Genomic DNA, 144,179 nt, shown 5'->3' on the forward strand with positions numbered 1-144,179 from the left:
CTTCGGGCATGGGGTCCTCCCGGCTTCTGCCCCTGACCTTGGATGTGGGGTAGCCAAGGCATAGACATTTGCTAAAGATAGATCTCTGCTCAAATGAGGAATAACTTTAACAATTCAAGCTATATAATGGCAACATGAGTGACTTCATTTTAAAAATGAGTTCTGCATATTAGAAGCAAAGGTGGGAAGATGGAGAACGCTCCTGTTCGGAAGGAGGAGATGTGACGTCTAGGATCCCTTTGAAGGATAAAATTCTGTGATTCCCAGCTTGTTTGTAAATGCTGCTTTCATCTGGCTCAGTGAAGTGGAGAAGAAAGCGGAAAGCGATGGGAGCTATTGTTTATTTAATAAGTATTATAGGTAATATCCTAAGGGATTTACATTTTTATTTAGTCATTACAGCAGCCCAGTGGATTAAGTTTTTATTATCATCCCAAATTTGAAGAAAAACATTCAGGGTTAAGAGAGGCTAATAAATTTACCCTAGACCACATAACTAATAAGTGGAGAAAATGAGATTCAAGTCAAGTAGAGGAAGAGAGGGAAGGGAGTGAGATTGGGTATTTATTTCTCCAGCTCCCTCTGTGTGAGGGTCTTGAAGACTGTCTGTTTCTCTGGACCAAAGGGTCCCTGTAAGGGACACTCTCCAAGGTTCATTTTCTTTTCACCCTATCGTGCTACACATGATGGGACTTAAAAAATGCTTCTTTTCTGATTGCTGAATAAAAGGATCAAATGAACAGGCAAAGAAAAAGAGATCTTGAGAATTAAGCTGGTGTACTAGCAGGTCAAAATTGCATTGTTTATAGAGCATGACTTATAGAGCAAGACTATAAGTTGTCTTATAGTCTTATAGACAAAATTGCATTGTTTATATTGCATGACTTATAGAGCAAGAGTAGCTGTCAAAGAATATTTAACACAGCATACAGGATTTAACAACAACAAAGCATAATCATAGAAGACACTTAAATTATTATCATAAAAGTATTCTTGATCCAACATGCAGATATCTAATGTAGCTTTAACTCTCAGTACAATATAACTAGAGTCTGCAGTAACACAGATGTATGTATATCTGTGTTAAGAGCCAGCAACTCCTCTTTTCTGGCATTATGGTGGACTCAATAGTTCTTAAATTACTTCTGAGAAACTCTGGTTGGAGTCCAGATATGTGGAACAAATTAAGAGATAATGTCAAACGTCTGCTCTTCAAGTGTCTGTGTGTATTTACGTTCACTCGTCTGGAGGCATCCACGGACATCTGCCTTCAATCATGGCAGTGGACTGCTTTGGATGTGGAGTGCTGGAGAGGTGTGCCTGGCCAGGTGGTTTGATTTGCCGCAATTACTTTTCCACTTGGAAAATATGGTATCCAAAATAGCCAGCCTGAGGGGCATGGTGTTTTGATTGAAAATCCACTCATTGAAACTGATGCATGCTTGAAAAATGACCCATGTGAGACTTGAAGTAATTCTGTGTTTAAAACCAGTTCTTATGATTCTCTGGCTGGATATTATCAACTGATGGTTCTCCTAGGAAACCCAAACTGGGGGGAATTTTATTATGGTCATATGAGGGGGAAATGAGGTGGAGGGGAATCTCTGCTGTGTTATGGTGTTGGAACAGGAAGAGAGGTGGCCAACGTAAAATCTTTGCAAGTAAAATGCTCTTGATGGTTTCCAAGTTTGAATTTCAGGTATCAAGCCAGATTCAAGCCCCCATTCCATAAAGAATATAAGCCCCTCTGGATGAATTTTACCATGAAATTGATTATGTGGTTAACTTTAAAGAACTAGCATTTTAGTGTAGCTTCTGACTTGGGGATTTTAGTTTTTACTCTTTTACTGTAGGTGCCAGGAAAAGTACGTGTGTGTGTGTTAAAGTAAGCCCTAGATATTTAAAATCCTAGTAGTGAATGTTTGAATATCCATCATTGTCTGCTGATACTAAATACCAGACTGGTTTTCTAAATGATCATTTTGGTTTGTGACTTTTGAAATAATCATGTAGTTTGGGAAGTACACAAAGTCTTTGAAATTAAAATAAAATAGGCCATATAGTCAGCAGACAGAAGAAAAAAGATTCCTTGAAATCTAATTAAGGGAGGGGAAAATTGGGTTCAAAGACATCTTAATTATGTCATTAAGCTAGCAGCTAAGTGTGGGGGCTGGGCTGGTGTCTTCTGTTTACCCCTTCAGATCCACTCTCTGTCCCTCTCTGCCCTGGTCTATGTTTCAGGAGTCTGACCTGCTCTGAACAGGTTAGCAGGTTCCTTTGCCTCTGACTTGTAGTTGGTTTAGGTCAATGGGAAATACAGAAGGGGGCGGGAGGAAGCAGGTGTTTATTCTGCTAGTTCTGTCCTGGTGGGGTCCTTGAAAATGGAAGGAACATCCAAAGTCCTGTCAGGAGGTCCTCTCCACACAGCCCACCTTGTCTCGTTAATTCCTTGCTCTTCTGGCCCTTCAGGCCGAGGGACGGTGACTCCTGTGGATGCTAGCGTGGGTGACAGTGGCACATTATTGCTTGTGCTTTTCTACTCTTGTTCATAACCCCTTCTTAAACTCTCTTCAAGTTATCTGTTTCTTTTTGCATATTCCTTCTGCTTCCTACGTAGTTTGAACCATCAAAATAACAGAGAGGAAAGAAGGGAGGGAGGGAAGGAGAGGAGAAGGAACCAGAAATCTGTGCTTTGTGGAGTCTTTGTGAAGTAGCTAAAGTAAGAGACAACTGTGACTGTTAGTGCTTCTGACAATTTCAGAGGGCAGGATAAAGGCTATGGAAAAACCGCTGAGAAAGTGCCAGGGTGTCTTAGAGGTGCCTTTGGACTTGACCGCAGTAAATGAGACAGGTAGGTGTTGGTCCTTTAATAATTGTCCTCCCCAAAATCAGCTTGTTCGGGAGGTGGATGCTATTGAATTTCTCTTAGGCTCTGTGCTTGTTCGATATCTGTTTGTCACACAATTTGGAAGTTTATTGGGCAGTAGGGGCCTGGCTTTAGTTTTTTGCCCTTTTAATTATTGAGACAATAGTTTTTCTTTTCTGGCTAAATTGGATGTCCAGGATTTGAACCTCACAGAGCAGAGACTTACTAAATAATCCTGGAAGCAATACATCCTTCTGGAAGGCCTTACCTAAGGCAAAAGATCTTTTTGTTTCTTTCCTGTTGAAAGAAGATCTGTTAAGTAAATTGGGTATGTCCATCAAAAAACATAGACAAAGCTGAGGAAAACAAAATCCATTTCATAAGCCATCTGTTTAGAGGTCAAATTTTAGTAATAACATACTTCAAATATGTGTTTTTGACAACCGTTTCATAGGCAATTTGTAGAATGATTTAAGCTCAGTAATTCAGACTTTAAAGCATTCAACAAATTATCTAGGGCCCTTTGGATGCAAGGCCTCAGACCAGGTAGAAGAGACCCAGTGTTGGTTAAGACAGAAAAGATTCCTGCCCTCAAAGATTGTATGATGGCTGCATATAGAATGGCTAAGCCAAATCCATTGTCCCAACATGTAATGTGAAGTGAATAAAAAGCTTTTTATTATATCTTACCCTCAACTCCAACAGGTCATAAAGGATTGATCAAATACAGTTTTTTCATTATTCTTCCATATGAGAGGCTTCAATGTATCCCTTCTTGCTTCCTGAGCTTTGTGTATATATATGTGTATATACATATGTGTATATATATATATATATATATATATATTTGCCATGAAGCACTTTCATTTTTTAGATGGTTTCTGTGTCAATAGCAACTTCAGGGAAACCCAGCTGTACAGTTAGCATGAAATACTTGTTATACCTCTCCGGACTTCATGCTTGGGGCATGGGGTTGTTTGCACCTTTTTTCTCTGGGTGAATGCTGGGTTTGTGAATCCTTCTGACAACAATACCAGGTAGCTAAGTAGCCGGGAATGACAATAACTTTGCAGTTTTCAATTAACAAGATGAGCCTGAAAGCTTTATCTGGTAGGAGTCCTCCAGTATAGCTTTTTTCCTATCTCATTCTTTGACTAGAGAGGCATTCTGCTTTGCCTTCAGATAACTTTTATGAGCCAGATGTTCAACCCATATTGTATTTTGTGACTCTGGAAGGAAATCTAAGCACCTGGACAAATGCTAGGAGGTGCAAAATGTTTAAAGAATGATAACAAAATGCCCAACTTACAGACTATTGTAAGCATGGGAGGCACTAGTGTGTGATGAGTCCTCCATTGTTAGATCAAACAAAGCAGGAAAAAACTTGCTTTGTCTTTGCCACTAATGAGATATTTCTATACATATGGAGTCTTTTAAAAGATCTCAAAGAAGCCATACTTTATGAAAATGCTGTACACGCAATATCTGTACTTAAAAACAAAAACGGAGCAAGATCCCATAAAGACACTGAAAATATATCTTCTAACTTAGGAGTGAATCACAGTCCAGATGAAATCTCAGTGTTGTTCTGAAAATTTTAATCCAATTGTTGTGTGAATATAACTAAGCTGATGGTCACCATCAGCTGCAAGACAAAATTTTAAGTATGCAGTGTTTTGTCCATTCTACACTCTTCTTTTTTTTTTTTTTTTTATCCTAAGGTGGTTTTAGAAAAGGCAGAGGAACCAGAGATCAAATTGCCAATATCTGCTGGATCATCGAAAAAGCCAAGAGAGTTCCAAAAAAACCATCTATTTCTGCTTTATTGACTATGCCAAAGCCTTTGACTGTGTGGATCACAATAAACTGTGGGAAATTCTGAAAGAGATGGGAATACCAGACCACCTGACCTGCCTCTTGAGAAACCTGTATGCAGGTCAGGAAGCAACAGTTAGAACTGGACATGGAACAACAGACTGGTTCCAAATAGGAAAAGGAGTCCTCAAGGCTGTATATTGACACCCTGCTTATTTAATGTATATGCAGAGTACATCCTGAGAAACGCTGGGGTGGAAGAAGCACAAGCTGGAATCAAGACTTCCAGGAGAAATATCAGTAACCTCAGATATGCAGATGACACCACCCTTATGGCAGAAAGTGAAGAGGAACTAAAGAGCCTCTTGATGAAAGTGAAAGAGGAGAGTGAAAAAGTTGGCTTAAAGTTCAACATTCAGAAAACGAAGATCATGGCATCTGGTCCCATCACTTCATGGGAAATAGATGGGGAAACAGTGGAAACAATGTCAGACTTTATTTTTTGGGGGCTCCAAAATCACTGCACATGGTGATTGCAGCCATGAAATTAAAGGACGCTTACTCCTTGGAAGGAAAGTTATGACCAACCTAGATAGCATATTCAAAAACAGAGACATTACTTTGCCAACAAAGGTCCATCTAGTCAAGGCTATGGTTTTTCCTGTGGTCACGTATGGATGTGAGAGTTGGACTGTGAAGAAGGCTGAGCGCCGAAGAATTGATGCTTTTGAACTGTGGTGTTGGAGAAGACTCTTGAGAGTCCCTTGGACTGCAAGGAGATCCAACCAGTCCATTCTAAAGGAGATCAGCCCTGGGATTTCTTTGGAGGGAATGATGCTGAAGCTGAAACTCCAGTACTTTGGCCACCTCATGCGAAGAGTTGAGTCATTGGAAAAGACTCTGATGCTGGGAGGGATTGGGGGCAGGAGGAGAAGGGGACGACAGAGGATGAGATGGCTGGATGGCATCACCGACTCGATGGGCATGAGTTTGAGTGAACTCTGGGAGTTGGTGATGGACAGGGAGGCCTGGCGTGCTGCGATTCACGGGGTCGCAAAGAGTTGGACACGACTGAGTGACTGAACTGACTGACTGACCTTGTTTTCTGTAAGTCTTTCTAGCTAAAAATTGAGTTCAGGAAAAGCTTTCACGATGAGATGATAACGAGTGGGTAGTTAGACTCCCACAGAGTATGTGCACTTTGTTGTTGTCCAGTTGCCAAGTCATGTCCAACTCTTTTTGACCCCATGGACTGCAGCATGCCAGGCTTCCCTGTCCCTCACCATCTCCTGGAATTTGCCCAAGTTCATGTCGATTGAATTGGTGATGCCATCCAAGCATTTCATCCTCTGTTGCTCTCTTCTCCTTCTGTCTTCAATCTTTCCCAGCATCACGGTGTTTTCCAATGAACCAGCTGTTCACATCAGGTGGCCAAAGTATTGGAGCTTCTGCTTCAACATCAGTCCTTCCAAATAGTATTCAGAGTTTATTTCATTTAAGATTAACTGGTTTGCTCTCCTTGCTGTCCAAGGGACTCTTAAGAGTCTTTAGCTGCATGCAAAGAAGTAAATCTCCATCAAGGATATACAATGTCAGGAAAGCAGGAGGAGGGAAGTGGAGGGACGATGATCCTTTCTCACCATCTGGCTGACTTTAGGGATTGATAGACACACAACCAGCACTGTCCATATGTGTGGGTGGGGATGACGATGGTGGCAAGGGTGGGGTGAAGCTGAAATTGTCATATAAGCCAGTCTTTAAAGAGGTGTCTCCCAGTCCTTCTGGGATAGAACACCAAGTTGTCTAACATAGGTATTTTAGATAAAGAAAAATGGAGTTGAGAACTTCCCAACTCTGCTTCCTATTTCCGAGCTAGGTCTGCCCTTATACCTACCATAATGTAGCACTATTTGGCTCATTTGTTTTTTCCTTAGAGTAGAAAAGAATGTTTGTCCACAGATGTCAGAGAAAAAGATGCTGAGAGACAGGGGATGAAGACAGATGGCATATAGTTATAAACATGGACTCTACAACCAGCCGTCTGGGTTCAAGTCTTAACTCTTCAGTTATTAATTGTGTGACTTTGGGCAAGTTAATTAACTTTTCTGTGCTTTAGGTTCTTCATCTGTAAAATGGGAAAAAAATACTGGTACTGGTGTCATTTTGTTGTGAATTGTTTATGTAAAGTAGTTAGAACATTGCCTGGCACTTATGAAGCCTTGTGTAAGTGATAATAATAATAATAGTTTTAAAATTGTAATATTATTAATAGGGACCTCTTAGATTCCAGACCTCAACATTTCAGTCACTCTTTCTCTTAGATTCCCCATGCTCCCAGCTCCAGTCTCCTTCTGCTATATTCCCTTGGTGAAACCCCAACACTCGGGGACCCCAGCTGCCCCACTGCTGACATTGTAGCCAGCGGTCTGGGCTACTGAGCTCTGCCAGAGAAAGTGTCACTGTGCAGCAACCACTGTCGCCACACAGCTCTGAGCACCAATCTCAACAGGGCTCCTGACGCCACCCAGAAATTCTACTTCTCATCCACATTTTCCAAAGAACGTGTCCCACCTGGCCCTGTCCCTTCCAGCCTCCAGCTCTCTGTTTCCTTTGTTCATTCTCAGTTGATAACCTTGCTTCCCATTTCATAGGAAAAGAAATATGAGGATAACATTCCCATGATTCTGTCTCCAAACCTACAAACCCACTAGCAACACTCATGCTGGGAGAAATGTGCTTCTCTACCACTTGCTAGGAGTTTGCTCCTTTTTTCTATTTTTTTTTCTCAACTGCTGTCTTCAATCCACATCTAGATAAGCTCAGGCCTCTTACTATACACAGATACATCCCTTTCCTTAATTCCATACTGTTAACACCTTTCAGTCAAGGCCCAAGCAACCACACCCTCCTTGTTCATAACCAAACTTTTGCTGTTACATTATCCCTAAAGGTATACCTTATCTTGGGGCTTTCAGGCCACAAACTTCTCTGGCCCAAATTTCCAAAGTCTTACATCTCAGGGATATTTTCCAATAGTTGTTTGGCTCTCTGTTTTCAAAAATTCTGTCCTCTACAATCATCTGATTCTTCTTACCTCTCTGACTGCTTCTTCTTACATGTCTTTACAGTGTTTCCCTTTCTACTTATTCCTTAAATATCTCTAGTCCCAAGAAATCTTCTCTTGGTTATCTGATCTTCTTCACTCAAACTGAGTGAACAATGTCTTCTCCCCTCAGTTTTAGGTAGCAGCTACAAGCTGTTAGCACCAAAAGCTACAACACTAGTGTAAACTCTCCTCCTAAGTTCATAGCTATACACCCAATTGCCTTTTATACATCTCTGTTTGGATGCTTAGATGTCTCTCTGATGCCATAAATTTAACTTGCCAAAGAACAGATCAACTTTTCTCCTAAACCCCCTTGCTTTCTTTCTCTCTACACACCCTCCCTACTTTTCTCTCTTTTTTTCCAGATCAGAATTTACTATCTCAAGAAATAACACCACCATTCACTCACTGCCCAATTCAGAAATTTGAGGAGTTTACCTTTAAATCCCCCATCTCCTTCTTTCTTTACTTATTGATTACCTTTTGTCTTCCTCCCATCTCATAGATGTTTCTTGAATCCATTCACTTCTCTCCACGTCTTTCTCTTCTACCTGGCCTGTCTTTCTCGGCTGAATTACAGCACTGCCTTGTACTTGGGCTTCCCTTCTATGTCCTATACTCTAACCTTGAGATGTTTGAACGGTCAAACTTGATCATGGACTCTTGCTTAAAATCCTTCATTAACTTTTCATTGCCTTTCAGATCAGATCAGTTGCTCAGTCGTGTCCGACTCTTTGCGACCCCATGAATCGCAGCACGCCAGGCCTCCCTGTCCATCACCAACTCCTGGAGTTCACTCAGACTCATGTCCATCGAGTCAGTGATGCCATCCAGCCATCTCATCCTATGTCGTCCCCTTCTCCTCCTGCCCCCAATCCCTCCCAGCATCAGAGTCTTTGCCAATGAGTCAACTCTTCGCATGAGGTGGCCAAAGTACTGGAGTTTCAGCTTCAGCATCATTCCTTCCAAAGAAATCCCAGGGCTGATCTCCTTTAGAATGGACTGGTTGGATCTCCTTGCAGTCCAAGGGACTCTCAAGAGTCTTCTCCAACACCACAGTCCAAAAGCATCAATTCTTTGGCGCTCAGCCTTCTTCACAGTCCAACTCTCACATCCATACATGACCACAGGAAAAACCATAGCCTTGACTAGACGAACCTTTGTTGGCAAAGTAATGTCTCTGCTTTTGAATATGCTATCTAGGTTGGTCATAACTTTCCTTCCAAGGAGTAAGTGTCTTTTAATTTCATGGCTGCAATCACCATCTGCAGTGATTTTTGGAGCCCCCCAAAACTAAAGTCTGACACTGTTTCCACTGTTTCCCCACCTATTTCCCATGAAGTGATGGGACCGGATGTCATGATCTTTGTTTTCTGAATGTTGAGCTTTAAGCCAACTTTTTCACTCTCCACTTTCACCTTCATCAAGAGGCTTTTTAGTTCCTCTTCACTTTCTCCCATAAGGGTGGTGTCATCTGCATATCTGAGGTTATTGATATTTCTCCTGGCAATCTTGATTCCAGCTTGTGTTTCTTCCAGTTCAGCGTTTCTTATGATGTACTCTGCATAGAAGTTAAATAAGCAGGGTGATAATATACAGCCTTGACATACTCCTTTTCCTATTTGGAACCAGTCTGTTGTTCCATGTCCAGTTCTAACTGTTGCTTCCTGACCTGCATACAGGTTTCTCAAGAGGCAGGTCAGGTGGTCTGGTATTCCCATCTCTTTCAGAATTTTCCACAGTTTATTGTGATCCACACAGTCAAAGGCTTTGGCATAGTCAATAAAGCAGAAATAGATGTTTTTCTGGAACTCTCTTGCTTTTTCCATGATCCAGCGGATGTTGGCAATTTGATCTCTGGTTCCTCTGCCTTTCCTGAAACCAGCTTGAATATCAGGAAGTTCACGGTTCACGTATTGCTGAAGCCTGGCTTGGAGAATTTTGAGCATTACTTTACTAGTGTGTGAGATGAGTGCAATTGTGTGGTAGTTTGAGCATTCTTTGGCATTGCCTTTCTTTGGGATTGGGATGAAAACTGACCTTTTCCAGTCCTGTGGCCACTGCTGAGTTTTCCAAATTTGCTGGCATATTGAGTGCAGCACTTTCACAGCATCATCTTTCAGGATTTGAAATAGCTCAACTGGAATTCCATCACCTCCACTAGCTTTGTTCGTAGTGATGCTTTCTAAGGCCCACTTGACTTCACATTCCAGGATGTCTGGCTCTAGGTCAGTGATCACACCATCGTGATCATCTGGGTCGTGAAGATCTTTTTTGTACAGTTCTTCTGTGTATTCTTGCTACCTCTTCTTAATATCTTCTGCTTCTGTTAGGTCCATACCATTTCTGTCCTTTATCGAGCCCATCTTTGCATGAAATGTTCCTTTGGTATCTCTGATTTTCTTGAAGAGATCTCTAGTCTTTCCCATTCTGTTATTTTCCTCTATTTCTTTGCATTGATCACTGAGGAAGGCTTTCTTATCTCTCCTTGCTATTCTTTGGAACTCTGCATTCAGATGTTTATATCTTTCCTTTTCTCCTTTGCTTTTCGCTTCTCTTCTTTTCACAGCTATTTGTAAGGCCTCCCCAGACAGCCATTTTGCTTTTTTGCATTTCTTTTCCATGGGGATGGTCTTGGTCCCTGTCTCCTGTACAATGTCATGAACCTCATTCCATAGCTCATCAGACACTCTATCTATCAGATCTAGGCCCTTAAATCTATTTCTCACTTCCACTGTATAATCATAAGGGATTTGATTTATGTCATACCTGAATGGTCTAGTGGTTTTCCCTACTTTCTTCAATTTCAGTCTGAATTTGGCAATAAGGAGTTCATGGTCTGAGCCACAGTCAGCTCCTGGTCTTGTTTTTGCTGACTGTATAGAGCTTCTCCATCTTTGGCTGCAAAGAATATAATCAATCTGATTTTGGTGTTGACCATCTGATGATGTCCATGTATAGAGTCTTCTCTTGTGTTGTTGGAAGAGGGTGTTTGTTATGACCAGTGCATTTTTTTGGCAAAACTCTATTAGTCTTTGCCCTGCTTCATTCTGTATTCTAAGGCCAAATTTGCCTGTTACTCCAGGTGTTTCATTGCCTTTAGAATGAGTATAACACTCCCCTGCAAGGCCTTCCAGGCCCCGGCCCCTCACAGCCTCTCTAGCCTCCTCTCACCACTTTCCCCTTGACTCTGTTATCCAGGAGTGTAGACTTTCTTAGGCTCTGCAGAGATACCTTGTTCATGCTCATCTCTGGGCTTCCCTGGGTGCTGTTCCTTCTGCCTTGACCACTTTCCTTTACCCTATTTTTTCTGACAGATAATTTTTTATCCTTCAAGAGTCTAACCACAAGACCATTTCCTGCCCCCCTCGTATCTATACCAACTTTTAGAACAGGGTCTGCTATATGAGAATACTCAAAAACAATTGATCACATAAGAAATGAATAAACAAACAAAAATTCTGGTACTACATCTTTTCAATGGTCTCTGCTGTCTCATAGCTTATCAGAAGCTTTGTCTATTCCCTTATTCCCATCTCAAAATTCAACTTGTCTACCAACTCCTCATAATTTTCTACACTTATAAATTTAATTAACTAGTTGGAGTTGGGTAACAGTCACTCTAAAAGCCATAGTTTCCAATTTATCTTAACCACACCAGACCCACTTCATCACTAGATTCCTTTGAAGTGCCTACAGTATCTGTAAGCATCTAGTTTACAACACCTGGAATGGATTTGCTCCCCAGCAATAGATTCTCAGGGCAGGAAACTCAATCTCAGTCATGTTTGTACAGTTTCCCAAAGTGCGCAGGAAGGCATACGATGTCTGTGCTGGAGTGGTTCCCAGAGAATGGTGTCAGCACCATCATCATTGCTTTGCCCATTGTGGGTCCCCTGCTGCTGGGTGTGTGCTGCCCTGCTGGGGGGTGAGCAAGGCAGGCTCAAAGATGTTGCCTCACAGGGTTTCTTTCCATGGAACTGAAGACTTGGTGATAGAGATCCTAAGTCATAGCATTTAAATTTCCAGTTTCCATAAGTAGCCCGTAGCCATCCTGCCATCCAGCCATCACTTTCTCCTGGGTCCTACATATAAGTAGGGTGTATCTCTGCCTCTCTTAAGAAGCTCTCAACTACCATCTTCTTTCAGTTCTAAGTTGCCTCCTGGGGTTGCTCCAGGCCAGCATTCTAAACTAGAACACCAGCCCAAACTCTGGCATCATCTGGTGCCAGCTCACCACTGGCATCATCTGGTTTCACTCCTTTCATTCCTGCCAGGAACACAAAGAATGCTTACTGCCCCCTTGGAAAGTCTGTAAGGGAAATCCAAGACTTTCAGAGACACAGTAACGGCATTGTTCTAGCTTGTATTTCACTCTTCCCTGGTGAACTCTTCAGAGCAAAACAGTAACAAAATAATACACCCATCAGCATTTTTCTCAACATCTCACCCTCTTATCAGTTATTTCCATTTCCTTGTATTATCTTCCCCACTGAACTGCCAGGTGCTCAAGGATTAGATTTCTTTTATTCATCATTTTTATCTCTAATCCTTAACACAGGTTCTGCCATATAATATTTGCTCAAGAAATATTATTTCAATAAATGAATGAATTATAGGTCAGTCTTCTGAGTCTCTGAGTCATGTAAGTGGTCAGTATTTCGACGAATACAAACCCTAAAGCAGTTTTCTTCAAAAACCACTTTTCAAAAATAGCCCAGCTCTGTAGAAATCTGAGAATCTATGGAGACAAGCAGTTCAATTTATCCCATTCAAAGTAAATCCCCCCTTCAAACATTTATTGGTGATAACTAGAGATTCCATTTCTGAGTAATTATTTCTCTTTCAGTGAGTCAAGGTCAGGATATTTTCAAAGCTATAATCCAGACTTAGCCACACCGATTTCTGTCATTTAAGATTATCCTTGAAATAGTGAATGCACGTTTCTTACCCTGGGGTTAAAATTCATTTGAAAGTCTAGACATTCTTTGTTTGCTCCGGATGAAAGTTCACATTTCTCTGTAACACAAGTTACATGAACAGGTAAATTAAAACAAGTTTTGTACTGTGATTTCCCATTAATCATGATTATCAATTCATGAATTCCTGATAAGTCTGTTTGGTTAAATCTGATCTTTCACCTCCATGTTTAGAAGTTGAATTAAGGATAATTGCATGCATTATGCCACTTGTGACAGTATTTGAGCTGATTAGCTCCTGGAGGACTGATTAGGTGAAGCTATAGTAGTATAAAATTGTGCATTATAATAGGCTATGTAGATGAGCTCGTAGTGATATTGTATATGACACGAAACTAAAAGAACATATTTTTATTCAGATTAGAGACACTCTTAATTGTGCTTCATAAGCATCAAGGTGTATGACAGTCTCTGAATGACTATGTAAATTCAGCCCCACATTTTTATCAACTGCCCATCATGACTCCTTTGCTCTCTGCTAAAGAAAGAAGAAAGTATAAACAAAGTTTTGGCAGGTGGGATAAAATGCACAACAAAGAACATAGCCCAAATTGCTCTCCTTGTGAATCCCCACAAGAAGGGAGACACTTGCATCTAATGTTGAGCCTGTTTATTTTAATAAAGATCTTTAAGAGAACCCCTAGACCGTCCCACGGCATGTAAATCTTCTTGTCTCATTTTCTGGCAACACCTCCCACACACTTTCCTTCTTACTAGCTTTTGATGCTCAATGAGATCTCACTCAGCTCTGGTGTTTCAGTTTGCTTCATACTTTTCCTTTTGACCTGTTCATCATTGATAATTTAATCATGGTTGCTTCTGGCAGCCTCCTTGTGTGTATCCTCCTTCATTTCTGCATGTGACAATTACCTGATGTAATCTGGGCTTCTAATTTTCCTAGAGAGCATAAAGCATCAGGAGTAGCTACTCTGAAAAGTAATAAAACAAACACAAATATTCCCCACCCCACCTCCTCTTGACAAGCCTTCCATTTGACTGCATATTTTAAAATGTCTCATCTTCAGCGGAGGAAATAAAGCAAAAATGTGATGTTCTGGTGTGGTGACTGAGGCCTTTTGAGTTATCTCAGTCTAGCCAACTCAGGCCATTTAGAGAAGATAAGATTTTCTTGGAAAACCACTGAGAACTTCCAACAAAAATTTACCAAATCTGTCAGAAATGTGGCCTGTTAGAAATATTAACTGAGCTTTCTCTTTTTTTTTACCACATTTACTTATTTTTTAAGCTTTTTTCCCCTAATTATATATATTTTATAACTTGTATATTTTCTTATACTATAAGTGAAAACATTCTCAAAATAGTAAAACACTCACTTGGGAAGCAGTTTTTAAAATGTAGTTATCAGGTGACTTTCAAAAGTGGCTATTTGATTTTTCTGCAAGGATCACTTATGGGCTGAGGGTATAATGAAGGTCGAGAGGTGTGTAACATAGGCTAGCCTGACCCTTGGTTTAGCTCATATAATAGTGGGACATCCAGTTCATTGAAATACTCTTGTGACATCAGCTTTTCCATCTATAAAATAACAATGACATATACCACCTATATAAAATAGAATAATGGCCCTCCCAAAGTTGTTCACGCTCTAATTCCAGGAACCTGCGTACTTACCTTTGGGAACAAAGGGGAATTTACCGATGTGGCTAAAGTTACAAACCTGGAGATGGAGAGAATATCCTGGATTAGCTAGGCAGATTCAATCTAATCACAGAAGTCCTTAAAAGCAGAGAATCTTCCCTGTATGGGTTACAGATGAGTTGGAAGGAGGAAGGATTCAGACCATTATTTTGAAGATGGAAGAGAGAGGCCAGGAGCCAAGGAATGTGGGTGGCCCCTTGAAGGAGGGAATGGCCGCTAGCTGACAGCCAGTAGGAAGACAGGAATCTCAATCTCCATTTCTGAGCTTCTGTTGCTGAGTTCTGCCATCACACCAATAAGCAAGAAAATAGTTTCTTCCTGAGAAACTCCAGAAAGAATGCAGCCTGCTGACATCTAGATTCTAACTCAGTAAAACCCTTGTTGGACTTCTGACCTACAGAACTGTAAGTGAAAACATTTGTGTGTTTAAACCACTAAATGTAGGGTATTTGTTACAGCAGCAATTAGAAACTAACACATCATGTGATGGGGGATTAGGAAGGTCTTAACCTTAAAAATTTTTTTTCTTCTCCAGACTATTTCCCAGAGAGGGAATATTCTGAGATTGCTCACTTAGCTATCCCCTGCTATCTGAAGAGCATTCTGGGTTGGTTTGATGTTTGGATCTGGTGAGGGGCTTCCCAGGTGACTCGGTGGTTTCAAAGAACCCACTTGCCAGAGCAGGAGCTGCAGGAGACTTGGGTTCAATCCCTGAGTTAGGAAGATCCCCTGGAGGAGGAAATGGCAACCCTCTCTAGTATTCTTGCTGGTATAATCCCACGCACAGAGGAGCCTGGCAGGCTACAGTCCATGGGGTCACAAAGAGTCAGATATGACTGAATGACTGAATACGAGGAGGAAGCGACTGAAAGGAGAGGAAAGAGGGAGGCTTAATAGGGACCAAAGTCTCAGAGGAGGTTTTTGATCAAAAGATTGTTAGAAAGAAAAGAAACACTTAAGTTCCCTATGGAGTTAGGTAGGCTAAGTCTCAGTAAGTGCCTGGGGCATGTGGGAATGTAGAGGGAGGAAGAGAGCTTGTCTAGGGGGTGACAGGCCCAGGTCTAACAGTCTGAAAAGGAGAGAGGCAGGAGGGAAGAAGGAAGCGGAAGAGAGAGAGAGAGATAAAGAGAGGGAATTTTCTGGGGTTGAGAGCAGAGGCTGCCAGGAGATATAGCATTTTTAAGAGCTGTTAAAGATTTTGTCATTGTTTAGTTGCTAAGTCATGTCTGACTCTTTTGACACCCATGGACTGTAGCCCACCACACTTTTCTGTCCATGGGATTTTTCAAGCAAGAATACTGGAGTGGGTTGCCATTTCCTTCCCCAGGGGATCTGCCCAACGGAGGTATTGAACCCAGGTCTCTTGCATTGCAGGCAGATGCTTTACCATCTGAGCCACCAGGTGACCGTGGTACGTAGTAATAAACATGTAATAAACAGCAGTTCCTGTTATGATTAGGGAAACTGGAGGATATTATTGTAATAGCTTAACCCAGGATATGAAAGAGGACAAGTGGATGACAGTTGGTAAGACTTAACAGCAATTTTCTTTGGAATTGTTGACATAAATAAATGCATGAGCCCTTGATTATACATTTTCCAACAACTTCAGTTAATTGTGGTTTCATTTCTCAAACTGTTCTCAACTCCAGGACCTGCACAAGTGAAAAATAATTAGCATAAAATGCAGAGTAAATGAAAGTAATATAGAATCCAAGTGCTAGCTCCTCAGCATGCTACAATCATAAATAATGTCTTTGCTTGGAATCACACTTTCTTTCTTGATTTTTTCCTCCTATTTATGAGAATTCAGATTTAAAGCTGGGCTGCAACACAGATCTTGGTCAAAACTGAGAGGTGTTAAAAATCAGTATTTGTCATTTTTTTCCTCTAGTGTGATACTCAGTCAACTATCCAAGGCCTGTCTTCAGGCTGTGGTTGCTGCTCGGGGTGTTGACTGCTCCTATTGCACTCTCCCCATCTATCGCTCCTCTTTTCAGGGTCCTAGAGAATCATCAGTTGAAGTCTGTTTAACATGACTCTGTTTCCTTTGAACATTGCCTGCGCAGACACTGTCAACTATTGATTGTTTTTTTTCACTTGTTCACTGCTTACATAGTATATCAGTTAGCTACAGCCAGTTATGCTGTGTAACAAATAACTTCAAAACCTCAAGGGCTTACAACAAAAATCATTATTCTTACACTCACATTAAGTCTGCAAATGACTTGGGGTTCAGTTGCTCTAGACTAGGAGGCTCTGCTTCAGGCTGAAAGTCTTTTTGTCTCAGCTCCAGGCTGTGGTTGACTCCATATGTATCTCATCCTCCTTGGACTAGTGACAACCCAGGGAATGTTCTTCTCCTCATAAACAGTTGGTGTACAAGCCCAACCACATGTGCATATTTCAAGTCTCTGCTCACAAACATTCACTAAGCAAAGCAAATCATGTAGCCATGCCCAGTATCAACAGGCTGAGGAAGAATACACCACCCCCAAGGGGTGAGCACTGGAAAGTGATGTGGCAAGAGGTAAGTGCGCATTAGGTTAAACCCTGTGAAACTGCTGATATTTGATCACTTTTCACTTAACCAAAAATGCCAGTTATATATAGTTTGATCTTATACTATTATTATCCAAGAAAGTGAAGAATTGAAACTTTGATCCAGTCTACCACAGATGGCTATTAAATAGACTTTTATGGTTAACTTACTGACCTTCACCATTGAAGCTTTTAGTCTTTCACATTAAGTATGAGGTTAGCTTAGTTTTTCATAGATGATATCCTTTATCAGTTTGAGGAAGTTCCTGTCTGTTTAGTTTGTTGAGTGTTTTGATCACGAAGGGATGTTTTGGTGTCTTTAAGGTTACTTCATGTATTCTGATAAATAAGTAATGTGTCAGGGTTCAGTTCTTGCCTTTTCAGTCACAATATTGGGAATATGTCTTGCCTAAAATAGCTCTTCTATTTGTTGTAGTTAAACTACTCTATTCTAAAATATACCTATGAATCCTGACACTTTTTAACTTTTAGAAAACATTCAGAGTAGGGTGAATGTACACAGACTAAAAATTTCATTTAACTGTAAGCCAGCCTGCTCATGGCAAACTATAATTCTTTCCATCAAAAGCCCTTAACCTGAAACAGGTTTGCTATTCTGCAATTTCCCCATTTTAATTAACTCTCTTTAAATCTAATGTCAACTGAGGAAATTTTACATGAGTTCATTAGTCCAAATACTCAACATCCTTTCCTCCCAACAATTGAAATAAGAACTTAAAAATAAAATTCTTTTAAAAAATAGTTTAAAGAGACAACAGAATCCATGCACTGTGCATTTTAAATGTTTTGACCGAGTCTGAATTGCAATAGTGAAATGAGAAAAATGTCCTTATAAACCTAATATCCTTCACCTCATTGTCTTTCATCTTCTAATTTAGCATCTGTTGTCTGGTTTACTTATGCTTCTTTGTGGTCTGTTCTTGGTTTAAGTATTTCACAGAACTTGTCTCCTGACTCTTAATCCCCAGTGATGGAAAATGAGCCTTCTGCAATTGAGAAAATAAACAGGACAGCAAATACCTTATTGTGCTAAATTTTATTTTATTTTATTTATTTTTTTTATTTATTTATTTTTTTTTTAATTTATTTTTTAATTTTATTTAAAAAAAAAAAAATCACATGCTCCCCATCCTGAACCCTCCTCCCTCCCAACCTCCCCATACCATCCCCCTGGGCCTTCCCAGCGCACCAGCCCCAAGCATCCAGCATCGTGCACTGAACCTGGACTGGCATCTCGTTTCATACATGACATTTCACATGTTTCAATGACATTCTCCCAAATCTTCCCACCCTCTCCCACAGAGTCCATAAGACTGTTCTATACATCAGTGTCTCTTTTGCTGTCTCGTACACAGGGTTATCGTTACCATCTTTCTAAATTCCATATACATGAGTTAGTATACTGTATTTATGTTTTTCCTTCTGGCTTACTTCACTCTGTATAACAGTCTCCAGTTTCATCCACCTCATTAGAACTGATTCAAATGTATTCTTTTTAATGGCTGAGTAATACTCCATTGTGTATATGTACCACAGCTTTCTTATCCATTCATCTGCTGATGGACATCTAGGTTGCTTCCATGTCCTAGCTATTATAAACAGTGCTGCGATGAACATTGGGGTACACGTGTCTCTTTCCCTTCTGGTTTCCTCAGTGTGTATGCCCAGCAGCGGGATTGCTGGATCATAAGGCAGTTCTATTTCCAGTTTTTTAAGGAATCTCCACACTGTTCTCCATAGTGGCTGTACTAATTTGCATTCCCACCAACAGTGCAAGAGGGTTCCCTTTTCTCCACACCCTCTCCAGCATTTATTATTTGTAGACTTTTGGATCGCAGCCATTCTGACTGGTGTGAAATGGTACCTCATAGTGGTTTTGATTTGCATTTCTCTGATAAAGAGTGATGTTGAACATCTTTTCAAGTGTTTGTTAGCCATCTGTATGTCTTCTTTGGAGAAATGTCTATTTAGATCTTTGGCCCATTTTTTGATTGGGTCATTTATTTTTCTGGAGTTGAGCTGTAGGAGTTGCTTGTATATTTTTGAGATTAGTTGTTTGTCGGTTGCTTCATTTGCTATTATTTTCTCCCATTCTGAAGGCTGTCTTTTCACCTTGCTAATAGTTTCCTTTGATGTGCAGAAGCTTTTAAGTTTAATTAGGTCCCATTTGTTTATTTTTGCTTTTATTTCCAATATTCTGGGAGGTGGGTCATAGAGGATCCTGCTGTGATGTATGTCAGAGAGTGTTTTGCCTATGTTCTCCTCTAGGAGTTTTATAGTTTCTGGTCTTATATTGAGATCTTTAATCCATTTTGAGTTTATTTTTGTATATGGTGTTAGAAAGTGTTCTAGTTTCATTCTTTTACAAGTGGTTGACCAGATTTCCCAGCACCACTTGTTAAAGAGATTGTCTTTAATCCACTGTATATTCTTGCCTCCTTTGTCAAAGATAAGGTGTCCATATGTGCGTGGATTTATCTCTGGGCTTTCTATTTTGTTCCATTGATCTATATTTCTGTCTTTGTGCCAGTACCATACTGTCTTGATAACTGTGGCTTTGTAGTAGAGCCTGAAGTCAGGTAGGTTGATTCCTCCAGTTCCATTTTTCTTTCTCAAGATCGCTTTGGCTATTCGAGGTTTTTTGTATTTCCATACAAATTGTGAAATTATTTGTTCTAGCTCTGTGAAGAATACTGTTGGTAGCTTGATAGGGATTGCATTGAATCTATAAATTGCTTTGGGTAGTATACTCATTTTCACTATATTGATTCTTCCAATCCATGAACATGGTATATTTCTCCATCTATTAGTGTCCTCTTTGATTTCTTTCACCAGTGTTTTATAGTTTTCTATATATAGGTCTTTAGTTTCTTTAGGTAGATATATTCCTAAGTATTTTATTCTCTTCGTTGCAATGGTGAATGGAATTGTTTCCTTAATTTCTCTTTCTGTTTTCTCATTATTAGTGTATAGGAATGCAAGGGATTTCTGTGTGTTGATTTTATATCCTGCAACTTTACTATAATCATTGATTAGTTCTAGTAATTTTCTGGTGGAGTCTTTAGGGTTTTCTATGTAGAGGATCATGTCATCTGCAAATAGTGAGAGTTTTACTTCTTCTTTTCCAATTTGGATTCCTTTTATTTCTTTTTCTGCTCTGATTGCTGTAGCCAAAACTTCCAAAACTATGTTGAATAGTAATGGTGAAAGTGGGCACCCTTGTTTTGTTCCTGACTTTAGAGGAAATGCTTTCAATTTTTCACCATTAAGGATAATGTTTGCTGTGGGTTTGTCATATATAGCTTTTATTATGTTGAGGTATGTTCCTTCTATTCCTGCTTTCTGGAGAGTTTTTATCATAAATGGGTGTTGAATTTTGTCAAAGGCTTTCTCTGCATCTATTGAGATAATCATATGGTTTTTGTTTTTCAATTTGTTAATGTGGTGTATTACATTGATTGATTTGCGGATATTGAAGAATCCTTGCATCCCTGGGATAAAGCCCACTTGGTCATGGTGTATGATCTTTTTAATGTGTTGTTGGATTCTGATTGCTAGAATTTTGTTTAGGATTTTTGCATCTATGTTCATCAGTGATAACAACCCAAAACCTGTGGGACACAGTAAAAGCAGTCCTAAGGGGAAAGTTCATAGCAATACAGGCACACCTCAAGAAACAAGAAAAAAGTCAAATAAATAACCTAACTCTACACCTCAAACAACTAGAAAAGGAAGAAATGAAGAACCCCAGGGTTAGTAGAAGGAAAGAAATCTTAAAAATTAGAGCAGAAATAAATGCAAAAGAAACAAAAGAGACCATAGCAAAAATCAACAAAGCCAAAAGCTGGTTCTTTGAAAGGATAAATAAAATTGACAAACCATTAGCCAGACTCATCAAGAAACAAAGGGAGAAAAATCAAATCAATAAAATTAGAAATGACAGTGGAGAGATCACAACAGACAATGTGCTAAATTTTAACTTTGAGGATCAGAGACCCTTTTTTAAAAAACATGAGGATTGCTATGGATCCTCTCCCAGAAAAATGCACACACACGCAAGGAAATAAAAAAAAAATTGTATGCAATTTCAATAAGTCTTCAAATGTGTACAGAGAATATAAAAATCCAATAAGTCTTTGAGTCTGTCAGTGCAGTTAAATAAGCAAGTGTACTAGAAAAATTCCAAAGAAGTAGGAAAAAAGAGTATTTTTTCACATTTGACTGTCATTTTTATATCTGGTTTAGTCTCCTGTGTTTTCCCAACCACTCATCACTCTGGACGTCCCTGATGCTTCAGAGACCTTAGTCTATTGCAGGCAAATCCTAGAAGCGCTTCTGCCTCATAATGCAGCAGACAAGTGGTTAATGCTCTGGCGGATTGGAGAGAAAGCAAGCAATACAGACAGGGAAACAATATTTCATTTTGCCTAGGATCTCTTTTTTATTGAATTCCTTGCCCCTTTGTTCCTTTCTCTCCCAGCTAAGAGCTTCCTGTATTGTCTTGAGGATGGGAAAACACAAGTTGGGGGAAGGAGGAGGCTAATTTTTCAGTGAGGCTCTTCAATGCCAGTGACATGACAGATGGATTTGGAGGTTCATACAATCACTTTTTCCTTAATCATGTTGGCTACCACATGGTGCATAGACACAATTGGAAATGAAGGCTCACCCAGGAGGGATGTTTTCAGAGTACCTTATCTGTGCACAAGCTATGGAAAGAACAGACAGTTTGCAGAGCTACGGAGCAGACTTGCATTCTAGGTATAGAGCCCTATTCTAAAACAGTGCATGCACTGATGTGCACACTCACACACACACACACAGATCCCCCTTCTAGTCAAGTCTTATAAAGATTCGCTCTAAGAGAAAACATATCTTTATCTGAAAGATGCTGCAAAGAAAAGAAGACTCATGCCATCCATCAATCTCTGGTAACTGGCATTCAGCTCTCAGATAGACTCCTCTCTTTTAATTTTTAAATCACCTTATCAATCAAAGCACCACATTGTTCTCAGTCTCATTTGAACTGTTCTGAGTTGATCCTATCTACTTGTCTCCTACTTGCTTCTTAGATTTGCTCCTATTGTCTGTGTTTTATAGAAATCATTCAGAGGCTTCTGAGACACATGCTTAAAAGAAGGTGTTCATTTTTCTTTAGTTAATAAATACACGAATTTCCTTGGGAAACTGTGTTGGCCCAGTGAAGTTCACGCTATCAATCTCCAACTTTGGGTCACTGTAACAAAAGGGCGAGGCGCTAGCAGTGAACCACAGCAAAAGCACAGAGTTCAAGTTGAAGCTGCAACAAACAAAACCTAGAGGCAGTTTGCAGAGCCTTGGTGCCTCAAGTGTTTCAGAGAATGTCCTGGGAAATAAAGCTTTATGGTGGCTCTGCCATCATAAATCCTAGAGGAAATTAAACAGACGAATACATAACTTTTTTGTAAAACATCTCAACCTGGTTCTGATCCCAGGTGATCCACTTCCCATCCCCTTCATTTCAGAGTTTTCCTGAGCTGGGCTGTGTAGCTCTGGTCCCAGTCTACTTTGAAGAAAAACAACGTGGTGAGTATAATTATTCTCTTTTGTGACATTAGACAGTAAACCCTGTACTACTGGCAGAATGGAGCATTTCTTCCTTTTTTGCTTTTAGAGTAACTGTCTTTCTTTCTGACACTTTTGAGGGCAAGCGAGGAGGAAAAGTTATTGGTGCTTTCTTTTTTCATCTAAAACTTTTATTTGAGGTGATATTTTGATCACCTTTTATGAGCTGCATTGTCCTTTCTAATCAGAAGCCAGATATCCACACTATAGTAAAATCCTTGCCATATTTAGGAAAGCAAGAGAAAGGCAAAGGAAATAAGCAATTCCCAGGAAGAGCAGGGTTGAGATACTGGATGCAGCATTGTGAAATTCGGAGCACTCCTGAAAGCCATGAAATGATACTCCAGACACCTGACTCCGTTAACCTGCCACATTGGTTGTGTCAAACTCACTCTCAGGAAGCAGCTATATAGAAAGATAGTATTTACTGTCTAGAAATCACACTTATTCAGGGACTTCCCTGGCGGTCCAGTGGTTGAGACTTCACCTTCCAGTGCAAGGGGATGCGGGTTTGATCCCTGGTTGGGGAGCTAAGATCCCACATGCCTCGGGGCCAAAAAGCCAAAACATAAAACAGAAGCCATATTGTAACAAATAAAAAAAAAGACTTTAAATAAATAAAAAGAAATGACACTTATTCAAAAAGGAACTAAGGCATTCCTAATGCCATGTGTGTTATTACACCTTATTTTCTGTTACAGGATTCAGAAAAATATAGAAAACATTATGTTTAAAATTTAAATATACTTAATATTTAACTATTAAAATTATATTTAAAAGCCTGCTTAATTTGCTTATGTCAATTCAATATGTATCTAGACTCTATTAGGCCATTGTAGGTAGTAGTTAAGAGAATGTCATGGTTAAAAAACATAACTCTTGCTCTCAAGGAGCTTAAACTGTACTTTAATATAAGAATTACAATAACTTGTTATGGAAATGTGCCTTTGTCACCTAGTCCAGTGGTTTTCTCTCTGTTCACTGTCCAAAATACCAATGGGGGAAAGACTGAACTGTAAATAAACGGTTATAGAAAATGTTCAGATGGACGGTGACCATTCCTCAGATCTTTCTCTTCTTAGCTGGTGTTCTTGTCCCTTGGTCTGTACATCACAGATCCGGCAGCTTGAATGACACTTGTAGCTCTTGCCATACTTGAATATGTGTACTTGAAGACTGAATGAAAAATGCTGAGTGTTCAGGCTGGAATGAATGACTTCTAATATCATGAAGCTACTTGCCAACTGCATATGCACTACAGGGAAAGACTTGCTTTCCCACCATCCCTACGGCCTGTGTGCGTGTGTGTGTATGTGTGTGTGAAAGTCACTCGGCTGTGTTTGACTCTTTGCAACCCCATGGACTGTAGCCTGGCAGGCTCCTCTGTCCATGGAATTCTCCAGGAAAGAATACTGGAGTGGGTACCTGTTCCCTTCTCCAGAGGATCTTCCGAACCCAGGGATCGAACCCAGGACTTCTGTATTTCAGGTAGATTTTTCACCTTCTGAGCCATGGCCCGAGTCCTCATGCCAGTCTCCATGCCCTCAGCATGAGCCCTAGAGAAAGTCCTTTGAAATGTTTTTATTTTTTTTTTCTCTACTCTTTTCAAGAGTCAATCTTAGCACTTCTGTAATTCAACCCTACCAGTTGTCCTGTGTTTACAGGGACAAGCCTCACAAGGACTCAAACTCCAGCAGCATGAAATATGATTTCCCCAGTGTCCTCTGGCAGCTGGGGGTATATGGTAACATTACACTCATCATGGGATGACCTGCTGACTACTTTTAAAAACATTCATCAGCACCTAGTTCAATGCCTGGCATGGAACTGCAGATTTCAGGGCACTCTGTCCCATTTAATTCTCATCTCAACCCAGGGATGTAGGCGTAACAATACCCCCACTTTATGGATGGGGGTGAGAGTACTGAGTTCCAAGGAAATTGGATGACTTGGCCACATGGACACTTAAATCCAGATCTTCAGAGCCATTTAAAAAATATGTATAAAGCTCAACTTTGTCTCCCATTTATAACCCAAGAATAAAATTGAGCCTGAAATGTGAAAAATCAGTCAATCACACACATTTGAACCCATAACAGGAAGGGAGCCAGGGCTGCACTTTTCCCTCAAGTTTTCTAAACAATGCGTATATACATATATATAAAAACTCATCTATTTTAGCCTGAACATTGTAATATAACATTTCAGCATTTTCCATTAAAACCAAGAAATTACCACATATCCAAGGAAACTAAAGAACACTGTAATTGTTCATGTTACAGAAATGTCATTGGATATGTTAGCAAAGAAGCTTGTCATTCTACATGCCATAAATATTATTGCTTGAGTGGGTAAAATGCACAGTTTTAAGATTCCTAATCAGTGTTTTTAAGCACTCCTATTGGCTCTTCATGATTACAGTTTCACTGGGTATTTTGGTTGTTCCTTTCAACTATCAAAGAAACCTGCACGTTTGTATTTCTCTAGGGACATCCCGCCAGCTCTCTGAGCTCCAGAGTTCCTGATTTCTGCATGTCCTTCCCTATTATGTGCTTCCCTGGTGGCTCAAATGGTAAAGAATCTGCCTGCAATGCAGGAGACTTGGGTTCGATCCCTAGGTTGGGAAGATCCCCTGGAGGAGGACATGGCAACCCACTCCAGTATTCTTGCCTGGAGAATTCCATGGACAGATGAGCCTGGTGGGCTACAGTCCATGGGGTCACAGAGTCAGACATGACTGAGCAACTGACACTTTCATATTTTCCCTATAATGTACATATATGTCCCCACCTTCATGTCTCCAGAAAGGAGTTTCCTCTAAATAATATTCCTGGTCTCTCCCCTAGGCCCCTGTTCACTTTTTCACATGAGAGGAGGGGTAGTTATGTGATTGAGTTTTCAAGGAATTAATATCTATTGGTTACGCTCCCCAAATGTGAACTATTAAAACACTACAAACACTGAAGTATCCTTCTCTCTCTGCCATGAAGGGAGGCAGAAATTCTAACTAGATGGTTTGCTCTGCAGACCAAAACTCTCCCTTTGGGAGGGAGTATCTGAAAACCCAACTTGGCCACCAGATTAAAGACATGTTCTCCAGTTGGTTTTAAGTATAATAAAACTAACATTTGAATCTTAATTTCTTAAGGCTTGGCTCTCAGTTGGCTGGAAGAAGAAGGTGTTATTTATTATCTCCCAATCATCAAAGTATTTTTTAATATACAGAAATGGGAGCTCCTAGGTTTTCTTAAGGCTTAAACTCAGAACAACGTTTCTGCCACAGGCTATTGGTGAAGCAGACAGATTCAAGATGAGAGGAACTGGAATTTTCACACAAGGGCATGAAGAGTGGGAAGCATGGTTCACTGAAAGTCTCTTTTAGAGACCAGCTACTTCATGCAGACTTTACTTTCTGTACAGCACAGGACTAGAGCCTCTTTTTCAAAACTCTTGGAGTCAGATATTTTTCATAATTCAGATTCTCTTAGATTTTCTGTATGTGTGTGTGTATGTGTGTGTATGTGTTAGTTGCTCAGTCGTGTCTGACTCTTTGTGGCCCCATGGACTGTAGCCTACCAAGCTCCTCTGTCCATGGAATTCTCCAGGCAAGAATACTGGAGTGGGTTGCCATGCCATCCTCCAGGGGATTTTCCCGACATAGGAACTGAGACTGTCTCTTGCATTGCAGGCAGATTCTTTACCATTTGAGCCAACAGGGAAGGCCATCTTAGATTTTAGAAAACTATAAGATATACACTGTGTATTATATCACTTGCCCAACAGAATTTAGGGTCACACCCCATAATCAAGCACCTTAATAATTCTATAATAAAATATGTGACTCAAATGGAGTAACAGCAGAATACAGATAGCTTCATAGGAGGTCAAATCAAGTTTTGGCATTTTCAGAGATTTTAAATTGCGAGTAAAATATTATGAACTGTATTTTGAGTCAAAATAAGCTTTTAAAGGCTAAATAAATTTCTCCTACCTTGGGCATATACCTGCTGTCAGTTCAGGTCCTCTGGGAAGCAGACATCAAAGCAGAATTAAAAGCGTGAGCCATCTAGGGAGAAATGCCTGTTGAAAGTTACAGGAGAGTGGGAAGCAGAGCAGGCAGGGAAGGCTTTCAGACCAAGAGGCAGGTCTGATCTCCATGTAAGGGAAGGGGGGGAGGTTGGGGAAGGGAGGCTAAACAGGAAGATTATTTGCCGCAGAGCAGCTCTGAGAAATTTTGGCTCATCCAATGGGGAGCTCTATACACAGCAAAGGTTGCCTCTTTGAGGCCTCTTGTGTCGGCTGTTATAGCCAGACCTAGTCTCCTTGCCCTGGTCAGTCACTGGCTGGGAGCTGACTGGGAAGGGAGGCTGGCATCATGCATCCCTGGAGGCAGTCAGTCAGCTCCTGGCCTTGGGCAGTTTCTCTCTCGAAGGGAGAGCTGAACTCCTTCCTCCGTGGCTGGAATCATCCTTCCCCCTCGGCTTCCACAGACTTAGTCCCTCTGGTTCTTAGCTTCCAGTTAACACAGTGCTCTTCAGGGATGCATCCTCCTTGTAACTGGGATTTCAACTCCCATCTCAGGACTATCCCATTAGTCCATCAGCCACACGGTTTTGCTTCTATACCCACTGCCAAGCCTATCCAAACAGAAGCAATTTGTATAAGGCCTCCTTCCTTGGCTTTCCTTTGATAAGAGTGGACAGTAATTTACAGCACAACTCAAGAAGGGACTTCTCTGAGAGAGAAGCCCCCCAAAAGCCTAGAAGGACTGTGGGTTTGTGTGTGTCTTGGGGTGAAGTGGGGGCCAGAAAGGTGACACGGTGCTTGGCAAACATGTGGGGTGACTTTCAGATCAGTGACTCTTTCTTGTGAATTTTAGGACCCTGTCCCATCTCTCCATCCCTCAGCAAACCCCTACTGCACACATAGCAGTGGAGTGAGCAATACATGAACAGTAACACTAACGCCAGTTAATCACCTAGCCCTTCATAGCGCCAATCCTATGACATGCACAACCCAGGTCCCCTTCCCTGCTGTTGTGCTCCCTGGAGACAATGAGCTTAAGGCTAATCAAGTATATCTTACAGAGCAGGGATCCCAGAGGAAACATGCCCCAAATCCCCGGCTAGTGACAGGATCGGGACCAACTTCCAGCCCAGCCCTTTTTCCATGGCCCCGCTCTGTCCTTCCCCTCCTCATATTAGGAAATTCACTTCCACTTCAGGCCTAAGGTGCTAATGGCAAAGCTGTTATTTTAGCAGTGTGTGAAAGGTCCAAGGGTAACAAAAAATTAAAGTCACACTTCTCTCTAAATAATTATTTCAAAGACCCCTTTAAAAATACATTGGATTTTCCTGCCAGATTAAAGTCCTGGGGAGTCTTCCAAAGATTTCTTGGCTGGCCACTGAGCATTCTGCACCCTCCCAGGTCCACACTTCTCTCACTAACTGTTATGAAATCTTCTAAGGCACTCATGCAGCACATGGCTAGGAGTTGAGAAGAGCGCAAAAGAGGTCTCAGAAATAACACTCACCAGATCCCTGACCAGTTTTTCTGAGATGTGGGTAGATAAGTATCCTCTACGAATGGCTGGCCGTCCAGAGTAGACAAACTGGCATAACTGCTCTGAGAGTGCTTTTGTAGAGTTTAATGTGATAATCCAATAAAATTTATAGCAAAGTTAATCTGACACATACAGTGGTGTACATAATAGTTATTGTCCTACATGATAATTAGGCATAAATGAAAGCAGTTCCCATAAATGCCTATAATTAGATTTGGAATCCCTCCATGGGTGGAGGAAATAGAGAATTTAGAAAATGCTATTGCATGTTTAATATACTACATTTTTTCTTAAAGAAAAATTGCCTTCAGCTTGTTGCTCTGATGCCCATTTTGTGACAGAGTTCTGAGTCTTTCAGTGCATGATGGTTATTTTTTTTTCTCTCAGCTGCTTCTCTAGGATTAGAGAGATAAGGAGGAAGGGACTGAAATGTACCATACGGCTCCTTGGAAGCAGAGCATACAGTTCTACTATCACAAGAGAAGGATTTTCAGAATGAGTGAAGAAAAAATGCTTTCAGTATAGAAGAGAATGACTAAAATGAGAATTCTTTTTAAACAGTTGAGTCAGATTTCTAGTTTTCATCTTTGTTTGGTTCATCTTCTAACAGATTCTGATCAGTGTTCATGTTGATTGAGTTCTTGATGCTGTGAACCACTCAGTCCCCACAGCCGTACTCAGGACCACACAGGGGAAGACATTTTTTCAGTTGCTGAGCACCTGCCCCATGCAGTACAGGCTTGGGGTTGGAGGTAAGGGTGAATCAAGCAAGGTCCCTGTTTTCCAGTAGTCTGCATCCTAGATGAGGAACAAGCCATGTAAAGAGAAGGCTATGACATATGTGTGAAGAGTCACAGCGGAGGCTGTGGGGGCACAGGACAGAGACTGGAAGACCTATGCAAACAAGGTGACACTGCGATGGAACTTGGTGGCAGGGTTTTCAATACAGAAAAGGACAGGAGGGCCTCCCACCCAGGCTGAGGGGGCACAGAGAGATGGAGGTTGTCCAGGAAATAATGAGGAGCTGGTGTGGGGGAAGTTGTGGGAAATGAAGCTGGGTAGAAATTAAGCTCGGGACGGCCCTGGACATCTTAGAAAGGGTTTAGACTTCCCTGTAAAGGTAACAGGAAACAGGGCATGCGTCTCACGATAATGGCCTGGGGCTGGCCTCCAGGAATTGGGCCCATGGGCTAACATCTTGGAGCAGCCCCTTCTGTGGGATTTGTGCAAGAGTCCAGCTGCTTCTGGCTCTCCATCCTCTCCTTTCCACCTGTTCTTCACTCAAACTTGTGTGGCCAGCTGCAGTGGGGAGGAGGAGTCACTGCAAACAACCTTCCATGCCAGCACCTCATCCTTCACACCACTGGTTCCCAGGCCAGAATCTCCAGCAGCTGCCACTACTTTCCCATGGAGCCCAGACAGTTGTCATTTTTGGCATGTGGAGCTGGTAGAGATTTGCTATTCCTTCTGACTCAGGCTTACCCAGCTCTCTGGCTTCCTAGGGAAAAACTCAAGCAGACTTAGGGACTGATTTTCTTTATGTCTTTAGTTGTAGAAGATATTTTCTGGGTAGATTCTGGTCTTTTTCCACAGATAGTTATGGTTTTGGTGTGCTCATGAGAGGAGGAAGGCTCATGGTCTTTCTCCTCCACCATCTTGGCTGATCTCTCAGGAGCTAATTTTGAGGAAGTCTGAGCTCAGAATCAGAGAGACATCCCAGCCTAGCAAGTGAACCCTAATCCTCACCTGCACCCTGGATGCTTGGGATCCTGCTTAGAATAGTCAAAGCCTTCCACAGTCAGGAGCCTGGGGGAACCATTATCCACTATAAATGAGTTTCAGTCTCACCAAATTGTTTCTTTTCATGTAATGTGGAGGAAGAATGAGAATTGTAAAAGCACAGGGCAGTGAGGTTGAAGGAAGAGACAATTCCCAATAGATGCCAGGCACTGTACTAGGTAACTGTAACTTACATACATTACATAAACTGATTCTCACCACAAGCCCAGTGAGATGGGTGTTACTGTTCCATCTTGGAAAAGAAATTAATGCTCAGAAATTTTAGGTAACTTGTTTAAGTGAGCCTTGGGATTCCAGAGTTGTCTACCTAGATGACCCTGAGAGAGAAAAAGAGAGGCTGTATGGGCCATTTTCTATGCTGTGTAGGCAGTGAGAGACAGGTTGTCCCAAGGGCTTGGGGGCACTGGTGGCCTGATTTAAAGGAGCTTGCATTTCAGTTGGGGCATTTTAGTTTAAGCACAAAACTGTCAAGGACTAATCACAGAATCTTGGAACTAGAGGATTTGTCTTACAAACGATCTTATCCAATCCTTGTTTCACTGATAGGGAAACCAAGGCCAGAAGAATGGAAACAATTTGCTAGGATTAGCTCATTTGTGAAAGAGCTGTGATGAGAGCCTCAGTCCTTACCAGCTGAGTGGAATATTCACTGCCTCTGCGATAGACAATCTGCCTAATTGTGCCATGCGGCTTTTATGCCGTGTTTCTGCTTCCACTGGTAAAGCCACTGATAGACCCAAGTCTTGCTGGGGTGTCTGGTAGGGGAGATGGTGGATCTTGAGTGCCTCTGGCAAGGTCAGGACAGGGAGAAAAATAGGAGCAAGGAATAACAGCTTCCCCCCCTCCTAAATTTTAGTCTTGACCATAAAATTTACAACAAATTAATGCCCTCTAGAAATAGTGGTAACTCTCCTCTGAAAAGCATTTAACATTAATAGAATAATTTTGATGTCAAATCAAGTTCAGTAAAAAGGACTTTTGTCTAAATTTGTAATATCTTTGAGGTCTAATGACCAAATTCAGGTATTCCAAGGCAGCCATGGGATATGTGCTGAGACCAACACATTATGTGTATCATTAAATTTAATATTTGTATAAATTATTTGTAATTGTGGAGCAGGTAAAATTGTTTTCCCGACTGCCAATTGTCTCATGTTGTTTCTCTCTACCCCTGGGGAAATTTCTCAGAATAAGACATAGAACTCACTCATTCTAAAGTGTAAATAGCGAACAATGCTTAAAGTAATATTTCTCCTAGGAGTATTTTCATTTTAACATTTAAGTCAGATAAATTATGCTTTATTGGAGAAACAACAGGCTTTATTTCAAGGTGGAAGAGAACCTTCTAGATTTAGTAGAACATTCTTGGTGCTTCTGAAATCACACTATACTGGTGGTCCTTTAATCTTTCAGCCAGAAGAGTCCTTTCTGCTTGCAAAAATAATAGCTTCTGATTAGCTAATGTAAATTAAATGTCTAGAGTTTGCCTAATGCTGTAAATAGATAATAATAATGGGTTAAAACCAAGCATTTAAAGAAGCACTTTCCATAATGAAATTAATTTCATCCTCCCAAATCACTGTGAGGTAGGTATTATTTTCATCTTGATTTTATAGATAAATGATCCAAGTTTATAGAGGTGATGTGAGCTGCTAAGGAAGTTTTGGTGTTCCCATTTCACAGCTGAGAAAACTGAGGCTCTTAATTACTCTTTCCTCCCTGCTCCTAGATTTTCTAACAGAAAAGAGTATCTACTTCCTTTTATTTTATATTGTTTTGAAGATTCCATAGAATCTGCATTCTTTGTTATGTTTAGTAACAGGCTAAATCATTACATCTGAAATGAATATAAGTAAGTCCAATTTGGCACACGTTCCAAGACCAAACCAATGAGGGCAGTGTTCCATGAGGTTCATTTGCGGACCTATGTGACTGCATTGTTTCTTAAATGGACATGGAAATCATGATGATTATAATCTTTTGAAAAATTCACAGTTGAAACAGATCCAACTTAATTGTGAGATTTGCTTTATGAGGTTGTGTGTACAAGTCATCAAATAAAAGAAAGAACAGAAGGTCACAGAATTCACATCCGTGCAAGCATATGGATCAGTGTTTAAAACATACACAGAGAGACATTTCCACACATCTGGTTTTATCCAGAAAGAATCAGGAAACTCAAAGTTAAAATACAAACCCTTTTCATTTGCATACTGTCAAAAGAAATATCATGGAATGTTACGGAAACAAAATTCTAAGCATGGTCATGGGACAGACAGTTTAGTTAAAAGTTAAATGAATAGCAGGGCCTAAACCCTGTGAATGGTAATCAAGACCTGGGGTCTGAATCTCATTCTACCTCCATGTCTTCCCTCTTGATACAGGACAAATGATTGGAGTAGAGTAATCACAGAGACTCAGGCTGCACACTTGTTGTAAGAGAGACAATAACTTTTTTACAAATGTTCAGAAAGAAATGAAAAATTATAATTTTATTGTGGTTTTGTGCTCTAATCCCCTGATGAACCACATATGAGGATTTCTTTATGGACACAAGGTGTTGAGAACTCTTAGGAAAAAAGTATCAACAAGGTTTCAATTTAGGCTTATTATCTGGCATATTGTAGGCATTCAGTAAAATTTGTGGAACCATCCATTTGACAAGCCAATAACTTCACAAATATATATTGAGTTTCTAACATGTCCCAGGGACTGTTCTAGGCTCCTGGGATACAGCAGAAACAAAATGGAAAAATATTTTCTCTGATGTATTGAGGACCACATTCTAGTAAGCAGTACATAAATGAATACATAGACTATTTAGTGTGTTAAATGGTGATGTGTTCTGGTAGACTGGACAATGGATCCCATAGATGTCCACATCCTAATTTCTGAAACCTATAAATAGCTACCCTATGGGGCTTCCTGGTAGCTCAGATAGTAAAGAATCCTTTTGCAATGCTGGAGACTCGGGTTTGATCTCTGGGTTGGGAAGATCCCCTAGTGAAGGGAATGGGAACCCACTCCAATATTCTTGCCTGGAGAATCCCATGGACAGAGGAGCCTGGCAGGCTACAGTCCATGGGGTCCCAAAGAGTCCGACGTGACAGAAGCAATTAGCACATGCACAGCTCTGTGACTATGGTGAAAGGGATACTACGTTACTTCTGAGACTAGATCATAAAAGGTGACGCAGCATCTCTTTGGGATACCCACTCTTGGAACCCAGTCAGCATACAAAAAGGAAGCCCAATCAGCCACATGGCCACACCATTCCTAGGTGTTCTGAATGAGGTACCAGCTAACAGGCAACATCGATTATCAGGCATGTAAGTGGTGAACCTTCAGCTCCCAGCCGTTATGTCACCTTCAGACTCGAAGACCCCAGTCACTGCGGACAGAGAAAAGCCATCATCACTGTGCTCATTCTGAATTCCTGAATTCAGAATTCCACAGAATTTTTGAGCACAATTAAACAGGTGGCTGTTTTAACCACCAAGTTTTGAGGTTGCTTGTTATGCCATAGAAGTAACTGAAATAGAAGGCCACATTGAGAAAGTAACATTTAAGCAAAAGCCTAAAGAAAGTGAGTGAGCACTGATGATATCAGGAGGAAGATTATTCAAGGCAGGGGAAAAGGTCACTGTAAAGACCCCTGTGGGAGAATACCTGAAACAGTGAGGGGGCTGCTGTGGCTGAAGCAGGGCAGGTAAGGGGGCAAGTGGGGGAAGATGAGTTCTGAAATGTGCTAGAGGAGTGCAGATTGTGCAGGTACTTGGAGGCCATTGGAGCAATTTGGGCCTTTCCTCTGACTGAAACGGGAAGATGCTAGAAGGTTTTTGAAGAGATAGTAGAATGATGTGACTTACATTGACGAAAGATCATTCCAACTTCGGTGTTCAGCATTGACTGTAGTGGGGCAGGATAGAAGCATGGAAAGCAGTTAAGAGGGTATTTTTCTAATTAAGGAGAGAGTCTTGGACCAGGATGGTGATAATAGAAATGGTAAGGAGTGGTTGTATTTGCATATATTTTGATGGAGGGACTTCCCTGTAGCTCAGATGGTAAAGAACCTGCCTGCAGTGCAGGACACCCAGGTTTGATCCCTGGGTCGGGAAGATCCCCTGAAAAGGAAATGGCAGCTAATTCCACTGTTCTTGCCTGGAGAATTTCCTGGACAGAGGAGCCTGGCGGGCTACAGTCCATGGGGTTGCAAAGAGTTGGACACAACTAAGCAACTAATACACACACTCATGTTTTGACAGTAGAGTCGATAGATATTTAAAATATATCTTGAAGGTAAAGATACGGTGATAGATCAGATATAAGGAGTGAAGAAAAGAGAATGATTGCAAAGGTTTACCTAAACAACTAGAAGAATAGAGTTATTTAAGAAATTGGAAAATGTTAAAAAGGAAACCCTGAAAGAGAAAATTATGAGTTCAGTTTTGGATGTAATAGGTTGAAATTCCCGCTAGCCGTCTAAGGGTGGGCTATTGATGGACGGGTTTGGCATCCAGAGGAGAAGTACAGGCTGAAGACATTAATCCAAGTTTCCACAGCGTTGAGATTGGCTGAGCCCAGCAAAGTCATGATTGAAGCAAGAAAAGCAGTCCAAGGACTAAACTCTGGGGCACTCTGATTTTAGGGGTCAGGGAGACAAAGATAGCCAGCATCAGAGACTGAAATAGAGCAGTCCAAGAGATAGGAGGGAGACCAGGAAAGACGTGTGGTTTCCTGGAAGGCAGTTAAACTGTTTCAAGGAGGAGGGAGTAATCAGCAATGCAAATGATGAGATCAAACAAGATGAGATCTGAGAAGGGGTCATTAGCTTTTGCAATATTGAAGTCACAGGAGACCTTTCCGAGCCTTGTTCCCAGAGAGTGGTGGTGGTAGAAAATGAATGAATGAGTGAATGAATGAATGAATATTGGTTAACAGGTTTCACATGGGTACTTTTCCTTTGAAAGAATCTGGGATATTTTTCTGCCGGAAAACAAGAAAAAAAAAAAAAAAAAAAGACAACACAAAACCCGAAAAGTACTCTGAGATGGCCAAAAAGCATCAGTTGAGTGCATTCAGATGTTGTCAAGCTGAGCAATAGACTCAATGATAGTCTAAGGGATCACAGTTGCCAGGAGGCTAGATTATGATGAAAATTACAGTCTTAAGCAAGAGCCAGTCATACCCTTTGTTTGTTGCCAGTAAGTCTCAACCTTCCTTCCAAAGTGAAGATAATTTAGTCTCCTGGTTAAGAGCACCCAGCCTCTGGAGTCCATCTGCCTATATTTAAACCTTGATTTCGCTAGTTACTAGCTGAGCAGGTAGCTTACTTAAGTCTCAAATTCCTCCTGTGTGAGATGGGGCTATTAACAATATCCACCACATATGATGATGTAAAGAATGGGTTATATCGAACATGAACAGCCTGATTCATGGAAAAATTTCAATGAATGTTAGCTGTTATTCCGATTAATTAATATACAGGGAGAAGAGGAGGTTTTTGTGCTGGCCCAAGGTATATCAGTGCTACACAAACAAGTGTTTAACAAGCTCATCTTTATGAGAGTAAGATTAGCTGGTTTAGCTCTAATGGGTATTTTCTGTAATTGCAGGATTTTATAGTCTCTGGTAATACGGAACATCCTTTATTATACTAGAATTGAACTGGTAAAGGGGGAGCTGCCATTTGCAACCTTTGTATTTTACTCTCAGGATCAAAATACACAAAAAGGAGCTTTATAAATGGATAAGTATTATTCAGATAGGTCAGTGCTGGTTTATTGCCATGATATTGTGACTTTAATGTTGATCATTTGGAGTTCCACTGTCCCAGAATTTGACCACCCGTGCCCTTCCTCAACCCCATCATTAATACACACACCTACTTAGTATGAGATGTTTGGCTAGGGGAACTTTTCAGAAAACATCTATACTCCAAATGGAGTGAATGAAAAATGCTTGAGAAGGTTAGAAAGGAACACCCGGAACTGAAAAAACATTTCTTTAAAAACATAAAAAGTCTGAGTTGTTTTCAAATTTAGTATCCCAACATGTCCACATGATGTGATGTTGGCCTTTTTGAAAGTATACATTGCCCTAATGAAAAAATGAAAAGGGGATGACAAATGCAGCAAATAGAGATCGCAACTCAACTTCCACACATGGAAACAATTGTCCAAATTATGGCAAAATCTGGCAATCTCACTTTGGCCTCATTATTCATTTGAGAACAAAATCATAGAGCACAGAAAAGTTATCCTTGTATGTAGGTTTTGCTGCTTTTACATCTGCAAATGACTTTTGCCTGCTATTGTATTTCTATTAAAAGCTAAACTCCCCCCTTCCACTCAAATCAGATTTCTGATTTCAAAGAAATCAAAGAAAACTGTGAGATCATAATCCCAATGATTCAAATAAACCCTCTGAATTCTTGCCTCAGTTCCTTCACTTTTTACAAGGAAGCCTCTGTAGCTGGGAACTTCCCAGTGGCTCAGCTTTAAAGAATCTGCCTGCAATGCAAGAGACACAGGAGATGCCAGTTTGGTCTCTGGGCCAGGGAAGATCCCTTGGAGGAGGGCATGGGAATCCAGTCCAGTATTCTTATCTGAGAATCCCACGGAGCCTGGCAGGCTACAGTCCATAGAGTTGCAAATAGTCGGATATGACTGAAGCGACTGAGCACACACACACACACACACTCTGTAGCTGAAAGAAAAAAAGTCGGAATGAATACACAAGAAAGAATGAACAGTGTCTGCCAACATCTCTACCAGGAAAACTGTACAAACCCCAAGATTCCAGCCCTTGTTTCCACATATGGGAAACACCGATCTCTAAGCCTTTGCAACTCAGTGTGGAAAACGGACTGGAAACATGAGTATCACCTGGAAGCTTGTTAGAAATGCAGAGTTTCAGGTCCTACCCCAGAGCCTCTGAATCAGAACCTGCATTTTAACCATCTCCCCAAGTGACTTTGTCATTTTGTTGCTAAATCATACCCAACTCTTTTGTGACCCCATGGACTGTAGTTCACCAGGCTCCTCTGTCCATGTAATTTCCCAGGCAAGAATAATGGAGTGGGTTGCCATTTCCTTCTCCAGGGGATCTTTCTGACCCAGGGATCCAACCTGTGTCTCCTGCTTTGGCAGGAAGGTTCATTACCACTGAGCTGCCAGGAAAGCACCCCCCGCCCAAGTTATCTGCATGCATATGAAAGTTTGAGAAGTGGTCTCTGAGAAACTCTCACCCCTTGAGGAGCTTCCAAACTGCTTGTTCAGCTTGGTGTGATCCTGCATTTGCAAAACCAGCCTCAGAGCCATGCAAGTGACTGACAGCTTTGAGGACAAGGGTACAGCAAGTCCCATATCATTATGCGTAAATGTTCCTCCTTACCCATTAAAAAGGTTCAAAAAATACTGAGCTCCTATATTCTACATAATGACCTTCCAGATTTCATGGCACCAATCATCTTCTGAGAGACTTCTGTGCCTGCACATATTAAATTAAACCTACTCTTTTTGCAAACTGTCAGTCCTTTGCTGCTGACTTTTAAGCCATGCCCCCTAAATGAGGTTATTGGAGAAAATACATCAGGCGTAACATAGACAAACTATAGACAGGTACTTGAGGAAATAAGATTAAAGCACCTTGGAGAAACAGGCCTAATTATTAACTGCGGTATAGTTTCTGAGTTCATTGAAATTCTGATTTTCAGATGTTCTGACAGTGTAGGGAAGAAAGTGAAGCACAAACCTGCCTTGAGACTGTATTCATACGCACACAGCTGTTGCCTTAACTATAGGGTCATGTGGATAGCAGCTTTGTTTTTCTTGCCTTCCAGGTGTTTTCTGAGGATGCATTAAGCAGAATTTCAATGAGATGGAGGGCTCTACTCAGTGTATAAATTACACTTAAATCTTCTCAAAGCAAGTTAAAGCCAAATTGTCCTCCTCTGCTTATTTGAGTCTGTTACTAAGGAAGCAATGGAAATGACACTTTTTAAGCCAGGCTCTCATAAATCAGGTGTTTCCACACTTCTTGAAGTGACAATAGAAAGCCAGTTGGAAAACATAATAGCGAAAGACACTGCTCCCAAACTGTCGTCAGACTTTGGAGTGAGTATAATGTTTGACAGGAAAGATTGTGTGTGAACATTATTCATTGCAACCAAGAGCCATTCAAAGGCACCTTTGGAGCAAAGATTAATAAAAGAGAATTCTCAGGAAGTAACGTAATATGGAACCTCTTCCTCTCCCCAACCTACTTCTCCTTTGGGGAGATCCAGATTTAGCTTGGGACAAGATTTACGGTTCTGAAGGTGTGATGAAAGGCAAGTCATAGTTTACAATGCTGTTACTGGGTAAGGGTTTCACCTCTGCACGTACAGTTTGACATTTCTTAACCTGATCTGGATGTCCTCTTGGTGTTTAGGCCCAAGTAGACAGCACTGATGAGTAAGTATCAGGTGTCACAGCTACATAGGTAACCAACACCCCAATTTTAATCATCCTCAGTTTGATTTGAGTTTGATGCCCTGCGGGTGCCTATCTCAATCCATCAAACTGTCAAATGTCAGACCTACCTTCTTGACACTGCATTAATATTCTTTATCCAATAGAATTGATCATGGACCCTTTGAAGAATCAGCCCAGAGTTATTGCTTAAGAAGAAAGCATGGAAGGAAGACTGATTTCATCTGTCAGTCTACACTCATAAGCGGCTTAGATTTTCCTCTGAAAAATGGAGAACTTAAAAAATCTTTCTAAATTCTGTAGCTGAGGTGCCACGTCCCTAGGCATTCGAGGGACCCATCTCCTTAAAAAAGTGGAATGGTGATCTGAGAATGGAAGGCTCCCCATTTTCATAACTGAAGGCTACCAGACTGCTCACCGAGTAATGTGGGTCATTTTCTAATCAACAATGAAGACAATCAACTCTTCAGTCACTTTTCAGAATTTAACCATATACTTACTATGACCCAACCTAAAGAAGACTGACATTGGGAGTAAGCATACTAACTACTCATTCTTTGAAGTTTGTGGTTCCCAACATTTTTGAGCATTAGGATTCATTTTTTTAAATAGACCATTTTTCAGATCAGTTTTCAGTTCACAGCAATTGAGCGGAAGGAACAGAGATTTCTTATATACCTCCACACGTGTATAGGGCTCCTCCATTATCAACATTGCCCACCAGAGTGCTTGCTGTTGTTTGGTTGCTCAGTCATGTCCGACTCTTTGCAACCCCATGGACTGCAGCACGCCAGGCCTCCCTGTCCTTCACCATCACCCGGAGTTTGCTCAAACTCATGTCCATTGAATTGGTGATGTCATCCAACCATCTCATCCTCTGTCATCCCCTTCTCCTCCCACCTTCAATATTTCCCAGCATCAGGGTCTTCTCCAGTGAGTCGGCTCTTCTTATTAGATGACCAAAGTATTGGAACTTCAGCTTCAGTATCCAAGAGGTCCTTCCAGTGAATATTTCAGGGCTGATTTCCTTTAGGATTGACTGTTTCAATCTTTTTGCTGTCCAAGGGACTCTCAAGAGTCTTCTCCAGCACCACAGTTTGAAGGCATCAATTCTTCATGTACCAGAGTGGCACATTTGTTATAATTGACAAGTTTATATTAATACATCATTATGGTCCAAAGCCCATAGTTAAAATACGGTTCACTCCTGGTATTGTACATTCTGTGGGTTCAAACAAGTTTATAATGACATATATTCACCACTACATCATCATACAGAGAGGATTCCTTTTTAAAATAATATTTTGTTTTTAAAAAGCTTTTATTTAAAAATATTTTTAAATGCAGAAAATTTACAAGAAGAAAATAAAGAACTAGTTACCCAGATTTGTTTTTATGAATATTTTTGCTCAGTTTGTCATTTGTTCTCTTTCTTGCTATTTCTTAATACTACATTTTTGTGAACCATTTAAAAATAAACTATATATATTACAATCCTTAATCCTTAAATATTTAGTGGCCATTTCATAGTAATAGTGGAGATTCTCTTACATAACCACAATACAATGATGAACTTCAGTAAATTAATGTTAACATGGAACAACAGACTGGTTCCAAATAGGAAAAGGAGTACATCAAGGCTGTATATTGTCACCCTGCTTATTTAACTTCTATGCAAAGTACATCATGAGAAACGCTGGGCTGGAAGAAGCACAAGCTGGAATCAAGATTGCCAAGAGAAATGTCAATAACCTCAGATATGCAGATGACACCACCCTTATGGCAGAAAGTGAAGAAGAACTAAAGAGCCTCTTGATGAAAGTGAAAGAGGAGAGTGAAAAGGTTGGCTTAAAGCTCAACATTCAGAAAACTAAGATCATGGCATCTGGTCCCATCACTTCATGGGAAATAGATGGGGAAACAGTGGAAGCAGTGTCAGACTTTATTTTTTGGGGCTCCAAAATCACTGCAGATGGTGATTGCAGCCATGAAATTAAAAGATGCTTACTCCTTGGAAGGAAAGTTATGACCAACCTAGACAGCATATTCAAAAGCAGAGACATTACTTTGCCAACAAAGGTCCGTCTAGTCAAGGCTATGGTTTTTCCAGTAGTCATGTATGGATGTGAGAGTTGGACTGTGAAGAAAGCTGAATGCCAAAGAATTGATGCTTTTGAAGTGTGGTATTAGAGAAGACTCTTGAGAGAGTCCTTGGACTGCAAGGAGATCCAACCAGTCCATCCTATAGCAGATCAATCCTGGGTGTTCATTGGAAGGACTGATGTTGAAGCTGAAACTCCAATACTTTGGCCACCTGATGCGAAGAGCTGACTCATTTGAAAAGACCCTGATGCTGGGAAAGATTGAGGGCAGGAGGAGAAGGGGATGACAGAGGATGAGATGGTTGGATGGCATTACCATTTTGATGAACATGGGTTTGGGTGGACTCCGGGAGTTGGTGATGGACAGGGAGGCCTGGCGTGCTGCGATTCATGGGGTCGCAAAGAGTCAGACATGACTGAGCGACTGAACTGAACTGAATACAATATTTTTATCTAATCTATATCCATATTCAAGTTTTACCTACATCCATATTCAATTGACCCAGTAATGTCATTTATAACACATTTCCTCCTTCCTGTAGAGGTTCCAGACTAGGGTCAGGTACGGCATTTAGTTGTCATGTTCCTTTAGCCTCCTTTAATTTGGGACATTTCACAGCTTTCTATTTTATGACGTTAATATTTCTTAAAAAAAGAATCTCTCCTCCATTTTTCATAGAATGTTCCTTATTTTGAGTTGTCTAATTAGATTCAGGTTATACAATCTTGGCTGGATGGGAATACTATGTATATGATATTGTCTTTGGGTATCTTTTTTTAAGTAGAAAGATAATTTGCTGACTCCTACATGATCTGAGTTTTTCTTTTATTTACTTGACCCATGGACAGGGCTTAGTGTGCACTTTGAAATTTCCATGGGTCAGTGGCCCGTTGAGTGTTGAATCCTCTGTATTTTGCTTATTATTAACTCGGAGAAAATGATATATCCAGATCATGTCATCTTAGTTCCTCATGGTGGCTTTTTTAGAGGTCAATGCAGGAAATATTTGAAGAACGACTTCGAAAATTTTGCATAGCTATAATTAACAACATTATCTATCATGATGTCAACCCCTCCCCTTAATAGGATCTGTTGCTGCTGCTAAGTCGCTTCAGTCATGTCCAACTCTGTGCAACGCCATAGATGGCAGCCCACCAGGCTCCCCTGTCCCTGGGATTCTCCAGGCAAGAGTATTGGAGTGGGGTGCCATTGCCTGCTCCGTAATAGGATCTAATGACATTTATTTCTAGTGTAAAGCTTGTCTTTATAAGATAACGATTTCCTTTTATTGAATAATTAGGAAGTAAAAGTCTCAATGAAATTTTTCTGTTCTCTTCAGTTTTTTAGAAAGTTCAGGGCTGAATTTATTAAATATTCTAATTCAACTAGAATATATATAATTTTCCAAAATGCTTTTGAATTTTTAAAATTTTATGTTGAATTGCCCTGCCATCGATATGATTCAGTATCTTAGGACTCGTGCCTTGACAAGAAGACTGTGGGTTGACTTTCCGTCTCGTCGGTGCCTCTCCTTTGGCACCTTCTTAGGGAGCAACTGGAGTCACGACCCCATTCCCTTCTGAATCTCTGGGACTGTCTTCCATCTCTCAGGTCCTCAGTCTTAGGATAGTTCTTGGCCTCAGTCTGCAAGGAGCACTCACTTTCGCGCTTCCTGCCACCAGGACAGAGATGTGGATTTAGGCTTTGCTTCTGGAGGCCTGTTCTCCCGAGGCCTGTCATCCCCACTAGCTGAGCTGCTGCCTTCATCCGTCAGGGCGGGTCTCCTAGGTCACCACCCCTGTCTGTCTTACCTCTGGCTGCCTCTTGTTCCCTTTGTTGTCTGCTCAGTCGCTCACTCGTGTCCGACTCTTTGCAGCCCCATGGATTGTAGCCCGCCAGGCTCCTCTGTCTATGGAATTTTCCAGGCAAGAATACTGGAGTGGGTTGCCATTTCTTGAGTGTATCTTCCCCATCTAAGGATCGAACCAGGGTTTCTTGAGTTGGCAGACAGATCCTTGATCACTAGTGCCACCTAAGAAACCTCTGTTCCCTTTGTTAATTCACACAAACTCATGCACACATTTATGGGTTGTGATTCCTTCCATATTTTGACTTTGTTGATTACAGGGGCCAGAACAACAGGGGCTGAGGCAAAATTTTCTTCCTATTTGCTTGAGCAGCAGGGTAATGTACTGGGATATTAGCTTGGATTTTGTTTCTGCTTCAAAAATATTCAGCAAGAATGAGGACCGTTTGTGTTTTAGTCTCTCTGTTTTCCTGTCCCTCTCTTTCCTAGAAGGGGTCAAGGCCTTTTGTACTTCTTGCCTCCGGGGTATTTGAAGAGCTGAAAGCAGACAGTGCTTGAAACAACCTTTCTTTCTGGCTTTCCTGAAAGTCTTGAGAATACTAAGCAAGAATGTCCCCTGATGGGGAAGAGACTGGAGAGGAGGAGGTCAAAAAAATGTCAGAGAGAGGATGAACATAAAGCCAGAAAGGGTCCACGGTCTCTTATTTATTTTCCTGGAGGAGGTGGCAAGTTCCTTAAGGGGCATGTCCTCTGTGCCTAAGGAGACTGGACTCCAGGGACTGCAGCTCCAGTTTCTGTAGAATATTTCACCCAAACCTGCCTGGTATGGAGTAGCAAAGTCTTTGACTTGATTTTTTTTTACATTGTACTTTTAAAATTATCATAGAGCAAAATTAACTTATATCTTTTGGTGTACAGTTTTTTTGTTTCAGGATTTTTTTTTGTATTTTAGTTGCAGAGTGTAAACAAACTCTTAGTTGTGGCATGTGGGATCTAGTACCCTGACCAGGGATCAAACCCAGCCTCCCTGCATTAGGAGCTCAGAGTCTTAGCCACTGGACCAGATAGGGTTTCTGAGCCAGATTTAATGTGATTTTTAAAAAAGTAAAGTGACAGTTCTTGCAAACCCAGTTGTAATGGAAATTCTCACCCACTTTATGTGTGTGATAGGTATCTGAAATCCACATATCCATAATTTTGTGCATCTTGCCTTGTGGTATATCCTATGCCCAATTGCATTAGTATCTCTTGGTTATAAAAACTCAGCAAAGTGCTTCAAAAGGATAATTTGAAGCACATAACCACGAACACAGCTACACCCCAGAGTTCTGACTGGACACAATAATTCTTTGGACTTAGAACAATGGAAAAAAACTGTAAACTAAGCAAATAAAGACACTGGAATCTAGACCTAGGTGTTAATTAGTCAGTGTTGAGTGAATTAAAGGCTACTTATCAATTGCTGACTGATACAGACAAAAAGTCTCAAAGGTGCTAGAACTGAAAGAATCCAAGTAGTTTCGTTAGCAAGCCAAATGCCTTTCTTTGCTTGGCCCCCTGACTATAAATGTTCTCTAAAGCTTTAGTTTCAAGGATTAACTCTCACCACCCTCCCTTGGGGCTCTGAGAGGCTTCAGTGTGGGAATACATGTGTCACAATCCCTATTTCCCAATTCAGAAGACTCTTTATCTTATAATGAAGAATTTGTCTGGCCTTTGTCCCAGATTCCTAGTGTGGAGCTTTTAAAACCCTTGGAATTTGCAGCATGTTAGACTATCTTTATTTTTCCTGAACCCCTTGAATTACATTTGAGTTTATACCAATGAGATTACTCATGGTGAGTCCCTAGGTAGCTTCAGGATGGAAGCTGGTCACCTGGAAGACTCATCACATGTTTAGAGGTTGGAACTTTGAGCCGGTCCAACCTGGAGGTGGTGGGAGAGGAAAGCCTGTGACTAGGTTAAATCACATGGCCAGGGGTTCAGTCATGGCTATGTAGTGATGTTGAAAGCAGTTCTTTTGCCTCTTCCTGTTTGCAATATCTGTTCCCTTCTAACCTTCAAAAAACCTAATTATAGGAATGAAATCACTAAGCAATTGAAACTAACCCCTGATTTGTGCTCTCCTGAATGCACACCACACCATATCTAACCTTTTGATATTTTCCTGGATAAAAAGATGTAAGAATGAAGGACTAAGCAGTTGAAAACATGACTAGCTCTCAATCCCCAACAGTCCCCTTAGCAATCCTGCAAGCAGATCACGCAGGCAAGATAACATCTGAAGAGTGTCAGTTAGTCTGCACTCAATGGAGAATAATGCATAATCCAGCCACCTGCCTTGAAGATTCTCTGCGTTTCTTCCCCCATCCATTTTTCCCTTTAAAAACTGTCATGGCTGAGCAGAATCTCAGTTGGTCTCTGGACATGAATCCACTATCTCCCCAGATCGCCAACTTCTCTGATGAAAGCACCTTTCCTTTCTACTGACACTTGCCTCTCGAATTATTGGCTAATGAGTGGCAAACAAGCGAACCTGGGTTTGGTAACAACAGACCAATAAAAACTTTGGACTGGAAGCTCCCTGGAGCTTCTGGCTGGTGAAGACATTGATATGCTAGGAGGGTTACATGTCTTGATTCCATGGAAAGATGGTACAGACTTCTGCCTTCGGGAGCCTCCCTACCTTGTCCTATGTCTCTTCCTTTGGCTGGTCAGATTTGTGCTCTTTATAATAACACTGTGACCATAACACTTTTCCGAGTTCTATAAATCATTTCAGTGAATTATAGAACCCAAGGAGGGTCCTGGGAACCCAAGTCCCCCCTCACCCAGATTTGCTGCTGATTGGTCAGAAGTTCTGGGGCCCTGGGGACCCCATTTGTGGCTGGCACCTGAATTGGGCAGTCTTGAGAGCCTGAGCACTGTATTCATGGCGCCTGTGCTAACTCCAGGTGGTTAGTGCAGAAATGAATTGCATTACAACAATGGGGCTTGAAATAGAATGCTCTCCATCAGTCCTATGGACAGGTACCTGGCTATTGTCCCCGAATCACAGCTCCTGTCCTTCCTCTTCTGCCACAACAGACACTGCCAGGCTGTTCTCACAGGGTCTTGCAACACCCTTACGGTCTGAACCAGACACTGTCTTCTCTGATGCTCTAGTAAAAGAAGTGCCCCAGCCACTCCATGGGCCCCTCAGGGAAATGCAAATGAGACATGACCACCCCCTCTTTTTTCCCTTCCCGTGGCCTTTTATGTCAGACGCAGGGGGAGGGCTTCCTCCATCAGGCTCGTGATCTGCTCTTTTGCTGTTAATGCCTCCACAGAATTCGCTGCTGCTTTCCCCTTATTCTTCTGGCCTTTAGAAAAAAAAAAGAGTGCTGAATGCCAATGTCTCCAAGTGGATGCTTGCGTGGCTCTTCAGAAAGAACATGAATAGAGCCAGTGAGTCTCAGGCTCCGAGTGCTGCCCGGGTGCATCTGTATTCACCAGAGAAAAGCTAGCGGCTTTTTAAGGGGAGTTCGCTAACCCTGTGTTCCCTCCTCCGCTCCTCAATGGGCGCTTCCCTGCACCCTTTGGCAGTGTTTCCAGGCAATGTGACACAAACACCACATTCTTCAAGAGAAGGAGGCGGGATGATCAATGAAAACTCCCTAATAAGTTGCATGCACTCTGAGCAGTGCTGTCAGGCTTAAAGGTCACATATTTCCAAGGTATGAAAAACACAGAGCCCAGTGGAAGCCTCATGCATAAGCAAAGCTTCTCATTGCTTTCAAAAGTAATGTAAACGGCTGGAAAACTTATCTCTATGATAAAGGCTGCACATTTTTATGTATGTTAAACTTAAGGAAAGTGCTTGAAATCCTTCCTGGCATTTGCCTTGTGGAGCTCTTGTGGCCTAATGGGCCATGACACGCTTTGAGCTCCGAGAAAAGTGTGACACAAGTGTAAATGTATTATTATTGCCATTAGGGATGGTGATCTGGTGGGGTGGGGGGGTGGAGAGGGGATTAAATGCTAAAGATAAAATTATTGAAATCTAGAAGGGAAATGTAAAACCATGCCCGTGAAGTTCCATGCTTCGATTAAATTAAAAGACCATATAATGCTACATTCTAATCCTGTGTGCATAAATTAACATAAAAACAAAATGACATAAAACTGCCAGCGTCAGCAGGAAATTGAGGAGCTATTAGTCATCAGCCCCTGCAAGCCTCTCTCATTATTATTCAGTGCCTAGGAACTTGACGACTCAACCCACAGTGCTCAGCAGCCTTCATTGGTAAAAGTGCTTCCTCAAAGCAGATCCTCTCCCAGGCCCTCCTTCTAGCCATTGACCCTGGTTCCCCGCTTCCAACTCAGCCTGCACGGGGCACGGGTCTTCCTGGCCAGTTCCCCACAGCAGCTGCAGATCCCCCCCAGGGCTTAGAGGTTCTCCGGGATTCTGAGAGCTCTAGTAATTAGCTGATCCTTGATTGATAAAGAGGCCAGTCCTGATCTGTGCAAGTCCAACCACCTGGCTCCCAATACCTGGTGTGATGGAGGGTTAACCCATCACACCTGTGCAACTCTTCCACAGGCACAGTCCCTGCTTTGCCTACTAACTCCTAGAAGGGTTTTGTTTGTTTGTTTGTTTTTCAGAAAACCAGGGCAGCCCCAGTCCCTGGACCCTGTGATGAGTTTGGTGTTTCAGGTTTACTGTTGTCATTGTGGTCTCAATAGCATAGCTAAGCCCTCCACAAATAGCCAGCCTCCTAAAAGGAAATCCCAGCTCTCTCATTAGACACCTACTAATGTTGGAAGAAAACAACAAATGAACCCTTTGCTGGAAGTACCATTGCAGACTAAGGTAACGATTTTCCAACCAGCACATAGCTCCATAGCAGGAGTTGCGACCTGAACCAATACTGTGTCCACTCCAGGCGTGGAGATGCACCCCAGCATGTCTGGTGAGCCACTGGGCAGACCTGAGCAACACCTGTTTTCATGAAGACTGAGCTGCCTCCTGAAGAGAATTTTGCTTAAGGAATTATCTGAATCCGACTCACAGTGCCTCACAAAACAGGGGAGGTATGATTTGAAGATGGCGAGGAAATACTGCTTTGGAACCCCTTGAATGGATTTAATACCAAATGGAGAAAGACAACCCCAGATACTTTGCTATCAATTCCCATGCAGTGTGGTGCTTCAGAGCTCTGGTGTGCTGTCGGGTGGCAAAGGAGGCAGAGCACTTTGGGACTAAGCTTCCTTCTGTGCATGTATGAAAAAGTATGGAGACTCACAGAATTGTTTAAGGAGCATCTTAGGAGACCTGTGAGCCATGTGAACACGTGTTCTTATTGTTGTTTAGTAGCTAAGTCGTGCCTGACTCTTTTGCGACCATGGACTGTAACATGCCAGGCTCCTCTGTCCATGGGATTTCCCAGGCAAGCATACTGGGGTGGGTTGCCATTTCCTTCTCTAGGGGATCTTCCTGACCCAGGGATCAAACCTGTGTCTCCTACATTGGTGGGTGGGTTCTTTACCATTGAGCAACCAAGGAAGCCCAAGTGAACAGTTGTGTGAGTCAGGAAATCTGGTTTGTTTTGTGGCCATAGTTTGGTGGTGCATGAGGAATCTGGAGTTGACAGATGTATAATTAACTTGCTCAGTTTTACCTGTGAATTCTTTCAACACATCATTATGGAGCACCTGCTATGCCCAGCACTGTACTAACTTCTGAAATCACATGTCTCCAAATCAAGGGGTAATAAAGAGATATTAATAACTCACTCTAATGAGGATTATGATAATAATGAGCAGGAAGACCATGCTGACAACTATTCATTGTGCATCAGTTATGTGCCATACACTGTGCTAGGTGTTTAATATATATTATTACAATTTTTCCGTGGCCCCAAAGAGAGTACTTACTAAATCCATTTTAAAGATGAGGAAAATTGAGGCAGATCCTGGGGCTAGTAGATGTCAGAAAGTGAGTTGCTCAGTCATGTCCAACTCTTTGGGACCCCATGGACTATACAGTCCATGGAATTCTCCAGGCCAGAATACTGGAGTGGGTAGCCATTACCTTCCCAACCTAGGGATTGAATTGGGGTCTCCTACATTGCAGGTGGATTCTTAACCAGCTGAGCCGCAAGGGAAGCCCAAAGATGTCAGAGGTGGAATTCAAACGTATATTTTTAGGACTCCATAAAGTCTTTCTGTCACACGTTGTTGTTGTTTAGTTGCTAAGTTGTGTCAGGTTCTTTTGTAATCCATGGATTGTAGTCTGCCAGGCTCCTCTGCCCATGGGATTTTCCAGGCAAGAATACTGGAATGGATTGCCATTGCTTCCTCCAGGAGATCTTCCTGACCCAGAGATGGAACCCACATCTCCTGCATTGGTAGGTGAATTCTTTATTACTGAGCCACCAGGGAAGCCCTTCTGTCACATGATAGGAACTTTAATAGAAAACCATCTAAAGTGCCATGGAAGAAGGAAAGGAGAAATTAATAACTTGGTGCTAACAATGGAATAGCATGCTTCAGATCAGATAGGTGTTTTCAGTATTCAGTCATCCAATTCATGGGAACAAGGAATGAAAGATTTTGCATATGAGTGTGTACCATATTGTAGTCCCTCATAATTTTTCTAGAAAGAAAGGAAACAGAAACTTAAGGTATCAGAATATTGAGCTTTCCTTAGTTGCCCCCAAAGAGAGATTCTTCCAGAGTGGTGGTGGTTAAGAAATGCCAGAGACTCCATCTTGTTATTCTGGGGCAGAATGGGGGACCCTTGACAACTGAGCTGTCACCAGAAGAGTGAACACTGTATTTCAATACACATTCACAGAATTTGTTTGCCAATAAAAGATAAACAAGTTTATCATTTATAGGAATGCCCTATTTCAAAAAACAAACAAAAAAACAAGGCAGTTATTTAGTTGCATAAAAGGATCCTCCAAGTTGTGAAGTTCCTTGCATACGTTTGTGTTTTTAAGATTGCCAAGATTAATACGAAAAACTTTTTGCAAAGTGTGCTAGAGTAAAGAGAAACTGATAGTTAAAATGTTAGAAATTAATTAAAGTTCAATCTGGATAGACAAGAGAACATCTTTGCCAAGATACTCTAAGCCAATAGGAGAATGACTCAGTTTATACACAACCTTTCAGGAACACATTTATTTTATCACGTGAGGCACATCTGTGCAAGCAAAGCACTGACTCAGTCCTGTCAGGAGAAAAAGAAAATGTTCTTCTACTAATATGCAGTACTTTATTATTTCCCTATAGATAAGATAAACTCAGTCAATGACCCGAAAGTAAGTATAAAGTAGTCCACTTAGAATCTGAGATTGTGAAGAAAATATGCCATCATGCTAAATCAACCACTCAGGAACATCCAATCCTAAAGAAAGACAAGGCGTCCTCTGACACTTGCTTATTGTTACAATGATATACTGGGGACGAACGATGCTTCCAAATTATTTGCTCTCCAAGAAACACAACTCTATCCCTCGAATGCTTATTATCAGAAGGCTGTAGACAAATTCATGAAATACATGCAATTTCATGTAATTTTGTCTAGGCAAATCAGCGGAATTTGATGCTGTCATTTTTCCCAGGCAAAGCTGATATCATTACCATATGACTACAGCCAGCAAACCGTTCTACAGTTATCTCATATCCTCACAGAATCTTTTCCCCCAAATGTCAATGTCGTTCAAATGCCTTCCATATGAACAACATTCAAAGGAACAGTTCTGTAATACTGCCACCCACCCACTCCCACTCCAAAAAAAAAAAAAAAAAATCATGCTTACAAGAGAAGTACGAGGGGTTTTTTGGCAAGAACTGAAAACTATCTGATTTAAGTGCTTAATTCTAGGGTGTTGAGCAGAGCAGAGCACTTGAGCTGTGAAAGACAGCCCTGAGTTTTTATTGTAGACCCCACTCTACCATGCTATTAATTCACATTTGATTGTGCATCGTACCTAAAAGTCCCATTTCTCAGCACAACTGCAGTCTCCAACAAAAGCTCAGTGAGGGGTCCATTCTTTTCTCCTCAATACACATCCTCAGCTCCTATCCATGTTAATGTCACATAAATAGTAGCAATATTCAAAATTCAAAAGATAGCCATTGTCACTTTCAGAGCTTTTCCAATACAAAATATTAATTTTATACAAAATATGGTTATTGGGGCAAAATTTAAAAAAGATTTACATCAATAATTTTCCTCCTAAACAGATAAACAAAAATGTATTGCATTATAATTTCAGTAATTTTAAAGTCCAGTTCCTCTTACAGGTACATTTGTTTTTTGTATCTTTATGAAGTGACACAATGAACTTATTTAAACACCTCTTGTCTTAGTCACTTTGGGCTGCTATAAAGACCATAGACTGAGTGGTTTATCCACAGCAGAAATTTATTTCTCACAGTTCTGAGGGCTGAAAGTCCACCATCAGGGTGCCAGCATGTTTGGGTCTTGGCAAGAGCCCTCTTCTGTATTGCACTGTCGGAATCCTGTTGTGTCCTCGCCTGGCAGAAAGAGGGTGACAGAGAGCTCTCCTCTGTCTTCTTATCAGGGCATGAATTATATTCATCAGACCCACCCCATGAACTAGTTACCTCCCAGGGACCCCATCTCCAACACCATCACACTGGGGATGACATTTCACCATATAAATTTGGGGGTGGGGCACAAGCATTTTGTCCTTTGCACTTCTCTAGAAACAAGCCCCATGGACCCCTATATGTTATAGGGCAGCTGGGTTCCATACAATCAATCTATTAGACTGTAAAGTCAGCGGAGGCAGGGCCCACGTCTCTCTCATCTAACACTAGTTATTTAGTAGACCCTCTGAAATTTGTCTGCCTCAGATTCACCCTTCGGACAGGGTACGTGCACACGCATGTGTATGCATGTGTGCTCATGCACTTGTGTAGGGAGGGTATGAGGTGGGTGTGGAGAAACCTGGGTGTTCTAGCCCTATTTTTCCCTGTCCGGCCAAGGCAGTATCTTCTGCAGTGGTTGTCTCCTCCGTGGCTCCAGCCCTGTCAACCATGGTCCCACTCTACTTCCAGCCTCCCCAGCACCCTCTGCCCCTGAATTCCTGGGATGCCACCTCCTCCAGCTGCCCCTGAGGTCTAGGAGTGTTAGTGATTGCCCCTTATTACAATTCTCTGGGGCTCCTCACCAATCCCTGTTGGGGTGAGCTCAGGAATTCAAATTACACTCCAAGAGAACCACTCGAGTTTTCTAATTTGTACAGACAGAAATCCAGGAAACATGTGTGGGAATGGATATTAAGGATGTGAGATCATGGAGGAAGGGACATAAAGTCAGACTGGGCTGGACTTAGTGATATTTGCTCACTAAGCAAGGATTCTGCATTTATTTTGCAGCTTGAGGAGTTAGACTGGATCATAACAGTTTGTTTGGTGAAGGTTTGAGTCACCCTACCAGATAAAGAAGCATGGCAAGCTGAGGTGCTTGCTGAAGACAGAAAGAATACAGAATGGATAGTGGGGGAAAAATAGTCAGAAATATCAGCTGTAACCACATAACCAACAGAAAAATGAGGACTGTAATTTCATATGATTGTCATGGATATTTCCTCTGTATTTTGTTATGACTATGTGTATGTGTATTTGTCTTTTTCTCTTTCATACAACATGATACACTGACTTTATATCATAGTATTTAAATACTGTTAATTTTACATCGTGGTATTGCTATATCAAGGAGAAGAGTAAATATCACTCAAGATTTTTACCTCTTCTTTGGGGAAGGGACAAGTGCGCTTTCAGTTATACACAAGACAGTTGTTTTGTGTTAAGTAGAACTTTAGCATTGTCCTTATTTGGACCTTAACTATGATTTAAGAAGATGTTTATCTTTGCCTGCTTCCCTCATAGCTCAGTTGGTAAAGAGTCCACCTGCAATGCAGGAGACCCCGGTTCAATTCCTGGGTTCGGAAGATCCCCTGGAGAAGGGATAGGCTACCCACTGAGCTTCCATTGTGGCTCAGTTGGTAAAGAATCCACCTACAATGCAGGAGACCTGGGTTTGGGAAGATCCCCTAGAGAGGAAAGGCTATCTACTCCAGTATTCTGGCCTGGAGAATTCCATGGACTGTTTAGTCATGGGGTCACAAAGAGTTGGACTCAACTGAGTGACTTTCACTTTCACCTATTTTGCCAGCTTGACAAGGAATACACTTGTAATGGTTGACTTTATGTGTTAACTGCACTGAGCCACGCAATGCCCAGATATCTGGCTAAATATTATTTCTGGGTTTGTGTGTGTTTCCAGAGGAGCTTAGCATTTGAGTTGGTAATCTAGGAAAGCAGACTGTTCTCTCCAATGTAGGTGTGCCTCATCCAATCCTTTGAGGACCTGAATGGTCCTCAAGAAAAAAAAGAGAGAGAGAAATGGAGAATTTTCTCCCTCTCTCCCTCTCTTGAGTTGGGACATGAGTCTCCTGCTCTTGGAATGGGACTGACGCCATTGACCATCCCGTTCTCAGGCTTTCAGACTTGAAAATTAACCATCCATTCTCCTAAAGATTGGACTTTGCATTTGGCCTGGAACTATACCATTCAAGCTTTCCTAGGTCTCCAACTTGCAGACAAATATCATGGGACTTCTCAGCCTCCATGTATAAATGTACTATTTGTTTGTTTCCACCTGACTTGTTTACCTTCTGGTTCAGAAATTCTGGAAACATCTGAGTTTCAAAACGTCATCCAGGTGACTCTGATGCAAGCCAAGTTTGAGAAACACTGCCCTATAGGCTTCTGGACCCTCATCCTAGTGCTGGAGAACTCTGAGCCCCAGCCCCACCAGTGCATTTGCAGGAGGCTTAAGTGTTCCCTAAATGAGACCATCCAGCTTCTTATCTATATCAATTAATAAGGCAAGTAAAACATTATACCGTATTGATGGAGCTCATTAAGTAAGAGTTCTTTACTAACGCCAATTAATTCTTCCCAATTATCAGCTGAACTTCAATTGAATAGCTTTTCATTTTGACTTGAAATTATCCTTTTCAGACAAGCTAATTTAACAATGCTGACAATATTCAGAGTTTAAGAACCTTCACCTAGATTAATGTGTATTCTCACAACTTAAATCCATGATTTAAAGTAGAAATGATGAGGCTGCTTTCCATGCGTTTAATACATATTTATAGAGCCCCTTACTCTACCCTAGGCTTTGTGTCTACAGTTCAGTTCAGTCGCTCAGTCGTGTCCGACTCTTTGCGACCCCATGAATCGCAGCATGCCAGGCCTCCCTGTCCATCACCAACTCCTGGAGTTCACCCAGACTCATGTCCATTGAGTCAGTGATGCCATCCAGCCATCTCATCCTCTGTCATCCCCTTCTCCTCCTGCCCCCAATCCCTCCCAGCATCAGAGTCTTTTCCAATGAGTCAACTCTTCGCATGAGGTGGCCAAAGTACTGGAGTTTCAGCTTCAGCATCATTCCCTCCAAAGAAATCCCAGGGCTGATCTCCTTCAGAATGGACTGGTTGGATCTCCTTGCAGTCCATGGGACTCTCAAGAGTCTTCTCCAACACCACAGTTTAAAAGCGTCAATTCTTCGGCGCTCAGCTTTCTTCACAGTCCAACTCTCACATCCATACATGACCACAGGAAAAACCATAGCCTTGACTAGACGGACCTTTGTTGGCAAAGGAATGTCTCTGCTTTTGAAAATGCTATCTAGGTTGGTCATAACTTTCCTTCCAAGGAGTAAGCGTCTTTTAATTTCATGGCTGCAATAACCATCTGCAGTGATTTTGGAGTGAACAAATAGATGTGATCCCTGCCCTCATGGCATTTATCAAATTCCTGGACTTGTTAGGCTTCATCAGGTTACAAGGAACAGAAACAGGTTTCTTGAGATAAAAATCAGCTTTTTAATTATACTAGGGGTTTATTGTAAAGATGCAGGAAAAGCTTAAGAAATTCAGAAAAAAGAAATGGACATGGGGACAGTCTCAATGAGAAATTAAACAACGGTACCTCATCTTTCAGAATCTACTATGCTAGATGCAAAAGTTGTATAAAGATAACCAAAATAGCAGTTTTCCGGGTAAAAAAATTGAGGTTGTTTTCCCCCGGTACCCATCATTGATGGTGGATTTTAACTAAGATGCTGGCCTCCAGCTCAACCAATCTTTAGACAGGAAGTCAGTGTCAAATGACACTCATCATGACTACTCTGAGAGACAGAGCTGCCTTGGAGCTGAGGGCAGGACAAGTTAAAATGTTTTTTTAACTGCAAGTGCTAGCCTAGTCCAGCATTATGTAAAACCAGGACTTCTCTCACAACTTTCGTTTGGATTTATCATCTTGCTTGATATGGAGAACACACCTGTGTATAGTTTGAGATTTAGAAATCAAATCAGAATGAATAAGAGTGAAGGATGGATAGGATAGAATTTGAGGAGAGAAAATGCTGACATTTTGGAGATTGGCTGGCATGAATATTTCCTTTAGACAGATTTTTCTTTTTTTTTTTTCACATTGCACCTCTGGCATTTTTTTCTTTCTGTATTTGCAGCACTGATCCAATGTAGCATGGTCTTGCAGATCAGCTAAAGGGCCGATCAGCCCAGAGAAACATATTACAGATATATCCACTCAAATGAAAGGATGTGGAAATAAACTTGATGTACAGGAAGAAGGTAATTCTGAATACCCTCATTTCAGTTGGATCACAGTGTTTGCTCTAAGGGAGGCTGGGAATCTTCTAGAGACCTAGTAAGCTAGAAGGGCTTTTGGTGAAGAATTTTCTGAGTCACTAGAGGGGTATGCAGAAGGCTCACACTGGCTTATTTGGAAGCATTATTGGACAGCTGCTTTTTATTCCATAGCTCAACACAATGCTCTCTTTGCCATGAATTCCATGGGACTTTAGATGAAATCCTACAGCAATTCATAGTCTGTGCACTGCAGGTTACCATGACATGCTTCCTCCCATACTCAGGCACCACACCCCCGCCCTGGGGGTTCTCTACTTTTGTTACACCAAAGCTCTGTTATTAGATAAAGGAGTAGCAGCTGTGGAAGTCAGACCTTAATTAAAATGAAGTCATATAAAGCTAGCTAACATGTACTGTCGCCCTCATTCTGGTTTGTTGTGTAAAGCTGTTTTATCTTGAGATCAGTCCTTTATCATAATCATTTCCTGTTTCTGAGATGGAATTTCCACTCTGAGCGGTTTATAATGATGTTTTCTCTCCTCGATCCACCAGTCAACATCACAGTATGATAATCTTTTCAGAAATAAGCATTCAATAGAGGGAAATATTTTACATATTTCCAAAAGTGTCTTAAGGGCCCATTAATATCACTGAGTCTATTCTATACAATGCTTAAAACAGGAAGCTGAGTATAGAATTACTACAATTGCTACAATTTTTGCTCCAGTGGTCAGAGCTTTCTGGTAAACAGAATGTGTCATTGTCCAGTATCAAGAAAAAAGAATCTAAGTGCCTCAAGATCCAATTTCAGCAAATTCCAATTCTCACTCTCCAAAGTGAAAGAAAACATCGCTATTGATTTCTGACATACACAACTGGATCAAAAGAGCTTGCTGTTTTTGTTCAAGGTCCTTCTCTGTCTCTTCCTTTTATTATTATGCTGTCCTTTGCTTTACTTGGTTTTGATTGGCTGCTTATTGAATGAACTCACCCAGACATCTTTTGTTCTGGGTGAATTTTTCCCCTGTAGAATTTTCGGGCTATAAGGATCTATAATCAGATCATCCGATGATGTGTGGGTGAAGTCTGAATTGGCTATGACACCGTCCAGATGTTCTCATGAGTTCTTGGCACCCAGTGTGACTTTGTGGCCAGAGCCCTGGTTTGGACTCATTGCTTCAATTATTGATGGGCTGGAAACTGTCTTCAGTGATACTGCAGCTGGCAACCTCTTCACCAAATGCAGTAAAAACTGTGGGAACTAAATTATGGTATGTTGCCATTTCATGGTGGATACAGCATTTGGAGAACTCATATATTTGTTACAATTTCACAAAGCCTGAGTGATATCTCCTAGGTATTCATTCTTTCATTTAAAAAACAGATATAATTCACATACTAAAAAATTTGCTTTTAAAACATACATGTCAGTGGTCTTAAGTTTATGTGCAAAGTAATATAACCTAAAGTGAAAGTGAAAGTCATTCAGTCACGTCCAACTCTTTGCAACCCTATGGACTGTAGCTTGCCAGGCTCCTCTGTCCACGGAATTCCCCAGGCAAGAATACTGGAGTGGGTTGCCGTTCCCTTCTCCAGCGGATCTTCCCAACCTAGGAATAGAACTGGCGTCTCCTGCATTGCAGGTGGATTCTTTACCAGCTGAACTACCATAGAAGCCCATATAAGCTAAACCACTATCTAAGTCCAGATATTTTCATCACTCCAATAAGGAACACACACCCACTGGCAGTTACTTCTCTTCTTACTTCCAAACTCTTTACCATCATTTATCTACTTTTTGTTTCTTTTAATTTGCCTATTCTGAACATTTCTTATACTTGGAGTCATACTGTGTTCCTTTCATGTGTGATTCTTCCACTTACCATAATTTTTTCAAGGCTTCTCCACATTGTAGCATGTATCAGCACTTCATTCATTTTTATGGCTGAATAATATTTGACTCTGTTTATATACCACATTTTATTTATCCATTCATCAATTGATGGACATTTGAATTGTTAAAGCTTTTTAACTATTGTGAGCATGAATATTCATGTACAAGTTTTAGGTGGATTTATGTCTATAATTTATACTCAGTTTCCTCGAGTGTATGTCTAGGAGTGGAATTGTTTGGTTACACTGTATTTGATGTTTTAAGGAACTACCAAGCTGTTTCCTAAAATGACTGCACCAGGGATTTCCTTGGAGGTCCAGGTTTTGATTCCATGCTTCCAATACAGGGGGCATAAGTTTGATTCCTGGTTGGGGAACTAAGATCCCACATACTGTGTGGTGCAGGTAAAAAAAAAAAAAGTCAAAATGGCTGCACCATTTTACATTTCTACCAGCAATTTATGACACTTTCAATTTCTCCACATCCTTGTCAACACTTGCTATTGTCTGTCTTTTTTATGGTTCAGTTCAGTCGCTCAGTCGTGTCTGACTCTTTGCAACCCCATGGAATGTAGCACACCAGGCTTCCCTGTCCATCACCAACTCCTGGAGTTCACTCAAACTCATGTCTGTTGAGTCAGTGATGCCATCCAACCATCTCATCCTCTGTTGTCCCCTTCTCATCCTGCCCTCAATCTTTCCCAGCATCAGGGTCTTTTCAAATGAGTCAGCTCTTAGCATCAGGTGACCAAAGTATCGTAGTTTCAACTTCAGCATCAGTCCTTCCAATGAACATTCAGGACAGATTTCCTTTAGGATGGACTGGTTGGACCTCCTTGCAGTCCAAGGGATTCTGAAGAGTCTTCTCCAAAACCACAGTTAAGAAGCATCAATTCTTTGGTGCTCAGCTTTCTTTATAGTCCAACTCTCAAATCCATACATGATTACTGGAAAAATCATAACTTTGACTAGACTGACCTTTATCGGCAAAGTGATGTCTCTGCTTTTTAATATGCTGTCTGAGTTCAGTTCAGTCACTCAGTTGTGTCTGACTCTTTGCGACCCCATGAATCCCAACATGCCAGGCCTCCCTGTCTGTCACCAACTCCAGGAGTTCACTCAAACTCATGTCCATTGAGTCGGTGATGCCATCCAGCCATCTCATCCTCTGTCATCCCCTTCTCCTCCTGCCCCCAATCCCTCCCAGCATCAGTCTTTTCCAATGAGTCAACTCTTCGCATGAGGTAGCCAAAGTACTGGAGTTTCAGCTTCAGCATCATTCCTTCCAAAGAACACCCAGGGCTGATCTTCTTTAGAATGGACTGGTTGGATCTCCTTGCAGTCCAAGGGACTCTCAAGAGTCTTCTCCAATATCACAGTTCAAAAGCATCAATTCTTTGGCGCTCAGCTTTCTTCACAGTCCAACTCTCACATCCATACACGACCACTGGAAAAACCATAGCCTTGACTAGACGGACCTTTGTTGGCAAAGTAATGTCTCTGCTTTTGAATATGCTATCTAGGTTGGTCATAACTTTCCTTCCAAGGAGTAAACGTCTTTTAATTTCATGGACACAGTCACCATCTGCAGTGATTTTGGAGGCCCCCAAAATAAAGTCTGACACTGTTTCCACTGTTTCCCCATCTATTTCCCATGAAGGGATGGGACCAGATGCCATGATCTTAATTTTCTGAATGTTGAGCTTTAAGCCAACTTTTTCACTCTCCTCTTTCACTTTCATCAAGAGGCTTTTTAGTTCCTCTTCACTTTCTCCCATAAGGGTGGTGTCATCTGCATATCTGAGGTTATTGATATTTCTCCCAGCAATCTTGATTCCAGCTTGAGCTTCTTCCAGCCCAGCATTTCTCATAATGTACTCTGCATAGAAGTTAAATAAACTTCTATGGATGTTTATTTAAGGATGACAATATACAGCCTTGATGTACTCCTTTTCCTGTTTGGAACCAGTCTGTTGTTCCATGTCCAATTCTAACTATTGCTTCCTGACCTGCATATAGGTTTCTCAAGAGGCGGTCAGGTGCTCTGGTATTCCTATCTCTTTCAGAATTTTCCACAGTTTATTGTGATCCACACAGTCAAAGGCTTTGGCATAGTCATTCTGGAACTCTCTTGCTTTTTCCATGATCCAGTGGATGTTGGCAATTTGATCTCTGGTTCCTCTGCCTTTTCTAAAACCAGCTTCAACATCTGGAAGTTCACAGTTCATGTACTGCTGAAGCCTGGCTTGGAGAATTTTGAGCATTACTTTACTAGCGTGTGAGATGAATGCAATTGTGTGGTAGTTTGAGCATTCTTTGGCATTGCCTTTCTTTGGGATTGGAATGAAAACTGACCTTTTCCAGTCCTGTGGCCACTGCTGAGTTTTCCAAATTTGCTGGCATATTGAGTGCAGCACTTTCACAGCATCATCTTTCAGGATTTGAAATAGCTCCACTGGAATTCAATTACCTCCACTAGCTTTATTCGTAGTGATTCTTTCTAAGGCCCACTTGACTTCACATTCCAGGATGTCTGGCTCTAGGTCAGTGATCACACCATTATGGTTATCTTGGTCGTGAAGCTCTTTTTTGTGTAGTTCTTCTGTGTATTCTTGCCACCTCTTCTTAATATCTTCTGCTTCTGTTGGGTCCATACCATTTCTGTCCTTTATCGAGCCCATCTTTGCATGAAATGTTCCCTTGGTATCTCTAATTTTCTTGAAGAGATCTCCAGTCTTTCCCATTCTTGCTGTTTTCCTCTATTTCTTTGCATTGATCTCTGAAGAAGGCTTTCTTATCTCTCCTTGTTATTCTTTGGAACTCTGCATTCAGATGCTTATAGCTTTCCTTTTCTCCCTTGCTTTTCGCTTCTCTTTTCACAGCTATTTGTAAGGCCTCCCCAGACAGCCATTTTGCTTTTTTGCATTTCTTTTCCATGGGGATGGTCTTGATCCCTGTCTCCTGTACAATGTCATGAACCTCAGTCCATAGTTCATCAGGCATTCTATCTATCAGATCTAGTCCCTTAAATCTATTTCTCACTTCCACTGTATAATTGTAAGGGATTTGATTTAGGTCATACCTGAATGGTCTAGTGGTTTTCCCTACTTTCTTCAATTTAAGTCTGAATTTGGCAATAAGGAGTTCATGATCTGAGCCACAGTCAGCTCCTTGTCTTGTTTTTGCTGACTGTATAGAGCTTCTCCATCTTTGGCTGCAAAGAATATAATCAATCTGATTTCAGTGTTGACCATCTGGTGATGTCCTTGTGTAGAGTCTTCTCTTGTGTTGTTGAAAGAGGGTGTTTGCTATGACCAGTGCATTCTCTTGGCAAAACTCTATTAGCCTTTGCCCTGCTTCATTCCATATTTCAAGGCCAAATTTGCCTGTTACTCCAGGTGTTTCTTGACTTCCTACTTTTGCATTCCAGTCCCCTATAGTGAAAAGGACATCTTTTTTGGGTGTTAGTTCTAAAAGGTCTTGTAGGTCTTCATAGAACCATTCAACTTCATCTTCTTCAGCATTACTGGTTGGGGCATAGACTTGGATTACTCTGATATTGAATGGTTCACCTTGGAAACGAACAGAGATCATTCTGTCATTTTTGAGATTGCATCCAAGTACTGCATTTCAGACTCTTTTGTTGACCATGATGGCTACTCCATTTCTTCTAAGGGATTCCTGCCCACAGTACTAAATATAATGGTCATCTGAGTTAAATTCACACATTCCAGTCCATTTCAGTTCGCTGATTCCTAGAGTGTTGATGTTCACTCTTGCCATCTCTTGTTTGACCACTTCCAATTTGCCTTGTTTCATGGACCTAACATTCCAGGTTCCTATGCAGTATTGCTCTTTACAGCATTAGACCTTGCTTCTATCACCAGTCACATCCACAGCTGGGTATTGTTTTTGCTTTGGTTCCATCCCTTCATTCTTTCTGGAGTTATTTCTCCACTGATCTACAGTAACATATTGGGCACCTACCGACCTGGGGAGTTCCTTTTTCAGTATCCTATCATTTTGCCTTTTCCTACTGTTCATGGGTTTCATACTGTTCTTATGCTGTCTAGGTTGGTCATAACTTTTCTTCTAAGGAGTAAGTGTCTTTTAATTTCATGGCTTCAGTCACCATCTTCAGTGATTTTGGAGCCCCCCAAAATAAAGTCTGTCACTGTTTCCACTGTTTCTCCATCTATTTGTCATGAAGTGATGGGACCAGATGCCATAATCTTAGTTTTCTGAATGTTGAGTTTTAAGCCAATTTTTTTCACTCTCCTCTTTCACTTTCATCAAGAGGCTCTTCAGTTCTTCTCTGCTTTCTGCCACAAGGGTGGTGTCATCTCCATATCTAATGTTATTGATATTTCTCCCGTATATCTTGATTCCAGCTTGTGCTTCATCCAGCCCAGCATTTCTCATGATGTACTCTGCATGTAAATTCAATAAGCAGGGTGACAATATACAGCCTTGACATACTCCTTTCCCTATTTTGATGGTAGTCATTCTAAGTGGGAAGTAAGTAGCATTTCATTTGTCTTTCATTTATATTTCCTTAATGATTAACAGTGTTTAACATCTTTTCATGTGGTTACTGGCTGCTTCTTTTTTGGAGAAAAGTCCGTTTATATCCTTTGTCTTTTTCCATTGGGACATTTTTCTTTTTAAGTTGTGCATGATACGTGCTAAGTCACTTCAGTCGTGTCTGATTCCTAGTGGATTCTTTACCACTAGTGCCAACTGGGAAGCCCCTTTTAAGTCATAGAGTTCTTTAAATGTCCTAGATCTGTAGATAAGTTCAAGATACCTTGTGTGTGTGTATACTCAGTCGTGACTAGTTCTTTTCTACCCTACAGACTGTAGCTCACCAGGCTCTCTGTCTGTAGAATTTTCCAGGCAAGAATACTGGAGTGGGTTGCCATCCCTCCTCCAAGGGGCCTTACTGACCCAAAGATCGAACTAGTGCCTCTTTTATCTCCGCATTGGCAGGCAGGTTATTTACCATTGTACCACCTGGGAAGCCCTTCAAGCTACCTTAGCAGATATGCAATGTTCAACTATTTTTTCCCATTTTGTGAATTATTTTTTCACCTTCTTAATTATCCTTTTAAACACCCTAAGTTCAAAAGTTTGATAAAGTCAAGTTTATCTATAGTTTCTTTTGTTGCTTGTGACATTCGTTTATTTTTACCAACTTTTTGAAGTCCCTACACTGATACAAAATACAAAGATAAGATACAATTTCTGCCTTCCTGTCAATTAGATTCTTGCATGAAAAAAATAGACATGTAAACAGACACACTGGGGAGTCTCATTCTCCAGACTGAAAATCCCATTTAGATGCCAGCATCATTCTCAACAGTTCTTTAAGGAAGCGGAGTGAGGGAGAGGAAACCCCACAGGGCATGTTCATTGGCAGTCTTGGGGTCTGATCCTTACTTGGGTGTTAATTTTTTACTGGCCTTAGTCAAGAGTCTATGGCCTCCAGGTTTTAGCCTCTAGAGGTGTCTGATCTTTATTGTGCCCTCTAACACAGGAGTCTAGAATTCCATATCAGAAAGGAGATTACCTTTTAATATCTTTATGAGTCATTTCTTTCCTTTTTCTTCTTTATTTCTCAGGTGAACTATAACTCAGGCAGTCATGATCACATGTTTTAAGTGTACAACTCAATAAATTTTTATATATGCATGTACCCTTGTAATTACCACTCAGATCAAAATACAGAGCATTTCCTTTATCCCTCACGCCTCTGCTCAGTTAATAGCTTCCCAGAAGTAAACCGCTATTCTGACTTCTATAAACATAGAGTAATCTTGTCTGTTTTTGAACTTCATTTAAATGGACCTATACAGTATATGCAGTGTCTAGATTTATTTTTCATGATAATTTCTTGAGATTCATTCATGTTGTTGGACGTATCTGTAGGCTTTGTTTTACACTAAGTAGTATTCCATTATATGACTATATTACAATTCATTTATCTATTCTGCTGAAGAACGTTTGGGTTGTTGAGCTTTTAGCTGTTATAAGTAAAGCTGCCATGGACATTCTTGTGCATGGCTTCCAGTGAACACATTCTCATGGTTTTTCCCCTCGAGTATGCACCTCTGAGTGGAATTGTTGATTTGTAGGGTAGACATATGTTTAGCTTTGGACATATGTACTGCCAAATATTTTCCAAAGTGGTTCTGTCAATTTACAGTCTTTTATAAATGATGTATGAGAGTTCCAATTGTTTCATATCTTTTTCAAAAGTTGTTATTGTCAGTTATTTTAATTTCAGCCATTCTAAAGTGTGTGAGATGGTCCCCTCATTGTGTGGATTTGATTTTTAATTCTGTGATACAAATTATAATGAACGTTTCTCATGCTTATTGGCCTCTTAGATATTCTTTTGGGATGGGTGACAACATATGCCTGTTCAACCCATTTTAAATTGAATGTTTGGTTTGTTTAATGGATTTGTGGAAGTTCTTTATATATTCAGGATGTGATTCTTGTCATTTATATATATATATATATATATTCATTTTTATCTATTGTATAGAATAGAAGATCCCCTGGAGGAGGAAATGGCAACCCACTCCAGTATTGCCTGGAGAATCCCATAGACAGAGGTGCCAAGAGGAGGGTTAGGCTGTGTGATGCAAAGAGTCAGACACTACCGAGTGGCTGAGCACTCATATAGAATTATACATTATGCAATACTTGTGTACATATGTATGTAATTAGTTGTTGTTGTTTAGTCACTAAGTTGTATCTGACTCTTTTGTGACCCCATGGACTGTAGCTTGCCAGGCTCTTCTCTCTATGGGATTTTTGAGACAATGATACTGGAATGACTGTGTGGATCACAATAAACTGTGGAAAATTCTGAAAGAGATGGGAATACCAGAACACCTGACCTACCTCTTGAGAAACCTGTATGCAGGTCAGGAAGCAACAGTTAGAACTGGACATGGAACAACAGACTGGTTCCAAATAGGAAAAGGAGTACATCAAGGATGTATATTGTCACCCTGCTTATTTAACTTCTATGCAGAGTATATCATGAGAAACGCTGGGCTGGAAGAAGCACAAGCTGGAATCAAGATTGCCGGGAGAAATATCAATAACCTCAGATATGCAGATGACACCACCCTTATGGGAAAAAGTGAAGAGAAACTAAAAAGCCTCTTGATGAAAGTGAAAGAAGAGAGTGAAAAAGTTGGCTTAAAGCTCAACATTCAGAAAATTAAGATCATGGCATCTGGTCCCATCACTTCATGGGAAATAAATGGGGAAACAGTGGAAACAGAGACTGACTTTTTGTGGGGGGGGGCTCCAAAATCACTGCAGATGGTGACTGCAGCCATGAAATTAAAAGAGGCTTACTCCTTGGAAGGAAAGTTATGACCAACCTAGATAGCATATTCAAAAGCAGAGACATTACTTTGCCAACAAAGGTCCGTCTAGTCAAGGCTATGGTTTTTCCAGTGGTCATGTATGGATGTGAGAGTTGGACTGTGAAGAAAGCTGAGTGCCGAAGAATTGATGCTTTTGAACTGTGGTGTTGGAGAAGACTCTTGAGAGTCCCTTGGACTGCAAGGCGATCCAATCAGTCCATTCTAAAGGAGATGAGCCCTGGGTGTTCTTTGGAAGGAATGATGCTGAAGCTGAAACTCCAGTACTTTGGCTACCTCATGCCAGGAGTTGAGTCATTGGAAAAGACTCTGATGCTGGGAGGGATTGGGGGCAGGAGGAGAAGGGGATGACAGAGGATGAGATGGCTGGATGTCATCACTGACTCAATGGACGTGAGTCTAAGTGAACTCCTGGAGCTGGTGATGGACAGGGAGGCCTGGCGTGCTGCGATTCATGGGGTCGCAAAAGAGTCGGACACGACTGAGCGACTGAACTGAACTGAACTGACCTGGAATGAGTTGCTTCCTCCTTCTCCAGGGTCCCTTTCTAATGCAGGGATTGAACCAGAATGTCCTGCATTCATAGGCAAATCCTTTTACCACTGAGCCACCAGGGAAGCCCCAATACAATTATATATGTATATTAATATAACATATATTACTGTTATGTGGTTTTATGTATTACAGATATCATGAATAGTAGTTACTAATTTTACTAAAGTGCAATTTATCATTTCCTGTTTTAATCATTAGTGTTTTTTTGTGTGTGTCCTGTTTGAGAAATCTTTTCCAAAATTCATAGAGATATTTCTCCTATGTTTCTTCCAAAAGCCTGATTATTTTATTTTGCACATTTAGCTTTATAATCCACCTTGAATTAATTTTAACACAAACTGTGAAGTAGAGGTTCAGGTTTACTTTTTTCCATGTGGATATTCAGTTTCTCCAGCACCATTTATTCAAATGACCTTTGTTTCTTCACAGAATTACAGTGTTGCCTTCGTCCTTAATCAAGTTACTGTATGTGTGTGGATTTATGTCTGAACTATCTATTCTGTTCCATTAACCTATTTGTCTATCTTTGTACCAATACCATCATGTCTTAATTACTATAGCTTTAGAGTAAGTCTTGAAATCTAGGAGTGTAAGTATTCCAAGTTTTTCTTCTTCAAATTGTCTTGTCTTTTCTAGGCTTTCTGCATTTCCATATATATTTTTGATTCAATTTCTCAGTTTACACTCACATATACATGCACATACATAAACCGATGAGATTTTGACTGTAACTGCATTGAGTCTATAGATCAGTTCAGAGGAGAACTGATATCTCAACACTTGAATTGGCCAAACCAAAAATGTGGAATATCTTGCCATTTATTTGTCTTTATTTTTTCTTCTCAATATTTTGTAGTTCTTTGCAACAACTGGAAAATGAAATAAATATATAATTTACAATAGCATTAGAAGATCCAATACCTGTGATTTATTATGTGAGCCAGCTCAGCAGACACTGCTCTCTCAATCCACCTCTATATAGGAGGATTTGTGGACCTCACCTGTCAATACATCATGTGTAAATATGTTAATTTTTGATTACTTTATTGATAAACATTAAATCTGATTCATATTTGACCTTCTTCAAGGGTATTGACACTATATGTAAATCTGGCTGAAAACTGCATGTTGTTCAGAAAAATTCAAGAAAGGTAGGAAATAATGAAACTGTGGCTTTGTTTATGATTTTTTTTTCTTCTAGGAATTTTAATCTCTCCCTATTGGATTCTGAACCCCTTTACTTTTTCAAATGGTTGATTAATATTGACAAACTTCTGGGTTATTGTTGTTTATTATTATTCATGTATTACTTGTTATATTACTTGTAATAATACTACTTTTCAAAGCAGTCTTACAATTATTATTTCATTCAATACTTAAATAACGTCTATTTTACAGGTGATGAAACTGAGAGGTTAAGTTCTTGTCCAAGCCCATCCATCTGGTTAGTGAAATATCTAGAACTCACAGCCAGTTCTCCTGGTGGCAGTAGAGTTGTCACTGCTTCTAGCAACACAATTCTTTTTCTCTGTTCCTAAAATAGAGCACTGAGTAGAGAGATAATTGCCTCAGTACTATGCTTCACTTTAAAATCCAGAGCCTAATTTAGTACTGACTATACAAGTACAGAAAATTAGATCTTGAAAGGAAACTATTCCGTTATGAAGGAGCCCAATTTATTCTTATTGGTATAAATTAATGAGATAAAACTACTTTAAAACTACTTTAAGATGCAGTGAAAAGTAGAGTAACTTTGACATTTCTTTTTATACTTAAAATGCAACAAAAATCCAGAGCTGACAAAGTCTTAGTGAAACCAGTCCATTCACACCCAGCAGGCTTCATGTCCATCGCTATTGTCTTCATGGAACACGTAATGGCAATAAGAACCCAAAGAACCATATATGCATTCACATCTTTTAGTCCAGTGATCTCATCCCAGTGAATTTATCCTGAAGACAGGATGCCCTTGATATTGATTTTTCAAAGTCAAAACAGAGTTCTTTATTAAAATATTATAACTAACTGCAATTGTTGGACATTAACAAATGTGTGTTCACAGAGCAATCCATGTACAGGTTCAAGTGCCTTTCTTCTGCCGACTTTAAAAATGATTTCCTTGTGTAACAGATACTGGCTTTACTCCCTCAACTCAAAACTGAGTGCAGTGGGGCTCCATTTTCAGATGGTGTACATGGGATGGACCTGTAAGAAGTGGAATAGCTTCATGTGCCTGGAAGCCCTGTGGATGGACACATAGCTCCTCTCCTTCATCAGTCAAATATGTCTAATTTTCTGCTTCCTTTGTTCTACTGCCCTCTTTACCCAAAATAGAGGTGGCTGTTCTATGTTGTATATTTATAAATAAATAAATATGTCAGACACGACTGAACAGCTCTCCAGGGTCTCCTTGTGCAAAGAGAGGAAAGTGAAACTGAAGGGCTCAGCCGTGTCTGACTCTTTGTGACCTCATAGACTGTAGCCTACCACGCTCCTCCGTCCATGGGATTTTCCAGGCAAGAGTACTGGAGTGGGTTGCCATTTCCTTCTCCAGAGGATCTTCCCAAACCAGGGATCGAATCCAGGTTTCCCGCATTGTAGGCAGACGCTTTACTGTCTGAACCACCAGGGAAGTGCAAACAGAGAGGGAAACCCTTAATGTGTTGTCCAGAGTGTGTTGAGAACCCCACTCACTAAACAACCTGTGGAGTTGACTGTGAACTTTCAGCACCACAGAGAAAAGGGAGAAGAACAATTAAAGGCCTTTGCTTATTATAGACTTGGCTTGACTTGTAGAAATGTCTTACAGAAATGAAAATGACATCAAAGAGTAAGTTGGAAAAAATTAGAGCTGATTCAAGTTTCAGATATTTTCCTGTTATCGGATGAGGTAGCCATGTTAGAATTCCTCCCTGCCCCCCACTCCTGAATACAAGCTGAGTGCATTTACATCCATTTAAACAAAAAACTTGGATTGCCCTAACTCCTCAGGGCTGGACAAATGAGTGCAAACAGCTTAAAAGCGGACCATCTGTGGCTTTCAGGTTATTCGTTACTGATATGCATTTTTCATGGTTCTTCAGTCTCAAAGCGGTGTTATAGTTTTCTCTTCCACAGACTGCTAGTGTTTCTCTGCCGTCCGCCTCCTTTTTTCAATTCCACTCTTGGAATTTAGTCTTACTGGAAGGATTAAGAAAAGAAAAACATAACTCTGTGCTGAGCTCATTTTACCATATGTTACATTATAGCTAGAAGCCAGAGAGCTTTTGAAAGGCTCAACCTGAATTCTGTCCTACTACAGAATAAGACAGAGCCAGAGGTGAGAGACCTGAACACCACAGGTTCTAAGCCTTAATCAATCATATTTTGCTCTCTGGAGTAACCAGTTTTTGTTTCATTCCAATCTAAGATGACTCTCAAGGGGCACAATTGTTCCATACACTTTAAGAGAAACCCATTGTTTCCCAAGGGCTTAATAACCACAGTGTGGCAAGAAACCTTTTAAGGTATTATACGGCCCTTTCTAAAGCATTTGCCTCCATTTCTGAGGTAATGAAAGGGATATGAAAAGGATTTTTCTCAAGGAACAAGATCTGAAAGAAGTAGGTAGCTTGCTTCAGTCTTTGTGCCTCAAGACCTTTCTGTAAGCGTAGAATATTCGTGGTATATTCTGAGCCCCAGAATGTTGCTACCATATGTTTATAGTTTGTGGATAACCTATGAGAAGAGACGATGGCTTTAAGGAATTTTTCTGTATCAACTTGGCCTTGAATGGGAAGCAAAAGAGGGAAAAGAATCCAGCACTTTGGAACATGTTTTGCTTGCTATAGAATTATGCGGTAATATGATTGTGCTGTTTGCTTAGGGAACCAAGAAAAATCTAGAAGACTGAAATGGGATGCATTTAAATGGGAACTTGTTCTGGCACTCTATTTTTTCACCAGTATAACTTAAATGTGCACAGAGTGCTGAGCACTGAACAAAATACATAATGCTGGTTATATCTCTTCTCAAACAATCATTCAGAGAAAGGTGGTTTAGCAGAAAGCTATATGTGTACATAGTTCAGGTAGAATATATGCTCAGAGAGGTAATTTCAGGAAATGCATATGTGTGGGGGGAGGTTATGCATGGGTTTTGTAGAGATGAAAAATGTGTATTCCAGGGATAATGCCAAAAATCATCAGCCCTTTTCATTGGCCTCCTGTAAATCCATCCAGGGTAGATTTAGGAAGAAGACGAACACAGCAAAGAAGAGAAAGAGAACGTGAGAGCTGAAACAACAATTACAGAGTGTTCCCCACGTGGTGCAATTTGACAACTCATTGTCAGAATCAGACCTGTATTTGTTTGGTTTGCCAAATTCAAATTTGGAATTTGAATATCTTTCGGCTGGGAAGAACTCCAGAGTTCATGACAGTTTCCAGCACATTTGATGGTCTTACACCTGGAGAACTTCATGTCTACTCCTGATCTCCAAAGGTATTTAGTGACCTCCTAAAGAGCTCCATTTTGCAATGAGGGAATCAAGGAATGTGTGAGTTGGGAGTCAAGTTTACCAAGGCCACATAGCTAGCTGTGGCTGAGTTAGTGACAGAACCCATGTTCCCTAACTCCCAGCTCAAAACAACCACAGCTGCCAGCTGTTTTGAGCTGGGCAGTTCACTAAGAGCTTTCTGCACATTATTTTATTTAATTCTCACAACAGCCTTAGGAGGTAGGTCTTGATTATTATCTCCATTTTATAGACGGGCAAACTGAAATTTGGGATCATGAAGGAAGATACCTAAGGTCACTCAGTAGCGAAGTCTGTTATCAAATCCTTTCACTTCTATCTCTTCTGCTCCAAATTTCTTCAGCCAGGTGTTCAGGACAAGGTCCTAGGTGTCTTGGTTGCTGGTTTTCAGAGGATGGCTTTGAAGAGGGCAGATTAAGCAAAATAAGCTTTTGGATGGAATCATTTTGGCTTTCTTCTCATACAGAAAGATGGAATATTTGCTCAAATCAGGAAAATCCAGTAACATTGCTATTTTTCTTCAAATCAACCATAGAAACTTAAAATACCTTAAATCTGACTGAAATTTTAAGTAGATTATAAACTTAAATGGATACATCTACCATGACTTAGAAAAATGATCCTTTCAATTTGTTAGTATAACCTCTACTCTGATTTGGATTGCAATTAAGAATTCTAGGTTGTTCTTTTTTAAACTTCTTCACAAATAACAAATGTTGGAGATGATGTGGAGGAAAGGGAACCCTTATACATTGCTGGTGGGAATGTAAATCTGGGTGCAGACACTGTGAAAAACCATATGGAAGTTTCTCAAAAGCAAAGAACTACCATGCGTGTGTACGTGCTAAGTCGCTTCAGTCGTGCCCAACTCTTTGTGATTCTACATAAGAATAGCCTGCCAGGCTCCTCTGTCCATGGGACTCTCCAGGCAAGAATACTGGAGTGGGTTGCCATGCCCTCCTCCAGGAGATCTTCCCAACCCAGGGATGGAACTTGTGTCTCTTATGTCTCCTGTATTGGCAGGTGGGTTCTTTACCACTAGCGCCACCCAGAAAGCTTATAGAACTACCATATGACTCATGGGTATATATCCAAAAACACCCCCAAAGCCCTAATTTGAAAAGATTTATGCATTTCAATGTTTATAGCAGCACTATTTATAATAATCAAGAAATGGAAGCAACTTAAGTGTTCATCAGCAGATGAATGGATAAAGAGGATGTAGTACATATATACAATGGGATATTAGTCATAAAAAAGAAAGAAAATTTGCCATTTGCAGAAACATGGATGGGAACTTGGAGGGCATTATGTTAAGTGAAAGAAGTCAGACAGAGAAACATAAATCCTGTAAGATATCACTTATACATGAAATCTAAAAAAATATATACAACAAACAAGTGAATAAAAAAAAAAAAGCAGACTCACAAAGATCAAACTAGTGGTTACCAGTGGGGAGAAGAAAGGGGTGGGTGGGAAATAGAGGGGTAGGGGGAAAGGGTTATTATGGGATTATATGAAATCAATTGTGTGAAACTTGAAAATTGTAAAGCACCACAGAATTTAAAGAATATTTCATTCAATGTAAAAATTCTTAAAAATAAAAACAAATTCTATTTTTTACTTCTTGAAATGACTTGGGACATTTGCTTGACTGGTGGATTTGCCATGTTATTTCTTTTTCGTTGATGACAGTATAAGCTGCTTTGGGATTTCAAAGAAAAGAAAGCAATGGAATAATTTCTGGAGTATTTCTTAAAAAGGTTTTGTTGAATTTGGCATCAAGGGAATATATAAATGGTTCTTACTTTATGTAATAGTTGGGTCACTCCATCTTTTTTAGGGTGGCACTGAAACCATTTTCACAATGTAGTCTGAGACCTATGAAAAAGGTGGTGTATAATCAGTGAACCCTTTTGTAAAACAAAGACTCATTTCAAAGCCCGTCATCCACCAACACGCCTAGGTTACCCTGTGCGATGCTAGCATAGTATATTTTCTTGAAACTCAGCACAACTGCAAAGACATTTTAAATATTAAAATTTTTCCTAAATGATGGTACAACACATAAAAGCTTGTCCCAAATCTTGATGTCAGTGTATGATATCTGTAAGCAGCTGAAGCAGTCAAAGAAATTGTACATTTAAGATTGTGTTCCCTGGATTGATAGATGATAGCAAAGAAGTATTGATTTTCACTTGTCCATTCCTTTTTCATTCTTTATCACATGTTTCAAAATGGTCTACTCTGAGCCATTTACTCTTTCACACTAAAAATTAGATTTTTGAAACACAGGAGAATCTCTCACTTTCTCCGCTTTCCTCTGAGATTAAACAATGTAAGGCCAAAACCTTTGGCGAGCCACAAAATCCTTTGTTTCTTCAGTGTTTTGTGAAATGAAAAAAGCCTATGAGGTTCACATTAGGTAGAATAAGCTCTAATGAATTAGTTAGACTCAACTTAAAAGTTGGGGAGGGGGTTGAAATTTAGGATGAATCCCATCTTTTTGTCATTTAGTGCTTTAATATGTAGGTTAATGGTATTTCCTCCCGGTACCTCTGGGCTTATAGCGTGTATGTTAGTCACTCAGTCACGTCCCATTCTTTGCGATCCCATGGACTGTAGCCGTCCAGGCTCCTCTGTCCATGGAATTCTCCAGGCAAGAAGATGGAAACGGGTTGCCATTTCCTTCTTCTCCAGGGGATCTTCTCGACCCAGGGATTGAATTCAGGTCTCCCACATTGTAGCAGATTCTTTACCATCTGAGGTCTCACAAATATACAGAGTCACTTAAACTTGGATCCAAGTTATTTGACCCTGAACTAGTGCTTTGCATCTCTGTTTTCCCATGACTATAATAATCCTTTCTGCACCTGTGTGGAAGCTGTCTGAACGATCAAATCGGTAAATGCACGAAAGGACTCTTAACAATATAGCAGGAAAATGTGGGGAAGTGTAATTATAAGTGATATGGATTCCACACACAACATATGGGGGATTCGGTTGCTTCTCTTTCATGACAACACGTGGTATTGTCAAACTTAAAATTTTTTGCCAATGTGTTGGCCTGTGAAGCTATTTCCTTGTGGTTCTAATTTGCATTTTCTGATTTCTAATTTCATTAAATATTAAATAGTAATAAAATATTAAACAGTAATTATTCCAAACCTCTTTAGGCTTTCTCTCTCTTGTCCTCAACCCCTAGGCTCCAGCCTCTACTCAAAGTTCCCAAACTGTGCTTTCTCTCACCCCAGAACTTTGCACAAACTCCTCCCCTGAATCTGTCTTCCTCGTGTTGGGCTCACTTTCTCTTGATAGGATCTTCTCTTGGGCACTGTGTACCTGGCCCTTTGAGTCCCTTCTCTAGTGATTAACCCACATCACATTGTGTGGAATTGCTGATTTAGTTGTTTCTCCCATGCAAGACTGTGAGCCCTCTCAGGGCAGGGGCCATGCCTCATTCTTCATTTGTCTCCAACTTGTAGCACAGGATCTAGTTTACCATGGGCACAGAATAATTATTTGTTGAATGTCACTACTTGAATGACCCATAGAATACTCAAGAGTTTAAATTCTGAGTGGAACTGAAGTTGAATTTCAGCTTAAAAGAAAATGTACTATAAATTGTTGAACTGAAGAACCTAAGCTCTAAAAAACTAAGTATATCTCCTTATCACTTTCTAGCACCACTGAAACATTAGCTACTTCAACTCCCCATTCACATTGAATTTTGAGCTGGGAGGGAACTTAGAGATCGCATGGTGAGCATATGTTATCTTACAAGTAAGGAACTAGAGGCCCAGAGATGCTGACATGAACATGGCTGCATGGTGAGATAACGCTGAGACTGCCAACCTCAATTCTTAAGTACATCTTTTTCAACTCAGAGTGGTTTATACTAATGAAGGGAGAAAAGTGGTTTTAATCTGGAATAATACAATGTACATGCAAAAGAATTCAGAGAGATTTGGCAAACTCTATACATCTTGATGCGGATACTACTGGTAAACCATGTGAAAACAGGAGCATAAATTGCTGGACCCTGAATTTCTAAGAGAACCTAGTTCTCTGCAAACAGTAGCCATTGTTCTGAAAACATTTGTCTGGAGGCTGGGCTGGGAGCCCTGGACCAGGCTGCCGTAGGTTCTGGAAGTATTTCCTGGAGCACTGGGCCATCAAAGGTTCCTGCCCTTCTCCAGGATCCACTGCTGCCACTGCTAGGAGCCAGAGCAAGGTCCAGTGATGCTGGGGTGGACCATCCTGAGCTCCCCTGGCCAAGGGGGGCCTGAGCTAGGGCACCCTGGTCACTCTTCTGTGCAGGGAACCTCATGGCTCACTCTCAAAACACATTCACACATACACAATATTGTGATGACACAAGAGAAAAAACTACCCTGGCAGGATCCTGGGACCAGGGATGGACGACTCAGAATGCTACCTGTCAGCTTCTATGACATATCCATCCTTGTCACACAATTAGAGGATGTCAACCAGAAATAAGAAGTTTTCTAAATTATTTAGCTGAGAAACTCAAGCACAGCTGAGCTCCTCAAATGTTTTCCTTTATGGCCTTATTGAAATTCATATTGTTTCCAGAGAGATACTGTCCAGCCATCGTAACCTCAGGGAAAATGACTGAACAGTAATATTAGGGGGAGCCTACCTAGAAAATGCCAGGGGCCCTTTGGTTGTAGTAGTATATCATGTTCTGCATGCATTTAAACAGTGAAATAATCAAGATGCAGCTCTGGTTACCTGCTGGCACTTCAGCATTAGGTGGACTATTCTGCTAATTACTCCAATTGAGTAGTGCCTACTTGACTTTTTGAGTTCCTTGATTTAGAATGTTTTCATATGGAGTGCCTCCCCTGCAGTCTCTGCCTCTGTCCTGCATCAAGCCACAAAATGTTGCAATGAGATATATTTTGCCCTGAGGGTACCAAAAAATTGGTATGGATACTTTTTTTTTTCAACAAACACCACTAAACTTGTTCATTCTTTGATTCAAGGTATCCTGTCCTAGGAAATGATCAGTAAAAACTGATAAGAACCATACAAATGTAGTAATAATATAATATTAAATAAGAATAATGGTTTTTTATGATATATAAATGAGGACAGATACCAAAATGGCATTACATGAAGAAACAAAAAAACAAAATAACTGCATCTCCTAGGTTACATTTGGAGGTTTTAGGACAGATCCAAATGATTAAGAGTTTCTTTTTCTCTTTTTTGGACACTTCACGTGACTTGACAAGAACAGCACATCATGTAGTCATGGGCATAACACTCCTTGTCCGTAGTATCCAGTGGCTTTCTTTCCAGAAAAGTAAACAAGGATCATTGTTTCTTTTTTAAGGCACTCTTTGGATATTACCATGATGGTGAAATCTTTCTTCCCCTGTTGACCTGACCTCAACGCTCCCAGTGTTGCCTTTCAAAATGCATGTTCCTCTTCAAGCCAATTGGAATGTGGCCTGGAAAAAAGACATATGGGCCTGCATGAGGTTATAAAATCTGGCTTGAAAATCCACAGCTTCTTATAAAAACACTATTTTTTAAAATAAACGTACCATTTTAAGGAAGATGGTTACTTAGCAACTTGATTTAAATTATTATGAGAAATAGGAGGAAATTCTTCCATTAGGTCTGTTTTTACTTAGGTCAAAAAGTTGTGTGGTTTTTTTTTTTTTTGGCCTGTATTGGTTTTGAATCTATTTTCCCTTCTTTCTTGTTAACACATGTATACCAGGTTCCAATTAAACACTGGGTATGAGGCTAGGTGGGACTTGTGGGCAAAAAATTGAGGTGAATTATTCTACAAACCATGTCCTTGAGGAGCAAAGGTGCACACACTTGTGTGTGTGTGTGTGTGTGTGTGTGTGTGTGTGTCTTTGGGAGCAGTAACCTGTTCAACTTGCTGAATTGGGAAGAGGGAATTTAATGGGAGTTTACAAGTCCAAGGCTGCCAGTGCACATGAACCTCAAGAGGGTTGAGGCCAGACTTTGAAGGACAGGGGAAAACTCTCTCCTGTACTCAGGCTTCAGCTCTCTCTCTGCTCAGTTGATTCATCGTTCACTCTTTGTGGATTGATGTTTTCTGATGCTTCATGGATATCATGGAAAAAGCTGCCAAACTGCTCTAAATGTCTGTTTTTATTATGGTGGTAAAATACTTATTAGCATAAAATTGCTTCAATCATGTGAAAGTGTCCAACTTGGAGGCATTAATTACCTTCACAGTGTAATACAGCCACCATCATTACTTAGGTCCAAAACTTTGTTATCACCTCAAACAGAACCCCCATACCTATTAAGCAGTCACTGTCCATTTCCCTCTTCCCTGAGCCCCTGGCAAACACAAATCTACATTCTGTCTGTATAAATTTGTCTATTCTGGATAATTTTTATAGATGCAATCACATAATATGTGGTCTTTTGTCTGTGGCTTCTTTCACTCAGCATAATGTTGTCAATGTTCATCCTTGTTGCAGTACTTCTTCATTCCTTTTTATAGTTGAATAATATTCCATTGTATGAATATGCAGTACCACATTTTGTTTATCTATCTGCTGATGGGTATGGAGATTATCTCCATTTTGGCTATTATTAATATTGTTATAAACATTCTTGAACAAGTTTTTTTTGAGCATTTGTTTTCAGATCTCTGGGATATGTACCCAGGAGTGGAACTGCTGGTTCATTTTGTCATTCTGTGTTTAAGGTTTTTAGGAACTGCCAAACATTTTCTCCACAATGGCTGCATTATTTTACACTCCTATCAGCATTGTATGAGGGTTCCAATTGCTCCACGTATTTGCCGACGCTTATTATTTTCTGTGTATTTATTATGGCCATATAAGTGGTATTCATTGTGGTTTTTATTTGTATTTCATTAGTGACTAGTGATGTTAGGCCTCTACTTATGTGTTTATTGGCAATTTTTATATTTTCTTTGGAGAAATGTTTATTCAAATCTTTTGCCCATTTAAAAATTGAGTTGCTAGTCTTTCTGTTATTGTAAAAGTTTCTTATATATTATATATACGAAATCCCATAAGATATATGAAGTGAAGTGAAGTTGCTAAGTTGTGTCTGACTCTTTGCAACCCCATGAACTGTAGCTTACCAGGCTCCTCTGTCCATGGAATTTTCCAGGAAAGAGTACTGGAGTGGGTTACCATTTCCTTCTCCAGGGGATCTTTCTGACCCAGGGATTGAACCCTGGTCTCCCACACTGCAGGCAGACACTTTACCATCTGAGCTACCAGGGAAGCCTCCCTGTAAGATATATGGTTTGCAACTAATTTCTTCCATTCTGTAGGTTGTCTTTTCACTCTCTGGACATTGTCCTTTGATTCTAAATATCTTTTTAATTCAAGAACCTGAAGACACTTATTTGCTTCTCCAGGTCCCAATTCTGATAGCTGAGGAAAGAATGAATTTTGCCTAACTGAAGGTAGATGTCCACCTACGGCCCAGTTAGTTATAGCCAGGAAGGTGGGCTCATGCCGTACAAATAAGGCTGCTGGGTTCACCTCTGTTGGTGGTGGAGCTGGTTCTTATGGAAGGCATAGATGCACAACTGCTTAGAGACAAAGGCATGATGACAAATAGCCAAGTTTCAGAGTTGTTCATGGTAGAGAAAAGGAGAGGTTCTGCAAAACCTCAAAGCAGAGACACAGGGTTTCCAATGAGGGGATCGAAAGAAAGCTTCCTAGAGGTGGTTTTTAATGGCCTAGACGGATAGAAAAGATTGTTCACACTGGGATGGGGATAAAAGGCATCAGTGCAGACAAGAAGCACAGTACGATTCAAGATACAAGCAGAAACACACAGATTTGCTGGAGAATCAGGTTTAATACATATTGTAGTTAAAATTGAGCCCATGAGAGTTAGCAACACTGCCAAGAGGAAACAGAAACAAGAAGTGAAGTGAGTCTAGGCAAGGATGGTGAGGTATGGAAAGACGGTGATGAGAATGAGAGATGGAGTCACAGAGAAGCCCTATGCAGCAAGTTCAGCTTGGCCATGGGTCTCTTCTCTTGTATGAGGTTCATTTATGCCCTTCCTCCTCCTAGAACTCCTCTCACACCTCCCAAGCTCCCTGAGCTCTTTTCCTCCTGAGCTCACAGAATTCCTTTCTTTAAGATTCTCCTGGTAATTACTCTTGTATTACTAATACAGCTCTTGCTTTCCATTGCTATTCATTCTTTCATATTTATTCTTCATTCTCGTCTCCACAGCTAGTCTCGGCTCTTACAGGGTCCAAGAACGTTTTTAGTTCCTGACGTGCAATAAATGCTCAAAAATATTTGTTGATTCGGTGTGAATACAGAATTCTAATAAGATTGAAATAATTTCATAAGCTGCTTACGGGTATGCTTCTTTAAGCTTTTTGTTCTATCCCATTAATTTTTTCTCTATATATCTTGCATGAAATAATTCTTATGTCCGCATAGATGGGGCATGCTACTTATGGCATAATTTTTTCAATAAACCCATTCATTTGTTATCATTAATGAATTCTCTAAGATTATGAAGAGACAGGAGAGACATGACAATATGTGTCAATGCTTTTTCAAAAGGAAAACAACATTTTCAATCTACAAGATCATTAGAGATATAATGATAAAAATAAAGCTTGAAACTTGAGATAATGTATCATCACTGCTCTGAGAGGTCTAAGATAACAAATTGGAAAATTTGTCTAAAATAATTGCAGGAAAAAGATTGTTATTACCTGCTTTTGTGAGCAAAACAAAGGAAATTACTATTCTTCTTGAGGTAGATATAATTTGTGTGCATCTGGAAATTAATGATATTACAAGATATAATTGCAGAATGTCTTAATTTTACCATGTAATTATCTTCTTTCAGCAATGTAGTATATTAGCATGGTAAAAATTTAATATATGGGGTTCAAAACAGACAAAAAATTTATTGAGTTTTTTCACTTTTGGGAATATGAACAATCAAAGAGAGCAAAATAACACACAAAAGTTGTTCTTGTTATAGAATAAAAAGCTCAGGAAAACAGAAATCAATCATTAAATGCTAAAAAAAATGCTGTTTTACTTCAGCATTTATCTCTCCCAGTCATTTGCCATTTATATGGCCATTGGGTTCAGTTGCTAGGCTCCTTTAGAGAAATGAGGGAGGCAGAACACAGGAAATAAGGACAAAAAGAGAATTATGCCAAAGCCACATCTCACCCATTGTGGTTACCCCTGACTTTAAATCTGTTCAGGAATTGTGAGCTGTTACGGGCCTCCATTTCCTCTGTTTTGCAGTAGATGCTATTTCACAAAGCACCTGAATCCTAAGTGTTAGGGAGCCTGTTAAGTTTCCAAAACAGTATTCTTGCAAATGAGCTTTTTAGGGTTCAGAGATAGTTACTAGAAAGAGCACTGGGCAAGGAGTCCAAAGATCAAAGGGCTACTTTGAGTACTTCAACTGAATAAAGCATTAAAAATTCAATGAGTAAACCTCATTGAGTCTCAGCTTCCTCACCATTGAAATGAGGGGGCTGTCTTCCATCAGGATGCAAGTAAGATTTATCTCAAGTGCTTTGCTTTCTGGAGCACTGTATTGAGAAGGATTCTGATGCTGTTTATGGGATGGGTGGAGGAGACTTGTGCAGGTCAGCATCACTGGCCTCAAGCACACAGGATGGCAAATAGCTTGCATTCTTTCCAGGGACATGTCACTGAAACTCAATGACTTGGGGGTGTGTCTGAAAAGATTGACTTGTGTATCTGAAGAAGCTTATTTCTGACTCACAAGTCTACAGTTTACAGAGCTGAGGTGTGACCCTGTTTTGTGACCTCTGGGGTCCCTCAACATCTCATCTTCTTTTCGGATTGTGAGGTTGAGAGGTTGGCTGCTGCTGTTTGCTGAAAGCCTGGAGTCTCTGCACCTCATGGGAACACATGCTTCAGGGTATTTTAAATGTAATCCTTCTGCCTGCCTTGCTTTAGTAACTTAGTTCAACAAATTTCCTATGTGACAGGCACCCTGCTAAGAAGCTGTGGCTGCCCCGCAGGTGTCCAGGGATTCGTCCTCCACAAACCAACAGCCCCAAAGGGCTGCAGCATCGGTTGCAGTGACCGGAGGTGAAGGGCTCCCCATGGCGGTTTATCAGTAATCACCTCAGCCAGGCTCACTCGGGGTCACCGTCGGGAGGGGACAGGGATTAAAAGATGAGCAATAAGCAATTATGCAGAACTCATGGTGGAAACTGAAAGAGAACTGGGCCTCTCAGAGTCTAGAATTTAAAGGATAACCAAGTATGCTCAGGCTTCCCTCGTGGCTCAGTGGTAAAGAATCTGCCTTTCAAGCAGGAGACATGAGTTTGATTCCTGGTTCAGGAAGATCCGCCTGGAGAAGGAGACGGCAACCCGTCCAAGTAATCTTCCCTGAGAAATCCCATGGATGGAGGAGCCTGGTGGACTACAGTCCATGGGGTCGCAAAGAGTCAGACACAACCTAGCAACTAAACACACACACACACACAGAGAAATACACACACACAAAGTATACCCAAGCTCTTCTCCTGCACTTTCCTTTCTCAAATCTGTGTAGGGCAAAGTCTGACAGCCCATCTCTGACTTCTACCCTGAGATTGTTCGGCCATGTTTCAGATGTAGAACACCACTCAGTCCTTCCCAGCACATTTCTCTCTTCACTCCAGGATGAGTAAAAGATCACCTCCTTTGTACTGAAGCTGCCCTGGAAAGCCCTCTTGTCCTTGTTCAGGGTGAGGAAGTCGCTTGCACCACGGGCAGACGGGCCTTCAGGGCTTTTCTGCACTGACCTCTCTCTGCACTCCTGGGGGTGCAGAGGTGCTAGGGCTTTGGGTCCTGGGAAATCTGATCCTTGCTGTCCCATTTGATGTGTCTGAGTCAAAGTCACCAGCCAGCTGAAAGACAGGGCAGGACTTAGGAGGCTTCTTCATGGGGGACTGGTTGGCATGAGGGGAAACGGTGAAACTGAAGAAAGGATCAGGTTTTGGAAACATTTCAAAGGAAGAGCCACTCGAGTTTGATGACTGATAATGTACTCCGAGCAGATAGGGGGAGGGAGCCAAGAGTACCTGAGGACTGAGAAAATGTTGAGAACAGGCATGTGAACAAGACAAGAAAGCAGAAATGAAGGGAGCTAAAAATGAGAAAGGCCTGATTTGCTGTTATTTTTACACCAAATACACACACAGATTATATTTTAAATGGATTTGTGTGGTTTTTTTTAAGCTTTTCATTTGAAAGTCAATTGTTGGAACATCTAAACATGCTCTCCCATCAAAACAGCACTAGAAGAGGTTCCTAGGTTAGGTCGAATAAAGCCAGTGTGGAATCGTAAATGTGGAGGGGAACTTAGAGATCGTTCAGTATTAGGGTATTAAGGCAGAGAATACAGTCATTCAGAGACAGACTCAGAAATGGCACTATATTTACTGACTAGGTAACCTTATTTAATTTCACCAGGCTTCATACACTCTGAACAGACTAATACTAACCTCCCAGGCTTGTCATGAGGATTAAATGAGATGTTAATACTCAGTGTATAAAGGCTGAGTTGCTTCTTGTTCCCATCATCACATGGTGTTATATCAAGGAAACCTTGATCTGGCCTTGAAAAGGAATTGAGGCTTTCCTGGGTCACCCACAGGGCTAAGGGGTTCCATGCATGGATTTCTGTAACCCTAGAAAGCCCTAGAGACAAGATTGTGAATATGAATGTGCCACTATTTCCTTTCCACCATCTTAAAAATATAGCATAGAGGCTGGCATGTGATGGATGCTCAACCAGAGGAACTATTATTCAGTCCAACCTCTCCTCTCCCTTATACATATGTAAGAACTGAGGCCCAGAGAGGCAAAATGATGAGGCCAAAGGCCTCCTGCTAGACTGTGGCAAAACTGAAACTAGAAACCAGGTACTCAGAGTTCACAGTCAAGATTTCTTTCTACTATGTCAGGAAATAACTCAGTGCCACAACTTCTCCACTATTCGTAGATAGGTGACTGTGAGGAAACTTTGGGAGCTCTGAGTCAATGCCAGAGAGTATCCCTTTTAGAAGGTATGAGGCTGCGGCTGGCTTCGGGCAGAGCGGAAAGGGGGCATTCTGGCAATACTGGCTGTCTGGGGGTGCAGAGTAGTGGTGTGAGAGACCTCCAAGAAGGGGCGGTGTGTCTGCAGTGCCCTGTCCTGTGGAGCTTAGGTTGGGCCAGGGCCAGGGAGGAGTTGCCCACAGAAGCACCAGCAAGTGGTTTGGTAGCAAAGACATAGGAGGGAGGTAAAAAGGCTGTCCTTGTCATTTCTTTTGACTGATTATTCCTGAGTCCAAGTTTTAGATGCAGGGAAATGCAATAGGGTTTACTTTGAAAAAGAGCATCACAATTTAGTTAATCCATACTATTGGGGCATTCTGGTTACAGAGAGGGTGAGGAGTCACATACTTAGTGGACTTTTACTGTGCAATAGACATGCTCATGGAATGCGCATACTTTGTCCCACAGGTTGATCAGAACAGCTGACACCTCTGAGGCTCAGAAGAGTTCAGTGGTTGTGTCCAAAAGACAGTGAGTGGCAGAGCCAAGGAGTGACAGCAGACACAGACTGAAGCCCCAGCTCCCCATGCAAGCCCACAGTAATTAAGCCCCCACAGATTTGGCCCTCATTTTGAAAATCTGAATTTCATTATTTGACTTTTCTGCTTCAGAGAGTTGAACATGCTTGCCTTGCTTCTCCATGACATTCTCTGTCCTAGAGTCACAGTCCCAGAGGGCAGTGGGGCTATATGGGGAGGTCGGTATAAGACAAGCATTTCCACAGCTGCCTAACATCTGAGAGTCTCCACTTGGAGAGAGGTCATGTGTCTTTGGGAGATGGGATGACGGTAGGGTGTGGATTGGAAAATATTTAGAATTCATTCTTCTACTTTCTCTCACGTATCAGGTGTCCTCACCAGTGAAGACCAGCTGTCCTGACTCTTAACTCTTACCCTCCCCACAAAAAGCTCCCAGCTTTATTCACTCAGTCAACAAATATTTATTATGCCCTTACAGGTAATGATAACATATGTCAAAGGCACTTAAAACATGCATTGCTTTTGAGATGTTATTTTATTTCTATGAATTTTTAATAGGAAACAGTCATGGACTTGGTTACATTTAGTTGCAATGTAAAAGATTTTACAAGTTAAGTGAAAAAAAGCATACCGATAAAACAGAATACTATATAATATATATAGCATTAATAAATGAAAATGGCATATTGCCCATAATAGTATATGAATATATAAGGATTACATTATGAATTTAATATATTTTATTTCTTAGAAGAGTTTTAGGTTCACAGCAAAATTGAGAAGAAAATACAGAGTGTTTCTATACACCCCTCTCCTCCCACATACACACAGCAACCCCAGTATCAACGTCCAGAACCATAGTGGTACATTTGTAAAAATCTATTAAACTACATGTCATATCACTATCTCCCAAAGTCCATAGTGTTCATTAGGGTTCACTCTTGGTGTTATATAGCCTATGAATTTTAAGCAATATATATTATAATGACATGTGTCCACAATTGTAGGGCTTCCCTGGTGGCTCAGACGGTAAAGAATCCGCCTGCACTGCTGGATCCCTGGGTCTTCTGTTCTCCTTTGTGATTTGCTGACTTATCGTTAGTGTTGTTTGGATTCCTTTCTCTCTTTTGTGTGTGTATCTGTGGTAGATGCTTTTTTTGTGTGCATACCATGTGGTTTATATGTAGTCATATATACATATGTATATATGTATATGTATGAATTATTGTAAGTTGCTGATCTCTTAAGTTCAAATCCATTTTAATAATCCTGAACTTTTACTCTCCTCTTCACATTTACTGTTTTTGATCTCTTATTTTACATTTATTTGCTTAGTGAATCCTTTAAGTACTTACTGTGGATATAGATGGTTTTACTACTTTTGTCTTTTAACCTCACTATGAGCTTTATAAGTGGAGTCACCTCAGGAGCCCTGAGTTCCAGTCTCTACCTCCTTAATTCAGCAAGACTGAATCTTCCTATGCCACAGTCTTTGAGTGCCTCCAGGCAGACACCTGGTGACTGTGGGCTAATCTCATTTCACTCTCTTCTCTTAAGGACAGTTACTTTTGTCCAACATCTGAAAATAGTAATTATATTTCACTTTGTTTGTAATGAAAGAGCTAATTTGATACTAATTACTTCATCATGGCTGAAGTGTTTTTAGTTTTTAATCATAAATGTGTTTTAAACTTTATTGAATGCATTTTTTCATCTATCAAGACTATCTTGTCCTTTTCTTCAATTTGTTATGGTGGTGAATTACTGTAATAACTTTTCTAATGATATAACGTCCTCATATGCCAAGGACAAACCCAACTTAATAATTTTTTAATACTTGCTAGGTTTGTTTTGGCAATGGTTTGTTTAGGATGTTTGCACCTAAATTCAAGAATTCGAACAGTCTGTATATTTTCTTTCTCATGCTGTCTTGGATTTTGTATCAAGATTTTGCTCTTTTAAAAGATATAGGCACTGTGTTAGTTTCTTATTGCTGCTTAATAATTTGCTACTATCTCTGTGCCTTAAAATGACATAAATTTATTATCTTACATTTCTGGAGGTGAGAAGTCCAAAATGAGTTTCACTGGGCCAAGATTAAGGTGTCAGTAGGGCCACAATCATTCCAGAGGCTAGGAGAGAATCTGTTTTATTGCCTTTTCCATCTTCTAGAGGCCACCTTCATTCTTTGACTCATGGTCCCCTTCCAGACAGCAATCACAACACTCTGAACTCTGCTCTGTCATCACAATTTTTCTCTGACTTTTCTGCTTTCCTCTTTGACCTGTAAGGACACTGATGATGGCATGGGATGTACCTATACAATTGAGGAGAATCTCCCTATTGAAGACATTTAATTTATTCACATCTGCAAATATTCACAAGTTTTAGGGATTATGATATGAATATTTTTTTGGGGGGGTTTATTCTGTCTAGCAAAATAGAAAATGTTCTCCAATTTTCTTTTCTTGGAAATATCTTATATAAGATTGGAATTATCTATTCTTTGAGTATCTGATAAAATTTATGATGCTGGGAGGGATTGAGGGCAGGAGAAGGGGACGACAGAGGATGAGATGGCTGGATGGCATCACTGACTCGATGGATGTGAGTCTCAGTGAACTCCGGGAGTTGGTGATGGACAGGGAGGCCTGGCGTGCTGCGATTCATGGGGTCGCAAAGAGTCGGACACGACTGAGCGACTGATCTGATCTGATCTGATGGTACATTTTTATGAGTGGCTTAAAAAAAATAGCCCAAAGTTTGTGTGTATGTATATGTTTTAAAATAACCACAATAATACTGTTATTAAGAGTAAGATTATTACTTTCCAATAGTTTTTGACCTTAGGATATTGCCCTCTACGGCATATGGCTATATCAATACCACCAAAATACTGGGTTTAAAAATTTCTTTAAATAATTTTTAATATAATAATGCCACAAACAAGAGATATAGTTGGATCCTTTTGCTTTTTGTATTTCAGAATTTATTTTTCATTTTGATTTAATTTTGCTTTTTAATTATGTAAACATTTGCATGCTTCAAAACTATAAGACAAGGTTTATTCAGAGAAGCTTAGCTTCCAGAATATCCTTTTCTTCTTGGCTGTCCAAATTCTCATTTTTTTCTTACCAACCGTGTATTCTGGAGATAACTTCATCACTATATGCAAAGACCTCCCTAATGACTTTTTATAACTTCATTGTATTCATTGTTTACATGTACCATGGTTCTTGTTTTTGGACATTTGGGTTGTTTTTAATCTTTGCTTAATACCAACAATGTTTCAATAGCTTTATGCATAAGATGATTCATATTTTGTGAGTATATTTTTATTTTTTTAATTTTTTTGTGAGTGTATTTTTAATATAGCTTTCTAGAACTGGGACTGCTGGTCCAAAGAGTAAATAGTTTCCTTGTCATTCACCATCTCCTCATAGAAAAATCTTTTGGTTTATCGCCAGTATGATAGGTTTGGAATGATACTTTTAATTTGTATCTTTAATATTATGAGTGAAACTGAGTGTCTTTCCCCATGTTTAAAGGCCACTAACATTTCTTTTTTAGTGAACTATCTAAAATAGATAAAAGTGTGTTATCTACACTTTTCTATAGGGCTATGGGCATTTCTTCTTATTTTTTAGATGTAGATATCCATCACTTTTGTGACATAAATTAAAATATTTTTAAATTTGTTATTTATCTTTGGCTTTGCTTATGATGTGGCTTTTTTTTGGGTAATGGTTTCATTTTGTCATGCAAAGTATCTTTGCTTTTTATTTATATGAAATCCAATTTACTGTTTTTTTCCCCTTTTCTATTCTGATTTTTGTCATTTTGGGGAAAAGTTTTCTTCACTTCCAAGTTATAAAAAAATTTACACATATTTCCTCTAGTACTTTAATGGTTTTATAATTTAGACAAATATCTGATCCATGTGTGATTTATGTTAGCTTTAGAGTGAGGAATGGATCCAATTTTACATTTTTCAATATAGTTATTTCGTTGTCATAACACCTCTTATTAAGAACTCTGTATTTCTTTGCTGATTTTAGATGTTGTCTTTATCAGACACTAAACTTCCATTTGTACTCAAGTCTATTGCATTTTCTATCTGTTCACTGATGTACTTACGGACTCGTGAGCCAATATTGCACAGTTTTAAGTATAGAGGCACTGCAGTCTATTGTAGTGTTATACATTTAGTATTCAGCAGAGATAACTCTCTGCTGTCATTGCTTTTCTTTCTGAATGTTTTTCTGGCTCTTCTCTTTTCCTGTTCATTTTAATGCACATTATAATCAACTGGTCCCAGCTTCAAGAAAAAAAAAAAAACAAACACCAAATTAGCATTAGTATTTTTACATGTAGTGCATTAAATATAATTAAATGAAAAAATGGCATGTTCATGATGTTGAGTCTCTGTATCCAAGAATATGGTATATGTTGTTATTTTTATATCTACATTTCAATCTGTAAAGAATATTTTATAGATTTCCTCAAATATAGTTTGGACACTTCTTGTTATCTATGCTTATAGTTAAAGTGCTACACATGACATGTCATCAAATTTGGAAAGCTCAGCAGTGGCCACAGAACTGGAAAAGGTCAGTTTTCACTCCAGTCCCAAAGAAGGGCAATGCCAAAATGTTCAAACTACCATACAATTGCAATCATTTCACATGCTAGCAAGGTTATGCTCAAAGTCCTCCAAGCTAGCAGTACATGAACCAAAAACTTCCAGATGTACAAACTGGGTTTAGAAAATGCAGAACCAGAGATCAAATTGCCAACATTTGCTGGATCATAGAGAAAGCAAAGGGAATTCCAGAAAAACATTTACTTCTGCTTCATTGACTACACTAAAGCCTTTGACTGTGTGGATCACAACAAACTGGAAAATTCTTAAAGAGATGGGAATACCATACCACCCTACCTCTCTCCTGTGTAACCTCTATGCAGGTCAAGACAGAACTTTACATGGAACAATGGACTGGTCAACACTGGGAATGGAATATGACAAGGCTGTGTATTGTCACCCTGCTTATCTAACTGCTGTGCAGGGTACATCATGCAAAATGCTGTGTTGGATGAAGCACAAGCTGGAATCAAGATTATAGGGAGAAATATCAACAGTCTCATGTATGCAGATGATGGCACTCTAATAGCAGAAAGCTAAGAGGAATTAAACAGCCTCTTGATAAAGGTGAAAGAGAAGAGTGGAAAATCTGGGTTTAAACTCAACATTCAAACAATGAAGATCATGGCATTCAGTTTCATCACTTCATGGCAGATAGAAGAGGAAAAATTTGAAATAGTGACAGATTTTATTTTCTTGGGCTCCAAAAATCACTGCAGATGGTGACTGAAGCCATGAAATTAAAAGATGCTTGCTCCTTGGAAGAAAAGCTATGACCAACCTAGACAGTATATTCAAAAGCAGAAACATCACTTTGCTAATAAAAGTCCATATAGTCAAAGTTATGGTTTTTCCAGTAGTCATGTACAAATGTGAGAGTTGGATCATAAAGAAGGCTGAGCATTGAAGAATTGATGCTTTTGAAGTGTGCTGTTGGAGAAGACTCTTGAAAGTCCCTTGGACAACAAGGAGATCAAACCAGTCAATCCTAAAGGAAATTAATCCTGAATATTCACTGGAAGGACTAATGCTAAAGATGAAGTTCCAATACTTTGGCCATCGGATGCAAAGAACCAACTCATTGGAAAAGACTCTGTTGCTGGAAAAGACTGAAGGCAAAAGGGGAAGGGGTGGCAGAGGATGAGATGGTTGGATAGCATTAACAACTCAGTGGACATGAATTTGAGCAAACTCCGGGAGATGGTGAAGGACAAGGAAGTCTCTCTTGCTGCAGTACATAGGGTGGCAAAGAGTCAAACACAATTCAGCGATTGAACAACTGCACCAACAATGCTTCTAGTTGTTTTAATTTCATTTTATTTTGTCTTGCTACTATAAAATAGAGTCTTATCTCTCATTATACCCTCTAAGTAGTCATTGCTTATATATATATATATATAAGATTATTGATTTCTGAATGTTGGTTTTTATAATTTGTGACTTTACTAAATTCTCTTATTGTCTATAATAGTTTTTCCATTGATTCTTTCAGGTTTTCTAGAGAGATAATCACATTGTCAACAGATAGAGTTTTAGCCTCCTTTCCAATCCTTACGCCATTAATTGTCTAATCACATTGTTTGTACATGTTATTTAATTTTATTCTTTTACATTGCCTATGAATGTAGAGTCAAATGGCTTGTCAAATAAATTTCCAAATGAGATTACAGATTTTAATTTAAAATATCTATCTTTATCTCACTTCTGTTAGGTAGAATACAGTCCTGCTCTTATCATTAGTATCAACATTTTCATGCCTACATTTTTAGAAAATAATAAATGCAAATGTGATAAGCTATTACAGCAATACCTCAATCACTGCTAAGAAGACAATTAGGGCAAATGCAATGAATGTATCAATGCTGGGCAGCAATTTTAGCTGCCCAGTATCGGTATAATAGTGGTCTTCCGTTTGATCTTGTGTGCAAAGGTAGATGCTCATGTAGGAAAGGAATTTAAGGATATTAAAAATAATACAGATAAGCGCAAGTGATACAATCGTTAAAATTTTCAAAGGTTGAAAACTAGTTGCATCTTTTTTTACACCTGAAAGCTATTTGGGGTAGCTCTCTCCTTAAGATGCAAATTTTAACAAACTGACAATGTAGATACCTTATTTTCCCCCTATTAAATGCTTCATATTTGGTACATGCTCATCTTGTCTCTCTAAGCCCTCTTTTTTCTTCCCATCCTAGAAGAGATAAGAGAGGGCAGCAAAAATATCCTTTTCTCTCAAAATACCAGTTCTCATTCTTCTACCTAATTTATTTTAATTCTTTAACTGGACTCTTTTTTTGCCATTCTAATGATAATCATCAACGTGAGATTTCCCATTAGCCTTCAGTTCTCTTACTTAAACAGAAGCTCTTGAAAATTATTGTTTCATTATAAAGCAAAGTATGCCTATAGTAAAAACAATACAGATAGACCTAATATTCTTCTGCAATTCTGTTATCCAAATACAAATGTTGCACTTTTATTTCTTTTTATAAAATATATTATTTTACAATGGTAGGTGAAAGTGAAAGTGTTAGTCATTCAGTTGTGTCTGCCTCTTTGAGACCCCACAGACTTTAGCCTGCCAGGCTCCTTTGTCCATGGAATTCTCCAGGCAAGAATACTGGAGTGGGTAATCATTCCCTTCTCCAGGGGATCTTGCCGACCCATGAATTGAACCCCAAAGAGATGACTCATTGTAAAAGACCCTGATGCTGGGAAAGATTGAAGGCAGGAGGAGACGGGGGTGACAGAGGATGAGATGGTTGCATGGCATCACTGATTCAACGGACATGAGTTTGAGCAAACTCTCGGACATAGTGAATGACAGGGAAGCCTATTCATGGGGTCACAAAGAGTTGCACAGGACTTAGCAACTGAACAATAACAAAAAGAAAAAAATTGCAAAAATGAACACATGGAAGGTGAACAATATATTACTAAACAACCAATGGGTTACTTCAAAGAAGAAATTAAAAATATCTGGAGACAAATGAAAGCAAAAACACAGTGATCTAAAATCTATGGGGTGTAGCAAAAGCAGTTCTGAGAGGGAAGTTTCTAATGATCCAAACCTACCTCACAAAACAAAATAAACAATCTAACATTGCACCTGCAGGAACCAGAAGAAGAACAAGCAAGTTAGTGAAAGGAAAGAAATCATAAAGATCAGAGTAGAAATAAATGAAATAGAGACTAAAAAATAATGGAGAAGCTCAATGAAAAGAAAACTTGATATGAAGTTGAAGTAATTAAGATTGTGTGATATTGTTGAAAAAGTAGCCTAATAGACTGATGGAATCAATAGAGAGATCAGAAGTAGACTAAGGCTTATATAACTTGACTTTTGACCAAGGTGCCAAAGCACCTTAACATCTTTAGGAAAGCAGTAGCTTCTCAACAAGCAATGCAGGAATAACTGGGTATATTAAAAAAAAACAATTTTGACTTATAATTCAAAGACAAAAATTAATTTGAAATGAGTCATTAACTTGAACATTAAAGTTAAAAATTTGAAGCTTCTAGAATACACGGGAGAATTTATACACCTTACAAATAAGGAAAGATTTCTTAGAACCTCTAGAAATCACTGACCCCTTGCCCCAAAAAAGGATGAAATAGAGTAACTAAAGCATTCTACATTTCCAAAGACATTATTTAAAAATGAATAGGCAAGCTACATACTGGGATGAAATATACTCTCTCTCTCTCTATATATATATATATATATGTATATATATTACAAATAAAAAATGCTCAACATCATAAGGGAGAAGGCAATGGCAACCTACTCCAGTTCTCTTGGCTGGAAAATCCCATGGACAGAGGAGCCTGGTAGGCTGCAGTCCATGGGGTTGCTAAGAGTCAGACAAAACTGAGCGACTTCACTTTCATTTTTGTGCACTGGAGAAGAAAATGGCAACCCACTCCAGTGTTCTTGCCTGGAGAATCCCAGGCACCGGGGAGCCTGGTGGGCTGCCGTCTATGGGGTCACACAGGGTCAGACATGACTGAAGCGACTTAGCAGCAGCAGCAACAACAACATCATAAATTAGGGAAAATCAACTGAAAAGTACAATGATATCACTGCACATGTACTAGAAAGTCTGACATAAATAAGACTGATGACACCAAATGTTGATAAGAATTCAGGACAACTAGTATTCTTATACCTTTCTGACAGGACTTTAAAATATTACAACCAATTTAGAAATTTGTCTGGAAGTTTCTTACTAAGTTAAACATAAATCTGCTATGCTGTGCTGAGCTTGGTCTCTCAGTCATGTTTGGCTCTTGCGATCCCATGGGCTGTAGCCCACCAGGCTCCTCTGTCCATGGGATTCTCCAGGCAAGAATACTGGAGTGCGCTGCCATGTCCTCCTCCAGGGGATCTTCCCAACCCAAGGATCGAATCCAGGTCTCCCACTTTGCAGGGGGATTCTTTACTGTCTGAGCCACCAGGGAATGACCTAGAAATTCTACTTCTAGGTCGTTTTCTATCTTTTTTGTATAGTCTCTTTAGCATCCATGTCCATTACATCTATTAAAAGAAACATGGAAAATATTTCTAATAAACACAATGGACACAAGTTATTAAGCAGAATACACAAAAAAACCTATGAATTTTTTAAAAAGACAACTAAAGAGAAAAGTAGTAAACAATATTAACCAGCTGTGCTCAGAAGATCCTACTGAAAAGACTTTTCTACCCAACTGGTAATCAAGGAAATGCAGATTAAAATCATAGAATTTCAAAAGTCTAAAATACCTAATATCCAAGCACCTAGTTTTAAATCAATACCTGGTTTTAGAAATAATGTCAAAAATGGAATTTCATCTACTGGAGGAGTGTGAGTTAGTACAACACTTTGGAGGATAATCTGGCAATATATAGGAGGATCCCTGAAGTTAAGTATACCCTTTCATCCAGCAGTTCTACTCTTATGCACATACTCTCGAGAAAAACAGTGCATGTGTGCCCAGCAACCTTGCACAGGAATGCTTATAATCAATTCAGTCAATTCAGTTCAGTTGCTCAGTCGTGTCCAACTCTTTGAGACCCCATGAACTGCAGCATGCCAGGCTTCCCTGTACATCACCAACTCCTGAAGCTTGCACAAACTCATGTCCATCAAGTTGGTGATGACATCCAACCATCTCATCCTCTGTCGTCCCGTTCTCCTCCTGCCCTCAATCCCTCCCAGCATCAGGGTCTTTTCCAGTGAGTCAATTCTTCACATCAGGTGACCAAAGATTTGGAGTTTCATCTTCAGCATCAGTCCTTCCAATGGATACTCAGGACTGATTTCCTTGAGGATTGATTGGTTTGATCTCCTTGCAGTCCAAGGGACTCTCAAGAGTCTTCTCCAACACCACAGTTCAAAAGCATCAATTCTTTAGCATTCAGCTTTCTTTATAGTCCAACTCTGACATCCATACATGACTACTAGAAAAATCATAACTTTGACTAGACTGATCTTTGTCAGCAAAGTGATGTCTCTGCTTTTAAATATGCTGTCTGGGTTGGTCATAGCTTTTCTCCCAAGGAATAAGCATCTTTTAATTTCATGGCTTCAGTCACCATCTGCAGTGACTTCGGAGCCCAAGAAAATAAAGTATCCCATTGTTTCCCCATCTATTTGCCACGAAGTGATGGGACCAGATGCCATGATCTTAGTTTTCTGAATGCTGAGTTTTAAGCCAACTCGTTCACTCTCCTCTTTCACTTTCATCAAGAGGCTCTTTAGTTCTTCTTCACTTTCTGCCATAAGGGTGGTGTCATCTGCATATCTGACGTTATTGATATTTCTCCCAGCAATCTTTTTTTTTTTTTAACTTTACAATATTGTATTGGTTTTGCCAATCTTGATTCCAGCTTGTCCTTCATTCAGCCTGGCATTTTGCACAATGTACTCTGCATATAAGTTAAATAAGCAGGGTGACAATATACAGCCTTGATGTACTCCTTTCTCTATTTGGAACCAGTCTGTTGTTTCATGCCCAATTCTAACTGTTGCCTCTTCATCTGCATACAGATTTCTCAGGAAGCAGGTCAGGTGGTCTGGTATGCCCATTTCTTGAAGAAGTTTCCACAGTTTGTTGTGATTCACACAGTCAAAGGCTTTCAGATCAGATCAGTCGCTCAGTCATGTCTGATTCTTTGCAACCCCATGAATTGCAGAACGCCAGGCCTCCCTGTCCATCACCAACTCCCAGAGTTCACTCTGACTCACGTCCATCTAGTCAGTGATGCCATCCAGCCATCTCATCCTCTGTCGTCCCCTTCTCCTCCTGCCCCCAATCCCTCTCAGCATCAGAGTCTTTTCCAATGAGTCAACTCTTCGCATGAGGTGGCCAAAGTACTGGAGTTTCAGCTTTAGCATCATTCCTTCCAAAGAAATCCCAGGGCTGATCTCCTTCAGAATGGACTGGCTGGATCTCCTTGCAGTCCAAGGGACTCTCAAGAGTCTTCTCCAACACCACAGTTCAAAAGCATCAATTCTTCGGCACTTAGTCTTCTTCACAGTCCAACTCTCACATCCATACATGACCACAGGAAAAACCATAGCCTTGACTAGATGAACCTTTGTTGGCAAAGTAATGTCTCTGCTTTTGAATATGCTATCTAGGTTGGTCACAACTTTCCGTCCAAGGAGTAAGCATCTTTTAATTTCATGGCTGCAGTCACCATCTGCAGTCATTTTGGAGCCCAGAAAAATAAAGTCTGACACTGTTTCCCCATCTATGTCCCATGAAGTGGTGGGACCGGATGCCATGATCTTCATTTTCTGAATGTTGAGCTTTAAGCCAATTTTTTCACTCTCCACTTTCACTTTCATCAAGAGGCTTTTGAGTTCCTCTTCACTTTCTGCCATAAAAGTGGCATTTCTTTTCATATGGTAAGGAGCAATGGCTGTGCTTTGCTGGAGCAGCCATGAAGAGATACCCCACGCCCAAGGTAAGAGAAACCCAAGTAAGATGGTAGGTGTTGCAAGAGGGCATCAGAGGGCAAACACACTGAAACCATACTCACAGAAAACTAGTCAATCTAATCACACTAGGACCACAGCCTTGTCTAACTCAATGAAACTAAGCCATGCCCGTGGGGCAACCCAAGATGGGCGGGTCATGGTGGAGAGATCTGACAGAATGTGGTCCACTGGAGAAGGGAATGGCAAACCACTTCAGTATTCTTGCCTTGAGAACCCCATGAACAGTACTCCCCAGGTCAGTAGGTACCCAATATGCTACTGGAGATCAGTGGAGAAATAACTCCAGAAAGAATGAAGGGATGGAGCCAAAGCAAAAACAATACCCAGCTGTGGATGTGACTGGTGATAGAAGCAAGGTCCAATGCTGTAAAGAGCAATATTGCATAGGAACCTGGAATGTCAGGTCCATGAATCAAGGCAAATTGGAAGTGGTCAAACAAGAGATGGCAAGAGTGAATGTTGCCATTCTAGGAATTAGCAAACTAAAACGGACTGGAATGGGTGAATTTAACTCAGATGACCATTATATCTACTACTGCGGGCAGGAATCCCTCAGAAGAAATGGAGTGGCCATCATGGTCAACAAAAGAGTTCGAAATGCAGTACTTGGATGCAATCTCAAAAACGACAGAATTATCTCTGTTCGTTTCCAAGGCAAACCATTCAATATCACAGTAATCCAAGTCTATGCCCCAACCAGTAATGCTGAAGAAGGTGAAGTTGAATGGTTCTATGAAGACCTACAAGACCTTTTAGAACTAACACCCCAAAAAGATGTCCTTTTCATTATAGGGGACTGGAATGCAAAAGTAGGAAGTCAAGAAACACCTGGAGTAACAGGCAAATTTGGCCTTGGAATATGGAATGAAGCAGGGCAAAGACTAATAGAGTTTTGCCAAGAAAATGCACTGGTCATAGCAAACACCCTCTTCCAACAACACAAGAGAAGACTCTATATATGGACATCACCAGATGGTCAACACTGAAATCAGATTGATTATATTCTTTGCAGCCAAAGATGGAGAAGCTCTATACAGTCAGCAAAAACAAGACCAGGAGCCATCTGTGGCTCAGACCATGAACTCCTTATTGTCAAAGGCTTTGGCATAGTCAATAAAGCAGAAGTAGATGTATTTCTAGAACTCTCGTGCTTTTCTGATGATCCAACAGATGTTGGCAATTTGATATCTGGTTCCTCTGCCTTTTCTAAATCCAGCTTGAACATCTGGAAGTTCACGGTTCACATACTGTTGAAGCCTGACTTGGAGAATTTTGAGCATTACTTTGTTAACGTGTGAGATGAGTGCAATTGTGCAGTAGTTTGAACATTCTTTGGCATTGCCTTTCTTTGGAATTGGAATGAAAACTGACCTTTTCCAGTCCTGTGGCCACTGTCGAGTTTTCCCAACTTGCTGGCCTATTGACTGCAGTTCACTTTCACAGCACCATCTTTTAGGATTTGAAATAACTCAACTGGAATTCTGTCATTAGCTTTGTTCATAATGGTGCTTCCTAAGGCCCATTTGACTTCCCATTCCAGGATGTTTGGCTCTAGGTGAGTGATCACACCATGATGGTTATCTGGGTCATGAAGATCTTTTTGTATAGCCTGTGTATTCTTGCCACCTCTTCTTAATATCTTCTGCTTCTGTTAGGTCCATACCATTTCTGTTCTTTATCAAGCACATTTTTGCATGAAATATTCCCTTGGTATCTCTAATTTTCTTGAAGAAATCTCTAGTCTTTCCCATTCTATTGTTTTCCTCTATTTTTTTGTATTGATCACTGAGGAAGGTTTTCTTATCTCTCCTTGCTGTTCTTTGGAACTCTGCATTCAAATGGGTATATCTTTCTTTTTCTCCTTTGCCTTTTGCTTCTCTTCTTTTCTCAGCTATTTGTAAGGCCTCCTCAGACAAAGATTTTGCCTTTTTGCATTTCTTTTTCTTGGGGATGGTCTTGATCATTACCTCCTGTACAATGTCATGAACCTCCATCCATAGTTCTTTAGGCACTCTGTTTACCAGATCTAATCCTTTGAATCTATTTGTCATTTCTACCGTATGATTGTAAGGGATTTGATTCAGGTCATACCTTAATGGTTTAGTGGTTTTCCCTACTTTCTTCTATTTAAGTCTGAATTTGGCAATAAGGAATTCATGATCTGAGCCATAGTCAGCTCTGGGTCTTGTTTTTGCTGACTGTATAGAGCTTCTCCATCTTTGGTTGCAAGGAATATAATCAATCTGATTTCAGTATTGACCATCTGGTGATGTCCATGTGTAGAGTCTTCTCTTATGTTGTTGGAAGAGGGTGTTTGCTATGACCAGTGTGTTCTCTTGGCAAAACTCTATTAGTCTTTGACCTACTGCATTTTGTACTCTAAGGCCCAATTTGCCTGTTATTCCAGGTGTTTCTTGATTTCCTACTTTTGCATACCAGTCCCCTATAAAGAAAAGGACATCTTTTTTGGGTGTCAATTCTAGAAGGTTTTGTAGGTCTTCATAGAACTGTTCAACTTCATCTCCTTCAGCGTTACTGGTTGGGGCATAGACTTGGATTACTGTGATATTGAATGGTTTGCCTTGGAGACGAACAGAGATCATTCTGTTGTTTTTGAGATTGCATCCAAGTACCGCATTTTGAACTCTTTTGTTGACTATGAGAGCTACTCCATTTCTTTTAAGGGATTCTTGCCCACATTAGTAGCTATAATGGCCATCTGAGTTAAATTCACCCATTCCAGTCCATTTTAGTTCACTGATTCCTAAAATGTGAATGTTCATTCGCCATTTCTTGTTTGACCAGTTCCAATTAACCTTGATTCACGGGCCTAACATCCAGGTTCCTATGCAACATTGTTCTTTATAGCATCCGACTTTACTTCCATCACCAGTCACATCCACAACTGGTCGTTGTTTTAGGTTTTGCTCTGTCTCTTCATTCTTTCTGGTGTTATTTCTCCCCTCTTCTTCAGTAGGACATTGGACACCCACCAACCTGGGGAGTTCATCTTTCAGTGTCATATGTTTTTGCCTTTTCATACTGTTTATGGTGTTCTCAAGGCAAGAATACTGAAGTGGTTTGCCATTGCCTTCTTCTATGTTTATAGTAACAATGTTTACAATAGAAAAACATTCTGGAAACCCCTGAGTGTTCATTGATGTTAAAATAAATAATTCTGTCTGTTTACATCATGATCAAATAACCAGCAATGGAAATGAATGAGCTAAAACTACCTGCAGCAATGTGAATGAATCCTATAAACATAATATTGAGAAGCAACTTTTTACTTATTTATGCATACTGTATAATGAAAAGAATGCATACTGGATAATGGCATTATGGGCTTCCCCAGTGGCTCAGTGGTAAAGAATCCGCCTGCAGCACAGAAGATGCAGGAGACACGGTTCAATCCCTGGGCTGGGAAGATCTCCTGGAGGAAGGCATGGCAACTCATGCCAGTATTCTAGCCTAGATAATCCCATGAAGAGAGGAGCCTGGTGGTTTACAGTCCATAGGGTCACAAAGAATCAGACACAACTGAAGTGACTGAGCATGAATGGCATTATGATGAGCTGAAATAGCATGTGCTATTTAGGGTGAGATAGGTTGGTATAGATAGAGAGAGAGAGATAGCAAGAGGAAGCAGAGCTTAGTATCTGGTAGCACAAGCTTGAGATCCAGGATCCTCAATTTGTGTCCTATCCTACCTATGTAAGTTGGTTGCTGTGTGACTCTGGGTGAATTACTTGACTTCTCTGTGTCACAGTATTGTCATTTGTTAGATGAGAGTAGCTATCGTATCCAATTCATTGGAAGGTTGCTTGGATTAATGAGTCAATATTTGCAAAGTATTAAAAATTGTGCCTGTCAGAGTGTCCATATCTGTTTTAAAACATGCAAATCATAAACACTAAATTCTAGAGGGTGGTCGGTAGTGTGGGAGGATAGAGGCATCCGAGGGGCTTCAATCTCACTTTGAATATCTTATTTCTTAAGCTGGATGGTGTTCATACATTATTTTTTGATGGGTCAAAAATACTTCAAAATTTTAGAAAGGATGCACAGACTATTTCAATATAATGTCATACTTTGAGGAAAAAGACAAGTTATAATGAGAGACTGATACTGTGAAGGATATCTGGAAAGAGAACCTCCCTTAAAATGTCTAAGTTTAATTAGTGCACCTACAATTTTGGTAACATTTTCTGGAAGCATCCCTAAACCTAGGGGAGAAAACACTGGCCTTGGAATTGGAAAACCTAAATTTTCTTCAAGCTTCTGCTGTTGACTCATTTTGAGTCTCTGGGCTGGTCTGTCTCCAGTGACATCCTCGTGCTTCATTTTATTTATCTTTAGAACGGATGTGTTGTCTTCCACCTCTTTCAAATGGCCAGAATGGAAGTTTCTTTCCTTATCTTCAGCACAGAAGGAAGAGTTAGAATTTCCTTCCCCACCCTCCCCCACTGCCTTTCAGTAACTAGCAAAGAAGTTTATTTTATTTTAATGAAGTCTGTGAAAAATGATTCATGCTTGAAAGCAGCCTTTTCCCTTTACTTAATGACAGCTTCAGCTTCTGAGTGTAAGCTAAAATGGAGAAAAATCCCATGTGGTTTTCAGAATGTACATATGAGCATATGTGCTGTGCTTTCAAAAATTTCTTTGTTGGTGAGTCTATTGTGCACATAAGCAAAAGCAGTCTAGACCCTCAGAAGGGGAGAATCGCAAGAAAGCCGTCTTCTGATTTCCCCATAGTTTGGTTCCAGATGGTTCACGTTAGAAAAAGAAGGGACAACAACACAATGGTAACAACTGGCGCCCTTGTTGTGTGTGTGCTGTTGTGTTTCTGAGAAGGCATGTGTAGTTGTTTTCTTCCCGCTATGCCTGATTTCAGACTCTCAGACTATCGTTTATTTGAGAGTAAAACAACAGCGAGCAAAATGACTACTTACCCTTTCCCATGCCAATGGGAATTACATACTGGTAACCAGGGGGTCTGGCCTTGAAGGCCTATTTTAAAAATAGGAACGGGTCTCCCACCCAGCTGGTGTGCTAATGGGTTAACTACTGCTTTTTTCTCTTATTGCAAAGGAGACGAAAATATCTGGCTTCAAAATTTGTCTCAGCTCATCCCTTTCTCTGGTTCCTTACGCTCAGCAAGGTGGGCCCTAGATGTGTCTCTGGTTGACTGACAGTTCTGAGCTTCCCTCTAAGAAAGAGGTTCAATAAAGCTTAGAGCTTACTTTGCCAAGCATGACTGCTCTTTCTTTTTAAGCCTGCATACACTTGAAGGGGGATTTAATCCTTGCATTTCTGATTGTTTACACTAAAGAGTTGTGTTGTGAAAGTGATTTGATGTCTGTGAGACTGTTTGAACATTTTAATAAAGCTTGTTGAGAGAAACATTTTCTCTCAAAACAGGAAGCTAGATTTTTGCCGTGTGTAAATAAACATAAAATACCAGCGGGCTCAGGGCTCCAAACCTGGAGATTCTGAATGAAGCTTGCACTTAACCAATCAATGTGCTTTTCATCTTTATTTAAGAGTGAGTGTGAAATCTCTCAATGTGAACGCTCTTTCTCCTTTTGCAGACATTTAACATGTCTCTACATTAAAGTTGGGACTATGCCATTAAAGTCATGGCATCACATGAGACAGCTTTCAGGGTTCACTCCTCCAACATTCAGTGAGAATCTCCAGGTGACAGGACACAGTGACACCAACATGAAGGAGACTCAGTTTTGTATTCAAGGAGCCCATGGTCCACAGCCTGGTTCCAGAAACAGACTTATACACAAATTATTATGATACAAGATGGTAAGTGTGAAGGCAGTGATGTGTTACAGATATTATGGGAGCCCAGAATTTGGGCTTTTGAGCCAGCTAGAATTAATTCAGGAGAGGCTGATCTTGGGTGCCCTCAGCCTTCAATCGCTTGGAGTGGGGCTTGGGTTCCCAGCCAGAGACTGAGGCTGGGTCATGGTGGCAAAAGCACCAAACCCTAGCCGCTAGACCAGTGGTCAATGACAAGGGCCCTGGCAGAAAAGAATTTCCACAAAGACAGTAAGTAGTGAAGTAAGTCAAGTGTTTATTAAGAGGAAAAAGAGTACAGTATGTGTGGATAGACACGGGGCAGACTCAGAGGGAGAGTCCTTCCTCCTGGACCTCCAAAACACATGCACACATGTACACATGCACACATGTACACATGCACACATGTACACACACATGTACACACAGGCACATTGTGGCATTTCTAGACTGGAGTCCCCCTACCCTCTAGAATGACAAACCTGTTCTCATCTTTTAAGATTAAGGAGTCCAAGAGGAAGAAAGATAAAATATAAGCAGTTCAGCATTGCTAGAAGATTAAAACATAGGACAAATGAGCCCAGAAGGTAAATGGGAATCAGATCAAGTTGGTTAGCATGGAGAGATTTGATACTGGGATGATGGATAATGTTTGCTTTTTAGACTGATCACTCCAGCTCCATGGATGATGGACTGGGCCACGCTGGAAGACACAGGAATCATACTGTTCTTGTCCTTCAGGGTCACTTCAATCTTGGTCCTTCTGCAAAGGAACCAGCAAAGGACAGTGTTGTATCCAGAAGTAAGGGGACCCTCTCTGGGAATCAAGCAAAATCCAAACACACCAGGAGAAGAGACTGGAAGGAGACTCGGCCAGAGGAACATCTGCTCAAGCCCATTCTACTCCATCCCTAAATGCTCCCTAGGTTTCCCATCATCTCCCCACCCCCAACCCCAGCCTCTCTGCTTCTGCACCTTTAACATTCAGATTCAAGTGGAAAAGAAGCCTTTTTCTCATTCATTTCAGCACAGCTGAGACAGGCAGTAATTTTCAGAAGGAACTTCATTTGAAACAGCACCACTACAGAAAACACAAAGGGAGAATGAAAGGGAAAACAACAAAGAAAGCAGAGAAAGCTGTAAAACAATTATGCTTACAAAATATAGATTTTGTGTCCAATGACAGCCAATGTTCCTGCCAGACCCACAAACCGTTTCTTAAGCTCTTTGCTCTCATTCTCTCCCTTGCCCCTTGAGAGCCTGAGCTCACAGATGTGGGGAAAACTGTGAACAGTCAATACTGCAAATGTACCCCCCCACCTCCCCCACCCCCGTCGTGGGGAGGGCTGCAGCCTCTCCAGGGACTCAACATCTTCCAAAGAAACATTCCTCCCCAGAGACACCCTCTGACTCCTTGTGGGGATCCTGGTCTAATTAAAGCCCCTGGGCAGAGTGAATAGAGTTCTGGTGTAAGTCTTGTCCCCGCAGGTGGGAACACGAGATCCAGCATTTCAGACGTGTTTCTTGAATGATCCTCCCCTTCAACCTCCCTGTTCCCACCCAAATTCAGACCTTTGCTACCTCTTGTTCAAACTATTGTACTGGTCTGGTCTACAAATGCTCTGACATTTTCTCTTTTAAAAGTTTAGCTTGGACCTGACCATCTTTCTCCCATGGTCTACCAGATTAATTGAGAATTTTTCCAATTGATGGTAAATGCCAATCCAACTCCTCAGCCAAATATCCCTTATCCACATCCTATGCTTCTGTCAAGCCACAAGAATTAGACACATTATTTCTCAAATGTGCCCCTGCCTTTGTTCCCACATGTCCTCCCATGAAGTATTTCTTGTTTCTCCAATTCAATGGGTTGACAATCCAAACTATCCTTATAAAGTCCATCCAAGAGTGATTCACTTGGTGAACTCTTCATCTTTCTTTTGCACTTATGTTACTCTGATTTGTATCAGAAATAACTGGAGAAGGAAATGGCAACCCATTCCAGTACTCTTGCCTGGAAAATTCCATGGACAGAGGAGCCTGGTTGGCTACAGCCTGTGGGGTTGCAGAGAGTCAGACATGATTGAACGACTTCCCTTTCCCTTTTCAGAAATAATATTTTACTCTCATTTACCTCACTCTCTTCCCCAGCTTAAACTATAGAGTCATTGAAGAAAGGAATAAAATACCTTAGAGGTCAGTGTGGAGAGCAAATAAGAGACTCTGTAAATTGCTAGTATGGATATTCGCACATGGTAAGCTCCCCACAAACGTCATCAAGATTTGGAGTACGATTCTGGAGTCAAATGAAACTAGATTTGGACCTTGACTCCACCACTGACTAGCTTGGTGACGTTGAGAATTACTTACTCTCATGGAACCTCAATTCTTTCATCTGTAAAAAGGGTTGCTTACCATTGTTCCTTCCTCATGGGGTTGTAAGGGTAAATTAGATGACAGATTAAATTTGATCATAGATATAAAAATACTTAGCAATCTCTTAACAAACTTATGCTATTATTATGGGACTTGAGAAAAAGTGCTTTGTCTACAAAAGTCCTTAGGGAAAATTTGGGTTGGAGATTTTGTGCCTCAGATGCAAACACATCCTACATTTGTGAATCTGGATTCTGGGTGGGGGTCCCTGCTATCCCTCACAGCCCTCCTCCCTCCTTGGGGTACGCACCTCCTCTTCCCACCCTGCACTCTGTGACTTTGTCCAGGATGGATCCTGCTGGTTCTCATGTTGGATAGTAGCTGGCCTGCTGGAAGACCCATTGTCAAGTAGCCCTTCTCCAATGTGCTCACTATGGTTTTCTGGGGAGGATGAGACGAAAGAGTATTAACTTTTTGGCCATTTTGAAGACACAGCCAGGGAAGCTAGACAGGAACTTTGCATGTAACGATCCTTGTGCACATATCTATTTTAAATTTACTGGTTAGACTTAAATGGAAGACTGGTTAATATTGCTGATATGAGTAAAGGAAGGCTGTTTCCATTGTTAATGTGAGAGGATCCATACAACTGAATGCAACCAGGAAGACTCCAGAAACTGCCCTGCCCAGTTGCTTTGCAGGCTGGTCCAGATTTCCAGTCCTGGAATACCAGACGCACATTGCTTGTGTATATTAACCAGCCATCCAATTGATAGTCTGAGTTTCCATCTCTGCTCTGTGGCAAGTAGACACAATGCATTGCAGGAAGCCAAGCAATTATTTGCAAGTGGGTTACATGATATCATCTCCAGCACTTCAACCACAGCTGAAATCCAATTCCGTCAGCTGGCTTGAATTTGGAGGGGAAATGAAAGTCACATTTTGGAAAAATGGGATGGACTCTGCGTGTTACGACTGATACTTCTGCAAAAAAATATCCAACCAAACAAACAAGAATTCAGTCATAGAGACATTCCCTAATATCCAGTCCTGTTTATCAATCCCCAGAAGTCACAGTTGAATCCATGGGTTTAGAACTTTTCATAAATTTGTAGTAAATTTTGATGACTCTTATACAGACTGTTTTCTCATTTGTTAATAGAGGTAATTTTATACCCCATGGTGCTGTTTTGAGATTAAATTAGATAATGCCGAAGTGAATTCCCAGGAAGCTAGTAAAGTTTAAGCCCTTCATTTACATGGACCTCTTTCAAGACCTTGTACCTGGCTTCATATTTATAATTTGCATCATTTTTCTTCAAGAAGATGCAAAGTCCCATAAGCCTCAAACTCCACAAACCTGCATCCGCTTCTATGCAGATGTAGGGTAGGTGCTAGGATGGCGGGAAGTGGCTGATAAGGTCAGGGGCCTGGTGGGGGACTTGGAAAAGGAGATGGGAGTCTCTCTGGAGATTTGTAACTTTATTAAAAGGTTTACGAAGTGCCAGAGCACCTGACTGTGAGCAAATTGCTAGGACTTGAAAGAGCTAGTAAAATACCCTCTAAAAATTATGACTCAACCATGGCTTCAGCTGTTACCTCATTTAGTGGGAACTGTGTCCTAAGCAACTTGCCTTCTCATGGTGACCTGGGATGAGGGAAGATACCCTGGGGCAGGTGCCTCTCAATTCATATCAGGCCAGTAGCCTGCAGGGCTAATCACAGCTGATTCCACGGAGCCTCTGGGAGAACTGGGACAGACCCCGTTTGGCGTGCAGTGAGGGACATAGTGCTTTTCAGCCACCAGCCTCCCCTTCAACAGTTTTCTTCAGGCAGACGCAAGGGGAATCACTTTCAATTCCCGGCCCTTCCCTCCTTCCTCCCCACTCCTCTATCCTTCTTATCCTCCTGCTTTTCTTCTTTTCCTTTCTTTCTTCCATTTCATGAATCATGATACAAATTTCAATCCAAGATAAAAACATTTTATTTCACCCTTTCGGCTGTGATTAAGTTCTGTCCACAGCAAGGACATTGCTGTTTCCATGGGAACCAATACACTCTAAAGCTGAGAAGGATGACAGTGTAGAAAAGTAGAAAGAAGGCAAAGAGGTTTGCTCAAGTTGCTTTTCACCCGCCACGGAGGAAACAGAATTACGGAAGCCAGGGGCTGCCGAGGAATTTACGAGGTCACTAAATCATAGGCCCACTTCCAGAAGAGCCAGTGAAACAATTCTGGAGATAAGCGAACATCCTTTATTTAAAAAGAGCCAGAACAGATTCCACAATCTTCTTTGTAAAGGCATTCAGTTGTTATTTTTTAAGGGCAATTATTCAGCAGCTGATGTGAGCAACGCCTGGGTGCCTGAGATGATTCCTCTGCATTGCCAGCTGCAGAGACCTTGCCTCGTGTACCTTCTTACCCAAAACTGTCATGTTCCACTTTCGTACCTTTCATCCTGCTAAGCACTCTATCAAAGTACCCAGAACCCATCTGATTAAAGCAGAAATCTCTTTTCTCCCTCTTGACTACTTTTTCTAAAGAAGGAGAAAGAGTTTATTATTCCAGTCTTCCTATCATTATTATAGACAACACTTATACTGGTTTTAAGCATACGAAGAATGTTATAGAGGCATTAACATTCACTGTTGGGAGTGAATGTTAATGCCATGACTTAAACGGAAAAAAAAAAAAAAGAATAATTCTCTGGTAGGTGACAGGGAATACGAGAGAGTCTAGTTCAAGGATTCTTCACCCTAATGTCTCAGGAACACTTAGCCCATGTTGGATTGGTCCACAGGAAGTGAAGATTCAGCCGGTGGTCAAGATTCAGTGAGGTAACTATTCAGATCATTCAGGGAAGGGAAGAGGGGAAAACATTCTGCCCTTGAACAACTCGGAGGGCCTGCTGTACTCAGTTATTGGGCTGTGAACACAGAATACTAAGAGGATGCCTGGCTAGCATCATTTTCCTGAATACTGAAGCCTCAGCTGATGATAACTTTCAAGCTTCGGTTCTCCTGGTTCAAGGTTGTACCAAGTAGTGCCAAAGAGCTGACTACACACAGGGACTCACCCAGGTGACCTCCCTCGGCTTGGCTCTTGGCTTGCCACTTGCCAGCTGTATGGTCTTGGGCAAAAGAAGTGCTTTGGTCCTCAATTTTCTTATTTAAAATAATATCTGCCTCAAACCTGTGATGAGCTAAGAAGTGTATAAACCATTTTGTGCGGTGCCTGACACATAGCCAATGAACACTGCTCAATAAATAGTAGCTATATTTATTATCCTGTCATTCTGCCCTCCTTATGGAAGCTCCTTGAGGGAAGTGGCTCAGCTTCCTTGCTATAGATTCTGTTGCTTAAACTGGAAATTGAGGCACCCCCTCCAACCCTCGTAAACTGCTGGTGGGAATGTAAATTGGTGTAGTCACATATGGAAAGTATGGAGATTCCTCAAAAAATTAATAGAACTACCCTGTGATCCAGCTATTCCACTTCAGAGTCTTTATCTGAAGAATATGAAAACACTAGTTCAAAAAGATAGATGTAGCCCTAGGTTCATCATGGTGTCATTCATCCTGTAGCTAAGACATGGGAACAATCTGTATGCTCATTGGTAGAAGAATAGACAAAGATGTGGTGTATATACACAGTGGAAGATTACTCAGCCATAAAATAGATGAAATCTTGCCATCCAACAACATGGATGGAACTTGAGGGTATTAAAGTTAAATAAGTCAGAGAAAGACAAATACTATATGATTTTATTCATATGTGGAATATGAAAAACAAACAACAACAAAGAAATAAATGAACAAACCAAACTAAACAAAAACAAACACATACCTATGGAAAACAGAATAGTGGTTTCCAGAGGGGAAGGGGTGGGGAGGGTGATGAGGAAAAGACGGTCATCTGGATGGTGTGGGAGGAAACTAGACTTTTGGTGGTGAGCACCTTGCTGTGTACACAGAATTTGAAATATGATGCTGCACACATGAAATGTAAAAATATTATAAACCTCAATACATTAAAAAAACCTCATACATACACGCCCCGCATTCTTCCTTCTTTGACTTCTAGGGGAAACAACTGCAGCAAAGTGCCAACAGAACAATGCTGTTATTACTCACAACGACATGGCTCTTTAAAGCCAGTTTGTATTGAAACAGTATAGATCTTAGGGACTCTGCGGTTCTCTAACACTATTTAATGCTTGTCACAGAACTACTCATGATGCTGCAGAATGCAGCCTACAGCCTATGAATCTGTGCTTCAGTGGATCTTTCAAAGGTTGTTTCTGTGCTTCATTGATGATGACCAAACATACAAGTCTTACCCAGAAAAATGTGAACAGTAATTCATTTTCTAGCCATATAAAGCTTTCCTTTTGGAATTTTATAGCATAAACATAGTACATCTCTCTCTGGTGATAATCACTGTGTTTCTAGACTGTGATCTAGAATGCAGCCCTGAACATCATCACCAGAGAGGGACAGAGGCAAGCAGTTTCTGAGCTGAGTGAGAAGAGCAGCCTTCTTCCTTCAAGAAATGCTGGCTCCCCATTAAGACTGGTCCTGATGATTGAGGTGTCATCACAGTCATTGAAGGCAAGAGAGTGCATCACTCAGAAGGGCCCATAAGGACTCTGGAGCAACAGTCTCCAAAGCTCTTGGAACATAGGTGCAATCACCTGGGGATGGGAGGGGTGGGGCTGTTTAACAGGTGACATGGAACCTGCAGAGAGGGTAAGGTGACTGTCCTAGGTGTCCACAGCAGAAACTGGCATGCAGAGTAAAGGACATCATTGCCACCTCTCCTCCACAGGGTGCATTGGACCAGGTGGCACCACGGTCAGAACACAGAGGCACAAGAGACAACCGGAACTCACAATGCAGCCCAAGCCTAAAGGGGATCAGCAGACCCTCCAGAGCTCAGAGCCCTAAATTTGTCCTGTGTCCAACATCCATAAGAGTCCCCCCAAATCAGCATGTAGGCACTCTTTCCGTGGCCCCACCCTGCATGATCCTGTAAAAGAAATACTTTTCAGTCCAGTGGCTGTGATCTGCTGGCTAAGTGGTCTTCCCAGAATCCCACTGCTCACGGACTGGGACAATTCTAGGGACAAGAATCACAAAACTGCCCAGGGCAGCCGATTTATTGCATGCAATGAGTTGGGAGAACCTGATGGGGATAGCCTCACAGTGCTCCATTGAGATAGTGCTGCCTATTCCTAGCTGGTCCCCTGAATTAAGGCAGGCCTCTTCTGAGGAAAGTTTGTGGAAGTGCCTGGTCCTCTGAGGTTTGAAGTGGAGTAGAAAAGACAGAGAAAGACAAGATCCTCTGAAACTCTCATTAGAGAGAACAGGAAGGTTAAAAGAAACTGCCCCGTAGTCAGGGGCAATAGTATTAAAGCACAGTGGGTTGAATGGAAACTCCCAAAGGATGCCCCATAAGTCCCATCACAAAAGCCCTATAGTTATGAAAGAGAGACCATGATTTCCTTCAAGGATTTTGAATTCTGGTTTCTCTACTAAGTCATATTAAAAATCAATGAGCAATGAATTAAGCATTCAACAGAGCTTAGAGGTGCAAGAGTCATAAAAAGAAAAATCAGTGAGATACAAGGACTCAGTGGTCCAGCATCTCTCTAGGAAGTAGATGCACAGAAATGGTGGACTAGAGCTGTGGAAACCGGCCTCCTCTCCTGTCTTTGTGGATTTTCCCCAGTTGACTAGGATTAAGGTTGACCAAACTGATCCCACCTACTTCAGCAGAGTAGATCTCGAGCATTTCTTTGCATGGCCACAGACACAGGATCTGCCTTCTAGATAACACTCCAACAATTAATTAAAATCATTTAGACAGAGTGATGAATGTTAGTCAAACCCAGGAGGGCACGGGAGCCTGTCCAGACTGATCATTTGAATTCACTAACCCCTTGCTCACCACGGGGGTCTCCATTCTTGAAACATACTCTGACTGGCACACTGGAGGATTTATGACATTTCCTAGAAAATAGAAGAATTCATAGGAAAAAAAGAAATGGTGCTAAATATTTAAATGGAAAACAAACAAACAAGCAAAATTCTGGATTTGCTGATATTTAATATCTTCTCCTAGAAAATACTCCTTTAAAAAAACATTTTTATTTTGTACTGGAGTATAGCCAACTAATACTGTTTGTGATAGTGTCAGGTGAACAGCAAAGGGACTCAGCCATACATGTATATGTATCCATTCTCCCCCAAACTCCTCTCCCATCCAGGCTGCCACGTAACATTGAGCAGAATTCCATGTGCTAATAGGTCCTTGTTGGTTATTCATTTTAAATATAGCAGGGTGTATGAATCCTCTTTATTAATTGTTCAGGAAACATTGACATTAAAATGTGTCTATTGAGAGACAGTTCACCAAAAGTTTTATTCTTGAAAGTCTAGATTCTTCTTAAAGATTAAAACCTGCTTCTACTGAGTTATGGAGAAGGCAATGGCACCCCACTCCAGTACTCTTGCCTGGAAAATCCCATGGATGGAGGAGCCTGGTAGGCTGCAGTCCATGGGGTCGAGAAGAGTCGGACACGACTGAGCAACTTCACTTTCACTTTCCACTTTCATGCATTGGAGAAGGAAATGGCAACCCACTCCAGTGTTCTTGCCTGGAGAATCCCAGGGACAGGGGAGCCTGGTGGGCTGCTGTCTATGGGGTCGCACAGAGTCGGACACGACTGAAGCGACTTAGCAGCAGTAGCAGCTACTGAGTTAAAATGTAATGTGCTTTGAACTTGCTTTGGCTATATTTTCTTTTTGAAAGATTCAGCAAATTGCTCATGTAACTCACCAGCTGGGTTTTTCTGATCCTTGTTGCCTTGTTGAAGGTGGGAAATAGAGGCAATTTCATATCCCTGCATAATCGATGGTATAAGGGTGGAACAAATGTAATTTCATTTTTATGTATTAACTGAATCATCCAACATGCCTGTCTACAAACTGTATGAAAGTTGTATTCTTTGGTTTTTAGGAGATTGGACTGAGTGAACATGTTATAAAGATCTGAAGATTAAAAAATTTTAGTACAGAAATATGAAATAAAAGCTAAGATTAGTATAAGGTGTGTATAACCTGACTGGTTCACTACTAACAAGTAAAATGCCTTTGTGAGACTCTGGAAAAAAGCTCCCTTCTTCCATTTGGGGGCATTTTCAGACTGGTACAAAGTCACACTGATCCCTTTGCCCAAGCACAACCAGCCCAGCCTTACATGGGCACCCTGATAACTCTCTATGACTTCTGTGCAACTAGCTCCAGCCCTGCTTCAGTTCTTTCTCTGTCCAAAACATTTGTATCACATTTGAACATTAGAAAGCCTTTTTATTCTTGGGATCAGCTACACTATATGACAATACACTGCTCTACTGGAATTTCAGATTTAGAAGAGAGTATAAAATGACCTTGAAGATAGAGGCAGATTGTTAAGTGTTAATTTCTAAGGGTTTGAAGCATAGAGGGCCAGAAATCAAGAAGACCAAGACAAGAAGTCTGCCTTGCTGATTTTCTTTTTTCATCTTCTGAGTGGTTAGTATTACGCTTTGAAAGAGTATAATTTAGGCTTGGCAGCAATCAGTTGCAGAACACCATTATGCTAACATTTCTAGAGGAAAAAAAGTTCTAGGAACTTGCTCTTTAAAATTTCTCAAGAGTCAGTTGGAGCCTACACACAGGATTTAAAGCAAATCTAGCTGGTTTGTATCTTTTCCTTCCTTTACTAACTCTATCACCCAAAATCGAGTATCCCAAGATGTTAACAAGAGAAAAAGCTTAGAAAAAACACTGACAGGCTGTAAACAGGACTTGGTGGAAAGATAAATCAGATGGCCTTGAGACTCTTGTATGTCTTATTTCTATGACACCTTTGGATCTAGAAGCCTGTTCCTGTGTGTAAAAGGGAAATTTTAGTTTTGGTGGAAAAGCAACAAATGCTGTCCATTTCCATGGGCTGGAGTCCAGTCCAGGTCCGTTCTAGCAGGACTCTGCCTCTGAGGCCAACTAAAGCACTCAGTGCCAGCCCAGGGCTGGTAGGTGCTCGGAAAGCTGGCTACCTAAGCTACCAGCCTCATAGAACACACTCCTGGACACAGAACAGGGACCTAACTGAAAGGAGCAAAGTGCTATCAAACGCTTGTAGCCATTAAAGCCGAAACATGCAGTTTCTTCACAAATTGACCACAACTTAATTTTCTGAAACTAAAGATTCATGCTCATTCAACTCCTGGGTCAACAGTCACTCAATGTGTTGAAATAATGACATTACAAAAGCAACCCAGAAATACCCAGATTTTTAAAAAAACATCACTTTATTTCTCCTCACGAGATAGAAGGTGCATTTCTATTCCCTTTAAACTGGATACACGTTAAACCAGGCTCCCCAAAGAATGAAATATTAACAGGATTTACTCAAGAGCTACCCAAATAGAGAAATGGTGCGCGCAATGATCTGTTTCATGGAACGAAACTGAATCAAACATCTGTTAGGTTTTCCTCCCCTCCTTCTCCCCTCCCTGATGGTTAATGACATCTGAAGCGCTTAAGCTTTGCACATTCCTTCACTAATTAAATTCCTGCAAAGCTGTCTCATGAATCAGGTGCTTTGTGGAGCAAGAATACAGACCCTGATTTTTTTGTAGCCAGCACCTGCCACAGTACATGTAGGGGCCGAACACACACTCAGGCCCACTCAGGACCCTTTTCAAAAACATCTTAAGAGTTCTGTTTTTCCCCAAAATTTTTCCTTTGCTTTTTTTATTACCTGTTCTGTCAAAGCTAAATGGATGAAAATAAATGAGGGATTAAGTGGCACAAAGATTCAAGAATGTGCAAGTACTAATTTTTCAGGGCATACGGACATGTCAGTAATCCAAGTGGAAGTAAAGGGAAAGGGAACTGCCTTTTTCCAAAGAGAAGGGCTGCTGTCTCAGATGCATTCATTCATTGGACAAATAAATAGGCCTTCAGCCCCCACCCCCCACCCCCATATGTCCTTGCTCTACAGGCACTGAAGTTAAGGACCGCTTCAGTCCTACCCTCATGGAGCTTCCATTCTACATCTCAGACCTTAGGACCTTTGATTCAAAGCCAGAATGAACATTAGGATCCTTCCATGATCAGGAGGTACACAGTCATTATGGAGGCAGGGGCCCTGTAGAAAGAAATTTCCAATTGATGATTACCTTGGATCAAGGACCTGGAGCACTGGATATACCTTAATCAAGAGGGATTATTAAATATATACTACGTAACAATAACCTCAGATACGCAAATGACACCACCCTTATGGCAGAAAGAGAAGAAGAATTAAAGAGCTTCTTGATGAAAGTGAAAAAGGAGAGTGAAAAAGTTGGCTTAAAACTCAACATTCAGAAAACTAAGATCATGGCATCCAGTCCCATCACTTCATGGCAAATAAATGGGGAAACAATGGAAACAGTGAGAGACTTTCTTTTGGGGGGCTCTGAAACCACTGCAGATGGTGACTGAAGCCATGAAATTAAAAGATGATCCTTGGAAGAAAAGCTATGACCAACCTAGACAGCATATTAAAAAGCAGAGACATTACTTTGCCAAAAAAAGTCCATCTAGTCAAAGCTATGGTTTTTCTAGTAGTCGTGTATGGATGTGAGAGTTGGACTATAAAGAAAGCTCAACACCGAAGAATTAATGCTTTTGAACTGTGGTGTTGGAGAAGACTCTTGAGAGTCCCTTGGACTGCAAGGAGATCCAACCAATCCATCCTAAAGGAGATCAGTCCTGGGTGTTCATTGGAAGGACTGATATTGAAGCTGAAACTCCAATACTTTGGCCACCTGATGTGAGGAACTGACTCATTGGAAAAGACCCTGATGCTGGAAAAGATTGAGGGCAGGAGGAGAACGGGACGACAGAGGATGAGATGGTTGGATGGTATCACCAACGCGATGGACAGGAATTTGAGTAGGCTCTGGGAGTTGGTAATGGACAAGGAAGCCTGGTGTACTGCAGTTCATGGGGTTGCGAGGAGTTGGACACAACTGAGCGACTGAACTGAACTGAATAGAAGTAATGCTGAAAGCTACCTCTTATTAAGTGCCTATTATACACAAGGCGCAGTGCTAAGCTCCTCATATGAATTCTCTGAATCTTCATATCAGCTCTTTAAGGTAGTGATTTTCCCCTCATTTTGCAGTTGGGGGAACTAAGTTTTAGAGGAGTATCTCTAAAACTTTCTACTTTTATTTTTATTGTTATACTTGAAGATAAGATTGGCTCCCACAGCTAAGACACAACACAAAGCAATGCATGTATGATGACCAGAGAAGACTGTGCCGGCACTCTGGGAAGTCTCAGCAGTGGAGGTTCAACAGGAGGGAACTGAAGCAAGTTCTGGATTGGGTGGAAAGAAGCAGGAGTGGAACTATGAACTCATTTAAATTAGGGGAAATTAGATAAACAGGAACACAAAGGCCTAAGGACCAGAAACTGTTTCTGACTTCCTCCACTCTCCTGAAACCCTTTCTCCTCCAGGCTTGCTCTCTCCTTCTTCACAGAGAAAGCAGACACCATCAACTTCTCCAGAACAGAAGGTCTTGAACCCACACCTTTACTAGCATCTGGCCGGTCCTCCTCTTTCCATCCTATTACTTCTCAGGTGCTCTCTTTTCCTCACTAAGACCAAGGCTCCCACCCATGTTCTGGGGCCATTAAGTATACAACAAACCTCTGCAGTGGCTTCGTATTTATGACTAAAGAACTAGATGTATTAAAGGAGGTAGCTGGCCTGAACGAGAGTAGCTGCTCTACTCTCTCACCTTATTGGTTATAACTTCAGCCAAGCAGAGCTGCCTACAAGTCCCTTCATGCTCCATGCACTTTTATGCTCCTGTGGCTTTGACAAGGTTTTTCTCTCTGCCTAAAAAAATACTTCTGCCTCTTGTCCACCTTGCTGACTTCTACTAATCTGTCAAAACTGAACTCAGTGGGCACAATATAAGTTAGCATTAATAAAACTGAAAATAATAGTAGCTAAGGTTTATGGGTTTTCATTTTCACATAAAGGGAATCCAGAGATAGGCAGTCCAGAGCTGTACGGTGGATACTGTAATCATTAGGGACTCAGATTCAGGACTTAGGTTATTTCTATTGTTCTGCTCTGACATCCTTGGTCCTTGGATCCTATTCTCAAGTCTACATAATGATACAAAATGGCTGCTGGAGCTCCAGCTCACATGTCCATATTTCAGATGTGAAGGAAGAAGGAGGGAAAGCAAAGAGGACAAGTTCTAGCTGTCTGTTTTCCCTTTTAAGATCTCTTCCGAAAAACTGATTAAAATGTCCATTTACATCTCACTGGTCAGAATTTAGTTGCATGATCATTAGGGAGAGTAAGAAATGTTATCTCTATGGTGAGCATATTGCCACACTGAATAAAAATAGGCATTGGATTAATAAGGAAGGGAGTGGATTGAATAGGCAACCAGCAGTCTTTGCCTAAATTCCACATTCCTTTGTAAGCCTTCCAGGGTCACTTCTTGTTCCTCCAGCTATGAGGTAAGTGTGTGTGTGCTTTTTGCACCTAAGGCATGCTTCTGCAGTAATACATATTACATCATGTTCTCATCATCTGGTTCGCTTGTTTCTCTCTTCTAGTAACTGTGAACTCTTCAATGACAGGTACCATCTCCATCATATCTGAATTTCCTAGTACAGGGCCTGGGAAATTAGTCCCTAAATAATTGATCATATTGCACCATATCGCTGAGTATCTCTTGGGTATGGATTTTCCATTCTTGCATTCCTTTTTTGGAACATTGGTATTTTCACAAAGAAAACACTAAAAATATCTGGAAGGTTATTCCAAAGTGCTATAAGCTACCACTGTGATTGGTGCTAGTATAGGAAGGAGCACATGGTTTTGAAACCAAACTTAAAATAGTATTGAAATGCTGATTTCAGTTTTCACTCAAATAGGTCATTCATTTGGTATCTGTTACTAGGGAACCACCTGGAGGGTAGTGGGGGTGGGGCAGGACAGTCTGGCCAGGCAGCTACAAGTGAAAAGGGCCAGAACATGAAATTTAAACCAATCTTTGAAATTACACTTCCATTTTTTACAAATGCAAAAGGCTGAGGGATAAAAATGAGATGGCTGCTAAGAACAAGATGGAAGCATGGTCTCATAGCTCAAATGAAGTCACATTTTAATTATACTCATAAGTCGAGCTCTGTCTTTTTGTGGGAAGAGGAAATAAAGAGAGGACATTTTAAATGAAATATTGAAAGCCAACACACAGGAAGTCATACTAATGTGACATAAAAGCTTTAAGAAGTATGGTATAAGATGCCATCGAACACCACATAGTCCTCAGGGACTTCCTATCCTTCTTGATCTTTATGTCCTTCTCTCAAGTCTGTTTCTTTCTTATGATTTTGGCTGTCATCAGTTTGCACGGGCCCTTAAAACAATAATTTGGAGGCATCAATCCTCCTGCCAAATACACCCCCTTGTCTCCTGTCCCTCCCACCTGCCCCACATGTCTCTGCCTCGTGAGGCATCTTGGTCTCTTACTTGTCTATGAGTGAAAGTTCCTTAGTTCAATCTGCATCGTACACTGCATCTTACACTTCTTCCTATTCCTCCAGGCCCTAGTCCAGACCTCAGCCCACTATATGGGCCAAATATCTGTTAACTTACTGAACTCAGGAATGATGAATCCATTGAGCACAGCAGGCACCGACATATGACCCCCCCACCTCCAACTTCTAGAGGGCTGTAAAAATGGTTTATTTTTCATTTCTTTTAAAGTAAGAAGAAAAAACTGACTATAATAATGACTATATAATAATAAATTCTTTTCCAGTGGTCATGTATGGATGTGAGAGTTGGACTGTGAAGAAAGCTGAGTGTCAAAGAATTGATGCTTTTGAACTGTGGTGTTGGAGAAGACTCTTGAGAGTCCCTTGGACTGCAAGGAGATCCAACCAGTCCATTCTAAAGATCAGTCCTCGGTGTTCTTTGGAAGGAATGATGCTAAAGGTGAAACTCCAGTACTTTGGCCACCTCATGCGAAGAGTTGACTCATTGAAAAAGACTCTGATGTTGGGAGGGATTGGGGGCAGGAGGAGAAGGGGACGACAGAGGATGAGATGGCTGGATGGCATCACTGACTCGATGGACATGAGTCTGAGTGAACTCCGGGAGTTGGTGATGGACTGCGAGGCCTGGCGTGCTGTGATTCATGGGGTCGCAAGGAGTTGAACACGACTGAGTGACTGAACTGAACTGATAATAAATTCAGCCTGGATTATATTCATCTCTTCACTAGCACAGTCATAAAATAGATTTTTTTAATGTATTTTTTAAATTCTGGAATCAGCCCATGAAGGTAAAGGTACTTAGAACCCCTGAAAGTCATAAAGAGACTCTGGACTAATTTTTCAGAGCCTAAGTCAATCAAGGTCAAAATAGGCACATAAAAAAACGGTTTTTGGTATATTTATTTTCTATGTGAATTTTCCTTGAACATTCTCCATTTCTCGGATTTTTATGCTGGTTCACCGCTGATCACTAGTCCAGAAAGTGTGAAGGCTTCTTCCTGGATCTGATAAATCGATGTATATGGAATGTGACATGTCACTGTGTTATTTAGTTCACACAATTGCCTCTTTGATGGCTCTGTATAAGGTGGAGGAGAGAAACTTCTCATGATATCTCTAAAATATACACCATGTTCAGTCTGTGTGTTTAAAGACATAAAGTTCCCTTTCCAGTGTCTAAAACTCTAATTTCTGTGTGTCAGGGCCAAATGGAACATGTTTTAGCCAGCTCTTGGATAAACACAGAAACGTAATCTTTCCTCTCTTAAAGCCAAGCCTGCTTCACACACTGCATCTGTGTGTTTAATGTTTATTTAAGCATGCAAGGATTAGGACTTAAAACTGGTTTTAAAGCACTGGTGGGTGTTTTTCTTAAAGCGCCTAATGATTTGAGAATTTACAATATTTTTAATCTTCACAAATAATTTTCCCTTCCAGGTAATTTATATTCAACTTGAGTTGGAAAGGAAATAATAACTGTGCTTTCTTTTATATTTTTTTATAGAGGGGGTGGTGCACAAGATATTCTATAAAGCACTGATATTATCTTGCAATTAGGAGTTTCACTTCTTTTTACCTAAACACAATTATCACTAACCCAAATAAAATCCAGGATACGTTGGCCTTTTCCTTTGTGCCATAAATTATAATCAAGGCCATCAATTGCTGCTTTATTCCATTAATTAATTTGCTTTTTTTCTGTCAAAATGTCACCTGCCCCTTTTTAACATTATAGCTAATTTACATAATTTGAAGCTACTTGTGCAGGTACTGAAATGGTCACTTTTGTATCTTCACGGACTCTCTGGGATTTTCTTCTCTGTTCTTTGTGTTCTGTGTGTCTTCCTTCCCATGGTCCTAGAACTGCAGCATGAGGATGATTTTTGAATATCACCTGGCCTAGTCTTGTGGTTTTGAGTGGTGAACGCCCTACGGAAATTCATCTGAAATGAAAGGATGACCCTTCTCCTTCTGAAGATCAAGGGCTCCAACTTCACCACTTCCCTCCATAGCACCTTCTTGTTTTAACTCCCTTCATCATCAAGAAGAGCCCTCCCTTGGGCTCAGCCAAGAATCTCTCCTGTCCTCCTCCTTCCCTGGCTTTCTTTGACTTCATCCTTCACAAGTGTGGAGAATAATTTCTCAGCATCTTGCTAAATAAAGACTTCTTAAACCAGAAGTCCAGGTGAAGTCCTGCTTTAGCTTGCTCTTCTCTAGTCAATTTCTTATCCTACTAGACTCACTTTCTACCTTTAAAGAATGTTTAAATGGCATAGCCAAACAATGGACTATTATTCAGCCATAAAAAGGAATAAAGTGCTGATGAAACTATGCTAGGTGAAAAAAGCCACTAAAGGGTATATATTACATGAATCTACTTATGTAAAATACCCAGAACATGTAAACCCATTGAGACAAGGGCTGGAGGCAAGGGGGAATGGGCAGGACTGCTTAATGGAGTATGAATTTTCTTTGAGGTGATCAAACTGTTGTAGAATTTGATGGTGGTGTTGATTGCATAACAGTATGAACATACTAAATGCCACTTAATGATCAAAATGAGAAATGTTATGTTATGCATATTTTAACACACACACACAAAATGCTTAAGCAGTTCTCTGAGGACCTTACATTTTTACTTGCAACTCCTTTTAAGCATGGTGTTTAAAATGATAGACTTCTAAAATCCTGACTGGGCATTGCAATAAAAAGATTACATCTCAGGTGACCAGGGATAGAGTTCAATGGACAGAAGACATGGCCAAGAACAAGGTACTGCATTTCATTTATATGTTAACCAGTATCTGTTTAGCACCTACTCTGTGACATGTCCTAGGTATCATACTGCAGGGGCTAGAGATATGACCACGTGGACATTTCAGATATAGCCCTTGTCCTCAGCAAACTGTGGTCCATCTACTCCTTTCCATGACTCTATGAGAGTAAAGAGTCTATTTATTTTCTGATCTTAATTTGGCAAACAAAAGCAGGGGATAATAATATTTCATCATATTCACCTTTACAATGCACAGACTTATGCAAGGATTATATAAGATAATGTATGTGAACATAATTTTTATTTTTAAAGCATCACAAAAAATTAAGTATTAATATTATATTATTCTAGTTTAATGTCGACTTTTTTCATAACAGTACTGCATTTCAGTTGAGAAACTGGTGTGGTTGTCTCTTTATAACATTCATTGGTGTTAGGGGAGCAGGGTTCCCATTACAGATATATTATATGTCAACTGTAGGAAATTAAGCAAATCCATAAAAGTACATTTAAATTGGCTGTTATCCTTCCCCCAACTATATCCTCCACTAGCACTCATGGACAGAGGAGCCTGGTGGGCTACAGTCCACGGGGTCACAAAGAGTCAGACAAGACTGAGCACACACACAGCATTTTAGTGTGTGTCCTTATTTGGTGATAGATCATTAGGTTAGAGCAAGGAGGCTACTGGAGATAAGTTCTGTCTCTAATGATTTAATGTTGGGAAGGCATCTCAAATCTCCAAGCCTCAATTCCTCATCTGTAAAATGGAGGGAAAAGCTGGCTGAAAACTCAACACTCAAAAAACTAAGATCATGGCATCTGGTCCCATCACTTCATGGCAAATAGATGGGGAAAAAATGGAAACAGTGACAGATTTTATTTTCATGAGCTCCAAAATCATGTTGGACAGTGACTGCAGCCAGGAAATTAAAACACACTTGCTCCTTGGAAGAAAAGCTATGACAAACCTAGACAGCATATTAAAAAGCAGAGACATTACTTTCGCCAACAAAGCTCTGTATAGTCAAAGCTATGTATTTCCAGTAGTCATGTATGGATGTGAGAGTTGGACCGCAAAGAAGACTGAGCACCAAAAAATTGATGCTTTCGAACTATGGTGCTGGAAAAGACTCTTAAGAGTCCCTTGGACTGCAAGGAGATCCAACCAGTCAATCCTAAAGGAAATAAACCCTGAATATTCATTGGAAGGACTGATGCTGAAGCTGAAGCTCCAATACATTGGCTACCTAATGCAAAGAGCCTACTCATTTGAAAAGACCCTGTGCTGGGAAAGATTGAAGGCAGGAGGAGAAAGATGACAGAGTATGCGATGGGTGGATGACATCACCAACTCAATGGACATCAGTTTGAGCAAGCTCCAGGAGATGGTGAAGGACAGGGAAGCCTGGTGTGTTGCAGTCTATGGGGTCACAAAGAGTCGGACACAACTTTGTGACTGAACAACACAACAGCTATGAAGATTAAATGAGATACTCAGTGTACATCCTTTGACAGAGTGCTTAATGCACTATACACACATGCACTGTTGTTTTAGTAGTTAGGTTGTGTCTGACTCTTTTGTGACCCCATGGACTGTAGCCCGCCAGGTTCCTCTGTCCATGGAATCTCCTGGGCAAGAGTACTGGAGTGGGTTGCCATTTTCTGCTCCAGAGGATCTTCCCAGTCCAGGGATCGAACTCACGTCTTCTGCATTCTCAGGCAGATTCTTTACCATCGAACCACCTGGAAAGCCCACACACATGCATCAGTTCAGTTCAGTCGCTCAGTCGTGTCCAACTCTTTGTGACCCCATGAATCGCAGCACACCAGGCCTCCCTGTCCGTCACCAACTCCCGGAGTTCACTGAGACTCATGTCCGTCAAGTCAGTGATGCCATCCAGCCATCTCATCCTCTGTTGTCCCCTTCTCCTCCTGCCCCCAATCCCTCCCAGCATCAGAGTCTTTTCCAATGAGTCAACTCTTTGCATGAGGTGGCCAAAGTACTGAGTTTCAGCTTCAGCATCATTCCTTCCAAAGAAATCCCAGGGCTGATCTCCTTCAGAATGGACTGGTTGGATCTCCTTGCAGTCCAAGGGACTCTCAAGAGTCTTCTCCAACACCATAGTTCAAAAGCATCAATTCTTCGGCGCTCAGCCTTCTTCACAGTCCAACTCTCACATCCATGCATGACCACAGGAAAAACCATAGCCTTGACTAGACGAACCTTTGTTGGCAAAGTAATGTCTCTGCTTTTGAATATGCTATCTAGGTTGGTCATAACTTTCCTTTCAAGGAGTAAGCGTCTTTTAATTTCATGGCCGCAGACACCATCTGCAGTGATTTTGGAGCCCCAAAAATAAAGTCTGACACTGTTTCCACTGTTTCCCCATCTATTTCCCATGAAGTGATGGGACCAGATGCCATGATCTTCATTTTCTGAATGTTGAGCTTTAAGCCAACTTTTTTACTCTCCTCTTTCACTTTCATCAAGAGGCTTTCTAGTTCCTCTTCACTTTCTGCCATAAGGGTGGTGTCATCTGCATATCTGAGGTTATTGATATTTCTCCCGGCAATCTTGATTCCAGCTTGTGTTTCTTCCAGTCCAGTGTTTCTCATGATGTACTCTGCATATAAGTTAAATAAGCAGGGTGACAATATACAGCCTTGATGTACTCCTTTTCCTATTTGGAACCAGTCTGTTGCTCCACGTCCAGTTCTAACTGTTGCTTCCTGACCTGTATACAGATTTCTCAAGAGGCAGGTCAGGTGGTCTGGTATTCCCATCTCTTTCAGAATTTCTCACATGCATAGGTATATATAAATATATATGAGATATATATATATATCATACGTATGTCATACACACATGTGCACTCATAAATATAAAATTTACTGTTTGTTTTTTATTAGTGAGGCAGGAATAAACACATCTATCTCAATCAGTGCCTTAGCTCATTAAGGAACTACTTAAATGAGACTCCCAAGTGTATCAGAGTGGAACTTCTTTGAAATAAAAATATTCAACACCTTCAAAGAGCAGGAGATTTTAGAATCTGTGTACAGAGGTTTTCAGATTTTGTGCTGTTTATAATTCTTTTTTTCCCTGTAATAGGGTGAAAATATTTTAACAGATGACCCTCTGAACTCCTTTTAGACAGACCTGTTTGTTTTCAGCAAAATTCCTTGATGTGCATAGAAAATGACCTCTCTGGGGGTAGAGCTTGAAAGGATAGTGAAACACACCATCCAAACAAACTTTGTAAGAAATTAAAAGTTTCTTACAAAAGTTTCTTTAAAAAAAAAAAAAAAGAAGAAGAAGAAGAATGGGAGGGAGGAGCAGAGGAGAGGAATTTGGAGAGGAAAAGCTAGCAAGCAAGCAGAAAAAAGGAGAAAGGGGAACAGGCAACAAGCAGAATTCTGGGTTCTGATAAAAAGTCGTGAATGAGAAATTTCCAGGGGTGGGGTTAAACAAACGATGTTTAAAAACTTGAACTCCTAATAGTCTAAGCTTATGTGTGTACTGCTGAAAGATGAGCACCATCCATTACTCCAAAACTTCAATAAAGTCTTCTATGCCTATAAATACCTTGAGTGAATGGATTAAGGGCAGAGGGAAGGGACCGAGCTCCACATCCAGGCTGATGTGTAGCAAAGAAAACAATATACCCATAGATAATGAGATGTAAGATTAAGATTTTAGGATGAGCAGAAATTCAGAGCCAGAGCAAATCATGAGGCTATGGTTTGGTCCCCCACCCTTGTCCCCCGGATAAATTCATGTCCATTAGAAATCTCAGAATGTACCATAATATGGAAACAGGGTCTTTGTAGAATGTAATTAGGAATTTCCAGATAAAATCCTCCTAGGTTTAGGGTGGGCCCTAAATCCAGTGACTGGCATCTTTATAAGAAGAGAGGACAGAGAGGCACAGAAAAAAGAAAGTGACATAAAGATGGAGACTGAGGTTGGAGTTATGCCCTATAAACCCAGGGATGCCTGGGGCCAGGGAAAATTGGAGAGGCAAGAACGGCTTCTTCCCTGGAGCCTTCAGAGGGAGCACAGCTCTGCCGACACCTTGATTTCAGACTTCTGGGCTCTAGAACCGTGAGAGATAAATTTCTGATGTTTTAAGCCACCCAGTTAGTTGGAACTTTGTTACCACAGCCCTTGGAAAATTAATACAGCTCTCAGAAACTTGCCAGAATCTCGGGGTAGGCATTGAACTTTCCATAGCACATGAACAACCTGAGGATGAAACTGAACTCATTTAATTTTCAAAGGGGAGGGTGACTCGGGCTGTCATCTCACTTTATGCAGAAATAAAAGGAGATTTATCTTTTGATTAAAAACCACACCATGATCTTTCCAGTTATCATTCACAAATCTGATCATAACTTTCCCCTATCAAATAGGCTTCTTTATTGTTGTTTCCCATCCCCTAGAACATGTACAGCTTAACTGCTTAGCCTCAACTTTGGGAGTCCTATGACTCATTTCTTGCATTTTAAGCTTCTAATTTATAAAGCAAAACTAAACTCTGAAAATGCCATGCTTGTTTGCTCCTCCCTGCCTTTCAACCTGTGTTTACCCTGTTGGTCAAGAGTTCCTGGCAAATGCTCATTTCAACCCTCTGGGTCACTTAACTGCTCCAGTCTGACTTCCTCTGTGTATCCAACATTATATACATGAGATATAGATAGATATAGATATGAATATAGATGTCCATTGTGGTAGATTTCAAATGGTGTTTTATTTGCTTGTTCTTAAAACTGCCTTTCACCTTCTCAGAGGATGAGGACACTCATCCTTGTGTCCCAGTGCTAGTACAGCACCACCATGTTAGCTGGTTTTATGTAGTGGCAAGTAAAGTGGCATTGAAGTCATAAGACAGTTTGAATCCAGGCATTTCCGTGGTTGTCCATGTGGGTGTGGCAGATGTTGGTAACAGAGTCAGTCCTCTAGCTTTCCTGCTAACAAAGTCCCCATTTTGTTCAGGGGTATGGCAGAGGTTCTTTTATCTCAAGGAAGGTGGCCCCAGCTGCTATCCCAGGAGTGGAAATTATAACTCAGTTGTGGACAATGAGATGAAAGAGGAAGTCTGTGGGGTCTCCAGTATAATTTCGATGTTTCTAGTTCTCCTTGCAGTTATATCAGTTTTTGCTTCATATATTTTGAAGCTCTATTATTAGGTACATAAACACTTAGGATTTTGATAGGTCTTCCTGATAAAGTGACAATTTCTTCCTTATAAGATGATTCCTCTTTTTTCCCTGGTAATATTTTCTCTCTGAAATCTATTTTATCTGTTATTAATAGAGACCCTCAGCTGTCTTTTGATTATAGTGAGCATGATATATCTTTTCCATACTTTTACTTTTAACTGTGTTTCTATCAAAGTATGTGTCTTACAGGCAGCATATAGCTGAGTCTTGCTTTTCTACCCAATTTGAACATCTCTGCCTTTTAATTGGAGTGTGTATTAGTAACCAACTGACATGTAACACAATGCTGTTAAACTAAGCCTGTTAAAACAGCAAACATTTATCATCTCACAGTTCTGTGTGTTGGGAATGCAAGTGTAGCTTAGCTGGATGCCTCTGTCTCAGGGCTTCTAATACGGAAAGAAATTTATGATTCTTGATTTTATTAAAAGAATACTAATCAATCAATCATTCTGCTTTATATTCTATATATTCCATACATGTCTAGTTCGAATTGTGCAGTCAAGTTAATTAACTTGCAATTCTACCATCAATCAGATTGCTTTCATCTTTCTCATAATCCTTACTTTTGATTCATTTTTTCACTCCACCCAAATAATTTTTCTGAAAATTGTACATACAAGGTGCCCAGTAGCAGAACTCCCCAACCAAATATGTGGAGTTCTGCACTGTAGAACTCACCCTTTTACTATTGCAACTGAAAAGGCAGATACCTGCTTTCCTCTCCTGGTCAGCAGAGGCACGCCCCTGTGAACTTGACTCAATCAGGTATGTGCACCCACTGCTCTCTAACTTTGGACAGTGAAGAATTCTGATTGGGTGGAGGGGGCAGCAACCACGCCCACTCTTCAGAGACACCAAATGGCAGCATCCAGAGCCCAGAACCTGCTGAGCACTTGGTGACAAGTGGCGGCAGCAGTGGTGTCCTCTCCCTAGGCTGAGTCTCTGGCAGGATTTTGGCCATGATTCTAGCTGGCTATCCTTTCAGTGTTTCTCCCTAGTACACTGAATTATGGCCTTATCCCTCCCCCTTTTTTGTAACCTTCCTTATCCATATCTTCCTTTATATCTCATCTGGTCATAAATTCTTTCATAATAAGGATTCTTTGATTGCAATCACCAGAAGCCCATTCTGGTTTATTAAGCAGGAAAAAAAAAAAAGTTAGAAGGGTGGTAGTAACTCACAGAATTGAAAGGAAGGCTGCAAAACCAGAATGGGAAAAAAACAGACTGAGAAGGGCACAGCAATCAAGGTAGGTCTGGAGGCTGTGGTGGCAGGGATTCATCTGTAGCCGCTAATTAGAGCTTAACTCACCAGGATCCCAGTCTGGGAATGGATCAGTGCCAAGCATTTTATTTTCCAATCAGCTAACTCAAAATTGGTCTAACCTAGCTCATGAGCCTGTACTCTTGCTTGGAGACAGCGACCTGTCTTGATTGATGGTCTTACCAGGGGCCCACAGAAGGAGGAAGGGTATTTCACCAAAAGGACATCAGGCTGCTGTTATCCACAAAGGAGGAAAGTGATTCTAGATAGCCAAAAAATATAAATAAACAACACATCATAAATGATTAAATGTACAGATACATAGCACTTTAAAAACACTGTATATATAATCCTGGGTATCTATTCTTTTGTTTCCAAAGAAGAAACTCTCTAAGTCAAGTTAATTTTCAAATGATTAAGAAAAGAAAAAAAAAACTTATTGAATGAACTTTGTAACAAGATGAATGGGCTTATAAAGGGTGAACCATTACTCTCTCTACCCATGGGCTGGGAGGGACAAAAATCAATGTCACAGATACCTAGGGTCACTGTAAGATGCTGGGCATCCCAAAGTGCTTTGCAAGAGCATGACACACTCTGAAGTGTGGGTCAGAGAGAAAAACAGAAACTCAGCAGACAGGTAAATACCATGCATTCATTTTGCTGTTTGCAATCTCAGGTAGCTTAGCAGAAATTAAATTTTGCAGTAACTCACCCGAGGCTGTAAAGGGATGATTAGTTTTTCAAGGATTCAGTAAATTTCCTTAAAGCCCTCTGGTTCATTTGGAAGAGAAAAAAAAAAAATAGCACAAGAATATTTTGACCACCGTCCTGAAGCTTGAAACCTGATTTAATACCCAAAGGTCACCTCACTGTTTTATTGGAGGGAACATTTCACTTGGTATTAAGAAGAAGCTACTGGGTAAAATGAACTGCAATTGGGACAGCCCTGATTGTGGTGGTCTGCTATTTGGGCTGTCTGTCCTCCACAATATTGTTTGTACTGTACTAAAGAGTTCTGGAATGAAACCTCATGACAGCTGTTTCCCTTGAGAGTTCTCTGGAAATAAGATAGACATCTCATGTGACTGTCCCAGCAAAATGCATTTAAAATAAATAAATACCCCATCTGTTGCCATCCATCCAAGTTCTCCAATCTCCTGTGCTTTCTCTGTGTCCTTTTCACACTGTGTACTGGCATGTCTGGGGGTTGAAGATATGCCTAGAGCACCCTGGCCCATTTCCCCTGACACAGTAGACCTTTCAAATCTCTTTTGTTCAATGTTAGGGCAATGCATCTCTTTTGTACTGTGTTGAACAAAGTTGTGAAAGATGTTGTTTAAGGGAAGTTACTAGTCCAGGATTTGGAGAGAAAGCTGCTGGGAGAAAGGGGGATTTTAAATTGGATCATAGGGACCAGTGAGGTTCGCTGGCAAAAGCGAGGGCAATGGGGATGGAAAACGGGGGCACTTTATGAGATGGGGGAGGGGAGTCCAGCTAGTGCTTGAAACTGGACATAAGAGAGAACACGGCCCCTTCTGCAGTCTCCAGAAGTTCAGTGTGTGTGAGCATAGTGAGTAGTATGTGTGTGTGTGTGTGTACATGAGTGTGTATATTCATGAGTGTGTGCATATGCATGAGTATATGTTTGAAGGTGTGTCTGGGGGTCTGGCAAAACGCCAAGCTAGAGAAAACCTTATTGGTACGAATTTGGTAATGACTGTGATTTTAGTTCTTTATCCAGAAATTAATAAATTTTCCCACCCCACAGCACCCCTACTCAGTGGACAAATGAAACGTTACAACTTCAAAAAGGCTTCAAAAAGCAAAAGCCTTGTCAGGGAACATTTACGGGCTCCTGTTAGCCTTTGTTTTAAAACATCAGACTTTAAAATCAGATCACCCACTCACTCATTTGAATCTAAAATCTTGAGCTTCCTAGCAACTGAGAGCTGTAGTTGTGTGTCCCTTCTCTCTGTGGCAGTGTGTTCCAGCCCCTTGCAGGCCTCACCCTCTTGAATTCTGCTCCCTTTAAAAAAAAAAAAAAAATTATTTAACTGCCCTGGGTCTTACTTGCAGCATGTGGGACCCAGTTCCCTGATCAGGGATCGATCCCCAGTCCCCCTGCATTGGGAGTACAGAGTCTTAGCCACTGGACCACCAGGGAAGCCCCTCTGCTCCCTTTCTAACTGACTACTACAGAACTGGCATAGGTAGTTTCCGACATGTGCTAATTTATCAAATTTTTTTGTAAGGTGGCTGCTCGTAACTTATAAATATATACAACCATTGTATCTATCACTCTCAAAAAAATGTAGTTGTGACTTAATGTCTTTGATTAAATTTTTGAAGATCAGTGGTCCAAGAAGCAAGAAGATTTTCCACAGTTGTTACAGACACACTTACTGGTTGCCTTGCTTACAGGGAGAGTTATGGAATTTTCTTTCATACGCCTTATCTGGGTTGACACACAACTGCAACATTTTCCTGAAGCAAGAGTGCAAGTCTTCAAGGAACGCCTGGATGGAGTAGCCTTGGTCTGGCTCATTTTATGTCCTTTCTTTGTTTCCTCCTTTTGTTCTTCGCATATTTCTAATTTTTGCTATCTCGCTATTTTTTATGTATCCTTTCAAAGCCCCTTAAATCCATTCTGAGACGAGCTAGAATATAAATTTTAAAAAATAAGTAGTATGAAAAAACATAAAATAAATCATGTACAATATATTTAAAAACAACACAGTCTTTTCAGCACTCTGAGGGATTTTAGTTCTTTTTATAGTTAAGGGGCTCGAGGCTGAGAAGGAAGGTACATGGCCCAGTCTCCAGAATATCAATCTTGTATTTCTCTCTACATCACAAATCTGAAAAGATGATTTTCTTCTGGAATTTGGAAAAATATCTACAAGCACCTCTCAAGTAAGATACTACGGAAAAGAAAAGTGAAAGTGTTAGTCATGTCTGACTCTTTGCAACCCCATGGGCTGTAGCCCACTGGGCTCCTCTGTCCATAGGATTCTCCAGGCAAGAACACTGAAAGAGGTAGCCATTCATTTCTCCAGGGGATCTTCCACACCCAGGCAGTGAGCCCAGGTCTCCTGCATTACAGGCAGATTCTTTACTGTCTGAGCCACCAGGGAAGCCCAGTGAAAGAGAATGCTTCCCTTTATTCCAGTTTCATTCCACAAGAACCCATGAGTGCTTCAGTCAACATCAACCCCAGACAAGAAAGGGGCTGCCATGTGCCAGTGGGCTCCCAAGATAGCAGGACCCCAGAGCATAGCTGCAGTGGGGGAGTACCCCAGGCAGCCAACCCTTCTGTCAGGCAGGTTCAAGGTTCAAAAAAGAGAGAAAGAGAAGAGTTTGGCTTCAAGTCTGGGAAGTTAAGCAATTCCTTCCAGGATTGCAGGGTGGCCAGGCAAGCAGTCATTGGGAGACGCATGTCCACATGGATTACGAAGTGGGGCAGTGCTTAGGGAATGAGGCTGTGACACCTATTAAATAACTCTATTGTGGGACAGGCAGGTTTGGAAATGACAGGGCAATTAGATAAAGAGTTCTATTTCATCCTGTGGGTTTCAGTTCAGTTCAGTTTCTCAGTCATGTCCAACTCTTTGTGACCCCATGGACTGCAGCACACCAGGCTTCACTGTCCATCACCTACTCCCAGAGCTTACTCAAACCCATGGCCATCTAGTCAGTGATGTCATCCAACCATCTCATCCTCTGCCATCCCCTTCTCCCCCTGCCTTCAACCTTTCCCAGCATCAGGGTCTTTTCAAATGAGTCACTTCTTCAAATCATGTGGCCAAAGTATTGGAGTTTCAGCTTCAGCATCAGTCCTTCCAATTAATATTCAGGACTGACTTCCTTTAGGATTGACTGGTTTGATCTCCTTAGAGTCTAAGGGACTCTGAAGAGTCTTCTCCAACCTCACAGTTCAAAAGCAACAATTCTTCAGAGCTCAGCTTTCTTTTTGGTCCAGCTCTTACATCCATACATGACTATGGGAAAACCATAGCTTTGAGTAGACGGACCTTTGTTGGCAAAGTAGTGTCTCTACTTTGTAATGTGTTGTCTAGGTTGGTCACAGCTTTTCTTCCAAGGAACAGGAATCTTTTAATTTCATGGCTTCAGTCACCATCTGCAGTGATTTCAGAGCCCCCAAAATAAAGTCTCTCACTGTTTCCATTGTTGCCCCATTTATTTGCCATGAAGTGATGGGACCGGATGCCTTGATCTTAGTTTTCTGAATGTTGAGTTTTAAGCCAACTTTTTCACTCTCCTCTTTAACTTTCGTCAAGAGGCTTTTTAGTTCTTCTTCACTTTCTGCCATAAAGGTGGTGTTATCTGCATCTCTGAGGTTATTGATATTTCTCCCGGCAATCTTGATTCCAGCTTGTGCTTCATCCAGCCTGGCATTTCGCATGGACTTCCCTTGTGGCTCAGACAGTAAAGCGTCTGCCTACAATGAGGGAGACTCGGGTTCAATCCCTGGGTCAGAAAGGTCTCCTGGAGAAGGAAATGGCAACCCACTCCAGTATTCTTGCCTGGAAAATCCCATGGATGGAGAAGCCTGGTGGGCTATAGTCCATGGGGTCACAAAGAGTCGGACACGACTGAGCGACTTCACTTTCACTCTGCATATAAGTTAAATAAGCAGGGTGACAATATACAGCCTTGATGTACTCCTTTCCCGATTTGGAACCAGTCTGTTGCTTCATGTCCAGTTCTAACCGTTGCTTTTTGAGCTGCATACAGATTTCTCAGGATCCAGGTGAGGTGGTCTGGTATTCCCATCTCTTGGAGAATTGTCCACAGTTTGTTATGATTCACACAAAGGTTTTGGCATAATCAATAAAGCAGAAATAGATGTTTTTCTGGAACTCTTGCTTTTTTGATGATCCAGTGGTTGTTGGCAATTTGATCTCTGGTTCTTCTGCCTTTTCTAAATCCAGACTGAACATCTGGAGGTTCACAGTTCACATACTGTTGAAGCCTGGCTTGGAGAATTTTGAGCCTGACTTTGCTAGCATGTGAGATGAGTGCAATTGTGCAGTAGTTTGAACATTCTTTGGCATTGCCTTTCTTTGGGATTGGAATGAAAACTGAGCTTTTCCAGTCCTGTGGCCACCGCTGAGTTTTCCAAATTTGCTGGCATATGGAGTGCAGCACTTTAACAGTATCAACTTTTAGGATTTGAAATAGCTCAACTGGAATTCCATCACCTCCACTAGGCTTTGTAGTGATGCTTCCTAAGGCCCACTTGACTTTGCATTTCAGGATGTCTGGCTTTGGGTGAGTGATCACACCCAGGATTTTTGAACTTCTGTCTTTTGTTTTTGAAGGCAAAAAATGTTGTCATGGACACTTCAGAATAGGTTCGTTGATGACAGTTTGAAAACATTGATTTAGGTTGTCCTTTCCCTGAGAATCAGTATTTGTCTTTGGGAAAGGGTGTGTGTGTGTACGTGTGTGTGTACGTGCCTTCATGTCACACCACATCGATTTCCTCCTATGCAGTGATTCCATGATCAAAAGCTGGCCTGTAATGATTCCATGCACTCACAGCCCTCCACTGAGGATGTCACATGAGACCCAGCAGCACGTGGAGACAACTTCGCACAGCCCTGCTTCCAGGGGTAAGTGCAGCGAGGCAGGCGCTATAAAAGAAACACCCCAGGGCTGGAGGGGAAGGAAGTGGATGACTCCAAAGCAGAGGGCAGACAAAGCTTATTTCTTTCCTGAATATCCTAGAAAGAACTGACCTTATAGAGAAGAAAACTAATCTTTGAGCTGCAGGAACACATCTCCTTTTAGGGTATAAAACGAGAGAGGTAAAGATAGGATGACTGCATGGTGAGCGGAGCAGGTGTACACTTTGGACAGCAGTGAGACAGGTCATGGTTCATCTTGCAGACGGCAGTGAGGGGTTTACTGTCCTCTTCTGAAGCCTCTTCATTGTTGGGAAGGCCAATAGTAACCAGCACATAATCAAATGCTGCCTGACTCATTATTATTCATTTTTAAGTCACAGTGAAGAGGGTGTACCATGAACATCAGCTGTAACTGGGAGCAGTGGGCATGATAATGACCCCTCAGGCACCTGTAGAAAACAAAGAAGTCTTGATACCTCCCCTCAGAATTAATAAAATAGCTGAGTAGTGTGACAAAGCAAACATCCTTTGGAGGAACCACAAAGATGGATTTGTTTGTGGATTATTTGCCTGTATCATGTAGCTTGGCTTTACCAAATCTGGGGTATAGTATTCCCACAGAGAGGAAACTGTTTGTTTATGATAGTGAAATGTCATTTTAGCACTTTGATGGTTTGAAAGACAAATTTATGTTACCCTGTCCTGCTCACACACTATCATAATAGAGAAATTAGGCAATTATCCTTAGCACATTACAGTTCATGTCTTAAGTTTAGCCAAATAACTGTCATTGGTTCATTTATTCATTCAGCAAATATTTATTAAATGCCTGCAATGTGCCAGCTGCTACTCGAAGAAGTAGAGATTTAGTCATCAACAAGACAGACAAAGTCCCTGACTATGAAGTATTTCCTACTCTGAAAACCAATGAGCTTTTTTAGTCTGATACACAACTGGTTGATTTATTCTCATGTTTACTCATGAAGATTTTTCACTTTTCACAGTTTTAAAAACTCTTAAATAGAGAACAGTGGGTGAAGAGAAACGATCCTGGGTAAGGCTCAAATAAATAAATAAAACCCAACAATAAAAAACATGATCCTATTGGCCAACTGTAGCTAGGAGCCTAATTCCTTTCATTCAAGACTGTACTCTTTCAAGGGGCAGTTCCCCAGCTAATCAAAATTTCAAAGGACACAGAAGACCATTTAATAGGATTATACCTAAACCTGTTATAGATTAAATTCTTTGACTGTTTGACACTGTAGTAACTAGCCCAGATTTGTATTTACGAAAAAAGAGATGATAAAAATTCCCTCTTGATAGAACAGAGAGAACAGACTATCTTGGCCCACCCACTTTCCTCAAAAATAAAGGGGTGGGGAGGGGAACAAGTGCTAAGAAATAGAAATCTCAACACCAGGTGCTGCTGGCAAAGTTCAAATGCACCAGGAAAGCACACAGAGAAATGTCCCTCTTGATACAAACCCTCTTCCCCCGCCCTTGTTTCCAGAGGCCCATGGCCAAGATCTAACATATCTCCTTGAAGTGCAGAAACAATAAATATCCACCTCCAGGTGACACCAGTGGTTAAGCATGACAGAATTTGAAATAGAAAGCACTAAAAACTCTGCCTCCAGGTTGCAACTACTAATCTTACTGCACCTTCTGAGTGTGAGGACAATGGCAACTGATGCTAGAAACCCACCAGCAGGAAAATTATGTGAAGAGAAAAAACACTAACACACATTTCCACCTTAAAATGGACGGTACTGGAGGAGACATAGACTGGATAAAATGAGAAGTAAGCAATATTCTTTAAAACATGATGGATAATACCTTTACATAAACATGTGTTCACTCCCAAGCTAATTAACGATCAAAGTTGTCATTCTAATATCAAGAGACAAAGATGTTCATAAATAGGAAACTAGGTAAGCAAGAGTTTAAGCAAACAGCTATTCCCAGTATCTATGAAAAGTCTTAAACTTGTTTCTGTATTGGACTTTTGCCATCGGGGAAGATATTCTATGGCTAATAAAGTGGTTTTCCAAATGATTTTCTAATAAGGGCAAGTCTCCTAGAAGGGTAGAGAGAAGTCTTAAGAGTTAATTCACTTTTAGCTGAGGTTGTTGATTCCTTCTAGATGGTTTATATGTATACAAGTTTAGCATCTAATTCCCATTTGCAGCACTTTTTAACTTGACTTTATACTTATTATGAGACACTTTTAAGTCAGTTTATTTACCACTCAATTGATTCTGTGAGCTACTACTGAAAGTATGGATTTTAAAATACAGTAGAACTGCCATCGAAAAGTAAGATGGAAGCTGGTGTTTAGGCGTTCTGATGGGGATAGAAGGTTACTCTCTGCTCTGCCCTCAAGGGAACAAGACAACAGAATCTGTCACCTCAGAGGGTGCTCTGTCCCACTTGTACTGGTTAGTATACATACATTTCTACAAAGATATCTCTCATCATACAAAAAATACTGGCATTTGACAGGTCATGTTTGCAATAGGCATTCATATTTATTATTTATAAGCATGGATACATGCTCACACTTGCTTAATTTGACTTTCTCATAATTTTAACAAGACAAGCACTAAAATGTATTACTGTGTACCTGGGAAAAATTTCCCCAAATCTGAGGTGTGACAAAAACATCCCTGTCCCAAGAAATTACTGTTGCTTCTTCTTTTATGAAGTGTTAACATCTTAGGTTCTGATTTACTCAAACATTTTAGTTCTGCTAGTAATTAACCTCTCTTAAACCTCAGTTTCATTAGCTGTAAAATGAGGATAATCACAGTCAGCCTACAGAGTTTTTTTTAAAGAATTACATGAGATTGGGCACATAAAGTGCCTTGGATAGTGCCTTGGAAAAATAGGACTCAATACAGGGTAGGTGTTTGGTTCAGTTCAGTTGCTCAGTCGTGTCAGACTCTTTGCAACCCCACGGACTGCAGCACACCAGGCTTCCCTGTCCATCATCAACTCCTGAAACTTGCTCAAACTCATGTCCAACCATCTCATCCTCTGTCTTCCCCATCTCCTCCTGCCTTCAATCTTTACCAGCATCAGTATCTTTTCCAATCAGGTTAGGTGTTATTATTACCATAGCTCATCAAATCTAATATGTCAGTGACTGCAAGATGCACCAATATGGAGTATACCACTATGAAAGAAATAAAAACACTATCAGTTCAACTATAAAATTATGATGTGGTGCTTTTTTATTACTTAGAATTTTTATTTTACATTTATTGAGATAGTCTTTTTAGATGGAGACATAGGTTTATTATAAGAACACTTATGCATGTATAAAAAGGGAGATATGAGTTTAAAAATGATTATTTCTAAGTTTCTTCACATTCTGGGTCTGACTCCCTGAATCTTTTTTTGACTCCTAAGTGCTGATGGCCGTGTTTTTCCCACACAGTATCCTCAGAGCATCAAAGGTGCTACAGATGCTGGATCATTTTTCAAGCCACTGACACTTTTTCTACAAGTTTTCATGCTGGTGCTTCTTGGATCTCACTGAATGACAAGAAGAGGAGGTTTTCATTCATCAGCCAGAATGAATAGTTCTTTCTCAAATGACAGTTGAATTGCTTGTTGACTAAAACATCAAGGAATTGCCTTCGTGTTGTCACACCATCAGAAATAACAATCCAGTTGGTATATATACACAGCAATGACACCCAAAACTGGTAAATTAGAATTGATTAAATACAGAATTTTCTCTGTTACCTTTTCCCCTTTCTCATATGAGTAAAATAAGATGTGTAAATACCTAGAGTCAAAATGAAATAGAAAGTTAGATACTTTCCTATCAAATGTAAGTATTGATTCTAACAGTGTCCACAAAGATCCAACATTTATTTGTTTATTCACTTACCAAACATTTATGGATTGTCTGTTCTATGGACACATATTAAGTAAGGTATCAGGAATTCAGAGAGATTATCTTCATCACTAAGACAAAGTGATGGATGCAGCTCTTGGGCAATGCGAGAAAGCAAACAAGTAAGCACACAATGAACGTGGTCATGAGAGATGCGTGCACGAGATATACCGGAGGCACAAGGGAGAGCTTGATGGATTCTCCTTGGACCAGAGTTGGGGAAAATACAAATGAGTTTCCAGACCAGCAAAGGAGGAAAGGGCGTTGAGCCAAAAGGGGCTTTCCTCAAAGGAAAGGATGTGGCTTATAATTTTTTTCAATTTTATTTTCTATGTCCTGTCTGTGTTCCTTGCTCTAAAAGGCTGAAGGCATCTATTTCTCTTTTTTCTCCAAGGAACTGTCCATTTGTAACTTTAATCCATTCTCTTCTCAGATTATGTTCACTTTTGACCTGTAGGAACTTTTTACATATTATGAACCTTAAGTTATTATAAATTATATATTTGGCAAACATATTCTTCCATTCTGTCACTCGACTTTTAATTTTGTTAATAGCAACTTTTATATTTCAACAGTTTAACTATTTCCCCAGTCAGATCTGTCAATACTTTCCTTTACAGTTTTGGGGTTTTTGATTTGCTTGTGAAGGCCTTCTCCACACTAAGACATATTCTAAAACTTCTCATATGTTTTATATATTTTCTTTCATCTTAAGGTGTTTTTTTTCACAACAAAGTCTAAAGCTAAAACTTATTTTTAAGTATTGGATGCGGTTGGTATAATATTTTCCCTGAAAATGCACATTGAATTTAAACCTACCCTTAGATTTTCTGTTAGCTTTTACCAGATCATTATTAACTTGGAAAATTCTAAGCATACAGCTATTAATAATCCATGCCAACAAAGAAAAGTAGTGTCACAAATGAAATAAAACTATTCTTTTAGTTTCAAGTGTCAGAAATTTCCATCAAAGTAACTTTGGTAAAACAGAACTTTTTTGGTTTTTTGGCTTTTATAAAGCAAGAAAAGCCTGGGATGAATCTGTCCTCTGGAATGGGTGGATCTGGGGGTTTAAAAGTCATAAAGATCAAGTCTGCCAGTCATTTCTGCTGCTCCCTTTGTGCTGTTTTGGTTTTTTTCCTCCAATGGCAGACAGGTTTTTCCCATATGGTAGGAGAAATGGGTGCAAAGCATTCCAGACACACATTCCCCCCGTTCAACAACCAGAGAGGGAAATCTGTTTCCCATCAGCTCTAATAAAAACCACATCTCAGGATAGGAGTGTGATTATTCCATCCTTTAGACACTGGTTATTTCTTTCCCAGGCAATGACCCATCACCAGAGTCATCCCTGTGGCCAGGAGGAGTGAGTTCTACATTTTGACTGAGCAGATCTGGGTCATGTTCCCAGCCCAGTGGCCAAAGCAGTAGGATCTGGTAGTAGAAGAATGAGGGTGATCACGAACATAATTGCCAAGAGATCACTAACAATCTGTCCCTCCAATTTGTGATTTGATACAATACAAGCATTTACATCTCTCTATTCATTACAGTAGATTTTAAGACAAGTTGTCTTTTTCTTTTCTGTCTTCAGTTCAGGTCAGTCACTCAGTCGTGTCTGACTCTTTGCGACCCCATGGACTGCAGCATGCCAGGCCTCCCTGTCCATCGCCAAATCCTGGAGTTTACCCAAACTCATGTCCATTGAGTCGGTGATGCCATCCAACCATCTCATCCTCTGTTGTCCCCTTCTCCTCCCACCTTCAATCTTTCCCAGCATCAGGGTCTTTTCAAATGAGTCACTTCTTCTCATCAGGTGGCCAAATCTTAGGCTTATATTAAAATTAATTTCCAGAACCTCAATACACAATAATTGATTTGAAACTTGAGTTTTCACTATTTGATCCTTAAGACAAGTTGTTTAACCTCACCTAGTTGAAGATTTTTTCATCTGTAAAATGAGGTCTTTGGTTTTATGATGTAGAGAAAAGGAAGGAAGAGAAAGGCATTTGAGATTCAATATTTGCCACAAATGATTCCTAAATCTACAAATGCGTAATAAGAGGTAATCTCAGCTCAGGGCATCATCTACCTCTATCCTGTACACCCTTCTCTAATCTGTATGTGTTACTTAAGGAAAAGTTAGAGCTCAGAATCAGAATTCTCTGTATATGAATCAGAAGCTCTTTTAGGAACAAGTAATAAATATCCAAATCAAATTAGGTTAATGGAGTTAAAAAAAAAAAAAAAGGGATTTGCCAGTCCTTATAACTGCAATGGGGATGGCACAGCACCCAAGGAAAAGCTGCAACAACCAAGAGCTCAGAAACTGTAACACTGGAACTCAACACTACCAATGTTCTGGGTCTATTTACTGCTTATCTCTGCTTCTCTTTGCATTTTACTCACATTATTTTGTAATGGCTGCCAGAAACCTCAGGTTAGCAGCCGTAGCCAAAGGGTGTCTTTCCATCCCAAGAAACGACTCTGGTGCTAACAAGGTTATGTGTACACAATTTGGGCCAGCCTCTGTTGGAATGGGAATTGGGCACATATTTATTCCTGTAGCCAGAGAGAAGGCAACTATTAACCGAAAAATGGGGTGAATAGGAAGGAGGGTTGCCAGACTTTGCAAATAAAAAGACATCCTATATTGAATCTGGCAACCTTAGGTGGGAGAGTTTTCTAAAGAGGCAAAATTAATAATCACCAGAGCTTACTCCACTGTTTCCTTAAGAACTTCGCCTTGTGTCCCTTGCCATTTTGATCATACCAGTAGGCAGATTCGCGAGTAGACAGACAACGGCTGTCATTTCAGGAATTTGGCTCACCGCGAAGTGGGGAGGGCCTTTGATAAATTATTGAATCCTCCTTGAAAAATTCTTTCTTGGCTTTTCTTAAAGCTAAAGTGACTCTTCCAGAAGCATCTTGGTGACTGTGAACTGTGCATTTGATCCAAGACCCAGAGGTCCTGGCCGATCCTTTTGCAATCCTCTCTCGATTTGTAACTTTGGATAACTTGGTGAACTACCCAAGAATTTACTGAATGGTCATTTCTAAACAAAGAGTCTTTACCAACTATGTTTCTGGGACATAAAGGAGAAGGAGGAGGAGGAAGGAGAAGGAAGAGGAGGAGAAGGGAAGAAGGAGACGATTTGGGAAGCAATGCAAAAGAGCTTTGATTACTGAAGAGCCAGCAACCATCTCCCACAGAGGAGCAGAAAAAGTCAGGCTGTGTTTTAGACAAACAACACATGGTTTGCAGACTGTGAATGGAAGGACCAGACTGAAGTAGCCTGATGGGGAGCAGTTTCATTGGTCTCATTGAGTGGTTTGGTTAGAGTAGTGGAAGCAGACATGGAAAGAACAGAGGGTAGAGGATACACAGCTCAGACTGAAAGATCAGCGGCAATTAGTGGCTGGTATTTTCCATATTTAAATTCACTCCTGCTTTTAGCTTTAACCAATGACATATGGTCAGTTTCTCCCACTGTCAAGAACCTACAAGCAGCACACACATCGACTTTGTAAAAGACCACATTCAATATTCACTGAAGATATTGTGTAATCTGCAAGTTCATCATGTTCTCACCGTTTTAATGATGTTTTTAAGGGAAAGCACTTCTCATATATCTGTCCTCTTAATGTTTATTTTTACTGAGGGAGTTGTATGCACAAGATGATTCTACCTTGGTGTCAGTTTAAGTGATTTAAAAAAAAAATGCATAATCCACATTCATTATTCTAGGTTACATGATTCCCATTTTGACCTTACCTCCAAAGAGATGAGGTAGAAAACTGTCAGGTCAGTTGTTAGCTGACCTCTTCCAGACCTGCCTCTCACTGGCACAGGTCAGCCAAACAGTCACAAGATGCGGCAGAACCTCTGATTCTCCACCTACAGCGGGAGGCTCTTAGGCCAAGTGGTCCCTCAGCAGACTTCCAAATCTAGTAACATCAGATTCAGTAGCCAAGGAAATAATAACTGAGACCATGAAAAGATGATGACTTTTTGCTGAACGTGACCTCTTTCTAAGTAAGCAGCACTCTCACATGTGGATTAAGAATGTAGGTCTTGGAATCTAGAACCTGGGTTTAAATTCTGGTCCTAACATCTCATATCTTCCTTAGTTCCCACTTTTCTGAGACAGAAAAAGAAATACCTGCTCTGTTGTTATTATGGGGCCTTTCCAGGTGGCCCAGTGGTAAAGAACCTGCTGGCCCATGAAGGAAGTGCAGGTTCGATCCCTGTATTGGGAAGATCCCCCGGAGGAAGAAATGGCAACCCACTCCAGTATTCTTGCCTGGAGAATCTCATGGATGGAGGAGCCTGGCAGGGTACAGTCCATGAGGTCACAAAGAGTAACAGCGAGCAACGCGGACACAACTGAGCAACCAAGCACACAGTGTCATTGTGAGGAATCCATGAGAAGAAGAGGTGAAGGAAGCACTCTACAGAGGGTCAAGACCCTATGTAAATCCTCAATACCCAGGGGCTAGCACTGCTATTGATGACATGGTGCATCTTCAATGTTATTCCAATCACCCAATCATTTGTTCACTCATTCTGTTATGCATTCAAAAATACCATATCTTCCCAAGAATATTGGCATGGGTACGCCAATAGACATGGCCTCTGACTACAGAATTCCCTCCAAGCATTTTTATATTCTCACTTCCTGGCTCCCCACAACAGGTTCCAATTGCAAGAAGCATTTTGGAATGGTTATCATTATGGTATCTTTGAAAGTAACCAGCTCCTGGTTTTAATTAATCTTGGCCCCGAAATTTTTTTATAACAAGAAAAGTCAGTGAACTCGTGCTGCAGCATTTATTTCCAGAACTGATGTGTTTAGTCATTTGTGTGCGCAAGTGCCAAAGGCAGGCTGGGTTACTGTCCCAGGGAACATCTGCACCGTGTTTACCATCTTGGTGTTTGAGAACTCCGTCAATACGTGCAGACCCGTGACAACCTCAAGATTTTGTTTCCAAATGTGCCATCGATGAATAACGGCCCAAATGAGCACAATCATTCAGACAACAATTTGGGTGGAGAGTGAGGCTGGGAATTACAATGCGTTTCCAAGTGCTCTGGGGGTAAAAATCCGTTGCTATCATTACAAAACAATACAGTCTTTGGAAGCACAATAATGTGTAGGCTGGCTTTAGAATCAGACAACTTGCTTTTGTTTTGGAAGCACAGATTCAAGTCTAGCCTAGGATAATCACTGGCAGAAGCAGCTTTCTTGATGAAGTCAGTTCCCTGAAAGAACATGTGTCTGTATAACAGACAGTGCCTTCTCCTAACCCCCACCTCAGAAGCAAAGACTGAAAGCCCCTCAACTGAACTCAAGGCTCTCTCAATCCAGAGCACAGTGCCTCAACCTCCACCACTAGTAACTTGAGAAAAATTCAACTTCTGCCTCTGTTAGTGTCCCCAGTGGTTCTATCTCTTTTCAAATGACTCGACTTTTGTCTCTAAATGGTATCTTAGGGGTGTGCAAAGGCACAAAGGCGATTATTTTTGGCTACCTCCTAGAACTCGAGAAACTCCTTCGCAGAAGGTTGAAACCATGCCTGGTCATTTAGTCTGACTTGACTTAAAAAGGCTTCGGATACAAATAGATTCTGGGAAATAAATCAACTTTAGGCCTTTTACTGCTGAAGGCTTAAAATAATTCCCAAAAAGGCTAATTATGTCTTTCTTTGCTCTGTAGTTGGGCTTAATAATAAGCACCAAGCATATGGCAGAGACTGGGCTGCATAACCCATCATAGCCTTCTGTTCAGCAATGAGGGTATTGGTCTGAAAGGAAACTATATACAGAAAGCTTATACATATTAATAGTTGTAGCATGTATTATTGCTAGAAACTATAAATACAAACCTGGCTTCTAAACATTTCTTTCAACTTACTCATAATCAAAGAAACATAATGTGAAATAACACTAACCATCTATTTTTCATCTATCAGATTAATAGAGATTCTTAAATGATTATAATATGAAGGTGGATTTGATGAAATAAGCACTTTTATATCTTATGGTGAGAATATAAATTGAGATAATCTTTCCAGACAGCAATTTGGCAAGAGATACAAGGGCCATAAAAACATTCATATATTTTGATACTATCATTTCATTCCCAGACATCTATCTCAAGGAAATAGTATAAACCATGGACAAAGATTTACATATAATAGTGTTCCTTGTAACACTATTTATAATAGCTAAATTGAAATGAAAAAAGAATGATTAAGCAAATTAGGTACATCTACCACATTCTATGAGACATTATGCAGTCATTAAGAATCATGTTGAGAAAATCATGTTCAAAGGCAGAGGGCAGAGGGGGAGTGAAAACAGGATACAGAACAATGGATACATCATGATCTTAACTACGCAAAATAATACACCCAACACATATTAGAGAAGAAATAGTGTTATTTAAAAAAATTCATCCATTTCTAAATTTCTGGATAGAAGCTGAAATATGTATTAGTTAGGGATTGGGATGTTAGAGGGGAAGTGCCTAAGCCACTGTCCTTGGGGAAATTGTGAACCAGCAGAGTAATCCAAATCCACTTGCAAAAAATATTCTGTTTAATATTACCGAAGCCTACCTTCTCTAAGGGCTGTGGGCTCCTCCACACATTCAAATAACAAGTATTTATGGAGCCCCCACTATGTGCCAAAGCACTATGCTTGGTGAAGGGAAGACAATGTTAAGCAACAGAGACAGTTCCTGCCCTCGCAGAGCTTACAGTCTGAGCAGTCAGCATCATTTTGCTGTCTCCTGATATTTTTTTCTCAGTAGTAGCAGCAAGTCAGGGATTTGGGAAAAAGATGTCCAGTGGGATATGTGTGGCTAATGGATGCTGGACACAGCAATACTCAGCTGTCAGTTTCCTTTCCCACAATGAAGTTCCCTGATGGAATCCTCAAGACACTTAAAGTCTGTTAAACACGACTGCCTTGCGTTGGCTGGGCTACAGGGAATAATAGGAGGGGCTGGTCCCCACACTTTGTAGCAAAGCAGGCAGAAGCGGGCAGAAGAAGCCTAACAAAGCACTCACCAGGGATGTGGAGACAGAAGCACAGAGCTGCTGCCAGTCCAGAGCAGGAGCGAAGGACAGCAACAACCAGATGTGTCGGTGGAACATACGGAGTATCTCTAGAATACATGACACAGATGTAAACTCCTAGAGGAGGATATCCCAAATATATATAATACCTAGAGGTAAGTGGGGTTGTGGGTATATTCATTTTTTTTCCTTCAGTCCACCTTATACTATCATTACATGAATGAAATGTAATTTTTAAAACCTCATTCCTTGCCACTGTCATATCATTTGTATTTCTACTACACTGTCTTCCTTGCTCATCTTTCATATCATTCTTCATTTTCTTCCTTCCCTCCTTTGCTGGCCCACAGATCACAAGTCTTGTCAGCCAGTTACATATATAAGGAGACTCTTTGTGCATGCACTCATTAAGCATTTCACATGTATTGACTCCTTTAATCCACACAACCTCCCTCCTGGATAGTAGTACCACTATCCTTATTTAGCAGACAAGGACATGGAAGCACAAGGACATAAACCAATCTAGCCAGTCATAGCAATGAAGAGGAGGACTTTGATCTGAACCCAGGCACTCAGACCCCAGAGCATACACATACCTAGCCCCTTTACTGGGCAGCTTGGGGGAAGACACAGATAACCACAGTTACAGTTCTAACCCCAAGACTGCTTAGTGTCCCAGCTTTTATATGAAATTGAGGGTATGGTTCCTGGGATCTTGAGCCTAAGTATCTGATAAGTGGTGGGACATAAGTCCCAGCTTAGTGCCCTGGGGCACACACTGCACCCACTCATACCCTCACCAACAGAAGGCAGGCCATAGGACTCCACTACTTAGTCATGTGATCTCAGGTAAGTTGCTTAAGCTTTTTGACCTTCATTTCTCAATCTACAAAAAAGGGCAGTAATATCCACCTCATTAAACAATGTTTATGTATCTTATATATCCTTACTGTTGCATAGGACACATGAGTTTGATCCCTAGTCCAGGAAGATCCCCTGGGGAAGGAAATGGCAACCCACTTCAGTATTCTTGCCTAGAAATCCCCATGGACATAGGAGGCTGGTGGGCTACATGGGGTGACCCATGGGGTCACAGAGAGTTGGATAGAGCTTAGCAACTGAACAACAACAATAATGTATCCATGGCACAGTGTCTAGACATAATTAGTTCTCAGTAATGTTAGCTATTTGTCCCTATCAGTCATTGGCAAACTTTTTATGTTGTAGGACTCACTTGTCCTCATGTAGCTTACCTTCTAGGGGTCAGCAATCTACAGCCTATAGAGTAAATCTGGCCCACTGCCTATATTGTAAATAAAGTTTTATTGGAACACAGCCATGTTCATCTATTTACATATTTTCTAAAGGCTGCTTTCATGTTACAATAGCAGAACTGACTAGTTGCAACAGAAACTGTACTACCTGAAAAGCCCCAAATATTTATTCTTTGGTCCTTTACCCAAAAACTTTGCCAACCTCCCCTACAGACACACTAACTAGATGGGGTAACAAAACAAATATACAAAATTGGCATTTTTGGGGTCAGGTTTTAGATCTGTATCTCTGTTTTGTTTACTTTAGGGGAAGCTAAAATAAGGTTTATATTCTAGACAAAGAGCACAGCAAACACATAACATAAAAATTTAAAAATTGTTATCTTAAAAAAGTCACAAATACACAAAGTCATTTGGCAGGATGTGAAATGTTTAACAAATTCCCCACATCATCTGGCCTTCCATGTGTCATTTCAGCATTGCTACTGAAGGCTTCTTTCCCAGGCACTGATAGTCTTATCAGGGAAGCAATGATCTATGTTTCAGCCCCTTGGTTCATACGTTTGGGTATCATCTGCCTTTCCCTGAGATGAATCAAAATGAAACATTATAGGCGTGAGAATGGGGAGGTTATGGCTTCCAGAATAAAACAGCAGCCTAGTGATCTATAGAATGTCTCCAAAGGATATTAAATTAATCAGCCAAGGATTATTGTGTATTTTTCTGAACATCTGTGAGCTCTTTCTTTAGGGTGTTTGGATGGAGTTTCTACGATGAGATTGTAGCAGGGAGACCATGGTTACTGTTGCACGGATGGCATGTGGTGAGAGATTTCGCATGGTCAACAAGGCTCAGCATTCAGTGTCCAGTGGATTCTCTGGGAATATGAGTATACACACTTCCGAGGAAAGGAGGCTGTGTTCTGCAGTCTGTTTAGAGAAGGCTCAGGTTGGTAGGAATAGAAAATCTGTTTCTCCTATTGTGCTCTTTCAGAATCATGCAGCAGCCAAAAATCCCAGAGAGGGTGGGAAATGAGAGGTCTTTTTAGAAAAATAATTGAGGGGGAGGGAGAGCAGATCCAAAGTGTAGGGCGATTGTATATAGTTACTAAGAAAGTGAGGGATTCCTCCCAAATTAAATTTCATGTTAGGTGACAAAGATCACAGATCTAAACTAACCAGGGACTTGAGGGAGTGTGTTTTGGAGGCAAAGAGATGGCTGTGGAGAAGTGGAAACAATTTAGTTTAATGTAAAAAGCTGTTGTGTCTCGAGCATCCATCAAATTAATTGTGACAAAAATTACTTTTCAAGGAGGATACTTAACAGAAAGGCATCATATCAGGGTTTGGTTAGACAGTACTGCACAAAGAAAATAGTGAATCAGAGAAAGAATAGGGGCTTCGGACTGAGATAGACCTCAGTTTGCAGCCCAGATTAGCCACTCACCCTTGTAGAAGCTCCAAGAAATTACTTTGCCTCTCGGAACCTCCCTCTCCTCTCTCTGCAGCCAACCATGCCTTACAGTCCACTCCAGAGAGAAAATGGCAATCCTCAGTCCCAACCTCAGGCTGTCTGCACTCCCTCCAGCTTCAGGCTTATTTACATCCATATCTTTTCATGCCTTTTTTCTTCCAGGGAATGGAGGGTGTCTCCTCTGGTTCCCTTTAAAGCCACCTTGCTCCTGCCTTTCTCCCTCTCACCTCCTCTTGACCCCCAGTCTCTATATCTCTGGTCTGTACCTCTCTATCCACTCCTTAGTCTCACAAGCAAACATTCCTCACCTCTCCCCTAAAACTCCTCAATTCTCCAATTACCTCCTAATTCAAAAGACACACTGGACTCCCGCACTCATTCTCAATCCCAGTACCAGAAATTCTGATTCAATAGATCCAGAGTAGGGCCTGAGGAATGTGTGGTTTGAAGAGATCCTCCGAGCCATTCACTTATTTCCTCCCACCTCCCACCGCAACCTGACTCCCAGATGAAAACCCATGCTTTGAACTTAGGCAGGAAGCCCAAGCCAGGCCTGGTCATTCACAAGATGCCTGGAGTCACAGCTGTATGCTTTTTCAGCTGCATTAGCTCTGTGCCCTGCTGGGAACCAGATGCATCCATGAAAACTTAGCTCTACCAGGCACCTTCTGTTCTTCCAAGGGAGTCAAGCCAATTGTTTTTGGCTGAGCCAAATACAGAATTGAAAGGGCCCTTTGGGAGATCCTTTGCAGATTTCTATAGCAATTAAGTATTTTCCTGTCTAACTTCCCACTCCAATGCTATTATGCATGGGCAATATGAGTTTGCAGACTCTGACTCTCCAGTCCCAACAAAATCTCCACCAGGTATTTCTGGGAGTTCTCAGAAGTGACCCATTATTGATTTCTGGTATTTTTGTTCTCTCTTCTTGCTCCATCCTCTCTCCCTCAGGTGCTGCTATGTTCATCAGTCTCTCCTGAACCTGCTGGACCTGCCAAGGCTTCCCCACAACTCTACTGTTTCCATCTTCTCTTCAGGATGCCACTGCCTTCACTGGACACCACCACCAC

General features: G+C 40.7%; 2 long non-coding RNA genes across 2 annotated transcripts in view; both read left to right on the plus strand.

The window, feature by feature from the left end:
- Positions 1-22,280: 22,280 nt before the first annotated feature.
- On the plus strand, positions 22,281-102,957 carry LOC147378060 (uncharacterized). Its single transcript, XR_015144381.1, has 2 exons — positions 22,281-22,552; positions 100,113-102,957. It is a non-coding gene; the product is annotated as an uncharacterized LOC147378060 (long non-coding RNA).
- Positions 102,958-139,999: 37,042 nt separating this feature from the next.
- The window catches only part of LOC147378061 (uncharacterized), a 6,961-nt gene continuing 2,781 nt past the window's right edge, over positions 140,000-144,179 (plus strand). The window contains exons 1-2 of the long non-coding RNA XR_015144396.1: positions 140,000-140,517; positions 144,061-144,179. The exon at positions 144,061-144,179 is cut by the window's right edge and continues 2,781 nt beyond it. This is a non-coding gene — a long non-coding RNA (uncharacterized LOC147378061). The remainder of the gene's footprint in view (positions 140,518-144,060) is intronic.

The sequence above is a fragment of the Bos grunniens genome, chromosome 2 (assembly GCF_055505025.1).
Source record: "Bos grunniens cultivar Pamir isolate PY7600 chromosome 2, Bosgru_T2T1.0, whole genome shotgun sequence".
NCBI lineage: Eukaryota > Metazoa > Chordata > Mammalia > Artiodactyla > Bovidae > Bos > Bos grunniens.